The 121,896-nt window shown below is 57.5% G+C and overlaps 5 protein-coding genes across 12 annotated transcripts; 3 read left to right on the top strand and 2 right to left on the bottom strand.

The window, feature by feature from the left end:
• Positions 1–1,371: 1,371 nt before the first annotated feature.
• FZD2 (frizzled class receptor 2) lies at positions 1,372–4,905 on the bottom strand. Its single transcript, XM_063354692.1, has one exon. It carries the CDS (start codon positions 3,981–3,983, stop codon positions 2,310–2,312), a length of 1,674 nt encoding a protein of 557 aa, XP_063210762.1. The 5' UTR covers positions 3,984–4,905; the 3' UTR covers positions 1,372–2,309.
• Positions 4,906–14,529: 9,624 nt separating this feature from the next.
• On the top strand, positions 14,530–74,252 carry GPATCH8 (G-patch domain containing 8). 7 transcript variants are annotated; one of them, XM_063354770.1, is made up of 11 exons: positions 14,593–14,658; positions 30,461–30,535; positions 31,576–31,610; positions 36,568–36,585; positions 38,783–38,855; positions 49,388–49,432; positions 51,528–51,595; positions 52,058–52,144; positions 56,492–56,635; positions 67,230–67,360; positions 67,753–74,251. In XM_063354770.1, exons 7-11 carry the CDS (start codon positions 51,569–51,571, stop codon positions 71,600–71,602), a joined length of 4,239 nt encoding a protein of 1,412 aa, XP_063210840.1. In that variant the 5' UTR covers positions 14,593–14,658; positions 30,461–30,535; positions 31,576–31,610; positions 36,568–36,585; positions 38,783–38,855; positions 49,388–49,432; positions 51,528–51,568; the 3' UTR covers positions 71,603–74,251. The 7 variants fall into 7 exon arrangements, with proteins under 7 accessions (XP_063210835.1, XP_063210840.1, XP_063210837.1 ...); XM_063354767.1 differs by lacking the exon at positions 49,388–49,432; XM_063354769.1 differs by lacking the exon at positions 31,576–31,610 and having other exon boundaries at positions 14,611–14,658.
• Positions 74,253–78,264: 4,012 nt separating this feature from the next.
• Positions 78,265–92,057, top strand: ITGA2B (integrin subunit alpha 2b). 2 transcript variants are annotated; one of them, XM_063354370.1, is made up of 30 exons: positions 78,265–78,454; positions 78,543–78,673; positions 78,770–78,867; positions 79,805–79,934; positions 80,029–80,078; positions 81,140–81,185; positions 81,379–81,507; positions 81,594–81,641; positions 81,844–81,887; positions 82,029–82,088; positions 83,129–83,181; positions 83,335–83,543; positions 83,706–83,888; positions 83,970–84,015; positions 84,121–84,225; positions 84,352–84,407; positions 84,506–84,657; positions 86,514–86,627; positions 87,786–87,856; positions 87,949–88,096; positions 89,466–89,558; positions 89,664–89,743; positions 89,869–89,949; positions 90,033–90,135; positions 90,227–90,379; positions 90,505–90,615; positions 90,881–90,994; positions 91,194–91,301; positions 91,373–91,495; positions 91,730–92,057. In XM_063354370.1, exons 1-30 carry the CDS (start codon positions 78,294–78,296, stop codon positions 91,823–91,825), a joined length of 3,096 nt encoding a protein of 1,031 aa, XP_063210440.1. In that variant the 5' UTR covers positions 78,265–78,293; the 3' UTR covers positions 91,826–92,057. The 2 variants fall into 2 exon arrangements, with proteins under 2 accessions (XP_063210440.1, XP_063210439.1); XM_063354369.1 differs by having other exon boundaries at positions 79,769–79,934.
• A 2,875-nt stretch (positions 92,058–94,932) lies between these two features.
• Positions 94,933–108,571, top strand: FAM171A2 (family with sequence similarity 171 member A2). The gene is made up of 9 exons (XM_063354659.1): positions 94,933–95,154; positions 99,333–99,560; positions 101,970–102,062; positions 102,206–102,364; positions 103,375–103,551; positions 103,716–103,832; positions 104,001–104,127; positions 105,260–106,561; positions 108,239–108,571. Exons 1-9 carry the CDS (start codon positions 95,055–95,057, stop codon positions 108,291–108,293), a joined length of 2,358 nt encoding a protein of 785 aa, XP_063210729.1. The 5' UTR covers positions 94,933–95,054; the 3' UTR covers positions 108,294–108,571.
• A 156-nt stretch (positions 108,572–108,727) lies between these two features.
• GRN (granulin precursor) lies at positions 108,728–118,607 on the bottom strand. The gene is given in 15 exon segments (XM_063354636.1): positions 108,728–108,900; positions 108,991–109,284; positions 110,438–110,686; positions 112,013–112,180; positions 112,182–112,262; positions 113,254–113,502; positions 114,293–114,390; positions 114,499–114,604; positions 115,765–115,871; positions 115,985–116,126; positions 116,207–116,310; positions 116,415–116,499; positions 116,622–116,699; positions 116,801–116,911; positions 118,483–118,607. Coding segments are annotated over 14 exon segments (1,971 nt in total). The 5' UTR covers positions 116,891–116,911; positions 118,483–118,607; the 3' UTR covers positions 108,728–108,780.
• Positions 118,608–121,896: the final 3,289 nt, after the last annotated feature.

Below are 121,896 nucleotides of genomic sequence, written 5' to 3'. Positions count from 1 at the left end.
CCTGGGTGGAGAGTTTACATTCCCCCCGTCCCCCGGCCATCCGCGCCTCGCCTCCGGAAAACAAAGCGGCCTTGGGGTGGGATCGGCTTTTTGGGGAGCGGGACCCTGCGGATAATGGGAACCAGCCGAGGGGCAGCTCCCCCCGAGGCGAAGCACCCGGGATCCGGCCCTGGGATCCCCCATGGAGACCCCCCTATGGATGGGGGGAGCCCACCCATGGGTGCAGGGAGTTGAGGGGTCTGGGGGGGGTGGGAGGGGTGGTGCCCCCCCCCCCCACCCCAGTCCCTCCTGCCAATGTCACCACCAGCGTGGGTTTTTCCCCCCGGGGAGGGAGGCAAAGACATCAGCGGCGATAAAATCAATCCCATTTTTAATTCCCATTTCGTGGAGCCGGGGGGGGGGGGTGGGATGGTGGGGGGTGCCGGGGGGGGGGGGGGGGTCCCAGCCAGCCCACCCCGTTCCTCAAACGGCTTCTCCAAACCACGGAGCGCTGGTGGTGGTGGGGAAAAAACCCCCAACCCTGGATACATTTTTCCCCCCTCTTCTCTCCCCCCTTCCAAGTCATCGCTGGAAAATTAAACCGGATCCAAAGAGTTTTTCCTTTCCAAAATGTGCTGGAGAGGCGCTGTCTTAACCCTTTCGGCTCCCGCTTTTCCCTTCCAGGGAGAATTGGGGTTTTTAAGGGGGTTTGGGGATCTTCCCGGAGCTTTGCTGGGGAAAGGGAAATGGCTCAAACCCCCCTCCCCAACCCAACCCCACTTTCGCGCTCCGAGGATCCCGAAATCCCTCGAAACGACGGAGAGGAGAAGCGCTGAGGCTTCCCGGGGCTGGTTTTGGGGTGCCCAGCGGGGGGGGGGGGTCAGCGCTTCCAGGTCTCCCTCTCCATTTTGGGAAGAGTAGTTTGGGGTTTTTTATTTTTTTATTTTTTTTTTTAATTTTTTTTTTTTTTTAATTTCAATTAAATCCAGCTGATTAAATCCATCCTTCCCCTCCCCGAGCTGGGCGCCAGCCCCTCTCCAGGCTCAAACTCCCCACAGCCCGGCGCCAGCATCGCCCAAATCCCAAGAAACCGAACCGGAGCCGGGACCCACTTCTCTCCGCAAACTCGGGAGAAGCTAAAAAACCCTAATCCTATAGAAAATGTGAGCTATTTCCTCCGGGGGGGGGGGAGGCACAGTCGTCGTCCCCCCCCCTCCAACACAAAAAATCCTTATTTTGGGGGTTAAATTGCTATTTTTTTCCCCAGCGCAGCGCTTTGTTCCAGCTGGGGGGAGATGCCGGCTCATCCCCACGGGGCGATGGAAATAGGGGACCCGGCAGCACCCATGGGGACCCCCCCAATTTAATTCTTGATTATTTTTTTTGGGGGGGGGGGGGGGTGTGGAGGTGGGGGTGTGCCCAAAAAGCCGTCGGGAATAAGTTAGCGGTTTGTTTTACCGGTTTGTATTTCCAAAGGAGCGTTTAAAAAGTAATTTGGGAGGAAAAGTCCGCAGGGAAGCGGGGAGGGGGGCGGCAGGGACCCGGGGTGGGGGGGACACGGACACGACGACGACACAGCGCCGTCACAGCAGCTTTTGGGAGAGAAGGGGGGATTAATTAAAAAAAAAAAAATCAAAAAAAAAAATCAACTTTCTTGGGCAGTTTCCAAAAAGAGAGGGAGAAAAATGGGATTTTTATTGTTGGTTTTTTTTTTCTCCCCCCCCCCCAACCCTTTTTCCAGGGGCGGGCAGGGAGCGGGAGGGCGAGAATCCTCGGCCCGTCTCGGCAGGGATTTTTCCCTTTTTCTCCTTTTTTTCTTCCTTTTCCTCCTTTTTTCCCCTCCTTTTTTTCCCCCGTCTTTTTTTCTCCTTTTTTTCCCTCCTTTTTCCCTTTTTTCTCCCTTTTCCCCTCCTTTTTTCTCCTCTCCTTTTGCTCTTTTTCTTCCCCTCCTTTTTGTCTTTTTCCTTTCCTTTTTACTTTCTCCTCTCCTTTTTCTGCTCTCCTTTTTCTTTTTTTCTCTCCCTTTTCTCCTCTCCTTTTTCTCTTTTTTCTCTCCTTTTTCTCCTTTTTTCTCCTTTTTCTCCTCTCGCTTTTCTCCTTTTTTTTTTTCCTCTTTTTTCGTGTTTTAAATAGAAATATATAATTAAATTTACAAATGCTATTTACAGGTTTAATTACAAAAAAAAAAAAAAATCAAAGAGAAAGAGAGACACCCCTTAGACGTTAATAAATCTAAAAATAAAAAATATATAATAACACCCCCCCACCCCAACAAAAAAATAAAATTCAAGCCAAAGGAGGGCAGCGGCCGGCCTTGTGTGTGGGGGGGGTCACACCGTCGTCTCGCCCTGCTTGCTGTTGGTGAGTCGCGTGTAGAACTTCCTCCACGAGTGCAGGGTTTTCCCCGACCATATCCAAAAGCCGGAGGTGATGCCCACGATGAGAGTCATGAGATACTTGATCATGTAGACGGTGAAATCGGGGGTCATGCGGGGGGTGAAGTGGAGCGGGCAGGGGATGGCCAAGCTCTTGCAGTTCTGGCTGATCCAGCTGCGCTCCCAGTGCTCGCGGAAAGCCTGCTCGTAGAAATAACAAGCGATGACGATGGTGGCCGGGACGGTGTAGAGGACGCTGAAGACCCCGATACGAACCATCAAGCGCTCCAACTTCTCCGTTTTGGTCCCTCCGTGTTTCATGATGGTGCGGATGCGGAAGAGGGAGACGAAGCCGGCCAGAAGGAAGGAGGTACCGATGAAGAGGTAGACGAAGAGCGGGGCCAACACGAAGCCCCGGAGAGGGTCGATGTTGTTGAGGCCCACGAAGCAGACGCCGCTCAGCAGGTCCCCGTCGATCTGCCCCATGGCCAGGATGGTGATGGTCTTGACGGCCGGCACGGCCCAGGCGGCCAAGTGGAAATACTGGGAGTTGGCCTCGATGGCCTCGTGGCCCCACTTCATGCCGGCGGCCAGGAACCAGGTAAGGGAGAGGATGACCCACCAGATCGAGCTGGCCATGCTGAAGAAGTAGAGCATCATGAAGAGGATGGTGCAACCTTCCTTCTTGGTGCCCTGCACCACCGTGCGGTAGCCGTCCTCCTGGAAACGTTCGTTGCAGACCACCCTCTCCTCCAGCACGAAGCCGGCAATGTAGGCCACCGACACCATGGTGTAGCACCCCGAGAGGAAGATGATGGGTCGCTCGGGGTAGCGGAAACGCTGCATGTCCACCAGGTAGGTGGTGACGGTGAAGAATGTGGAGGCGCAACATAAGACGGACCAGATGAGGATCCAGATACGGGCAAAACGGATCTCATCCTCGTTGAAGAACATGTGGCCATCGGGCCGGGTGGGCTCGCAGGGCGCCGCACAGTCCTTCTCGCCCAAGAACTTGTAGTTGAGGTAGCTGGGCACCTTCAGTGCCCGTGGGCAGTGGAAGGGGTGGTCGAGGGTGGCGTAACGAGGGGCGCCCGGGGTGCCCTGGCCGGCTAACGGCGTGGCACTGGTGAGCAACGCCGGTGAACCACCATCCTCCGAATGGTTCTGCCCCACGCAGATCTGCTCGGCGCCGTGCCGGGGGAAATTCTCGCACCGTAATCGCTCCGGCCATTGGAAACCGAATTTATTCATGAGGGCTTCGCAGCCCTGGCGCGCCCGCTCGCAGATGGAGCGGCACGGCGGGATGGCCTGCTCCAGCACTGTGCAGACCGGCGCGTACATGGAGCAGAGGAAGAACTTGAGCTCCAACGAACACTGGACCTTCACCAAGGGGTAGAACTGGTGGACCTCCAACCCTGCATCCTCCTGGTTGGTGTGACCCAGCAGGTTGGGCATGATGGTCTGGTTGTAGGCGATGTCGGTGCAGAGCGGGATGGAGATGGGTTGGCAGAAGCCGTGGTCGGGGATGGAGATGCCCTTCTCACCGTGCAGCTGGCTCCGGCATGGTGCCGGCACGCTCAGTCCCACCAGCAGCCAGGCCAGGGCAGGCAGCACGCCGGGGGGGCCCATGGTGCCCCGAGCTGCTGTGCCCGGATTTACCGTGCCTGGTGCCCAGCCGGACGGACGGTCCTCCTGTCCGGTTCTGCTGTGCCTGGTGTTCCCTGGATGGCTCCTGGTGACCGGATCTGCCGCACCCGGTGCTCCCTGGATGGCTCCCAGTGACCGGATCTGCTGTGCCCAGTGCTCCCTGGATGGCTCCCAGTGCCTGGACACGCTGAGGTCCCACCTGGATGGCTCCCGGTGACAGGATCTACCGTGCCCAGTGCTCCCTGGATGGCCCCCGGTGACCAGACCTTCCGTGCCCGGTGCTCCCTGGATGGCTCCTGGTGACCGGATCTGCCGGATCCGGTGCTCCCTGGACGGCTCCTAGTGATCCGATTTGCCGTGCCCTGTGCTCCCTAGACAGCTCCCGGTGCCTGGACACGCTCAGATCCTGCCTGGACGGTTCCCGGTGATCAGATGTGCTGTGCCCGGTGCTCCCTGGACGGTTCCCGGTGAGTGGATGTGCCGTGCCCGGTGCTCCCTAGACGGTTCCCGGTGCTCCCTAGACGGTTCCCGGTGCCTGGACGCGCTCAGGTCCCGCCCGGACGGTTCCCGGTGGGTGGATTTTCCGTGCCCGGTGCTCCCTGGACGGCTCCCGGTGCCTGGACACGCTCAGGTCCCGCCTGGAGGGGTGCCGGTGCCCGCAGCGTGCCTGCCCGCTGCCCGGCTGCCGCTGTCCCGCTTTACCGTGCGCGGCGGGACGGCTGCCGGTGCTCGGACGTGGCGCTCCCGGTGCCCGGACCCGGGGGTCCCGCTGCTCGGCGGCGCGGCTCCCGCTCCCTGAGCCCCGGGGCGGGAGGCGGTGATGCCTGTGGGGGGGTGGTACCAGGGCGGAGGAGGGGGGGTACCGGGGGTGCCGGGGGAGCGGAGCGGCCTCACCGGACGCTCCCGCCGCCTTTGTGCGGGGCAGCGCCGCGTCCCCGCCGGGCGGAGCGGGCCCCCCCGAGCCCCGCCCCCGCCGGGCCCCGCCCCCCCAGCGCAGCCAATCACATTCAAACCGCGCGGTCGCCCCGCCCCCCGCCGCCCCCGGACCCGCCCCCCCCCCGCGGTCCGCCCCCCCCCGTCCCCGTCCCCGGGGGTCACCGGCCCGAGGGGAGCCCGCCCCCCCCGCCGCCAACTTTTTCCGCGCCGTGAAAACTCCCCCTGCGGCGTGGGGTCGGGACGGGGCCACGGGGAAAAGTCCCTCCCCGGGTCCCCTGTGTCGTCCCCCCCCGCGTCCGTGTCCCCTGCCCCCCTCCGGGTCCGTGTCCCCTTGCCCACCCGTGTCCCCTGCCCTCCCCCATATGCCCTGGAGCCCCACATCCCCTGCACCCCCGTGTCCCCTGCGCCCCCCCTCCCCCCATATCCTCTGCCCCCCTGTGTCCCCTGGCCCCCCTCGTGTCCCCTCGCCCCCATCATGTCCCCTGCCTCCCCCCGGGTCCATGTCCCCTTGCCCACCCGTGTCCCCTGCCCTCCCCCATATGCCCTGGAGCCCCACATCCCCTGCACCCCCGTGTCCTTTGCCCCCCCCATATCCCCTGCGCCCCCGCTGTGTCCCCTGCCCCTCTGCATCCCCTGGCCCCCCCTGTGTCCCCCCACCCGTGAGGCTGCTCTCCCCCCACCCCAGGACCCACATCCCCCCCCAACATGCTGCAGTGGGTCCCCCGCTGTCCCCAGGTCCCCTTTAGGGTGCACCGGGGCAGGATTAGCCCCCGTGGCCGTCTGGCACCCACACGGGTCCTGGCTGCCCCCCCCGGGAATGGGGGGGACACCCCTCAGTGCCCAGGTGTCACCCAGGCAGTGCCACTGCCCCGTGGGGTGCCTGCCAGCACCCTGCGGCTACACAAGGCCACGGCATACCCAGGGGTGTCCCTGATGTCCCCACATCAGCCAGAGGTGGGTGGCTGGGGACATCCTGCATCCTGTCCCCACACCTCCCACCCTGGCCATGGGGAAGGGCACCTCTGTCCCCAACACAGGGCAGCGGGAGGGAGCCAGGGGGCCAGGACACACTGGGGAGGGACTGGGACACACCAGGGGGATCTGGGACACGACAAGGGGACATGGAGGTGGGGGACTAGGACATGCCAGGGGTGGGCAGGACACACTGGGGGGATCCAGGACATGCTGGGGGGGACTGGGACACACTGGGGGGATCTAGGACGTGCTGGGGGGGGTGGCTGGGACACATCGGGGGGATCTGGGACATGGCGGGGGGGACTGGGACACACTGAGAAGTGACTGGGACATACTGAGGGAGGACCGGGATATGCCGGGGGTGACTGGGACACACTGCGGGGGGACTGGGATATGCCAGTGGACACTGAGACATGCCAGAGGGACACTGGGAACAGCCGGGGGGGACGACTGGGACACAGCAGGGGGTACTAGGACACACCGGAGACCCTCATCAGGGAAAGAAACTGCGGGCAATCACCCCAAATTTTGGCAGTGGGATGAGGCAGGGGGGGAAACTGCCCTCCCCAAAGCAGCATCGCAAGGAAGGGACAGACTGGGGGGGCAGCCCAGTGCCCCCATCCCACTCCTTTCTGGTGGCGGGTGTGTGTGTGAGGGGTTTTCTGCCGGCTGCCTCCTTCCCCTGCGCCGTCCTCCCTCCCTTTCTCTGCCTTTCCTGTAACTTAAGCTTTTGTTGTGAGCAGGAGCAGCCCGGGCTGCCGTGAAAAGAGGGCCCCACCGCCTTTCAGAGCGTAATTGAAACCATTGCGCGGCTCCTGGCCGAGGGGGAAGGGCAGGGGGGGCTCCAGAAATCAAAGCTGAGGGGGGGGGACGACACACGCACACACACACACACCCACCCACCCACCCCATGCACACCCGCTCCCGGTCCCCCCCTCCCCGGGCCAGTTGGCAGCGGGGCGGTTGGCGGGATGCTGGGGGCTCCCTGGCTCTTGCCAAGGGGTCAGGGATAGAAGGTCTCCAATGGCCTCCGAGGAAGCCGGGACGAGGGTCCCATGGGGTGAATTGGGGTGGGGTGGGTGCCACCATCCAGGCGGCCACCTGTACCCCCGGTGGGGGCACCCAGGGGTGCTGCCTTTGGGGAGTGCACTGAGCCTGCGGCCGCCATGTGCCGGGGAGGGCGGCTCGGCACGGCCAGCGCTTGGCGGCCGCCCAGCGAGTCCCCAGCCGGGGCGGTGCTGGCCAAGGGCCTGGCTGGGCGCTGGGCTGCGGGGGACGGGGCTCAGGCCGGATCCCGGCCAGCGGCCACCTCCCGGCCCCTTCCCAGCTCCCCAGTTCCTGGCTCCTCCAGCCGTGGCTCCCCTTGGGTGCAGGGTCTGGTTTGTGTCACTCCCCCAGTGGCCCCCGCCTTGGTGGCCTTCGCCCCGGCCCCGCCAGCTGGGGATGGGGACAGAGGGGGTGCGGGGGTGTCAGTGCAGCCATGTGGATCTTGGCTTTCTAAAAGTTTTGGATTTTGTCTTCTTTCCAGGTGTGGGGGGGATGTCACTTCCAGAGGGGGTGGCAGGTGCTGGGGCTGTCCCCGTGCTCCCCGTCCTCCTGGGTGCTGCGGGGTGCTGGTGGCTCAGGACCTTGGGCATCAGGGACACACAGGGATGTGTCCCACCCGGAGTGGGTGCAGAGCCCTCCTGGGGGGCTGCCAGCCCCAGACCTGGTGTCACGGGACACCCCAAGGGGGCAGCCGGCGGGGTCCCAACTGCTCAGGGGTGTCCCCTCTCAGGGACATGCAGCATGGCTGGGGAATCCCTTTGATCCCTTTTGTCCCTGTCACTGGGCTCCCAGCCCTGTCCCCAGGCGATGCCAGGGGTGGGCTGGGGGGGAGAGGGTCCTGCCCCCTCCCCAAAAGCTTCCCTGCAGGGGTCTGAGGCTGGTGTCCCGGGCAGAGTGGACCCTGTGAGGACAGGGACCCCTCCTGTCACCCAGCAGACGAGGGCTGGTGCTGCCAGCAGGTCAGGCTGGGCATTACTGGGAGTATGGGGCAAAGCCCAGTTCGCCCCAGGGCTTCCCCTTGCAGGCCCCCAGGAGCTGCTCAGGGTGGGGGAGGCCCAGGAGTCCCGATCCCCGCACTGCCCAGCTCTCACTTCACCCCAGTACAGCACTGGGGGATGCTGGTGGGCACTGGTGCTGCCAGTCCCCTGCCCCCAGCACCTGGTGTCCCCATGCCACCTGCCAGGGGATGGCCCATGGGTGCCACCACCTCCGGAGGGGCTGGTGGCTCCAGTGTCCCTGTTAGAGCAGGGCATGGTGCCCCCTCCCTGGGCGTCCTCCAGTGCTGTGGAGTGCCAAGGTGTTTGTGGGAGGAGGGCCAGGGATGGGGGACACAGCTGGAACCCCCCAGGTCCTGTCCTTGGACCCCAAGCAGCACCCCAAGCGGTGCCCAGCACCCCCAGCTCAGCCACAGGCAGCTCCAGTCTCTCTCCGAGCCTCCCCCCCGGGGACCGGAGCCCCAGTCATGGGCATGGAGGGGGCAAAGCAGAAATCAGGGGATGGAACATCTGTGCCAGGCGATGCCAGGCAGGACAGGGACCCCTGGGGGTCCCCCAGGAGCTCAGAGGAAGGGCCCCCCCGGCCCCTGCCCTCGGCTTTGTTTCACACTTAAGAGCCTCTAATTAAAACCAGCCACAAAAGCCCTGGCTGGCGGCAGGCTCAAGGTGCCAGTGGAGGACAGGGGTCCGTCACCAAGGGAACAGAGAGGGATGCGGGGCCCCCGGCACGGGCACCACGGGGTGCCCCCGCACCCCTCTGCATGAGCGGGCACACATGTGCGCGCACACACACACACACGCACATGCACACACATGCACACATGGCACCTGCAGGAGGGGTGAGCGCGGGGATGTGGGAGCAGGAGTGGGAGGTGACAGGGTGGGGGGTGCTGGTGTGAAAGGTCTGCTGGCACACATGTGCGCACACGTATGTTTGCACACCTGTGCCCTGCTTTGCTGCACACGCACTGTCCTGTGGGTTAGGTCAAGCAGGAACCAGTGCCTGCTGTCCTCAGGCCTGGTTTGTACTGGTCTAACGGTTTGCAATGGCTCCATGGAGTGGGAGGGGTCCATGAGCAGCGCTGGCCAGGTGGGCTGGGGGGGCGAGCTGAGCCCTGGGGTACCTGTGGGGTGAGCCATGGGGTGAGCTGAGCCCTGGGGTATCCCATGGGGTGGGCTGTGGGATGAGCTGAGCCCTGGGGTATCTGTGGGGCAAGCCACAGGCTGAGCCGAGCCCTGGGGTACCTGTGGAGTACCTGTGGGGTGAGCCAAGGCCTAGGGTACCTGTGGGGTGGGCCGTGGGGTGGGCCATGGGTTGGGCCGAGCCCTGGGGTACCTGTGGAGTGGGGCGTGGGGCAAACTGAGCCCTGGGGTACCCATGGGGCAAGCCATGGGGCAAGCCATGGGGCAAGCCAAGCCATGGGGTACCTGTGGGGTGGGCTGTGGGGTGGGCCATGGGGTGGGCCGAGCCCTGGGGTACCTGTGGGGCAAGCTGTGGGGTGCCCCAGCACTGGGGTCAGCCCTCGCTGCCAGCGTGGCTGCAGCGGGCACCCATGTGGGCACAGTGTGTTAGCCAAACCCTGGCATCCGGAGGGTCCCGGGGTGGGAGCAGAGGGCTGATGGGCAACCCCGAGAGGATGTGTGACCGCTGAGGTGAAGGTCTGACTACCCAGACATCCCGGGGGGGGGTGACATCCCGATGGCCGGTGTGTCCCCAACCTCCCCCCAGTGCCGGCAGGGGACACAACTCACCCTGCGCCGTGCTGGCAGGCCGCTGGTGGGGCGGTGTGCGGGGGGAAGCTGGCTTAAGCACACCTTGACCTTGCTGGCAGGGGAGGGATCCCTTCAGCTTGTCCGACACATCTCCTGCCAGCGCCCGGCATTGAGAGCGCCGCGAGCTCGCGCGCGGAGGAGCCGGCATGAAAAGGCAGCTTAGGCATCTCCTGCTGGGAGAGATGGATTAGGGGCTTCGGGGAGGGCCGGGGGGACAGCGAGAGGCACAGCCGCCGCGGCGCTGCCGGGGCCAGGCTTCGTGCCGGCTGGGCAAGAGAGGGTATGGCCGGGCATGGTGCCGCCGGCCACCATCTCGCAGCATCCCAGGGGGAAAAGGGGGCAGCGGGCCAGGCCCGGCGGGGCAGGATGCCGGGGGGGGTCCCCAAAACGGAGTGTGGGAAACGAGGACTGTCCCAGTTCGGAGAAGGACAGGGCACCCAGGGCTGGCAGCCCCTCTCCCCTGCACGGCCCCGGACCCTGCCGTGGGTCCCCAAGGCATCCGCCATCCGGCCCCCCAGCTGTCGCTGTCAGGGGGATGCGGTATTTTTAGAGCCACCCAGGGACCGGTAGGTCAAGCGGCGACAATTTTTGCCCCTGGAAGCAGGCGGTGCGAGGTGGGGGTGGAGGGAGGCTTTGCCAGCCCCCAGCACTTTCCCTTTTTGCTCTGATTTGGGGTTGGAAATACACCATTTGTCCCCAAGGGAAGCCCCTGGTGCTGGCAATGGGTCCCCATGGGGCAGGGGGGGTCTGGCCATCTTGGCTGTGTCCCAGGGTCCTGTGTTGGGTTGGGCTCTGCGTTGCCAAGGCAGTGTGGCCCAGACACCTGGGTACCCCCCCCACCCCGGGACTGTCCCTGGTGTCTGGGGTGGGGGTTGATGGCCCTGGTGGCCCCCATCCCTCTCCATGCCAGGAACAGCTGTGCCCCTGGCTGATTGTGGGGGGACTCTGCCAGCACCAGGCATGTGACAGGAGGTGACAGAGCTGGCTGCTATTTATACCCGGTCCTTGTCAGGGCTGGGTGTGGGGACACAGGCGAGCTCATGCCACGGGCCTGGGGTGGCCCTCAGGGTCCCCTGTGTGCCCACCTGTCCCCCAGCACCACCCAAATCCCCCCGGGGGGCAGGAGGAGGTGGGGGGAGGCTGCAGAGGGGCCATGAGGCCTGTTCCTGCCCCCATGGTGTCTCACGGCCACTCCAACTGTCCCCAGCCCACTGTGGGCCCTGAGCTGTCCCTGTGTGACACTGAGCCATCCCTGTGCCCAGAGGGGGCACAGAGCTGTGCCCGATGGGGACATCAAGCTGTCCCCATGACCAACAGAGGCACGGACTGATCCCTGTTCCCAAGGGCGGCACTGAACTGTCCCCCTGTGCAACGGTGGCATGAATTTGTGCCCAAAAAGGACACTGAGCTGTCTTGATTTCCCATGGGAGCACAGAGCTTTGCCCAGTGGGGACAGTGAGCTGTCCCTGTGCCCAGTGGGGACAGAGCTGTCCCCACACCCAGCCCCTCCAGGCTATGGGGTACCGAGGGACAGAGTGGGGAAGGTTTGTCCCCCAGGAGCCACAGGTCCCTGTTGGGCACGCGTCCCCACATGGGTTGCCCTCACTGTGGGGAGAAGCCGAGGGGGAGCCATTCCTTCTGGGCCCCCACCGGCTCCCTCCTCTGCAGCGAGCGCTGGGGGCCAGGGGGCCGCAGCCCCCGCACAAAGCTGCTTTACATGAGAAGAGGGGCCCAGGCGGCCACAGCGTCGGCCTCCGCCTCCCAGCCCCTGGCCCGCAGAAAGGGGCCTCCTTCCCTCCCTGTTCCCAGCCTGCCTCTGCTCGCACGCGCACTCACACCCGTCGGTGCACGCTGCACACATACACACTTGGGGACAGGAGTCCCCTGGCTTGGGGACACTGTTCCCCTCGAGCACCTTGGGCACAGAAGCCCGAGCCCTCCTTGGCCTGCGCCCCCAAAGCTCCCTGGCCCCAGCTACCCGCTGCCACAGTCAGGCTCCACCCACCCCTATAGTGCCGAGGGAAACTGAGGCAGGGGGTGAGGGGCCTCAGGCAGCACTGAGGAGGGCACCCAGCGCCAGGGGGGGCGCCCCTCGCGTGCCAGATCCCCCTTGGCCCACAGCCCAAGCAGGCAGGACTAAGTGGCTCCCACTCATTGGTGAGCAACCGGCTTTGTGCACCCAGAGAGGTGGGGGGGCCATGCCAAGTAGGGGCATAAGCCACCAGGACACCCAGGTCCTGCTGGGGGAGCTGCCACCCTCCCTGGGGGTGCCAGGCACCCGGGCTCCCTGCCCCGGGGTTTGTCCCACCCACCTTGAATCGGCTCCACCTCCCTGCGGGGACAGGTCTGGCTCAGATCCCCCACAGTGGGTGGGGGGCCCACGGTGTGGGTGGGGGGGTCCCACTGCCCACCTGTGTGGAGCAGGAGCTCCCTCTCGTGGGCACAGCCCCGGCGCTGAGCAGGGCCCAGGGTGCCCACCTGGGACCCATGGGTGGGGAGGCTGCAGGACATGTGTGTCCCTTCAACAGAGCCACCCACGGGGCCGCTCCACGCAGCGTGGCCAGGCTCCCCGGGCAGGGATCCCGGCTCCACCCTGCCTGCCCGGACCTGACCGGTGCTTCGGGAAGACAAGGGGGGAAAAGTCCCCTCCGAAAACGCACCGGTGACTCCTGGAAGGAGAAAGGCTGCTGCCCTCCCTGACTCTGCTTCTGAACCCTCCGCGGCGCTAAGCTCCAGGGCAGTCCTTGGGGCACAAGTAGCCGTGTGGACATCAGCAGGGAGAGAGACTACAGCCCATGGAGGAAAGGCAGACACCTGGCAGCTCCGGACGGGCAACCCCCCCTCGCCTGGGCAGGTGGGACCACAGCCCTGGTGCAGGAAGAGGTGACTGACCCCGGTCGCTGAGGTGTTTTGGGGGAGCAGAGTAAAGCACAGACAGGTACAGTATCAGCAGGACTTTCTTAGGGCAACAAGGAGCAAATCCCAGCATGTTCCTGCCCAAGAAAACTGTGGGAGCCACCCTGCAATGCAGAGGTCCCAGCTCTTGACCACAAAGTCCTCCTCAGCACACAGAGCTGACTGGCCCCCGGAGAGAGCCAGGATTAGGCGGATTTCCTGGGGGGATTTCCACAGGACTGCTGAGGTGGGCAGCGGGATGAGAGCAGCATCCATACTAGCAAGTTAGAGGCAGATGCATGAGGAAGCTTCACGCAGGAGTTCTGGCAGCGCAGCCCAGCCTGGCACACTGCAGTGATGGATCAAGTCAGCTCTGCTATGAGCTACACCACGTAGCACAGAGCACAACCACTGCTTCGGCCTCCCCTGCCTCCGACCCACAGCCCCACTGCGCAGGGCTCGCCCTCACAGGCATTCACCTCATCGACAGGTTCGGTGGCGCAAACAGAGGCACGGTCTGGTGAACATGCTTCAGACAGGCCTGTTTCAGAACTTCTCCCTCCTCACCCTGCCTGGACGAGGCAGCAGAGGGCAGCACGCAAGCAAGATCCAGGCAGCGAGGCTTCTGGTGAGAGAAAGAAAAGGAATGAATGGAGAGACAGATGGAATCCGGTTTTCCTGCTGTCGGGGACGGCAGAGAGACGGCGACACACGCCGTCATGCTCAGAGACAGCTGGTAACAGCTGCGGCGGAGGATAGAAAAGCAGGGCCTCATCTGCCGTGGCCCCTGTGCTCAAAGGCCTGTGGGCTGCTGAGAGACAGAGACCCCAGGCATTGCTTAGTGCATGCAGGCCCGCAGCGCCGCTCCTCTGCCACCACATACGGGGACCTGGCTCTGCTTGTGCAAGCCAGGCATACGCCTCCCTGCTCAGGGGTGAAGAAAGGCCTCTGCGACCTGGCTGGAGGCCTGGGGTGGGAGCAGGGCTACAGACATGGCTCTGCCTGGCCCTGGGGATTTGAGCTTCAGTGCAAGGTCGGCTCCAAGCACTGTGATCCATCTCAGGCTTTGTGCTAGGCACCACGGCCTACCTCAGGACTGGCCCCAGGCTCCATCACCCACCCCAGGGCTGGCCCCAAGCACCATCACTCGCTTCAGGGCTTACCCTGGATCCCATCACCCGCCTCAGGGCTGGCCCCAAGCACCATCACTCGCTTCAGGGCTTACCCTGGATCCCATCACCTGCCTCAGGGCTGGCCCCAGGCACCACCACGTGCCTCAGGGCTGGCCCCGGGCCCCATCACCGCCCCAGGCCTGACCCCAGGGTAGCCAGGCCAAGGCCCCTTCCCAGCGCCCCTCAGCCCCCCCCCTCCCGCCCGGGCCCCTCTGAGGGGAGTCTGCGCATGCGCGGACCTCAGCAGCTAGAGGCACCCGCGGCCCACGCCAGGGGGCGGCGGCGATCCCCTGCTCCTATTGGTTCGTACCGCCATCACTCAAGAGGCTGGGGCAGCCCCATTGGTTGGGGCCGCGAGGGCGGGAAGGCTGAAGCGGCGCTCGCGCCCGCCCCGGTGCCCCGGCTCGAGTTCCCACCGCCTGACGACTCCGCGCACGCGCACAGCTCCACGCGCGGCGGCCGGGGGGGGGGAGCGCCCTCCACGGTCGCCAGGCTGCGCGCGCAGTGCGCGGCGCATGCGCAGTGCGCGCTCCGCCCCGAACCGCAGCACGGCCCCGGGTGCGGGGGGGGGGGGCACGACCGGCCGCGGCGGGGGTTTAACGGCGCGACCGGCGGTACCTGCCGCCCTCCGGTCCCCCCCCCCCCGGCCTGCCAGCGGGCCGCCTCGGCCGGTCCCGAGCAGCGAGCCGCCGTGAGGGGCGGCCCCACGCCGGGCACGTGACCCGCGCGGCGGCGCAGGCGCGGTGCGGCGGGGGCGGGCGGCGCTGAGGGGAGGCGGCCGGAGGCGCGGGGCCGGGCCGGGCCGGGCGGCGGCGCAAAATGGCGGACAGGTTCTCCCGCTTCAACGAGGACAGGGACTTCCAGGTAACGGCCGCGCCGCAGGGGGACCGTCCCCGTCCGCTCTATCCCGGGTCCCCCGTCGCCCCCTCGGGACGGGGTGGGCTGCTCCCCCGGTGGGGCTTTGTGCGTCGGCCCGACTCTCGGTGGCGGCGGGGAGCGACACAAAGGCGGGAGCGCGGGGGGGGCCGGGGTGGGCTGTCAAGGTGACCCGCGGGAGGAAGGTGGGGGGGGCAGCGGCCCGCGGGGCCGTAACCTCGGTGGCGGGTCGGGAGCGGGCCGGGGGGGGTCTCCCCCCGCTGAGGTGACCCGAGGCAGCGGCGGTTTTGGGGGTTTTCCCGTGGTTTTTGCGGTGTGTTAGGCCGGGGGTCACCTGCCCGGGGCTGTCCCCCCTTCCTCCCAGGCCCCGGGATGCCCGCACCGAGCCCCGCAACCCCGGCGGGGCATCCCCGCCTCTCCAGTGCCCCTGTGTGCCCGTCTTTGTGGAAAACGCGTTTTCCTTCTCGTACATCCCCCTCTCCCGCCCTGAGAAAGCATTAGTATTTCGACGTAATTAACGCCACTGTTGCTGTTTTAAAGGGGATTTAAATAAACAATGGGAAAATTAGTGTTGACTCATTAAGCCTAAACAATGGCATTTTGTTTACTGACTTCAGTCCGGGAGAGTCTCGGGGTTAGAAAGGAAAAACACAAGGAGTGAGAATAAACGCGGCTCCAGAGCGGCTACTGGTGAGGTCCTTGTTTTGGGAAGCCCAGGTGGGCTTTTCCCAAGTGCTTTTCCCCCAAACTCCTGCCTCTCACTTGAAGATCTGGGAGGCTTTTTTGATAGTTGCGGAGCTTGCGTCATTCTGCTTCAGGTAGCATTAAGGTGCAGTCTTGAGAAGAGTCAGGACATCCAGTGTGTCGTTCCTTCTGGCTGCTCGAGGGGATGCGCGCTTCGTAAGGCATTATTAAACCATCTTAAAAACGCTCGAGAAAATAGGTATGAGCGTGGTTGCCTGCACCATTTGCATTACCTTATCTGTGGACTGTAGGTATGGCTTCCTAACGCAGCCCTGAACGCAGGGGCTCCTTTGCATCGTTTGTTGCCTTAAATGAAGCAATGAGTCGTAATTAGTATTGAAATGGTCTGCTTAGGTTTCGAAGTTTATGTTTCAGGAAGTGGAGCGAGCCAGATCTTGGGTTTGAAAATGTATTTCTTGTAATAGTTTGCTTTGACAGGGGAGGGGAAGAGATGGGGAACGTCAACCAAGTCGGGTGCTGCAGGATATACCCAAGAAATGGGTAAGCTTTATATAGTCGTGTATTGCACAACTGGTTCACAAGTGCGTTTTGCTCACTGTCCTTGTTCTTGGCCCTTTGTGGGGTAACCCCTTTGCAAAAAAAAAAATAATTGCAGCAGCAAAACCTGTTACTGTGTCATTGCTCTGGTCAGGCAGGGAGAATGTGTAGTGATGTCAGAGAGGAAACAGGGCTCCATTACCCGATGCCGAAATCTTAAAAGCTGCCGAGCATGCTCTGAAACTGTAACACAGTCACAACCCTGTTTTCCCTTGAGTTTAAGAATGGGCACTATTTTTAGTTAGGACTTTATCCATGCCAAATATCAGCTTTTCATTGTCCTTACCATAGACTAAAGTAAAAAATAAAAAGGTAGGGTTTGTTTTTGTACTAGGGTAACTTCTCTCTTCTTTTCTTTCTCCCTGAAAATTTGCCAGTGAGAAGGCATTTTATTTTGTGTGTTAAAGCTTCCTTTGAGGGAAAAGGGGAATCGGTCCTCTGGGAAGAACAGTTTGGAGTTGGTTAAGGCTTGCAGAGGACTGGATGCGAAACCAGTGACCTATTGAAGAGCTGATGGGAGGCAGACTGGGCCCAAGTATTTTGGCCAAGGTCGCACTGAATTGGTGGGACCTCAAGCACCTGTCCACCTATCCCTGATGGTTGGTGAGTCTGATATTTTTCTGAAGTGTATCGGTGGAGGAAGGCTTTTTGAACCTTATTATCCCTTCTTCTTCATCAAAACCGCTTTTGGAGAGGATTTTTGACTTTTTTTTCTCTATATTTAGATGGTGGTCGCTTGAGATTATAACACTGGTGTGGAATAAAGGAAATGGCTCGCTGTGCTGAGTGTTTGCGGGTCCGCTGTGAAAGCTGCGCTGTGGCAGTTGCTAAGCCTAGGTAAAAACCCGCCTGCCGTTAGTGTGCAGCTTTTGATCGTCTCTATAAAATACTGGTCTCAAAACTACAGCAAAAATAAGACTCTGTGTTAGTGTGAAGTCACAAATTTGTATGTAGGCTCCTTTTGTAGGAGTGTTTCTGTCAGTGTTAAGAATGCCTTTTTCATGCAATTTCTAGCTGTTTTAATTCTAAGCTTCAGCAGGTGAAATTTCTGTCCTTTAACCGAGTATGACTATGAACGCGACCCCGTGTTACTGCTAGTCTGTTGAGACCCGAGTAGGCACGGCAAAAGGGAGATGGTGCTCTAAAATTACACGCCTTGAAGCAGGGATGGATGGGGCATGGCGAGGGGGAGGGAGGCTGTAGAGATCCCTCGGATTTCATTCTTGGGTGATCTGCTTGTGATCTTCTTGATGAAGTAAAAGGATGTGTTACCGTCTCGAGAGAGGAAGAGAAACAAAAGGTCACGAGTGAAATGAATGGGTCAAAGGAACCTTTTAGCTCTTTGGAAGAAAGGCAGATGCCTTGGGATTAGTGATGTGGCTAATGGAAGAGAGTCACTGGATTAAAAAAAAAGGCATTTTTGAGTTCTCTTTGTTGTTATCAGCCTTCTTTCTGGAAAGAAACTGGAAAGATTCTGGGTTTGGGAGGATTAGTTTGGCAAGAGCGGGAGGCGAGCGTTGATGTGGGCAGGGAGAGATGAGGTTAGCAACGTGGGCTTAGCAGAGGTGATATTCAGGTTTCTGAGCTGCTGATATGCTGGAGAGAAGTGGATTAAAGGTGAGACAGCTGCTGAGAGCTATTCTTTCCTCCCCTGTGCCCGACTAAAGGAAGCTCAGTGCGATCGGGGAAGGCAGGAATGGAAACGTACAGCACTGGAAGGAAATGGGTTCAGGAAGGAAAGGACCTAAATGGGCCAAGAAGGTACGATGGTGTGAAGTGCATGAAAAGATGATGAGGGGAGAGGGATTGGTGAGCAAAGGGATCAACGGAGGATTGGAGAAATAAGAGGGAGTGGGGTCCTTTCCATAACTGCAGCCAGAGCGATGTGATGGGTATAAAGAAAGCTGCAGAGGGAATGAAGAGGCGATCAGGGGGTTATAAGTAACCTTGTGGAAAAGAGTAGCTAGTATAAGGATAAGAAGGTCAGACATCCTTAAGGGTAAAAGTAGTGGTATGGACGGGGAGGAGAAAGTTTATGTGCTCGGAAGTTATTCCCAATCATCTCTGTAGTAGGGTGGAAGGAACCTCAAAGCTAAGGATGGTTGAAAATTGAAATTGCCAAAGGAGCGGGAAATGGCATTGGAGGATATTGCTGCAATGAGGTGATTAAGCAGCTTTTGGTTTTTCTGTTTTTTATAGGATTGTCTTGCTCTTGCTGTGCTGTATAGTTTTAGAAGCTGCACAAAAGGCATAGACCCTCTTATCTTTCTGCTGTATGCTTCCAAACCTTAGAAAAAATCAAGGGAAAGCCCCGATTTTGACTGTATTTTGCAGGTGCTGAACTTGAGGGCAGCTCCAGTGAAAGGCATTTAGCTTTGCTCTGCCCAGTAATACTGATCCCTCCTTGACCAGGGCAGCCAGCAGTTTGTTCGGGAGACTTTATGCAGTGAAATGAATTACGGAAGGAGGAGGGGTATTACTGACCTTCCTTCTCTCTCTTTCCTCTCTCTAGGCTGTGAAATGGTAAATTAAGTCTGCTGGATGGCTTACCCAAATAAATCCCAACCTTTTTCCCTTTTCCATTACAGGAAGGGTTATTTTTGAGTGGGCCGCTGACAAGCTTAGTCCTTTGGTTAAAAGATCGAACTACTTATCTGTCACAGGGATGTCTGTCACTTGTCTGCCTCTGCCGTCTCCTTGATTGACTGGTTTCCCCACGGCAGAGACAAACTTGTGAACCATTGTAACTTCAAGTAATTATGAAAGAAAGCTGTTGACTATGCTAACGGAGTATTTTAAAAGCATTACTGAAAGCAGTGTGAATAAATGTGACTGCTGCAATAAGTAAATATATTTTTAGTGTTATTTTTGCGTAATTACAATATTTTTTTCTTTAGATTAACTATACTGAGCTCAAAGACTGAATGCTCTGGATGTCTCCATATTGCTGAAATCCAGCGGAGCTCCCAGTTACTCGCAGATGTTGAGAAAATGTTTTGTTGCTATATCTTTCTCCTTTTCATTGTTGAAGCAGAAATATTACGAGCCATATGTGTATATGTGTACAATAATTTCCTCTTCCTACGTACATTGCACTTACTTGCATCATTAGCCAGACGGAACACAAACTGTTCTGTCTCTTGTTTTTTTAGTTTGTTGTATAGTCTGTATGATAGAACAACACTTCCACCAAGCAGAAATGCCTGTTTTTCTAAACTGGGTTGAAATATGGCCAGTCTGAACCTCAGTTCTGGTACTCTTGCTTATGCCAAGAAGGTAGACAGGGGTTTCCGTGCCCTACCCCCCAAAGGATTCAAAGAGCTAACCGAGCACATCGCTGTTACTGGCTGGTTTGTGCTTGTAGTGCTGCCGCTTCCAGCAAGTTGAGCTGAACGCTGATGGCATGGGGATTTTATGCTTTTTAATTGGCAGAATGTCAGGGATAAGTTTTGTTCCCAAGCAGCTTAGGCAGTCCGGCTTACCGGACATCTGGGCCGACAGCGTGGAGTTTTAAAATCTGTCCTTTTAATGAGTGTGTGTTGTCAGTGGCTTCAACTTCAGTTCATTTCTAGGTGCTGCCTAAGGCAAACGTATTTGATTTTTATATCCTTCAGCAGGCGATGACTGCTCATGGGTTATATGGCAAAGTAGGTTGATGTTTTTTCTCTGTGCTGCAAGGAAATAAATAGGGTCATTTTCTATTGCCTACTTTTACTAATTGTGAGAAGAAAAACTTAATGTGAGGGAACGAGGGAAAGAATAGGATTGGAGTCGCTGCAAAATACATTATCCTGACCTTCTAACTGACATGTGATCCGTGTGCCTGAATTTGCCTTTGACAAATCTAGTTGAGAGCAGTCCAGGAGGGTAGCCCCTTTCCATGGCATGTTTTCTAACTTAAGGATTAATCTTAGATGTTCTAAAATCTATTATTATTGTTTAGACAACCTCATTTATCACTAGATTAGGGTTAAGTTTCTGGTATGGGCGCAGCATAAGAAGAATACTGCTCTTGCCTCCTTGGCAAGACATGTGCTGACCTCTCAGTTGAGCGAAGCAGGAACATCAGAACTGTGACTGATTTATTATTTTTTTTTGCCTGCCTAAGTGAGCAAGGAAGGGAGGAGAAAACACATTAAAAAGTAGATCGAATGGCATTGGTTCCATTTTTAGAAGATCACAAGAGAATCTGAACTTCAGTGTGAATTTTTGGAACTCATGTGTTAAGTTAATTTTATATAGACCTCCTTTCCTCTCTTGCTTGTACCCTTTCCTACTCTGGGTTTTGTCACTCCCGTTCTCTCGTGCAGGGATGTTCTCTGTTGCTGTGGGTAATGGATAGGAAAGGAAACGCTTCATTCTACAGCCCCACAAGCCATGTCTAAGCTATCTCAGCATCTCCTGAGTCTCCACCTCTGAAACAAAACCAAACCCTCCTAACTAGTCTCCTAACACCCGCTACGTGGGGTTGTAGAGCTTTAGGAGTTCATCCGATCAAAAAGCACTATTGCAGTTCTTGGCCAACATTTCCTCGGTTAACACGGGCTTGTTTTCTGCTGTAGTTTTAAACCCATAGTCATTCTTGGTGTTTTCCACCTTCAGGCAGCTCTATGAGCAATTAATTCAGTTGAGATTTTTAGGCATTCATAGTTTTGAGGCCAGAAGTTGATATTAGGATGTCTGCTTTAAATATCCAGGTATCACTCTTTGATTTCTGTCATTTGACCCAGTTTTGAGTCCAGGAATTAGTGTTTGGCTACAGTCTCTCTTCCTCTTGACAGCTGGTGATGGTCAGCATTTTTATTTGTAGATTGTTCTGGTAGTTTGGCCACTGAAAGGTGTGTTTTCCTTTATTCTTAATTTTTCAATTTTCAGGTTTTAGCTGTTGCTTCTTATGTCCTTCTCTGCTATGCCAAAGCACGCATTAGTACAGTGTCTCTTATGTGAGGACATATATAACATTTCTGACTTAGTTCTAGCGTCTTCTGAGAGCCTTAATGGTCCCATCTCTGAATTCTCTTATTCTAGGGCATTTTGCCATGCCCTTTGCATTGTTTACTGCATCTTAAAATTTTCCACATTTGTGACTTGAAGACTTGCATAGAGGAGTCTGTTGGAGACTCTATCTATGCAATACACAGAGATAAACATCTTTTTTTACTACTTTATTCTTATTTGCTGTTCCTCTGTTACGCACCCTTGGACTGTATTTTTATCCTTTTTGCTACCGTATTGCGTGGAGAGGTTTTGACGTGGATTTCTCCCGTCTGCCGGGGTGCAGCCCTGTGCCGCAGGTGTGTTTGTACAGGGCTCTGTGAAAACAGACTCTGAGTGGGTGAGTTCAGGCCGCTCTTAGGCGGGTCAGATTCTCTGGACAAACACGCTCTCCACATGGCTGCTCAGCGTTCGTTGGGCTTCACGATCTGCAAACTGAGTCGGCATTTGCTCTATTTCCCCTCTGGTCATTGATAAAAATGTTGAATGGTACCGAGTCTCATGGAATGAGGAGTTTGAATCCAGTTAACGTGCTCCTGAGTGAGGTTTTCTGTGATGTTTTGGTTTAGAAACAATACTTTATCAAGTTACCATACTAAGAAAAAAGAGAAGGCAGACCATAGTGTTAAAGCTTGGAGGTTTGTGGTGGTAAATAAATTATACTCTAGATAATAAATGACTAGCACCCTAGCCCATCAGAGTATTTTCTCTGTCTTGTTTGAAAGTCCTTGTTAGTCATGAAGACGCAGGTGCTGGAAGCCGTGGCATGTTCTGCATCGAGGTGTGTTAAGAAATGGCTAAGAGGAAATTGGGGGAGTGAGAGCAATGCTAATACTCTCCGGCGCAGTTACTGGGAGCGTTGAAGAACTGAACAGCATCCCCTCATGTGCTGGAACAGATTTATGGCTGGCGTCGGTAGCGGCAGAAGGAATCTGAAAGACATTAAATTGTTCTTGTTTGGTGCCAAAGTATGCAAAGCACAGCAAAGCAGGGACCTGCCTCTGGCTTCCACTCCTTTTTGTACAAGCTGTTTATCTCTCAGCTGTAGAACGTGTTTTTAATTGGACAGCTCTAACAAGGTGTTTATATGCACATTTTCCTGGTTTAAAGTTCTTGACCTGTGAGTAGTCTTGCATGTATTCTGGAGGGTGTTTTTTCAGTGTTTTTTGGACTTAACAGAGCTTTGCCATCAAAATTAACTTTTAGTTTGGTAAACAAAAGGTGCCATCAACTTCTCAATGGGTAATTACAAGGTGCTGCTTTCAAAAGTTGCCAATTTAAATTCATATCCAAATCTTAAGTGATTGCTTTTGTTGTATTGACTTGAGAGGATTTTCATTTTAAGTACTCTCAAAATAATTGATGCATGTGTGTTTGCCTACAATGAGGTTTTGCTGCAGCTTTCCCAAAATGTTGCCTGTAAATATTAAGCTATTTTGGAGGGTGTGAAGATGCACGGTGTCTGTACTTACCCACTTGTATTGCTTGTTTACAGGTAGGGGACTGGGAAAGTGATTTATAACCTGGGAAAGGCTATGAGAACGCGAGCTGTTGTTGGTGAATGCTTTACCCCTGTGTTGCTAGGAAAGGATAACTGAATTTTTTGCATCTTTACAGTCACTCCAGGGAACAACGGGAAAAAGGATGATTTTCTTCTGGGAAGCATTAACAAGGGCTTTCCAGGTACCACTGCGACGTTGCTTTTGTATTGCTTCTTATAATTTAAAGGCCGTGTGGTTTCTCAAAACTAAAAATGATCCAAGAAAGCTTCCAGTGCGAGCAGGGTGGGATGGAGTCATCTTCTAGGTGCGTGTTGGACTTAAAAATGTATTTTCTTCTGGCTGTGTAATGAATATTCAAGAAACACTCCTAAGCTACGCTTTCCTGGAGTTGTTTTTCAATTCTCTGGATGGATTTCTAAACATCAACACGGTTGTCTGCATCAATTATGTTTTGGAGATCTTCCATCGTATAGAGTCATCAGGTTCTGCTTAGCTCAAAAGGGCAGCATAAATTACTGCCTGAGATCTGGAGTCGGCGTACATCGGGCAGTCTGGGTCTTGTGGAGAAATTATAAACCTGTTACGTTTTCATTGTGTGCAATAAACGGTTGGTTAGTTATGGTGAGCTGGATCTGGTTTTAACACCTTCCCTCTCCTGTCTGCGTTGGCTGAAATGTACTGGTGAGGTTTACAGATGAGGTAGGTGATAGAGCCCCACAAATAAAATAAAAGATAGTACTAGCAGACCTTGTTATGTAGAGCTTTCATATTTAATCCTTGCCCGGAGTTGGTGTCTCTTCTCCTGTCTCTGCTCCTCTGTAACCCTAGAGCTGCCCTCGGTGGCAGCTATCACCTTCAGGCGCTGTGAGGAGAGGTGGGTCAGGCGAGCTCAGGGCTGCGCAAAACTGGCCCATCTGGTCCAGAAAGATCTTTAAAAAGAGAACTAGACACGAAATGCAACACAAAATGAGATGTTGATTGTGGTTTGCTGAAATTCCTAGTCCTTGGGTCAGGCGAGACCCTGGTGCTCTGTTGGGTCCTCGCAGTGGTTGCTGTGTCTCGCTTGGCCACTGCGCTGGGGCTGGGCAGCGTTCCGGGGGCTGTCCTGGAGGCCAGCGCTTGCAAGAGTTGTGCTAGGAGCCATTCAGCCATCTCTGGGCAAAGCCGATGGACGTTAAGGTGCTTTGTCCTCCTAAAGGTCTTGTAGCTGCTCAGTCTCCTCCTTTAAAAAACAAATTTAATAGGATGTTTGCTTCTGGAATAACTGAGTTTGGTGGTTTTTTTTTTTTTCCCTTGATCTGTGACGGTGCCATACGTGTGCAGGCATCCAGGGTTTCGGAGAGGTGGTGTTTGCTCACTGGTATTCAGATGCTGCTTCAGCTTCCTGGTCCCGACCGGGAAAGGTTGAGACCTTGTGTCCGTGCTGGCCTGTCCCGGGATGCCCGCAGGAGATGTCGGCTCTGTTTTCCAGCCGTGGCAGCAGAGACCAGAGGGCACTGCAAAATACTCTCTGGTTTGTAGCTAACACAGCCTGCCGTGGCTTTATCTGCACTAGAAAACGGCCTTTTTTGTGGGTTCCCATTTCTCTTTTTAGATATTCCTGGTATCTCAGCTGCTGGTTTCCAGCCTAATGCTTTCAGAGCTTTCAGGAATGGGGAGTGGGATTGGTTAAATGTTTTAAAGTGGCACTTGTAGGTAATAACCCTGGATTTTATGTCTTGACTTAATATTTTGGGGGGGTTTAAGGTTTATTGATGGATCAATAGAATATGCACAAGTGGTGCTGATTTGCTCTCGTGTTTTAAAATGTCGTTTTTTAAAGTAAATGCAATATAAATGTTAATTTTTTTTTGAGTCTTTTCCTGGTGTTCTACCAGTGTAAAACTAATTTTTGAATGCGTAAGGAGCACACTGGGCTCTTTTCAAGTGCAGTTAAGCAATCGTGATCACGCTGTGCTCTTGTCCAGAGCATTTAAGAAATAATGATGGTCAGTATAGTGAGGCTTTTCTGCAAAATTACTTTCTTTAGATTCTTATCTGCATGGTGACGGGAACACGCGTTTCTGTGCACCTTCCTAAACTGGTCCTGAAATTCAGCGTGGATGAAAATAGATTGGTTTTGCTTTGACATTTCAGCAACTGCGTTCTGGGTGTTCCCTCCCCAGTCATCACTGGGTTTAGTGCTTTTAGGCGTAGGGGGTTTACGCTGGAGTCTTTCCTTGTTTTACTCTGTTCGCCTCATTGAAGGCGTTGTCCCTGTGACTTGTGGAGCAGCATTTTCCCCAGGTATTTTCATTCTTGGCTCCTCGTATCTGACTTCTGTTGGGTTTTGTAGCTTACATCACCTTCTTTCATATTAATAATAATGTTCGTGTAACTGAGCTTTCTTGTTGAGCAGTAGCTGCAAGGGCAGCTGAATGAAGGCGTTCTGAAAGAAAACCATTGCTTTCACGTCTCCATTATACTACTCCTTTGTTGTAGTTTTCTCCAGTCTCCGCACGAGCGCCGTGTTTCAAGGTTTGGCCTTGCTACTGAAACGTAGACTGCCACATCTACGTTTCTTTTGAAATAATACATGGATAACTTCGGGCTGTTCATAAAAGAAACCTCGAATTCCCATCAGGAATGTGCACTATATGGAAGGTATTCTGCGCGCTGACATCTTAATATCCTCTGTGCTTGGACAGATTGGAAAGAGCCATCCAGTAATTAATATCCAGGGAGGTCTAGTAGCCTGGAAGCAGTTGAAGTGACTCATCATTGGTTTTGCCTCCTTGTGTTGATGATGCTGTAGGTGACTTAGAAAATGCTGTTCTCGAAAGTCAGATCTGTTTTGGGTACAGCCTTTTGGGGGGTGAGAGGGAAGAAGAGAGCCTAATGTTCTTCTGCCTTGTGGTTGTGAAGATGCTTTTAAAAGGGGGTTTCCCCCCCAGTAATATCTGTGTGTCCTTAAATGTTTTGCCTTTGCCTGCCTTCATGAAGAGGTGCTTTGTGTAGGGGGGAGAATTGATTCTGTGATACTAAACTTATTCTGGTAAAGGGGCTTAAACCAGCAAGTTAATTTCACTTGCACTGAGTCATTTATTGGCAACAATTATTGCTGCTAAAGATTTTGGGATGAAAGGGTGATTAAGTTCTTAAATTTTTTTTTTTTAATTATACTAACTGGGTCTCACTGCTACAATGTGTGGGACCTTATAGGTAAGAAAGAAACAGTGGTACTCTTTCTCCTAAGCTATTTAGCTTGAATTGTTTCAGAAAATGCAGTGACTCTGCTATGTTTAATCTTGGACAAAAAATGGCATTTATTGGGCCAGAGGTCTGAAGTATTTACCATCCAAATAAGGGAGAATAAGGGTCTAAAATCCTGCATGGAGGCAGCTTTTGTTAGTTGATTATTTTTTTTTTTTTTCAAATGCTGTATTCACAACTTGGTGGTTAAGAGTGTGAGGGCTCCAAGACGTCAGGTTTGGTGAAGAGCTTCATGCAAAGATCAAACAATGGGAAAGTGGAGGAGAGAGGAGAGGACATGTGACTGTGAGCAACCGAAACGCGTAGTTAGCCAAAGTTCAGATGATATTACACAAAAAATTACAGGATGCAAACATACTGGCTCCTGGAGATGAACGCAACAAGGAAACTAAATGGTGTGCGTGGTGTGTAATAAGGAACATTTAGATGTTGAAGGCTTGTCCTTGCTTCTCATCAGAGTAGTAAAATATATTGAATTTCAGCCTGCTTGTGGTGAAGCACCTAGCGTCGGAGCACTTGCCGTGGCACAAAGTGATAGCCATAAATGATGTTTAAGTGGAAGCCTCTCATCTTATTTGCTCTGCTATTTCAGGATGGAGGTAGCATCTGTAAGAGAGTGCTAGAAGCAGTGCAAGGCGTCGTGCTTTACAAAGCAGAAGTGAGGGAGCCTGACAGAGCCGGCTTTAAAATGGGGGGGCCGAGGATGAGAGGGAGAAGGGCACCGCGTGCAGCCCCGCAATCCTCCTCCACGGGAGTAGGTGGAAACTTTGTCATTTAGCTAGCAGGGCCAGGATCGCACTGCGTCTCTGCAGTAGTCATACCGGGAAGAAGGATTGGAAGTAGTTTTTAAATAGTGCTGGTTTTAACGCAGCTGGTTTTTTATGGCCTGGTATCCATTTTGTAGGGATTGAATTCTTTTCACTTAAAGCTTTCCTCTGAAAAGGGAAGCATCCCACAACTCTGCAGAAGACACGGATCAAACTCATAATAAAATGTGGTCTGTGCTTATGGTTCATGTTTGCCAGAAATGTAGTTTATTCTCAACAGATTCAACATTTAGGCTTTAATTAATTGTTAGATTTAAATGTTAAAGTATTTGGTCTTCCTCTGATTCATTGTCTCAAGATACAGCAAAACAGAAGTGTTATATGGATCCATTTGATGTGCCAGGCTGAGGGATTGGAAAAAGAAGGAAAACAGATGGAATTCCCCCCCAACTTGTTCCTTAGCCAGCTCCAGTGATGAGGAAGCAAAGGGACAGGCTGTGCTGCTCCAGCCCCACCGAGTCCCGGCTCCACAAGGCCTGTGATGGCCACGAGGGCAGACAAATGCTTTAACAAGCTGTTTGTTGTGGCCCTAGAAGCGAGAACCATTTTTCTTCGTGCTCATTAGGCACCGTTAGGCTGCACGCGCTCATAAATTTGACCTCGGTATGACTGTTGGATTATTATTGCCGTGCTTTTTTCCAGGGTGAGCTACTTTATGGTGGAAGGAAAATGTTTCCTTTATCATTTGCGTTAACTATTGATAAATAAAGAACGGTCTCTGTGATGAGTATTGATTTCAGTTCAGTTTGGACACTTTGTTGTTCCGATGCCTTAAATTACCCAGTCTGTAGCAGTCAGCTTCCCGGTAGCCAGGGGTTTGTCAGCATCCCGCCAGGGCTTGTTCCTATCTGCACCCAGGAGTTCAAGGTGACGCGAAACACCCTGCCTCTTTGGGAAGCTCTGGTATTTTGGCAAAAGAAGCAACCCACCCCCCCTCCCATCACCAGTAATAAAATCCCCAAAGTAGATAATAAAACTGAAAGTATATAAATATATAAAAGAAATCCCAAAATATATAAGGTGGATAATAGTGGGATCACTAGAACTTAGAGAAAATAGCTTTATTTGCCTTTTATCGTCGTCACATTTGTCTGTGAGGTGGTGAGCGTTCGGTCTTTTGCATAGTTTCTGGGAGGAGATGTTGTTTTTAAGCGCAGCGAAATGGAGTTGTAAAGCCTCAAAACAGCAAGGCGTGCTTTCAAATGGGATTTGACCCTTGCCTCTGTAAAAACAATTTTAACTGTCTTGGCAGGCAGTGCGCCGGAGGAGATGGTGAGTAGGCAGAAATATTTTGCCAGCTCCAGGTAATTTAGTTGGAATATTCTGAGCTATCTGCAGGCAGCAAATCGCATTGTGAAAATGGGCGGGGAGGAAAAATATGTCTTTTGATTTTGCTGAGAGTGTTTCAAGTGTTTGTTAACTAAATGTTACAGGGATCTCATTTTTATATGTGAAGTTTTAGTAATGTGTTTTTGCTGACATTCAACAGTGCAAATTCACGAGCAGCATGTGCGTGCTTGACTGCTTTTGTTCTCCTGGGCACTATTTTTTGGGAGGCTGGGCCGTGTCCTTTGTGCTGTCGAGGTAGGTTTTATGTTGTCTCCTCCCTGCCGGGCTCCCTGACTTCGCAGCGCACACGTGTATGCTCTGCACATCTTCCTGCTGCCCCTCTCCCAAGAATTACTAGCCTTTTTAAGCAGCTCAGCGACTGCGCGTGCACGGTAAGTCTGCCTTCAGCTTGCTTCTTGAAGGCTGTCCAAAAAAAACGGATGGGGGTGGATGGCTGCCTGCGGATTAAGCCCCAAATTTGCTGTGGAGAGGCCGTGGGAAAGAAGACTCCTAGGAGCAGAGCGTGGCCTGGGTGAATTACGGCTGTGGACGGCAGATGATGTATAGGCTGGCAGTTGGGGCACCAGCATCAAAGCGCGTTCTCTTGGCAACAGGTTTTTGTCAAGATGCTCTCTTGCAGATTTGCATCACTGGATACGAATGCTCGTTCCAGAGGATTTTTGGAGGCTGGTGCCTGGCTTGTTAAATTCCAACAGGCAGTCCTTTACAACTGCAGTTTGCTCTTTCGCATGCTGGCTTTCATTAAAATTCTTGCAGAAGGAAAAGTTGGTGTTGGTAGAAAGGAGGAGAGCGACAACATGTTTCTCTTGGCAGTGGTGCTAGGTGTTCCTGCTCAAAGTAATCGCGGAGCTGGGATGCAAATAAGAACTGCCAGGTGCTTGGCGCTCGCTGGGCAGCCAGAAGGGTTTTGGTGGCACCACGGGGCTGGGAAGGGAATTGGGGATGACAGCCGAGGTCTCGGCACCTCCTGGGGTTTCACAGGGCTGTGTCACCGAGCGGTGCCCAGGGAACGTTGGGGGGAGCCTGCTGAAACCACCCCCTTCAGTGGCTTTTGTGCTAATGTCAGCCGCAGGCATCTCTCCTCTTTGCTTATGAGTTTGCAGCTAGAAAGGCAGATTTTTTTGCTTTCCAGGCCTGTGCTGGTGACGATGGATGTTAGTGCTCCGTTGTGGACCTATTAAATGGCCAAAAATGGTTCACCATGTTTGCAATTTCAGGAATTTGAGGTTTCAGAAACCTCTGAAATGACAACAAAGACTTTTTTTTTATTTTATTCTTCCTGAAATGGCCATTCACACTGGTGCTCCAGCACCAGTGGTTATTCTGGAGGACGGAGACTGCCCTTTGCCTTCCTGCCTTGAGAGCTCTGAATGCTTAATGTCTTGGCAAAGCGTGGGAAGATTGGATTTTGCCGTAGCAGATGCCTGAGGAGGGTTGCTCAGCTCCAGTCCCTATTCCAGTGGTGGCTCTTTGTGGGTTGTACCACGTACGGTGGCACCGTTGTGTCGGGGAGGGGCTGCCCTGGTCAGAAATCAGCAATCTAGAGCTGGGTGTGATGGGCACAGTACACCGTAATAACAGCCCTGTTTCATTTCTGTCTACTTTAGTTGTTATACATGGCCAGTCTGTAAGACTTAAGTTTCATGGGGTTGCTCTGGGAGCGTAAGGAAGCCCTTGGATTTATCGTTCTTTGTAGCATTTTCTTTGCTGCGTGAGTATCTGCACGCTTTATCAGCGCACTTCCCTGCGTGTCTCTTGGTCCGTCTCTCTTTCCTCAGTCCTGGCGCTTTTGGTGTAGCAGTTTTCGGTGCTGTGCTCGCAACTGCTTTAAGCTGGTGTGCCTGGAAGAAGCAGTTCTGCACGTGCACCCCGGTGTTCCTTGTGCCCCCAGATGTGCTTGTGTGGTCAGCTGGCGCAGGGGGGCGGCTTGGGGTTCAAACTAATGGCTTTTTTTGCGTGTTTGAGGGATCGCTTGCACTAACGGTTCACTGTGCAGCTGCCTAGATTCAAGGAAAGGGCTGCTCCAGGCCACGAACGAGTGCTGTGGGCAGGGGGGAGGTTTCATTTGGTACCGCTGTGGGGCTTTGTTGACTTAAGGTGTGTGAAATTACATGTATGCCTCAAGGAATTTGGGTTTCCTGCTGCAAGGAAAGCCTTGCTGCTCTTTAAAAGAGAAAGGACAAAACCCCCCTTTGTAGTGGTGGTGGGGTCAATTCCTTCTGCTTCTTGGCCTGGGTGGTTTTAAGGCCAGCGCTCGTGCTTATGGTCAGCGTTTTCATAGCCTTTCTAAAGAAAAAACCTTCAAAGCGTTGTCAACATAAATGTCTGATATTTTGCCAACTTAGGTAGTTTATGTTTATCATCAGATTGGCTTAGTTTTTAGAATAATTTTTTTTTGCTCTTATAGCCTATATACTGAATTGAGCCTGTTATTTAATAAGTTCATTTGTTTTGCTAGCAAAACGTTGTAAAATATAACACCGTATACAAACGTGAATCTTGAAACTAGACTTTTGGTGATGCGTTCTCTGCCTTAGAGCTAACAGTTGTCTTCTTTTGCAGGGCAATCACTTTGACCAATATGAAGAAGGGCACCTGGAGATAGAGCAGGCGTCTCTAGACAAGCCCATAGAATCGGTAAGACACATACAGACTTATCAGCATCATCAACCCACCGAAAATTAGGCCGTGATCGGATGGTACTTGATGTGAATGCAGTCAAATTTGATAGGAGTGGGCATCGTTTTGTCAGTACAGGGTTAACTTTTTTGTGGTAAATTGCATGCTGAGATTAAGTGGGCCTGGGATGTAATCTTTAAGTAGTTCTCCTAAAACTATAGGTGACTTGAAACTTTAGTTAACGTGATATTTCAGAAATTGTTTAAAAGAATACATTCATTCGTAGATATTTATTTCGTTAAGTTTTTAAACTTTTGGTTGAAGAATCAGTTTAATTCCTATGCAAACCTGATGGAATAGTGTAGTAGAACGTATTTTGATCCCTTATATTTTTTTTTTTAGTGTATATTTTTGGAAAATTACTGGTGTGTTTAAAGTGTTAGAATGACACCTGGCAGTAAGGAAACACGGATGCGTTACAGTGTTAGTGTAGCAGTCCTTCCCCATGAATCTGAAACTGCGCCGTGAGTTTCTTTAAAGTATGGCTTTACTTTGAATTAGGAGTGGAGAACACAGCCGTAAGATGGGGAAAGACTACGTTTTGTTTAGTTTGACCTTTTGAAGCTTTTTGGAGCTTTTAAATTTTTCTGTTTGCAAAGCGTCTCCTGCTAGTCTTAGGCACAAGAGCGTGTTCAGCCTAAACTGGACCTAAGTTGGGCACTTAACTTTAGCTAAGTTTCATTTGCAGTTTCAGAATGAGAGCAAGAAAACTTGTAGTGCATAATCGAGGGTCACTTAGTGGTGTTCTGATTAAGACTAGATTTTTGTTAAGAAAGTACTACTTCTGAGGTATTTCTTTTCCCTATTAATAACTTAAGTTCTCTGTTAAAGTTTCTTCATGTTAGTCTGCGCTTAGAAGAAACTTAGTGTTAGCAAAAAGATCAATATATATTTTTCATTTGTGTGTAGGTTGGTGTTGTGTGTGTGTGTTTGTGTGCGTGTTAGATGTTTACAAAAAATTTACACAACTTGGGGTGTTCGACATTTTTCTTCCGCAGCAGTTGGCCCATATTAGCTAAGCAGCCATGATCTGGTTTGTATTGCACGGTCTGCCTTTTTTAATTTCTTCTCTAGGGTTTCCTTTCCCCCTTCTTATTTCTGTTCTTCTGGTCCAGTGAACACTGCATATAGTACCTACTGTCTTAATGTGCTGGCATGATGCTAGATTTAGGCATGGCAGTAATTGATGACGCATGAGATAATGCTGCAGAGATGGGAATTCGTATTCAATCTTCTCCTGAATACTTCAACCTTACGTTGTGCTATGGGGATTTTAATTAAAATGCCAAGCTTGTTTCCTTAGGTAAATATAATGAGAAATACTTGTTGGTAGCCTGCTCTGTGCCACGCTGGAAATCAGCATTTCAAAGTAATTCAAATACCGCTTACAGGCTGGGCTGGTTATCTGATTTCTAAAAGTGTTTTCCCAAACAGAGGAGTAGGAGTGGGCACAGATGACATCCCTCCGGTGTTCTGGAGGGAGCGAGGCCTACAGAAGTATGTAAAACGCGGACGAGTACGCTGGACCCAACAGCACGGGCCAGTCCCAGTACAGCTTGGATCCTCTGCGGAAGTAATACTTCATTGCAGTTTGATTAATGGTGAACAGTGGCAGAAAAATTAAATTCAATTACGGCTTTAATATTTCATTCCTATATATCTCACCATCCAAATACGGGGACATTTTTAATCTTTACAACTTTTTGGTAGGTTTTAATATGTACAGTTCAGCCGTATAGTTAAATTTGAAAACAGTTTGATGGAAAGGACGAGAGAATGGCTTACCTCTTTGGGAGCTGGAGGAGTTAAAACCTCCAATTATTCTTACTTTAAAATCCAGTTTGCTTCCCTCTCCTTTTGTCTGTAGTAGGAGAAGCAAGCATTTGAGGTGTAAGACCCCCAGCCTGGGACATTAAACTCTTGGAAGGAGTCACAGAACTGAGTAAATGTATGTTCTGCATTGTCACATCGGCGGTGGTCTGCGTCGGAGCACACTTGAGCTGGCTTTGTGTGCTAGTCCCAGAGTTTAAAAGCTACAGCTGCTGTACGGGGTGGTTTTTTATCTCAGGAGCAAGCCTGGTGTCAGAAACTGCAGTCAGAAATAAACTGGTCACTTTTAAGGTTAATTCTCGCATCATCTTCATCAAGTACATTGTTGATTCTTAAAAGAAAATCTGCAGCTGGGAAGCATAAATAATTTTGTCAAGTTTCCTGACACCCGTGAAAATGATTTTGCTCCCACGCTCTTAATGAACTGTGTGCTTTTTAAATTGGCACATGACACACATTAATAGAAGGAATGGTTTTCTTGTCAGACCTTAGCGGTGCACCTCTCTTGTAAGGCTTTTCACTAGGAAAGACGCAGTCATGCTGCTTTTTCTGCCCCCTTGTATTTTGTGCTGTTTGCTCACCCAGAAGCGACCATCCTTGAACTGAAATTGAGAGGGAAGGAGTCAGGGCAAGTATATAATTTGCGAATACCACGCATTAATATTTGCCATATTAACATTTATTCACAAATTGTTTTATAATCCTTAACCAGTTCTCTGTTAGCAATTCAACTGACCTTTACGAAGGAATCTGCTCAGAGTAATGAGTAAGAGCCTTTGCCTTCACATTAGGGGAATAGTTTGGATGACAAATGTCTTTGTGCGAGGAAGAGTGTTTAACAATAGCAGATGATAACACTTCCCAGTTAAAAGTTTGGTTATTCTGCAGACTGAAGAGCGGATTAAGTATATTCTCTGAAATGTGCTTCTTGCAGCTTCTCACCTCTTAGTGCTACGAAAATGCTTTAGGGACTGGTGGTAGCTTGCATTTGGAAATCCCAGGGGGCAGAGGGTTTCACTGGAAGTTTGACAATCAGCGCTGAAGTGAGATCCGTCTCTGCAGCATTATCTGTTGAGAGGTGCTGACTGTACTGCTACAGCATGCAACTCAAAGGTGGCTGGAAAAATAGGTCTGGGAGTCTACAGATCATTACAATGTTGAAACGTGTCCTCAATTAGCATACTAGTATTTTTGTTCCTGTGGAAATCCTGCTTTGTGCAGCTTGTTTAGGCCAAAGATGTCTGGACTGACACATGCGACTATAACCAAAGTACATTTATGGAAAGCAGAGCTGACACGAGCTAGAGGATGTACGTAGCCTAAACGAGCAGCCAGCTATTTTCCATTACCAAATTGAAGAAAATATTTTGTATCAATGGACTCTTCATAGCTGCAAATACTGATATTTTTTTTTTTTCCTCCCCACAAATAACATTTTTCTTGTTGTTCTGGTTTGAAAGATGCTGCACTTACACTGGCTGTTCACGTCAGTGGAACCTCTGGTGTCCTTGAAAAAAATCAGAGCACTTAACCCTTTCTTAAATTCAAGGAACTGCATGCATTTGTTTTAAAAATATTTTAAGTGCCCTGAGTTCAGGTGCTCAAATGGGAAGTCACAAAGTATTGCAGCTCTAATAGAACCCAGATTTCCTTCACGTGAATTCCTTATTTCTACTTGTTCACTGAATCTTGTTGCTGGGAATTTCTGGTTTTCTGTGTCCCCGCAGTACAGGTCAAGTAGGAGAGAGCACTGATACCCTCAGAACCCCCGGGAGAAGCGGCCCTTTCCCTGAGCAGGCAGTGCGCAGGGTGTCAGGGAGTCGAACCAAGCTGTCCCCGTCGCAGGTTGGAGGCGAGACTGCGTATCACCCACTTATTCTGGAGCTTGTTAGTTTGTCCTTGTCATAACTAACAAATGTCCTTTCCCCCCCCCACCTCTCTCTAATTCCGCTTAGTTACACAAGGAGGTCCTTGAACTACACGAGGTTTCAGGCTTCAGTTGGTAGTTGTTTGGGGATCGCAGGCTCTTGTAGACGACCGTACGAGCTGAAGCTGGGTTTTGTCGCACTGCATATCTGTACAGATCTGTGGACTCCGCTAGTTCCAAAGTGTAATTTGATGAGGCTGCTGATTTGACATTTAGCAGTAGCCATATGTGGACAGCGCTATAAATAATGTGCTTCTTGAAGCTGAATGGTGTAGCATTACTATTTGGCTTTTCTCTCTAGTCTTCATTGTGTCATCTGTAGTGAGCTATAGGTTTTGTTTTGGGAATCTTTTCAACCTCTTGTTTGCATGGGTTCACCCAGTAGCATCCGATCCTTGCTTATAGATTCCTCCATACACAGTCAGCACAGCTTACAATCCACTCAAGAGACGTATGGTTCCTGCCCATGCCGAGAGATGAACGGTGTGAATACGATGCGTGGGGATCTTACGGAAAACCCGTATTAGGCAAAACTAGTGCTTTGGTTTATCCATAATGCAGCTCAATCCACTGACTGCGGGTTATATCCCACATACAGCATCATCAAAACCTTTCAGTTCTTGTACGCATCTTTTCATTGTATGCATTATTTTTTTGTTCTATTGGCCAGGACTTTTGTCAGAAATTTATGCTGGGGATATCCTGATACTGGGAATCACTGGGACCCCTGGAAAGCAGTCAGGGAACAGGATGGACAGTTGGGGAGGCCAATTTGAGCTGTTGGAGAAGGTCACTTTGGCTGAGATGTTCCAACGTAGCTTAGCTGACTCCCATGGCAGTTTGGTGAAGGCAAGAGCTTTACATTTCCTACATACTTTTGGAAAAGTTTTGCTTCATCTGCAGTGCAAATTCCCCCTCTGTAAATAGAACCGATCCCTACTGAGCAGCTCCGAAGTGGTGAGAGTAATGTCGGGAGGTGTAAATTGTTCCATTGAGAGCCTGCCGAGCTCCTCCGTGCCACGCCGAGCATCCCGCAGCCTGGTGCCCAGCGTTGTCTCCGTGCCCAGACCGATGGCGCTGCCCTCGTGAGTAGCTTGGATGGCAAACGAGAGCTCCCTTGCTCACTCAGACACCTACTGGGAGACTTTATTTTGTCTGCCTCAATAATTTTTATTGTGGCTGTAACACGGGGAGCTCCCAAATGATAGTGTAAGGAAGTGAGAAGGCTCGTGCCAGCTCTCCGCTGAGAAACGGGGGGATTTCCTCCGGGGGCTGGTGGTGTTTTTGTAGGTGGCTGCGACTCTTCCTGGAGGAGAATTGCTACAACATGAGGATAGTTTATTCAAAAGGAATGACAGTTCTTGACATCGACAGGAATTTCGGTGTAAAAAAAGACATCTTTTCCATGCAAAAGAGTCCACGCTGTTACAGAACTTTCACTTGAAAATGCAATTTTTTTAAAAAAAAAAAGCCACCAGCTCTTGCAGTGTTTGCTGCTCCATGTCAAATAGTGGCCCTGATGTCCCCAGCTGCCCCCCAGGCTTTGCAGAATGGCTCTGGCGGGGGAGCCTAGCAAGACTGGCCTTCCGTAACTTAATTTTTAGGGCAGCATTTCTGCTGAAGAGCTGTGCTGCCAGCCTGCCTCCGAGAGAGGGCTGCCGTAGGGGTTTGAACTGGGGGAGGAAGGTAGAACGTGGTTAGAAACGAGCAGGGTAATGGCTAGGTCCCAGCTCAGATGTTAATATTAAACTCCCTATTCAGTGAAACACAAGACGCTCTGTTTCAAATCCGGAATATTTAAAATTAGGAAGTAGTTTTGCTGCTTAAGCAAACAAATGGAAGCGATCGGGGGGGGGGGACACGGACAAAAACCCACCCCCTTCCTGGGAACCGAGACAGGATAATATCCAGGCCTAATTCCAATTTATGTCAAACAACTTGCAACCATCCTCTTGAGTGGTTTTGTAAAAGTGGTGCTAATGTGTATAACCCTTCTAAATTTTTCTTTTTTTCCCCTTTAACATTTGTTTACCCCTTCACTGTGTCAGTCACAACACACCGCTCTTGAATCTCCCAGCTGGTCTTGACTTGTTGAATTTATTTTATGCTTTCACTCTTCTTTAATAAATACATTACTTGCAAGCAGTGAATTGAAAACAAAGCAAAAGAAAAACTACCATTAGTGATTGGACAGTTTCTTACTTTGTGTTACATTTAACTGTTCTTTTGACAGCCCAGTTTTTAAAGCCAGGTTCGTATGGAAATGCTTTCACTCCACTTGCACTGCTTTTGGAAATAGCATACTGCTTCATCTGTCTGTTTATTTTAGTGCATTCATAACACAACACAGTCAGCACAATGTCTCATCTCCACTTAGCAAAAGATTGCAAAGTACTCCTTGTCCTTTTTATTTATTTATTTATTTTAAATTATTATTATTATTATTTTTATATTTTTTTGAAAATGCAGCCATTTTGGTCAGCAGCGGCTTTTAAAGACCGGGATTCAATGATCCTTTGTCAGATAAGGGTTGCAATGCTAATGGTAGAACAATTAGTGCCTTATCCGCACACGCGCACCCTTTGAACTTCGGGCCCCTTTTGCATGAAGGACTGGGCGGTTTGTGGCCGTTGCAGAAACGGCCCGCGGGAGATAGATTTGCAGGTAAGTTTTCCTCCGCTTCCGAACCGACAGTCTTCTCCATGGTGTTTGTGGTTGGAATCCATATTTGTTCATTTTTTTCCTTTTTTTTTGCTTAAACTGACTTAAGCTTCTATAACCAGACATTTCCTTACTTCTCCTTTTTTTTTTTTCTTTTTAGTTTTTTTTTTCTTCCCATGTAGCCCTAATTACGTCCTGGGGGAGAATTGGTAGTGTGGGGAAGGCCTACGCTCCTGCCTTGAAAAATACAGCGAGACGAAATGTCTCGCTTTACTGGTGTATCAGAAAAAAAAAAATAAAATTAAATTTATCCTGGATAGAGGCTCTTTGAGGAAAAACGTATCCATGCAGCCAATATCTATGGGAAGATTGTGTCTTTCAAGCTGATTCACCAAAGTTCTGCAAACCGTGTGGTCGTTTCCTTCAATGTGGAGTGAGTGAAAAAAAAAAAAACCTGCTAGTCCGATTATTGTTGACGACTTGGTTATTTAATTAAAGAAACCTGCAGCACATAGACCTTTTTTTTTTTTAAATTTATTTTCTTTTTAAGATTCCATGTATCACTCAATGTTATGGATTCACAGCCTGTTATAATTCAGGATAGTTCTGTGATATATTGAGTTGTGGTTTGCCTTATGAGAATTAATAATCAACAAATAGGTATCTGATTTTTATTTTTATTTTTTTATGATGAGAAGGTGAACACGGTCCTAACCGAGAGTCCTTTGAGGAGCTGACATTTGGTCGCTGCTAGTAAACTGGTCAATAAGGGACAAGCTGTCAGCTCTGATGGTCACAGGGGTGCCGTTAGCACTCTTTTTTTTCTTTATTTGGGGGGGAAAAAAATCTTGCATAAAACCATAATGAACTCCACGCAGAGCCCTGCTCAGCCCTGATTTCAAAAGCTGACACTTAATTGCTGCGTCGGTACTTTTCCACCTATTCCAAAATAGCTTTTTTTTTTTTTTTAGGAAGATGAGACATTATGCTTATTGTTTCCCCTACATGCACTAATGGTTCCTTGCTGTTAACTTATTGCTAGGCCTGTTTCATTCTAACATCTTAGTATTTTTGTTAGTTTACATGTGAAATGCATCACCCAGTCTGTGCTTGAGCTCATTTTATTTAATTGATTTTTTTTTTTTTTTGGTTTTACTAACTCACTGTTTTTTCAGTTTAATATTGGCTGCATGCTAGTTTATATATATATATATACATATATAAAAAAAACCCAATCAAGTCTAGCCTGGATTTTGCTATGATTGTGTTTTGGTTTCTAGTGGTGGGGCAGTCTTGCACTTACAACTTACTCAGTATTATAAAAGCCTGACACACAAACAAAATGACTAAACACATTGTAGATTTTCTTTACAAAAAAAAAAATAAATCTTAAGTGGTGCTGTCTAGGTGATGGATATGATTGTATAAATAGCTTGATTTTATGCTTTTTACTGTCAATTTTTATTGGTACACTTTATTTTCTCCCACATTGCTTTTTTTTTATTTTTTTATTTTTTTTTTTTTAAACGTGATGCACAAAAGTTGCCCAGCACACCATCAGAAAGTGACCCTCCCCGATACCCCGTCCCCCTGGAAAAATTCTAGCCAGCAATTTTTGACATTTGTCTTTCCCTTTTATTGGGCATATATTGCCTTTTCAGTAGCATTTTTTTGCATGCATATATATGTAGAAAATCTCTTGCTCATCACATGTTTAAATGTCAGCGGGAAGGGAAGAATATATTATTGGAATATTTTTGGTTTGTTTTCTCTGTTCTGTCTGTCAGGATAATATTGGACACCGCTTACTCCAGAAACATGGGTGGAAGCTGGGCCAGGGATTGGGAAAGTCACTGCAGGGTAAGTCCAGTAGCTTGTATCTGAAACGTTCAACACCAGCTTCAGTCTGTAACAAAACTATTTCTGCTTTTTTTTTTTGTTGTTGTTCCTAGATTAGATTTTCTTTCTGTTATTAATATATCCAAACGAATGCACTGTTGAGTTTCATATTTAGCAATTTGCCAGTGGAAGCTGCTGCCTCACTTACCGGTGCAGGTTAGACGCGATGTGTGTGTGTCGTGTACGGATCACCGCGTTTGGCCTCGGAGGGAGGTAAATTAACTGCCTACTTACTAACGGGTAGTTTTGCAGCTTCTAAAACCGTAATAATGATATTCTGCTGGCTGGACGCTTTGGTATTAAAAGAATTAAAAATACAAGCTGGTTCCAGAGATTGGTGTGCATGTTTCACAGTGGTGTCAGAAGCCATTAGAAGGCGAGTAAAAGGGCCCACTGAAGACTGAAAGTAGTGGCAGAGGTTCTCACGGATGGGCTTCTAGTTTCTCCAGAGGGCTTTCACGGCTTTGACTTATTCCTGTTCCCCCCGCAGTCTCTTTGTCAGGGATTTAGCAAATCTCCTTGAGACGCTGGCGTGCTGGTTGAGCCAATGCACTTAGTCCTCGTGCTGTCTTGAGCCTCAATTCTCCCCGTGACGCTAAATCCCGTGGTTTAAATTGAGCCCGTGCTGGCCAGTCCGTGGGGGTGGCTTTGGCCAGTCCCCTGGCCGGTAGCTGTTCGGCAGAGGTGCCAGCCGAGGTGGGAGCACACAACCAACCCTGTTGTGTTGAGAAGAACTGAAGGTAGTGCTTCCCATCAGTTACTCCTCCTGAGCTGCTGGTGGATCCAGCGTCTGGATACTGGGAGTGGGGCGCTCAGCATTTATCTACGAGAACCTGTGCAGGTTCTGTAGAAACTTCTTGAAGTGTTTGAAGCAGAGTTCCTCCAAGTAACTCCCTCGTGTTCCCATACCCTTAGTCTGAAGACCTGGGAGCTTGTAAGTGGACTTCCCTGCTCCTACAGCGAGCCCGTTAGAGATAAGTATGTCTGCGCTGTGGAGGACTGTTGAGAGGTAACGAGTTCTCTGAGCTCTGGGAATGCATATTAATTTCTCGGACTAAGGCACTCTAACTTCTCAGACAGGACTGCATTGGTGGTTAATGCTTCTTGCCTCCTCTAACATGGTGTCATTTGAAATCCTCTGGTTAACGCATGGTGCTCTTACAGTCCTCTCGTGTCCCGTGCTGGTGCCAAAGCTCAGGACATGGTTGTAGTTGTCACCTCTTGGGCTTCTGCTTTGGCATGGCGTTCACTGGTGTGATTGGGTCTGTGTTCTCTTTTGGGTGCCCCATATTGCTCTGCACGTCACCAGTGTGGAAACACGAAGACTTGAAAGAAGCTGAAGCCCTCTCGCAGCCCTGGCGGCGTTTGGACGCGCAGCCCCGAGGGTTCCCGTGCCGTGGGGTGTAGCAGGCACTGACGTGACGGAGCAAACAGCAGATGAGTGTATAGTCTTGGGTTTGGGGCAAGAGCGTGGTGTCACCATGTCCTGAGGACGGAGAGCCAGGGTTTCCCCCGGCGTTGATCAGGCTTTTGCTTTTGGATACTTTTCCAGATTTAGATATTCCCACTCAGCATTTCAAAGCATTGAATCTGCACCGTATCTCTTACGTGTTATTGAAGCTCTGGTGATTTGAACTGTCTGGAAGGTACGGTGAAATCCTGGGTATGGGCTGTGAGGGTTTTCCTGCGTCTGCTGCATTTTAATAGAAATGCAGTAATTAAAATAGCCTGTCTAGTTTAACCCAGGTAGGTGCTGAAACCTCCCTAATGTGCGCTTTGCAGAGCGTGCAGGAATTGGTTCTGCTCGACAGAAAGACTTCAAGGGCACTCCCTCTCCTTACGAGCGGCTACAGCCTGTGCCTGTTGCCTGTGGCATTGATGATTGTGTTGGAAGTGCTTAATTCATTATCCAGTGACCTTTTTACGTGAATCTTAGATTGTCCCAAAATCCAAATATAAACTGCCAGGAAGGAAACATTTGCATCTGATTTTAATCTTCTTCTAGGAGTTTGAAGAGTAAAGTCACTCGATGTGCACTGAGAATCGAAGAGCAAAACAAACAGGTTCTTCCTCTCTTCCATGCTGCCTTCCTGTTCAGGAGAGACCAGGAGGGGTTTCTAAGGAGATGTAGGGATAGCAAATGCAGAGCATCTCTGCTTGCTTCGTGCTGTGCTTGAGCCTAAACTCCTAAACAGCCTGCGGTTGAGAGGGCCAGCAGAAGGAGAACCACTTCAAGTAGGTTTTAGCTGTGGACACGGTATCTGACCTCCTGCATTTGGCTGCAGAAGGTGTTTGCCGCAAACCCTCAAAAACCTGAGTTTTGGTTTACATAAATGGAATTGGTACTGCATTCATCTTTTTTTTCCATGCAGTTGACTTCAGATTAAAAGGAAGCTGATGAATTCAGTGTGCTTATTTTTGTTATGTAGCTTTTAATTCTAGATGTTCATCTGAACTGGGCTCACTCTTAATTTTAAGATTCACTGAAACTAATACTACGTTATGTTTGCCAGTCAGAAATACTTATTTCTTCTAGTAAGACCATTATTTTGTTGTGCAACAAGAACTTGTGATGGCTTCCATCGTGTTAACTCCCCGCTGCGGATATAATCCAGCGGTGAGAGTGCTGAACTGTTTCTCTGGGCGGAAGCTGGAATAGCCTAAAATTCGCACTTGCCAAATATTGGTGCTAAAACTCTGCTGTTGTAGTACAAAGGTGCCCAGCAGATTGGCTCCTTCTCTCCAGTGTCTCCGAAGCAGGATGGTTTTGTACCTGCCGGCTGCTGCCTTGTGGTGTAACTCTCGTTAACCGTCGGAGCAGGCGTCTGTGTGATGCTGGTGGAAGAGCTGAGCTACTCGGATAAGAAAATAAATAATCCATGCCCTTAAGGACAGGAGCTGTTACTCTAACACATCTGCATCCTTTGTTTTATTTTAGGTGCGTTTGGAGTGGGGTATCAGACAGGGGTAGTGCTGTTGTCTCCGACCGTGCGGGTGCTAGAATATTGGTTTGGAGAAGCTCGTAATGAATTCAGCAGAGTCATTCCTCTGCTCCTCTCTTCTGATGGTTTTCACATATCTTTCCCCCAGCCAACTTGTGTTATATTTGGAAATGATGCTTCGACTTGCTCACAGCCAATGAATACGAAGAAGCAGAACCAGGGGGTTGCTAGATGACAGAGATCTTTTTTTTTAATCTGGAAAGTATGGTACGAGGAACCGCTTTTCTCTAGAGACTGTGTGATGGTGGTGCCCTAACAGAGGAGAAAATGGTGATTGAAGACTGTTTAGTCTTTTTGGGGGGGGGCGACAGGACACATGTGTAGCTGATAATATAGAATTCTGTGGTCTACTGAAAAAAAAAAAAGCTAGCAAAAGATGTGGTTAAGAACACTGGCTGACCTTCGCGTGAAGTCCTGTGCTAAATGAGACCGAGGATTCTCAATAAATCAGAGGAGTTCCGTGAGTCAGAAGGGGAACGAGAGGGCTGAGTGAAATCTTGAATTCAAATACTAATGATTTCTCTTGGAAGAAGTATTTCACATTAAGTTAGAGTAGTATTATGAAAAGCATTGAGAGATTGACATGCAGAAGTGGTATAATTTTAATCAGACTTTTGGAAAATATTTTTATAAGCTCTTCACGCTTCCCCTGTGTTTTCAGTTTTTTGACAAGTCGTGTTTAAAAAATAATGATCCTGTGCTGAAAACTTCTGTTTTCTCTTTTGCTCCTTGTGTGTTTAATACGAGGTAATAGTACTCTAGGGGTATAGGTGCAAGACAACCAGCAATAGTTTAATCTTATTTAATTAGACCAGGGACAACTGAACAGAGCAGGTGAATGCTATCCTTAGGAAAGACAAAGGCTATTACTTGGCTTTGCCAGAGATCACGGGAACGTGTGACTTCATTTGATGCACTCAGGAGGAGGATGACATGTAGGACACGCCGTGCAATGACCTGGCATTTCAGACTGGCTGATGTTTTAATTTGGCTCTCTGGAATCGGTCACCTAGCTCATTTGAGGAGTCACAGCCAAAGAATTCCGTGGCGCTCTGGAATGAGGTCAGGACTACAGCGTGTGTGTGGGAGGAATAGCTCATCGAGCTGGCCAGGGTGGACCTGATGGGCTTTCAGGGGTAGTTAATGCCCCCATCTCTGGTATTGCAGAGCCAATTCCCAGCCATCTCCCTGCTCCCATGGCTGTCCCACTGCTTCCCCTGTCCTAGCAGGGCTGCGGAGGGTGGGCAGCCCCCAAGGGATGGTCTCCTGCAGAGAGAGGCGGTGTGGAGGTTTGGACAGTGCTGGCCCGTCACTTAGGAAGGTCTGTCTGATGTTTTCTGCTCGTACGGAAGGGACCATCGGAAAGGATTGACCAGCTTTGGTGGACAGGGCTGGCACATACTTACCTCGTCACCCCTTGAGTAGGTGCTGGGTAATAACTGTAGTTATTCACAGAATCCCAGCCTGGCCGGGGTGGGAAGGGCCCTCTGGAGATCATCCCCTCCAACCCCCGGCCAGAGCAGGGTCACCCAGAGCAGGTGGCACAGGAACGCGGCCAGGCGGGGTTGGAATGTCTCCAGAGACGGAGACTCCCCCACCTCTCTGGGCAGCCTGTGCCAGGGCTCTGCCACCCTCACAGCAAAGAAGTTCCTCCTCGTGTTGAGATGGAACTTCCCAGGGGCAAGTTTGTGTCCGCTTTTCTAAATTTGCCTTTTTTAAAGTCCTCTGTTAACAAAATGTGTTTCTCTGCAGCCTTGACTCTTTAAAAACTGCTCCAACACCTGTAGAGAAAGCAGTTGAGTTTCCCCACACCACCAGCTATCTCCCTTCGCACGCAGTGTGTAGCGTGTAATTAATTTGATACATTGAAAAGCATCGATTTAATTCGTCTTCTCACAGTATTCCCAAGACTGGGATTATCCTGGTCTCTTGTGGTATGTCTGAGAGGTGAATCAGAATCTAGTATTTTGCTATGGCAACAGATAACGTATGTTTTTGTCAGGGCATAGTTACTCTTAAGTATTTGTGTTGTTGAATCAAAGAGCTTAGAAAATACAAGGTTTTTGTGTGGAACTGGAATTGAGCCTTGAAACTTCGTGCAAGTTTGCTCCTCGGTTGTCTGTAGGGGACTAACGCAGCTCTCTTGTGATGATTTTTTGACTATTGTTGTGGCGAAACGTGAAACGAAGTTAAGTTTCAAGGTGGACGGCAAGGCTCTCTGTGGGATGCTGTTTTGTACTAGCACTTGGGTTATCTCAATTTTTCTGAAAATAAAACCAGCAGGTGGTTCTGTTCAGAAAAGGGGCAGAACCCCCCCTTCTGGGGCAGTTAGTTGAAGCGGCAGTAGCTTTACCTGTAGCCTTTGGTCCCAAAGAAAGGCCTTCTGTCCCCTGATTCCTATTTAGCGATGGCGTCCTTTTTCTTTGCTTATGTTTTTAGCAAAGTTTGGGCATCGTTTCAGCGTGACTCTTCTGGAAGGCTGGCTGAATCCTCCTGGGGAGCAGAACTGCTATTGTCATGGCGGAGGCAGTGCCGTGTAAAGCCGCGAAGCCCTTCCTGCCCGCTCGTTCTCTTCCACTCGGGCTAAAAACAATAAACCCTTTCCAAATTGTCAAGGCAGTGCTGCTCCTGTTGATCAAGGTGTGCTGCAAACTCACAGTATAAATCGCACTGGTGACACGTAGACAGCAGCAGTTACAAGCGTGCATAACAGAGCTTTGATTTTATTTTTATCCTTTCGTGAGCTTATAAATTATCTAACAAGGTAGCGAAGCCGGGTATATCAGATTTGTTAGAAAATGCTAGAATTCAGTTCCTCCGTCTAACTGTATTTTTATTGCATGGTTTTCAATTAAAAAAAAAAAGCACAAGTGGATTTCTGCTCTGACTTGCAAATTCTGTGATGATAAATTTAGTCGCTCCCCCCCCACCCTTCAGTTATACTACGCTGTGGTTCTTATTTGGCACGTTCTTCGCTAAATCTGTTCAGACAAGCTCCTGTCTTCCCTCTCGATATAAGGGCGGAGCGGAATGAAAGATCGGAACCGTCTGAAGGAGGATGTGCAGAGAGGAGGGGAGCCTGCGGGTGAAGAAGTGGTCCTGTGGCTCCGTCAGGAAATAGCCCTTCCCTGGCAGCCTCCGCCAGAATTCTCATTTCTGAGATCGAGCTCAGGAAGAGTCGCTATTCCAAGACCCCGTCAGGTGGCCGCGGGTGATGCACACCATGTTTTCTGGATGCCAGCTTCGTTAGATGCCTGGGGAGTAATAAGCAGAGCTTCGACCGCTCGAGCGACTGAGATCAGTCGCAAATGCGATCGCTTGGCAGCTGCGGCTTGGAGAAATAAACTCAGGGTTTGAATTCCAGAGGTCTCGAATCCTGGCTCTGTCACCAGTTCCCCAAATGGCTTACAGCGAATATATTAATGTATTTTTCCATTTGTTAAATCCTCTGATCTCACGAAGGCAGACAGAGTAGATGTTTGTGAGGCCTTGAGAACATGGAACAATGAGCATCCGAGAAAAACACCATGAGGAAATGAGGAATGTTATATTTCTTTCTGGGTTTTGAAGCTTAGTAATGAATACAAGAAAATATGGAAGAGAAAGATAAAAATGTTAAACAGTGCCTTTATTCATTAAGAAGGGAATGATTTGGCAGTCTTAGCCAAGAAACAGACGTGAACACAATCTTATCTTCTTGTATCTTAACACGTCCTCGCGGGAACCTGAGTTCTGGCGTAGACTAACATTCCCACTTGCGGTGTTTGCAACATCAATCATTGCAGGAGTTTTAAGACTACTATTTTCATGTGAAGTTGGCTTTGAAAAACCTGGGTAGTGTGGCTTTGAGAGCCTGCTATCGTCGCACCGATCTTCAGCGCCGCGTGGAAATCCACAAGACCGCAGAGCTAGAGGAAGGTTTACTCAGTGTCTGTGTTGGGGAAGCACTCGTCCCCGTGTTTGCTTGCGCACGTGCAAGAGCCTTCCTTCGATTACGGGTGATAAGTTTATGGGTTACTCGAGCGTGCGGAGTCAATGAAATCCTTGTTCTTTCAGTGACGCGTGCTTGTTGCGACAGAGATGTCCTTCTCTTGGCTGAGTGTCAGGCTTTATTGCCCTTTGTGCTCGTATAATGTTAAAGCACTTTTATTGAGCTGTGAAGGGTGGGTGTGTGGGAAGCGAAGTGGCCGTGGCCGCGCACAACCTACCCCCGCTCTCGCGGTGTAACCTCAGATCAGCCCTTTTCACCTACCGAGGTGAAGACAGACAGCGACTCATCTCTGATTTCTGTTCTAGATCAACCAGGACCTATGTTCTTCCTCTAACATCTTCCATGTCCTTCTTTAATACCATTGATCCTCATTGGGGTTAGGGATGTTTTTTTGACCCAGACTCTGCTATGTGCCTTCCCTTGCAGCAGCTGAGGGAGCTATGCTCGGTTTTCGGCAAGTGTCACCCTTGGCCTGTGTGTTGAAGAAGTTTTAAGGTCCTCTTTGAAATTTTCCATGTGATTGGGGTGTTTGCAACTTGTCTCTTGCATGTCTTTCTCCCTTGCTTAGTAAGGATTAAGTTCACAGCGCAGCTTTTGTCTACTTGGAGAACAGTTTCTCCTCACTGGGACTTGACGCTTGTCCTGAGGATGGCAGACATTTGAATTTCTTGATTGTTTGTGACCCCTTCCAGAAACCGAACATAAACAGGATGAGCTCGCAAATCTAATTCCCCAAGGAGACCAGGATAAAAGGCTGCCCTTGTTTGTTTCTTTGTTTGCTTCTTGCAGCAATCCGAACAAGCTCGCTAACGTAGCCTCATTTTTAGGCAGCGAGGAGCACCACAGAGCATGCCAGGGCTTGTTCCCTGGGAAAATTGAGTGGATTTCCTCATCTCTCCCCTTTTGAAGCACTGAATGAGGAGTCTGAATTGTCAAGGTGAGGGCTGTTGGGCTATCGATGACGCCCTGCGGCTGTGGTGCGCTGCTGTGGGCACCCACACTGGACTGCGGGCACCGATGGCCTTTGGCAGCCCGTGGCGGGGTTTGTACCGCAGGTGGTGCACGCACCGACCCTCATCCACCGCGGCAAACCCAGCGACATGATCGCGGAACACCCCAGCGCTGCCTCCGCACAGCCGTGGCTCTGACCCCTGCGGTAGTCCCTTTCCAAGAGCAACTGAAACCTCCTGGAAGGTTGTCTCTTACCCGGGGTTTGTTTTCGGTTGTAGCATAAAGATAGCAAATAAGGAAAAATCCTCTGTGCTCGATGTGATCACGTCCCATGGTTGTATCTTCCCGAGACTCTCGGTTCATGAAATTCTTCTCTGATGAAGAGTGTGATATCAGGCGCTCCTCTAGGATTATATCCCACAAAGCTTGTACCTGGGAGGAATTTCTATTAAGGAGTCAATGCAGTGAGCAGGATTAAGGCTGTTCTGTTACCTCCCTGGCGCTTACATGCAGCGCATAAGCGATACACCGAGATATATTTGATTGAATTACCTGAACGCGTAATTCTGGGGGTACCTTTTTCCCCCCCCGCCCCCAGTGGGAGTATCCTGTTCTTTTTGTCTCTTTAAACAGACCATCAGAAACGTCTTGTGTCTGTGGTGGAGCGCGCTATTGCTGGCGGGACGAGTTCTGAATCCGCAAATTGTCAAAGAAAACAGTTTTCTGTTTTGACTGTTTAAAGGAAAAAAAAAAAAAAAAGATGATAAAATGTGTGCTAGTGTTGACAACGCCGGCGTTTCGAGCCGGGCTCAGATGGTGGGTCCATCTGGTGCAGGGTCCTGTTCTGAAGAGCAGAGCAGCATCGACCTGCTGTGTCCGGAGCTGGATCCCCAACCCGCAGCCATGGGATGCTGCTCCTCCACCGACACCACCCCACGGGGGCTCGTCCTAAAGCCCCGAAGCATCAGGATTCACTCTTTTCCCAAGATTTGTTAATTTAGAGCACTGCTGACAAAGTATTTGCTCATATTCAATCACTTTGTGCAATTAAAGAGGAGTGAACGTGGAGAATTCCGAATTCTGCCTCCTCCCTGCCGCTGGTGGGGCTCTGGGCAGGGGGGTGGATTTAGGGCTGAGCAGTTCTTTCCACAAGCCTGGGAGAAAGGCTTCCCCATTTCTTTGGGAACAGGGGAACCAAAGCAAGTATATCCGGTCAGTTTTGAAATCTCATTTCATTTCTGAATTAAGGAAACAACTACAAATTGAATTTACTTGAAGAAATTAGATTTTCTACGGTGCAACGCCTCAGTAAGCTGTTTGTTTTGCCCATCTTGTTGGAGATTTATGCTTTATCCTCTCCGAGGATAAAAAACTGAGAGGTTTTCCCCTCGTGTGGAAGAATTTTATACAATAACCCTCTGTGCTCTGGGGTTTGCAGCCTGGGATGGGACCAGTCTCTGAAGGAGAGAGTTTGTGACCTGGTTCAGAAAGAAAATACGTTTTCTGGGGTGTAGGGGATGGGACCCGGACACAGCTTTGTGTGTTCTGCATGATTTAATGTATGGGGTGGGGTTCGTTATCGGTGTGGCCGTGTTGCAACCCTGCACAGCGGCATGAAGTGTGGGAATTGTGGCTTTTTCTTGAAATCTCGGTTTTTCCCTTCAAATATGTCGGTGTACCCAAAAAAGATTAGCAGGAGCCCTAAACCTGGGAGCCCCACAACGGCCGAGAGTCACGTTTCCGTGCTGGTAAAACCGTGTTGTCTTGCACAGTAGCTCTGGAATAAGTTTTCTTGAGGAAGTTCTTTAAAAGGAGAACTTAACGAGCTTAATTGAAATCTGTTTTCCCCTTTGGCTGGTCTCCACCTTCGCCCAGCCCCTTGGCACCCAGCGGGGCGAGCGGTGGCCCTTCGGCGACACGGAGCCCGTGGCTCTCCGAGGGCACGGACCGAGGCTGCCCCGGCTCCGATGGCCCAGTGCTTTGCGTGTCCTGCCGTGTCGGTGTCGGGGACGGTGGCAGCGCTGTCCCTAGCCCTGTTACCTGCCCGAAGTGCTGGGACGTGGCACTTGTCACCTGGATGTCACGCTGGCTGGTATTTCGTTCATAATTAAATGATGGTTAAGTTTAAAACAAAGGCATCGCTTTTCGCATTGAATATTCTCCTCATACCTGAAAACAGAGCTCCGTTTGACCCAAAATATTGCTAATTGCCTTAAGATTCTGATTTGTTTCCTTTTTAAACCGCCTGCTTAAATGTGCCTCGGTGTCTCTTGTAAACCGGGCTGTCACCAGGAGCTCGACCGCTTCCGACACCCAAAAACTCTGCTCGACACCCAATAACAACTGCTCCAAAATGTACCCGCTCCCTGATTCCGCAGGGCAAAGCATGGCGATGGGGTGGAGGGGTGAGGAAGAAGCCTCGTATTACTATTATTTTATTTTTTTTATTTATTTTTTTTTTTTAAAACCCATCCTCCCTGCCTACTACAAACGGCCTATTTTCTGCCCCTCATGGTTTCTGCCTAACAAATGGTGTTTCTTTTTTACAGCGTTATGATCCTGGACTTGTTGTGGTGATGGTAAACTTAGCAGTGGTAATTTTTTATTTTCAGACTGAATTACTCCTTTTGTCATCAGTGCACCAATATGTTAGGCTTACTTTCTCTGTTGTAGCCATCATCCTTCTGCTTGGTCTTTCATTTTCCTTTCCTTTCCTTTCTTTATGCACACTTGTCTGATCCTTGTTCATTAAAGGGTATTGCTAAGAAGGGATGTTTCTGTTTGTGTTAGAACTGCCAAAATCAGTTTAAACGTAAATTTCTAATACTGTCCAAACCTGATTATTTATTCCCCCCCCTCCCCCCCCCCCCCCAACACGATGGGCGCTAGCACTTGCTACTGCAATTTCTGAATAGATTTTGGAAAAAAAAAAAAAACCAAACCAAACAAAAAACCCAAAACTTTGACTGCCTTAGAAGGCAAAAGTACTGATGCATTGATGTACGCAGGGGTTTACGCAGGCTGCATTGGAAGATCTCGATTGCTGGAGAAGCAAACAAATAAACACCAAAAAAAAAAAAAAAACCAAACCAAAAAAACCCACAAACCAAAAACAAAAAGAAAAAAAGCTTGGACAAAAAAATAATAAATTAAACAAATTGTTGGCGCTTGCTGCCAGCCATTCCATTTGGGTTCACCGCTTACCAGTAAATCCCTGGCTGAGACGTTATGAAAGTGATATTGCACTTAGGAAGTCATTTTTATAACCTGTCTTTAATTTGGTCCTTTTGCTAAAAATTGCAGTCACTGCTTACTTTATTATACCATTGGGCGTAAGAGAAACATCTTCAAACAGAGCGCTCCCAACGCCAGCTCGATACAAAATACTATTTCGGATCGGCACAACAAAGAGGTTTTTTTTTTTGGACTTGGTGAATATACGCCTGTCAAATGTACGGGCGTATAAACAAAACCAGAAAGTGATTAATTAAAATTAACTTGTTTCTGAAAGAAAAACCGCATCAAGTCCGGCCAGAGCAGGTTCCCTTGGAGGACTCCGGGGTCTGAGATCCGTGGCCCGGAGTTAGGGAATGCTGATATTGGAGAAGAGAGAAGCCGATGCCTGTACAGGCGTTTCCGAAGCAGTTTTAAAGGCTTTAACCCTTTGCCCATGTGGATGGCAATTTTTGGCATGATTAAAACCTGTAGATCTTTGAGCCCAAAGGTATAATATCTGTGTATGTGTGTATAACAAAACAGTTGTTTACACCAAAACCAGAGCGATAATAAGGGAAGTAAACATTCTGTTTTTTCACTCAAGGTACGCACCGGGTAAGGTAAGTACTTTCTCAGTGGGCTTACATCACAACGACCAGTGCCAGTTGTGATGTAAAAATACAAATAATCATAATAATTTAAAAAAAAAAAAAAAAAGCTGTGGTAGTAAAGTGCTTGTCTGCCCCATTTTGCTTTGTTTGGCTGGTTATGAGTGGATTAAAGATATGTTTAAAAATACATATATACATACGTATAAAAAATCTCCAGCATAGTTTGATTAGTTCAAAGTCAATTTTCTTCGCAACTAGTCCTTTTCACAGCTTACGGGGGAGAAGAGCGGTGGTAGAGCATCTCTGCAGGAGCTGGGGAAGCCGCTGCCCGACCCCCTGGCCTGGACCGGGCGGTCGCGTTGGATGGAGGCACTTTGGTTTCTGTGCTCAGCTTTCCTCGCTCCTGGGAAGGGACAAAAGTCGGCAGGAGGGAGGCTTCCGCATCTCTTACAGGACAGTCCCAATCAATTATTAATGTGGTAGGGCAGTAAAATGTATTTAATGCTTTTTTTCACTCGCATCAGACGATGAGGAGTATGATGTGGGAGCGCTGAGGGGGAGGTCCGTTCCTCAAGTCCTGCCCTAGGACTTGTCGCGGTTGAACATTAACCGCGAGACTATTTTATGTGACCAGTTAATGTTCAGAAAATAGCATTTATCAGTGCTCGGGGTGCATTTAGCCGGTTTGGAGCCCAGAAGCAGGTTTGGCCGTAAGCTGTGAGAATGGCTTGTGTTTGGTTCACTGTAGCTTTCTGGTCTCTGCACTCCAAGGCAAGATCTCTAACCACCCAAACCCAATGTGTGACGCGAGCTGTGGCCACGGAGCGGCCGCTGACCTCCTCTCTGTGTGTTCCTCTTACAGGGAGGACGGATCCCATCCCTATCGTCGTCAAGTACGATGTCATGGGCATGGGGCGGATGGAGATGGAGGTAAGCTCACCCGGCTGCACCCCCTCGCTCCTTGCGTGGCTCTCGGGGAGCTGGTAGGGACGGCATTTAAAAGTGAGAATTTGCGCATCAAAGGTAAACAAAAACATGCTCTTAAATCAACACAGTAAGAAAACGCTTCTCAAAAATACAGCCTCTGTTTACCCGTGGGCACCTGAGTTCTGAGATCGGGATGCTATCTGAAATTCCTGGGCTTTGCGGCTTCACGTCCGCCTGCTGGCGGCCCCCACCTGGGATTAACGAGCCATTTGGCACCTGGGTTATGGTGCGGGCTGACAAAAGAGGGAGAGTGAAGTACAGCATGCAAATATTCATGAGGTTTCAAACCTCATCTTTAAGTTACGCATTCTGATGGTCTCAGCGTGTGTTTATGATGGTGCAAAGTATTTATGGGACAAATTGCATCTTTTCTTCTTTCTTTTTTTCTTAAAAAAAAAAAAAAAGCTCGACTACGCCGAAGATGCCACTGAGCGGAGGCGTGTACTGGAGGTGGAGAAAGAAGACACGGAGGAGCTGAGGCAGAAATACAAGGTACTGGAACAGGGGCATTAACATCAGAGCTCTCTCGGGCTGAAGGGGACGGGATTTGTTCCGATAGGACACAGCTCTTCTCCTTAGGCTGCGGTAACGGTAGTAGGAATAAAGTATTTTTGGTTTCTGTTGTCATTGGGGTTATTTATATTTTAACAAACTGGTTATGCGCTTCCTGGAGTTAACCTTGGTGTTTGTTTAGCTGTTTGAGAGCTACAGGATAGCGGCGGGGCTTTTGCTGTGTGCTTTGCTCCTCTCCTGGAAGGAACAGGCCCAGGGTAAGCAGCACGTTTCCTTCCCTAGACCCAGGGCTGCCAGGTTTTTCTAGGGAACCTGCCACGTTGGCAGCGCAAAATCTGCAGATGCGAATGTTAGGTGGGCAGTTATCAGCTGGAAGTGGGGTACATCTTTGGTCGTTACTGAGCCAGCATCATGATATTGCCGTATAAATCCTGCTTTAGAGGACGTGGCTCCGGTTTTGAGAAATCGATGGGCTGTATCTCTTTGGAAGAATTTTCTCAGGCAGCATTTAAAAAAAAAAAAATAAAATCCTGTATTTCCATAGGGTTTACAAAACCTGGGGTTTTTTTTTCGGAAGCCAAAGACTGTTATCTTCTTAATGACAAAAATGGGGCATGGTGATGGCATTGAGCGTGACATCTTGGAGCGTGCTTGGATTAGCTGTAACTGGGTTCTCTGTGGAGACATGGTCTTTGCTAGTCCTTTAATCCACTCTTCCGCTCACCAGCCTGTGAAGTACCTCGAGTCGTAGGAAAGCCTGGTCGTTTAATTGTCCTGAGATTTGGGATGTAGCGGGGTTGAAGAAGAGCCCTAGACATTTGAATAAAGTGCCAGTTTTGCATAAGTTTTAAATCGTGGAGGAATGACGGAAAAGTAGTTTCAATTCCGTTAAAATTAAACATAACCATGGCAAATCTGAAATTCCATTTCACCGGTTCAGCAGTTAATACTGCAGGCAGTTTATTCAGCTACAAAAACTCATAGTCTCCCTTCCTGATTTTTTTTTCTTTTCCTCTTAAGTTGAGACCTTGACTTGCTTCCTAAGTGAATTGATGGTATTTTTGTTCATTTAAAAATAAAACCGTTGTAATTACTTTTAAAGCTAATTATTACTTTGGTGCTGAAGGCAGTTAATAATCTCTTCTGGCACGCTTTAAAGTACGACTGTGCTCCTAAATAGGCTTATGCAGCCGGCGCTGAACGGTTCCTCTACGTCCAGGTGCACCTTCTCCTTGAAGATTTTTCTCCTTTTTGTTGTGTTTTATCTCCTGCGGGGCGGCGTGCTGCTCTGCCGCTGCGATGGGAAGGTTTGGCCGGTGTCGGGCGGCGTGTGGCCGAAAGCCCGGCTCCCCCTCTGCCGCCAACCCCCAGCCGCCACGCTGGGCATCCTCAGGCGGCAGCAGCTGTCGCGGACAAAGTATTTCTTCGTTTCGGGGTGCTTGGGAGGAGCTCTTGTGCGAATGGCCCGTCAGGATGTTTTGGCTCAGGTCTGCAATGCGATTTATGGCAAAGTTCTTGGGTTTTGCAATTGTCTTTTCAAACGCGGCTGGACGTGCGTTGCTCTCAGCCTGTCTTGTCTTCCTGCCAGCGTTCAGCGCAGAGTTTGGTTTTTTTTTTTTTTTTTCCAGGCAGTGAAGCAGTAACAGTCCCTCCCAGCTCGGATGTGTTTTTATTAGCGTGCTTTATCGTTAGGCTCTTGCGTTTCTGTATTAATCTGTGAAAATCTCTGCAATCGTGATTTTTTTTTTTTTTCCCCCCGTGGCTCCGCAGGAGGCCATTATGTAATTGCCAACTGTGGCCGCATCCCAATTAGCCATTCACCCCATCTCAAAGGGATTGCCGATAACTCTGCAACCCAGAAGCAAGCAAGAAATGCTCTTTAATTCCCCCCTTTTTTTTTCTTTTTTTTCTTTTTTTTTTTTTTCGGGTGGGTGGAGATTCTGCTCATTCAAAGGGCTGTGTTTTCGTTGTTTAGCCACAGGATGCTTTCTGGAAAAAGCCCTGCCCATGGCACAGGAAGCTTGTTCGGGGTTTCAGAGGAACTTTAAATGTCATTGTTCTGTGGATCTCACGCTGCTCTGTTTTCCTTTCTTGTCTTCCTGGGGATCTGCTTCAGGCTCAAACCTCTAGATAGTTTCGTTGGTGTTTTTTTGGTTTTTTTTCCTTCTTAGCAAAGGCCTACAGTAATAGATGGAAGCAGGAACTTGAAATAGATTTTTTTTCTTTATTATTATTTAGAAGGTGAACAGAAATAGAAAAAAAAAAATCTTTTAGCAGTGGAATTTTTCAGATTCTTCTCCACTTCCCCGCCCCCCCCATGTTGAAATTTTTTACATTAATTTTGCATTATAGAAAACATGCTCAGCAATATTATTTTAATCTAATTTTCCTGTGGTAACTGGGAGATTAAACCGTATCGCCTTGAACCAAGATCTTAAGTAAAAAGGGAAAAAAAAGCTTTCGTAGTATTACCTTTCTTAAATGTTTGCTAACTCCTCTTGCTGGTGCAAGGAAACTTCCCCGTAAGAAATTTGTATTGAAGACAGAAACTCTTAAACTCTTAGGTGCTTTATCTCAAATGTTAGGCAATTTTTTTCTTATATATAATTTCTTTTTACTCCAGTTGAACTGCACGTGGAAAATAGCTATATGGGGTATGCTGATGTTAGTACAATATACTTTGTAATACAGCATTTGTAGCTTTTTTAAAGTATGCATCAGCATAAATCATCTTGTTAAGGTAAAGCTTCCCCAGCTTTCTTGTAAAGAGTGGCGATGTTTTATTAATATTGCTGGTGGGATTGTAATTCATAGAATGGTTTGGGTTGGAAGGGACCTTAAAGCCCACCCAGGGCCACCCCCTGCCCTGGGCAGGGACACCTCCCACCAGCCCAGGTTGCTCCAAGCCCCGGCCAACCTGGCCTTGAACCCCTCCAGGGATGGGGCAGCCACAGCTTCTCTGGGCAGCCTGGGCCAGGGGCTCACCACCCTCAGAGGGAAAAATTTCTTCCTAATCTCTAACCTAAATCTCCCCTCTTCCAGCTTAAAACCCTTCCCCCTCGTCCCATGGCTCCCCTCCCTGCTCCAGAGTCCCTCCCCAGCTTTCCTGGAGCCCCTTTAGGGACTGGAAGGGGCTCCAAGGTCTCCCCGGAGCCTTCTCTTCCCCAGGCTGAACCCCCCCAGCTCTCTCAGCCTGTCCCCACAGCAGAGGGGCTCCAGCCCTCCCAGCATCTCCGGGGCCTCCTCTGGCCCCGCTCCAACAGCTCCGTGTCCTTCTGCTGTTGGTGCCCCAGAGCTGGAGGAAGAAGCTGCTGAACCCTGATGTTGGTGTGTGTCTCAGCGTGAGGTGTGTTTCAGAGCCCCCGGCTCCGCATCGCTGCGGCTGCGCCCCGGGGACAGAGCTCAGAGCAGCGCGGGCTCCCTTCCAGGTGCTTCCAGGCTCCCTTCCAGGCACTGGGACTTCCAGCCATCACAGGGACTGGGATTCACACGCAGTCACACAGTTTAACTCTGCCAGTCTAAAAGCTGCTACTTTTCCTTAGAGCAAAAGAGGGGAGGACGTGACCGTTGCCAATTTAGACACCTCACCTTTGCACGGAGGTTTGGTTTGTTGGATTATAGAAGGAAAAATAATACCATCTGCAACCTCTACGGTGGTCTCCCTCCCCCTCTTTTATTGAATTGCAACTGCCTGTACCCGCTCCCAGTGTAATCGCTGTGTTTGAGCTCAGCTTGATGGGCAGCATTGCTGCTGGGAAGACTTCACCGCCTGAAAAACGAGGCTGAAGTGAATTCGGCTCACCGGCCTCTGAACTGTGCTTTCCCAGCCACCGCTCCGTCTTCCTCCCCATTGGATCGCAGACAAACTGAGGTCGAGCCGACATCTGGTAGCACTCAAAATGGAGGAGGAGTATCAGCCCTGAAAGTTCTAAGATTCTGTTCCAAAAGCGGTGATCTTCCGTGCTTCGATGCGTATTTTGTGTGTCTTACGCGAGCAGCAGCTGCCGCTTTGTTTGTGCGTTACCTTGAGGCTTTGAAGCTCTCTCTTATCTCAGACCATCCTGCAGGCGGCTCCTGCAGCCGCAGCTGCCTTCCTGCCCTCAGCACCGGAGGCTTTTTCTTACGCAGTTTGCTTTTACCGAGACCTGTGCTAGCGACAGATGATGCTCTGTGTTAGGAAACTGAGTCAAGGCTAGGTTGGTAGTATTGCGAAGTTATTCTTCGCACCTTTTAAAGGACTAGTTCATCCTCTTCCACTTTCTTTTGCAGGAACTTTAACAGAAGTGTGTTTTGTTTTTTTTGGTTTTTTTTTGGTTAATTTTGCAGGATTACGTTGATAAGGAAAAAGCAATTGCCAAGGCTTTGGAAGACCTCCGAGCAAACTTCTACTGTGAACTCTGTGACAAGCAGTATCAAAAGCATCAGGAGTTTGACAACCACATAAACTCTTACGATCACGCTCACAAGCAGGTAAACAAGTGTTGATAGCGCGGTTCGTCAGTTTTAGATTCGTTGCGGTGGTCTTGTTTGTGCTTAATACATTGGAATTTCCCCTGTGTATCTTATTTTCCTCCTAGCCCCAGAAATAGGTGATTCCTGGCACTGGATAAGATTCTTATGCCCATAATGCATTTAAAAAAAAAAAAAAAAAACACCCAAGGAAACAACAGACAAAAAAACCCAAACCCCCTGTGGCATCAAGGAGCCCAGTTATGAACGACCCACGAGCAGGGATCGGCTGCTGTTAAACTGGGAAGAGCACACGGGGATACGGATGGCTCCCAGTTTGCATCAGCTTTTAACGTAGCACAACTTTGGAGACTGATGATATGCCACGTGTGCGCATCTTAATACTTTAGTCTGGGTTCTGTCAAGTTACTGAAAACAGACCAGGAAATAATGGGCTGTGTCAAAGGAATCGTAACAAGGGAGCAATTCCGAAATTCCCTAACCCTCAGGAGAAGGTGGATTCGGAATCCGTGTGGAGCTGGCTTTGGTCCCAAGGCAGGGATGTGCTGTAGTATCTGCACGATACTTCATTCTGCACAGTAAACAATAAAAGTTCACACGTTAGCCCGATCTGTTTGACCGTTTGGCGCTGCTGAACGAGGTGTAAATGCACAGCAGATAGCAGTGTTGTGCTCATCTAGAGATGAAATTACTCGAAGGAGGTTTGTTTTTGATATTCCTAGTCATAAATTCTAACAGTGCAATCATTTAAAATGCTGATAACTTCTGGAGGATGTGCTGTAGAATACTAGATCTTGCAAAATAGCGCTGAAGCAACAGCCTAAAACCAAGAACACGGCGTTACAGAGTATGGTTAGTTATTTTTTTTTTCTCCCACGTGTTAAGTATAGGATAAGATAGTTCAGAGTAAATTCACTAAGGGTGTCTTAACAGGAGATCTCACGGCAGGGCAGTTTCTGGTTGGGTAGTGTGATGAATTGTGGTTTAATAGATTTAAGAGCAGGAATGAATTCGTTTACGTTGTGTTGGGAAAACGGGCTGCTTTGGCCGCGCTGGTGGCAGAGTGGTGATACCCGAGAGCAGCGTTCTTCATCTGAGGTTTTCCATCAACTCGGCTGAAACTCGAGTGCGATGACGTGCATCTGGTTAGGAGGTGGAAGGACCTGTTTGTGTCGCATTCTTACGGTGTGGCGATGCAGCGTAATTATGTCAGCTCCTTGGTGATTAATAAGGGGGACTGACAGGAGGCTGGCACGGCTTGAGAGGTTTTCTAGCATCTAGAGAGGCTGTAGAAGGAGAAAGAAACCTGTGGAAAGCAACTCGCTCTTACTGGTACAAAAGGAGTCATCAGTAGAGGTACAAGAAGAGTGACCCGCAGGAAAAAACATCTTGAGAATGCACAGGGTGGCGTAATCTTCCCATCAGCAGAAAGAATTTGTGGGTTGCTTGGTACTGCTGATTATTTTTAAAGGAATTGATGTTCTTGGAGAATTTGCATCCGTTGCAGGAAGTTCAGGCAGGCTTTGGGGAAGATGAGCCTTCAGACTCTCGCTAGGTCACCCAGCATTAATTTCTAGTTACACAGGGATTTAGACAAAGAAGCAATCATGCTTTGCTTCGGGGAAAAAATTGCTTGTCCAGCTTTATGTCGTGCTGAAATGTGTGTCACCCTGTTGGGTCAGTGGTCAGTAAGCAAACTTGAAACTACCTAGAAATAATGAAGGTAAATTTGCATGAGTAACGCGATCTCCCCCTTCTGTTGTTCATTACCGCTCAAGATAGGCTCGTTTCTAACAGGCTATTCTAAATTATAAGGTAGTTTAGAAATAAAATTCCTGTGCTTTTCATAACGTGTTGCACATTTTGCCTCTCTGGACAAGAAGGCGAGGCTACATAAAGGCTAACATAATTATTTTTTTTTTTGGAGGAAAAACATAAAGCTTTCTTAAAAGTAGGGTACTCGGTAGGCTTTCCTGGAAAGCTGAGACATTCCGGTATCCTAGATAATTAGAGCAAACCACCTTGGTATATATTATCTGCAATGTTTTGGCTTCTCAGCGGTAATTTTTGAGGCAACAGTGCTTTGCTTTTGCCTTTTGCTTGGTTTGTTGAACAGATTTCCAACAGGATCGTTTTTGCTTTTAAGTATTTTTAGTTACACATACCCACGGTGTCGAAGTGTTTGCTGCTTCCTTCTGTGGCTCAGCGAGCATTAGGCTGTCCCTGTAAATAGATGTTCCATCCTCAGATCCCTTTCCACTCCCGAGTTACAAAGACACTGTCTTGTATTCCAGGAAGGAACTCAGGATTATTGCGAAACAGGGACTATAGGTAAGTGTATTGATCCCTACCGGATACGTTTTGCACCCACCAACTTGTCAACACCAAACAATTAAAGGGGAGATTTTTAATATTATTATTATTATTATTTATTATTCTTTCCTGACTACACTGGTTTCACACAACGTTTGGGTACGTCCGAATCAACCTCAACACCAAGTTCCTATCCGAAAGGCGGTATTTCTACATTACCTTAACTGGGAAAATTAGTCTTCAACTTATTATCACAAACCATTGGCCTGTTTAAGTCATTGTATTTTAAACATCTTGTTGGAGGTGTGCAATGTTGTTCTCTAGACTTTTTTTTTTTTTTTAAATAGGCTGTACTTGAAATGAGAAGTGCAGATGTTTTAGAGAGCAGTAACCCTATCTGTGCGCCAAATGGTCAGTCCGTCTCAGGGGAAGCCGGGGGGGACTAAAAGCAACTTGAGATGATACAGATGGCACCTCCCGAGGGAAAATAAACCCCGTTCCCTTAAAGATCCTTCAGCGAGCAGCTGAAAAGGCCTGTAACCATAGATGTCGTAACTTTTTTGTACCCTGGAAAGCTACTGATATCTTCAATGTTTTGGGGTTGGTTTTTTTTTTTTTTTTTTTAATCTGTAAGCTCTTGTCTCTGGCAGCTAGAAGGACTGGTCGCTTCTGAAGGATCCCTGCCTCTGGTGTTGCACGGTCCTGACTGTCACCAGCGTTAATAATTAACAGCCAAATGCAAAAGGAGGCAAAAGTAGCAAGAAAACTTCCCCTGCAGCTAGTGAGGAACTTGGGTGGCAGAGGTGGACCCAGTGTGGTTTTGTGCCGCTTTCCTGCAGATCTGTGATGTCCAGATGCTTGAGAGCTCCCGTGGTCCCAGAATACTCTGGACCTGGTGGGGATGTATCCTTAGGGCATTACATCCGAGTGGGGCCTTAGTTTGGTTTTTGGGTTTTGATGTCAAGAGAGAATACGTCATGTTAGGTTTGCGTGAGGACGAATGTGCATCGCTTTATCTGGGGTTGTGCCCAGTTTGTGTGTTCATCAAATGAAGCTGGACAGGCTGGAGAGTTGAGCGGAGAGAAACCTCATGAAGTTCAAGAAGGGCGAGCGCAGGGTACTGCACCCGGGGAGGAACAACCCCCCGCACCAGGACAGGCTGGGGGTGACCTGCTGGAGAGCAGCTCTGGGGAAAGAGACCTGGGAGTCCTGGGGGGCAACAGGGTGACCATGAGCCAGCGATGGGACCTTGTGGCCAAAGAGGCCAATGGCATCCTGGGGGGCATCGAGAAGAGCGTGGCCAGCAGGTGGAGGGAGGTTCATCCTCCCCCTCTGCTCTGCCCTGGGGAGGCCACGGCTGGAGCTCTGGGGCCAGTGCTGGGCTCCCCGGGTCAAGAAGGACAGGGAAGTGCTGGAGAGGGGACAGCAAAGGGCCACCGAGATGCTGAGGGGACTGGAACCCCTCTCTGATGGAGAAAGGCTGAGGGATTTGGGTCTCTTCAGTGTGGAAAAAAGACGGCTGAGGGGGGATCTTATCAACGCTGATAAATACTGAAAGGGGGGTGTCAGGAGGATGGGGCCAGGCTCTTCTCAGTGGTGCCCGGGGACAGGACAAGGGGTAACGGGCACAAACTTGCCCCTGGGAAGTTCCATCTCAACAGGAGGAGGAACTTCTTTGCTGTGAGGGTGGCAGAGCCCTGGCACAGGCTGCCCAGAGAGGTGGGGGAGTCTCCGTCTCTGGAGACATTCCAACCCCGCCTGGCCGCGTTCCTGTGCCACCTGCTCTGGGTGACCCTGCTCTGGCCGGGGGTTGGAGGGGATGATCTCCAGAGGGCCCTTCCCAACCCGGCCAGGCTGGGATTCCGTGATCGGTGCTGCCCATTGCTTAGAGCAGCTTGGAAAAATTGTTATGACTGGAATTACGTTACGTACTATATCTATTATGTAATACAAGAATAAGTAATATAACATTTACAGTCAGCTTTTACTGTTTTGTTGGTTTGTTTTTTTTTTTTTTTAACTTCATCCCAGAACGAGCTTACAGACTCTCCTCCGCGGTCTCCTCTTTCCTGCTAGTGCCCCTGATGACGGCTTGGGCTGTTTACTGAGTCACTGACCCTACGGAATAAAAACATTCACCTTCTGAATTCAGCGTGAAACACAAACTGTGTTCCTGTGTGAACTCTTGCCAGGTTGACTGTGAGAACGCTAACCAGTGTGGAAATGCAGCCTTTTATGTAGCTTTCATTTGATTTTTATTTTTTTTTCTAACTGTGTGGTGTTTTGGAGGTGTAGATGGTTAATTCTGCCTAGATTCTCTTTGTAAGAGGACAAAGGGAGGATAGTTCCATAAAGAAGCTCTTTGGGAGAGAGGGTGGAACCAAGAACTAAAACTACGGATCTCCAGTTCTCTTCATGCCCTAATTACCTGGGTCTTTGCTTCTAACGCCCGGGGAGAGGGATCTGTTAAAGCACAATAAAATCACCAGCACGGTCACTGCTGTGGTTGGTGAGCGCTCGAAATCCAACCCCTGAACTTTCTGATTTGGGAGAATTGGGCTCGTGCTTTCCAAAAACTCGCGTCTCCGAGCACATCTTGGCTGGAGAAGGCTGAAGAGAGATTCTCCGCGATACTTGGTGTTACACGGGAGGCGTTTGTACTCGAGAAATGCTTTACCCTCAAAAAACCCCCGGTATTTTTCTTAACCTGCTTTTAGCTGCTGGGCTGCTCGTTTGCCGCTGGCAGAAGCGTTTGGGGAAGCGTGAGTGAAATAAGTTGAGCGCGCGAGGCCTGGACGCTGTGTTTCCGAGCGATGCCGGCCTCCTGCCGGGCAGGCAGACCCGTGTCTTGGGGGTTATCCGTGTTGCGTTAACGCCTGGTATATTTTCCTGAGTTGAAAATGAGGTGTCAGGGAAGAAATTAAGATGAAATAAAACTGCGGTTGTGTGCCGTTTCCCCTCTGCTCTTTTCACTTCGTTTACGAGCGTGCGAAGAATGCTGATGACCGAGACTGAGCAGGGCTTGTGTTCTCACTTATATAAAATGATAAAGGTTGCCATCCTTTGAGCTCCTATTTAGCTAATGGTGTAGTTCGCTCCCAGAAGCTTTTGTGGCAAAGAATTGAGCGTACGTCAAAAGTTCAGAAAGCCAGAAATCTGCTGGCACGTCATGAAAAGTACATTATTATTTTATTTAATAGGGATTGGCAGAGAGACTGGAGAACAATAGGAGGGGAGGAGTAGGCTCTGATGGGACTGTGCTCTCACACGAGCTGCCTCCTGTCTGACGCCAGCGCAGGAATCTCCCCGTACGGGGGTCCAGCATATCCCCTTCTCCTCAATATAAGGTTTGTCATGGAAGTCTCGCACCTTTAGTGTAGCGGAGGGCTTTTTTTTTTAATTCTGAGAATAACACGATCTCTTCCAGCTCTGCAATTCATCAGTTCAGTTCAGCGGGGCCTCAGTTCATCAAAATCGCGTGGCCTTGTCAACTTAGTTGAGAAAATCCATTTGCTGCTGGTCTCGAACATGAAAAGCGGCGCGCTCTAGTCGGGGACAGGCGAGGTCTTACCTCGGGATGATCTCACCAGGAAAATCTCAGGGGCGATTGCCACGGCCCGCGCTGAGGTTTTTTCCTGTGACGGCAGTTTCTGAATCCCGATCGTCTCCCTTTTATCGAACCACCTTCACGTCTCCGTGACGGGCTTTCTCTAGAGCTTGTAAATCATGCGGGAGCGCGGCTTATTTAAGCCGATTTGAGGAGAATTGGAAGGTAATGGCAGAGTATGGGAATTTGGCCCCTCCTGAGCTCTGTGGTGACCGGGAGATAATCCATTACTGTGGCTCTCTCTGCTGCAGTACTGAGGTAGCTGCAGATTTTACAGAAAACCTGCACTTGGAGAGCTCGATTTGCGCTCCCCTTGAAATTTGGAGACAACTTAGTGGTTTTGTTAGAAGCGAGGCTCAAAACCTAAAATACTACTCTGCGTTACGAAGCCCAGGTGGGCGGCAGCTATTAATAAAACACGATACCAAGCTGAAGGCAGGCTTGAGGTAGTGAAGCACCGCTTCCAGCGTGCAGAAATTTGGACAAACTTTACTGGAGCGCTAGTGACTTGTGTCCCTGTTTGCTGGTCGCTGGGTTTGTAAATGAATAATAAACCAGCACAATCATATTTCTTGGCTTCGTGGTTTCCATCCTCCTGCAGCTTGTAAACGCGTTGCCGCTTAGAAAAGCGTTCTGCTTCCTCGGAAAGCACGCTGCCTACCAAGAAAAAACGCTTCCTAATTTTTAAATCCTGATTTCATACAGGTTGGTGGGCCTGAGCCTGCTGAAGAAATTATAGTCTTGCCGAGCGCCACGGGAAGACTTAACAAGGCTGGTTTCACCCCAGAAACATGGTTCCTGGGGCTTCCTTAGCTGCTGGGGAGAAGGTCCCTGAGGATGATGGAGTGGCTACGTTAAATTCTCATTTAAAACTTCTTTGCTGTGGTGGGGGGGGGACGGGGCAAGCTGTGCGACTCGCCCCCTGTGGCCGTCCGGCCTCTGTGAACACCCACACATATGGTGTGGGCCAAAAGTAATTTGGAGATTTTGAGGGATTAGAATAACGAACGCTTGCCGAAGGATTAGATGGCAATTTCTTCAGCGTAAGCCTAGCTTAAATATCGATGTAGTTCAAAAGAGCTTTCTGGGAAGGCTGAGAGAAGGAGTACGCTAAAAAGCACTTCATTGCTTCGATATATTCCTTTTACTAGTGCGGAATTGTACGTGAGGCTTTTAATTGCTTCACCCCAGAGAGGTCTGGGGGAGGAGGGCAGGCAGAGCTCTACCTCACTGGTTATCCACTGGCCTTGGTGCGGAAGAACGACGGGATTCAGTTATGCAGTTGGGACAATTAGCGAGGTACTGGTTGTTCTGACAGGATATTTTGAACAAGTTCTGGCAATTTTAAAAGTTCGGTGCTAACCAGCTGTCTGGAAATGCAGCCTCTGCATCGATTCCTGTAGCCTGTTGTTTTACGGATGAGCAGCCTGGTCTTCTCTCCTCCCTCCCTCCCCTGCCCCACCTCGCGTTCGGGTAAGATCATGGAATCATAGAACGTGTTGGGTTGGAAGGGACCCCTAAAGGCCATCTAGTCCAACCCCCTGCAGTGAGCAGGGACATCTTCAACTAGATCAGGTCGCTCAGAGCCTCATCCAGCCTGGCCTTGAATGTCTCCAGGGATGGGGCCTCCACCCCCTCTCTGGGCAACCTGTTCCAAGATAATGCAGTCCAGCCAGCTTCCTTAGAACCTGGCTCCTTGCAAACTTTAAAAATAATTTCTGATGAGAGATGGATCATTTTAGGTCAGTCAAAGACACTGAGCTACGTTATGTTCCATGTTTCACGCGCCCGAGGAGATGGCATGGTGCAGTCATGGAGCTTTTCTGTCCTAAACTTACCCAGCAAGACCCTTCTGGCCCCTCTGCTACGAAAAGAAACTCAGCCTTGAGATCTCGTAGGCCTTCGTAAAGTCCGCTTTGTAAAACCAGACCAACATTCCCCCAGTCTGGGGAGTGGTAAATTCTCAACACTCTTGAAACCGTAATTAGAATCATGGAATCTTCATGGTTGGAAAAGGCCTTTGAGATGGAGTCCAACCATACACACACACACACAAAAAAAAACCCCCTACAATCTCTGTCACTAGAGCATGCCCTGAAGTGCCAAATCTAGACGTTTCTTAAACACCTCTAGGGATGGTGACTCCACCATCGCCCTGGGCAGGCTCTTCCAGTGCCTGACCACTCTTTCAGGAAAGGAATTCTTCCTAATATCTGACCTAAACCTCCCCTGCCGCGGCTTCAGGCCGTTAGTGGTTTATCACCCCAAAAGACACAGGTACCGGCGTTGGCGAGGTGCGGATCCTGGAGTTGCGGCGTATCGGGACAGCTCGCTTCCTTCGGTACTTCTGATTTCCCAGTGTCGCACAGCGGGAGGGTGGGAGGTTTGAGGGAGCGGAGACACGAAAAAAAAAAGTCAGCGTTTCAGGAAACGGGCATTTAATTGCGTTCTCGTTCAAATCGCCCGTTGTAAACGAAGGCAGGATGTTTGAGCCCCGGGGCTGGGGGTGGAGGTGGGTTTCCGAGTGCGCCATTGCGCCTTCCTCTTGCAAGTGAAAGGTGACAGTCCGTGTCTCCTGTAAATAGCTGGGTCCTATTTTTTTCCGAATGGATGAGTGATCTAGAGACTTGGCATCAAACCCCGCTTACATAGTTTTGTCAGCTGTTGGTGACTTTAACTTCCTGGAGCATTTTAGATACGCTTTTTAAATCGGCATGAAAAAGCTGATAGCATTGCTTAGTCCGTTGTTTTGTTGTTTCCCTCCCCCCCCCCCCCATCCCTCCCTCTTGGGGGGGGAAAAAAAAAAAAATCTTACTATTTGACATTTACCCGACGCCACAAAACCCATGAGCCCTTTACTTGTCCTGGTGAAAGTAGCTCTGTTGTTCCAGGTGGGATCACCGCTGTGTCCGTGCGTGTCCGTGTTTGTGCGTCCCCCTCTGCTCCCCGCTCCCCCCCGCCGCTGTAGCTTCGCTGCCTCGGCTCCTCCTCCCTAGCGATAGCCGGCAGACACTCCCAGGCCTCTGTAGTAATGCTTGCTTTTTATTTTATTTTTTTTCTCTCTTCCACTCTTGTTATATTTTTACTTTTTTTTTTTTTTTTTTTTGTTTTTCCTTTGTGATGTGACGTTTTCAGCTGATGTATTGAAAGCAAACCCTTCTAATTTTGGAGCCCAGATCACAAGAGTGAGTTTCTTTCTACTAGTCTCTGTAGCTGTAAATTTTTTTTTTATTATTATTTTTTTTGTGTGTGTGTGTCCTCCCCTCTGGTTTTGGTAACGCTCGACCGCATTTAGTAAATACGATGGGGTAAGAGAACCCTCTGTCTTGTCGAACCTTCCCCTTTTTCACAAAGCAATGTTCTCTTTACATTGGGCCAACTTAATTCCTCTAATTCGAACTTTAAGTTGGTTTTCAGATCCATTTTTTTTTTTCTGGTTGTACTGGTCTGACTCCGCTCCATTAAAGAGGCGGAGTCGACCGGCCAGAAGGGATATTTAGAATTCACCGAGTCTCGTACATCTTGTACGAGAATTGTTCCGAAGTGACTGCTGCTTTGAGTACCGTTAGTCTCTCAGGCCTTTCAGGAAAAAGCCTGAAAACCACAAAACTTCTTCAAAAAGCTGGGTACGTGATGCTTTCTGGCATTGGGCCCTTCTGAGAGGCTTTCAAAATGCGCACCAAAAAAAACCCAAAAATTAAGCCCTTGGGAGGGCGGAGGGCTTTCTCTGCTGCTTTCTGTTACTTAAACTTCCGTATAGCGCCCTAAAAAATGCCCTGTGAATTTTCACACGTATTCAAAGGGAAAACGGCAGCCTCTTTTCCTAGTGCTTCGAGACGAGGGCTTTCCAAAATTTTCCGAAGTCTTGGAGGTTCGATTTCTGTTAGAATTGGATACCTAGATTTCCTCAGTGACGTTACGATGTTAGAACTTCCTTGGGTTCGGGTTTACTTCCTCATCTGCTAAGACTTCTGGGGAACTGAATGGTTCTGCCCTCTGAAGTATTAAACCCCAACACACTGCGTTTTAGCTCAGTTCGTTTCTCGAGAGTCTCGGAGCTACTGTCGGGAAAGCGAGTAACCGTTCGTGCTGTGTGCTGTATTATTTATTGGCTTACCGGCATCATTCGCATGGGGGTTTTTTTGGCACCTTCTCCAATGTAATTTGTACATTGCTTTTGTCAGATGTAATACCTGGGGAGCTCTCTTGCACCAGCGAATCCCTTCCCGTTCTTTGGCCCGCGCTATTAAGACTTCTGTCGTGCACTGTTTGGCAAGTACATTTGCACCCTGCAAGAGCAGCAAAATAAATAGTCTTTTTTTTTTTTTTCTTTTCTTCCTTCCTTTTCCTTCCAGAATTTGCTCGTTGCTTTGAAATCAGCTTTATTGTACGTGCTTAAAGATAACCGGTAACGTTGATTGGAAAAAAATGCACATACACCGACTTGAAGTCGTAGCCAAAAGTGATCAACAGTTGTCTTTTCGTTTAGCTACGGGGAGGATGGCGATGTGCTCCGCTGGGTTTGTTGAGCTAAGATGCCGTTGCTCCATCCTAGCTCAATAAATGGTCCCGGGGAGGGGCTGTACGGCGTATTTTCCCGGTGCAGAGACGCTTTCGGACACTTTGCCGCAAACCCCTTTTTGTCTAATCCGTTCCTGCTTTCTTTTGCCTCAGAGGTTGAAAGATCTCAAGCAGAGGGAATTTGCTCGCAATGTCTCTTCGAGATCACGGAAAGATGAAAGGAAGCAGGAGAAAGCCCTCCGGCGTCTACACGAACTGGCGGAGCAGAGGAGGCAGCCTGAATGGTGAGTACAGGTGATGCCCGAGCGCCCTTGGAGCCTGCGTGCGGGAGTCCTGCGTGGGACTGCCGCCCTTTCCATTCCTGCTCCTGTAATCCTGCGTGAGTCTTGAGGGCAGAGCTTCACACCGAAGTTTGGCCTCGTGCTGTGGTCTTGGGAGGAGTGAACTCACTAGAATGACAGTCCAGAGCATCGCCTGATTACTTTATCCAGCAATACGAGTTTTCTTCCGTTACTTAATACTATGAAAAAGTTAAAATGGCTGTATAATGCTATTTTAGTGCATATTTCTGGATACAAGAGTACTTGAAACGTGTTTTAGGGGGGGGCAGGAGTCCAGCTGCAGAGGTATACAAATGGCAGTCAGCTGTTTTCTCTATTTTAACGTGTCCCTGCAGCGCTCCTGGCAGCGGCCCCATGTTCAGAACCACCACGGTGGCTGTGGATGAGGAAGGTGGAGAGGAGGATGATTCTGCAGCCAACAGCAGCTCTTTCATCCAGACGACTTCTGGCCAAGGTACAGACATGACTATGGACAGAGGTTTCCTAAACACTGGACAAGTCGGTGGCACTGTTACGCCAAGCCAGATGCCCATCCAGACGGCGCAAGCAATCAGCTTTGGCATTAAGAGTACTTTGGGAACGCCACTGCAGAAGATTGGCGTGTCCTTTTCCTTTGCCAAGAAGACGCCGGTAAAGCTTGAGACCATCGCTTCTGTTTTCAAGGACCACGGGGAAGAATCGAGTTCTGCAGATGGAGCAAAAGGTGATGAGAGAGGGTCCTCGGACGCAGGGAGCCTGCAGAAATCTGGCGAGGGCGATAGCACAAATAATTCCGACAGCAAGGCGGAGGAAGATGACCAACATGACAAAGATAGCGGGTCCCTAGCCACCACGTTATCAAAACTCAAAAAGATGAGACGAGAAGACGGACCAATGGCAGTTGAACCAGAATACTACCACTATATTCCCCCAGCCCATTGTAAAGTAAAGCCTAATTTTCAATTCCTGCTTTTCATGAAGTCTACCGAACAAATGGAAGCTGAAAATGTGAACAAAAAAAACACGCATGAAGTAAAAAAGGGCAGTTCTCCCAAACCCAAACCCGGCAAGCACGCGGAGAAGGCTGCTGAGAGCGCGGGGCCGCAGAAGGAGCAGAGCACTACTGAAACTGCAGCTCAGCAGAGCAAAACACAACTAAAGGAAGCCCCGGAAAACACGAGTGTGCAGGAGAGCAAGCGTCTGACAGAGAGCGATCTCCCTGAGCCAGACACTACTAAAGAAGCTGCTCAGCCTGTCCCAAGCTGCAAAGATGTCACTGAAGGACCAAAGCATCCGACGGGACCTTTTTTCCCCGTTCTGAGTAAAGATGAGAGCACGACTCTCCAGTGGCCTTCAGAGCTTCTCATATTTACCAAAGCGGAACCGTCGGTTTCATACAGTTGTAACCCCCTGTATTTTGACTTCAAGCTCTCTCGTAACAAAGATGCTAAAGGTAAAGGGGCAGAGAAATCGAAGGATCCGGGGGGTCTTTGTAAAGAAAACGTTCAGAGCACAGAATCCGGCGAGATAAGCAAAGCCAAGGAGGCAGAAAGCGCGGCCAACAGTTCTGCTCTAAAAATGGAAAACAAATCTCTGTCCGCCTGTGGCTCCCTGAACAAGCAGGAGCCCGGTTTGACAAGCGTTAGTAAGGAAGAGGGAGAGGAGAGCAGTAAAAGCCTAACCGGTAAGAGTAAATCCGGAAGATCCCATAAACACAAAAAGAAAAAGAAGCACAAAAAGTCCAGCAAACACAAACGGAAACACAAGGAGGAAGCGGATGAGAAGAGCCGAAAAACTGACCTGGGGGAAGAGAAACCCAAGAAACGGAAAAGACACAGGCACAAAAAAGGCAAATCCTCTCTGTCTGCTGAATCGGAACGGGCGCTGAAAACTGAACTGTCTGAAGACTGTGGCCACTTCCAGAAGAAAAAATGGTGCTCTCAGGAGTCCCAGAGGAAGTCTCTGTCTGCCGAAGAGGGAAGCAGCGGTAAAAAAGAGGACGGTGGTAACTCCTGCCAAGAGCACGGCAGCAAAAAACACAAGGCCGACCTGCAGCAGTTATCTGCTGCGAGGAGACGGTGTTCGGCTCCTTCCCTGGGCAGGGCCAGCCGCAGGAGCCGGCAGAGCAGCGGGGACTACGACAGCGACGAGGGCTCTCACAGGAAGCACTGCCGGCAGAAATCCCCCTCGCAGTACAGCGACGACTACGACTCCGGCAGCGACCACTCCAGGAGCCGCTCCAGGTCGGGGCGGAGGCACTCCTCCCGCAGGTCCTATTCCACCAGCTCCGATGCTTCCTCCGACCACAGCCGCTACAGCCATCGGAGAAGTTACTCGGATGATAGCTACAGTGATTACAGTGACCGCTCAAGGTGCCATTCGAAGCGGTCCCACGACTCGGAGGATGACTCCGACTACAACAGCTCCAATCACAGATCAAAGCGGCGCAAGTACTCCTCTTCCGACGATGACTACAGCTCGAGCAGGAGCAGGTCGAGGAGTCGAAGCAGGAGCCGAACCAACCCTCGAAGCAGGTCAAGAACAAGGAGCCGGGGCAGAACACGCAGCAGCAGCTGCAGCCGCAGTCGGAGCAAGAGGAGAAGCCGAAGCGTCACGGGTCGCAGCTGGAAACGGAGCCGCAGCTATAGCAGGGATCGCAGCCGCAGCACGAGAAGCCACTCACAGAGGTCTCTCTCGCGAAAGGGCTCTCGAGGCCACGAGAGCCCCGAGGAGAGGAGGTCCGGGAGGAGAGACTTCATCAGGTCCAAAATCTATCGCTCGCAATCTCCTCACTATTTCCGGACAGGCCGAAATGAAGGATCGTCGCTGAAGAAAGAGGATGGCAAAGGAGAGGATCTGAAAGGATCTGGCTCCCTCTCCCAAAACAGCAGCTGCTCTGGCACGGGGAGGACCTCGGAAGGCGACTGCAGTCCAGAGGAGAGAAACTCCGTCACTGCGAAACTTCTCCTGGAGAAGATTCAATCCAGGAAGGTTGAGAAGAAGCCCTGTGTTGCTGACGAGGTGCTGGCAGGGGCGAACAAGGTGGGCATAAAGCTCAAAGATCCTCCCCAGGGATACTTCGGCCCCAAACTTCCTCCTTCCTTAGGCAACAAACCGGTTCTCCCCTTAATTGGGAAACTGCCAACCGTTCGAAAACCAAACTCCAAAAGATATGAAGACTCTGGCTTGGAGAGGGGTGAGGACCAAGAGCTGTCGGATTCCGAGGACGTTTCCCAAGGCATCGAGGAGGGTCCGTTGGCCGGCCAGTCCCTCCTGGACGAAGTGGTGATGGTCATTCAGGACAAACCTCTGGATGAGCAGAAACGCGATGAACCTGCTGTGGAAATGCCGTCCATTCCCCTCGAAGCGCCGGCGCTCCCCGAGTGCTTTGGTTCTGGAGAGCTGGTCATGCCGCACAACTTCCTCTCGGATCCGAGCGATGGCGATGGGCTAGAACCTATGGACAGGGGCAACCAGCCGGTCCCGGTGGAAACCAGTATGATGCCCTTAGTTCCGGATGTCGAGCACTTTTCTGGCTACGTGCCTCAGAGCGGGGAGCCGAGCATCGAAGGGGATCGGGAAGGAGGAGAAGACTCCTCTCTAGCCCCGCTCGAAAGCCAGCCCATCACTTTTACGCCCGAAGAAATGGAGAAATACAGCAAGCTGCAGCAAGCTGCTCAGCAGCACATTCAGCAGCAGCTTCTGGCAAAGCAGGTCAAGGCTTTTCCAGCCTCGGCGACCCTGGCGCCGGCGGCGCCTGCCCTGCAGCCCATCCACATCCAGCAGCCGGCGGCGGCCTCTGCCACCTCCATCACCACGGTGCAGCACGCCATCCTGCAGCACCACGCCGCCGCGGCCGCCGCCGCCATCGGCATCCACCCTCACCCCCACCCCCAGCCCCTCGCTCAGGTTCATCATATACCCCAGCCCCACTTGACGCCCATTTCCTTATCCCACTTGACCCACTCCATTATTCCAGGGCATCCTGCTACGTTTCTAGCCAGCCACCCCATCCACATCATTCCGGCGTCAGCCATCCATCCGGGCCCCTTTACTTTCCATCCGGTTCCTCACGCTCTTTATCCGACCCTTCTCGCCCCGAGACCCGCTGCCGCCGCGGCCGCTACGGCGTTACACCTCCACCCTTTGCTGCACCCCATTTTCTCAGGACAGGACTTGCAGCACCCACCCAGTCACGGCACATGAAGGACAAAATGAAGTAACCTCGGAGGAAGGAGAATATTTTTTTGCGGTTTTGGGAAGGGGTTGAAGTTGTTGATCCAGCTTGGCAGGGGGGTGGCCGGAGAATTTCCTTTCGCTCTTTCGCAGCCAAAGAAGCCGAAGGCTCGAGGGCTGGGTGGCGGCAGGTGGGTTCGTGAGCGTTGTGTGTATCCACGAGCGGGGACTGTCGGGCGTCCCCCACACCTCCGTGCGTGCGGCAGCACCGTTCCCTGGAAGAATCATTTCACGTGTAGAGCAGCGAGACACTTGAAAAGGATTTTTTTTTTTTAATTTTTTTTTTTTTCCCCCCTCCCCAGATTCTTACACTTGGTCATCTTCCTTCTGCTGCCTTGTATCTGATAAATGAGATTTCATACACGCTAATAGGTCTCTCAGAATCCTTTTAATGAGGTCATCTAATTAAAATAGTCGGCATGATTGACTCCGGTTTGTAATCAGTGATAAAACGTTGGGTAACTGACAGCTGGGGATCCTGGCGAGGAGACCGACGGAAGGGCACCGCCGCTTTCGTTTCGGCTGGGCCGCTACCACTTTTCAGGCATTACGGGAGACTTCTTGGCACCCCAGCCCTGCGTACTTGGGGGTTTTTTGTTGGTGGTTTTTTTTTTTTTTTTTTGGTTTTGTTTTTTTTTCCCCTGGGTGTGAACGGCGAAGGTGGAAGTAAGACCTTAAAGGCAAAGAGAGGAGCTGCGCCTGTGCCCGGAGCTCCGACCCTTCTCCATCCTTCTCCCGCGCGGGGGCTGCGCCCTGACGCCTTCTGGATGCCCTGGACTGCCGCGAGGTTCCCGCTTTGGTTGGGGATTTCAATCCGGGCTCTGACCACCCCTCTCCGGAGAGAGAGAGAGAGGGGGTGGGGGGAAAAAAAAAATAATAAATAACATCACCCTGACTTCCATCTTTTGCAGTGTTGGGATAGAGGCACTCGGATGAGAGAGAGAAGAAAAATCCCCGTAGGAATTGAAGCAATACAGAGGACTGGGGGGAATGGCGGGGGTATGTAAAGTCTGTTCTTTCCTCTGTAATACCCATGGTTTCCTTTTTAATTTATAGGAATTTATTTTTTTTTTTTAATGTAAAGAATTGCACTGAACTCTGTAAACAAAGATGCTGCTTTTTGTAGCTCGTATAAAACAAACAAACGAGAAAAGGAAAAAAAAAAAAAACACAAAAGGAAAAAAGAAAAAAAGGTTACATTTGTAGTATACCGCAATAATATTTTTTACAGCCCGTTCTTTTAGTGGTACTTGTTCTGGTGGCTTTTGTGTAAATATGTTTTGCCGTAGGTGAAATAAGACACATGTAAAGGTTCAACTTTATAGTTTCAGCTAGATGCAAACCGACTAAGCATGTATATTTTACCGAGCTCATGTATTTTTTCGAAGTTTTTATGTACTATAAAGTGTAAAAAAAAAAAAAAAAAAAAAATCATCTGGCATTTTGCAGAAAGGAAAAAAAAAATAAATAAATAATGAGGTGAGGTGTGCGGGCGAGACACGGGTGAGTCTAACGGCTAACGAAGGGCGGGGAGCAGCCCGGCCGTGCTGCTGCTCGTGGGATCCGACGCTGGAGGAGGAGCCTCGGGAATGTTGGGAATTTGGGTTGTCTCCCCCGAGTATAAAACATCCCCCCGCTTTTTTTTCTTTGCAATTTTTCTTTTTTTTCCCCTCCCACCCCGGCTCTGAGGCCGTGTCCGGGAGGTGCCGCATGGGCTGTGCCCTTCCCAGATATTCCATATATCCGCCAGAATACCTCCTGGCGAAGGAAAAGCCTTGTCACCGCCACCCAGCGCCGCTTCCACCCGGGGAGAGGTGGCTTTGGACTAATCCCTGGGGGCTGTGCCTGCCCGTGGTCTTCCGGAAGGGATTTCTCTGGGTTTTTTTCCGGCATTGTCCGCTGGCTGCAGATAACACTAACCAGGGGGGTGCTTCTTCACCCGTGGGGGGGCTTCTCCACGTCCCCGCAGGACGAGGTGCTGCCGTCCCCTGGGTATTTCGCATTAAGGTCCTTTTTGTCTTAGAGCGGTTTGGGGTGTTGGTAGGGACGGATTTGGGAGCAGACAGACCCCCACCACCACCCCGTGACCCGCTGCAGCAGGGGGGAGGGCAGCGAGGGGACACGCAGCACCCGCTATCCCGCCTGCTGTCCCCATCCCTGTCCCCTCCCGCGGCACCGAGCCCTGTTGTGGAGCAGGGGGGGCAGAGATTCAAAAAGACGGGAAAACCTGAACTTCCTCACTCCTCGAACGGGGGAGCTTTCGCCTTCGGGCAGGTGGGATGGAAACGTGAGGGTTGGAAAATTAAAAAAAAATTAAAAAATAATAAAAAAAAAAGGGACTCAATTTCTCTGTAAATAATTAACGGAATACAGTATTAATGTCTCGATGCTGAGCTTCGTTAGCTTCTAGATCCGATATTGCGTGTTCTGGCACCCTTCACGCTGCGGTCGGGGGGGTTTTTTTTTTGCCTTCCAGACTAGTGCTAAAAATAATTAACCTGTCATTACTTAACGAGCATAAACAGACTGTATTTAACTTTGTCACATAAGATATATATATAAATATATATATATGCTGTAAAATGAGGGGGAAAAGAAAACCTTTCTAATAAACCAATGATTTGTGGAAAAAAAAAAACAAAAAAAATGAAAATGCGTGTGGTTGCGTGAGATGACTTGGAGCTGAGCGCGACGTCGCCCGGGGCCGGCTTTTTCCTAAAATAACAGGATTAGATGCTCGGTTCACCGAGGAAAACTACTTTTGATTGGAGTGCTTCGGTCGGAAGATGCTGAGCTGGATAGAGAGAAAACGTAATCTTATTTATTTCTTTTTAAAGGATGTTATTTTGGGTAGGAAACCTCGACGCACTGAGTGGGTCGGGCAAACTTCTCCCCTGGCACGATCGACCCAACTGGTCCAACTTGTTATTAAAGGTGAAACGGGGCAAGAAGTGGTGGTTGTTGGTACTTTGGTGGTGGGATCGGTGCTGGGATGTGGTGCTGAGCGTCTCGCCCACCCCATCCTCCTGCTGGGGGCTCTCCCTGGCCCCGCTCCTGCAGCCAGCGCAGCAGTGGCGTGCCGGGGGGCTGCCCCCTGTGAGAGGGGATCCCAGACCTGCCGGGGCTGGCAGGGCCCTCTGGAGATCATCCCCTCCAACCCCCGGCCAGAGCAGGGTCACCCAGAGCAGGTGGCACAGGAACGCGGCCAGGCGGGGTTGGAATGTCTCCAGAGACGGAGACTCCCCCACCTCTCTGGGCAGCCTGTGCCAGGGCTCTGCCACCCTCACAGCAAAGAAGTTCCTCCTCCTGTTGAGATGGAACTTCCCAGGGGCAAGTTTGTGCCCGTTACCCCTTGTCCTGTCCCCGGGCACCACTGAGAAGAGCCTGGCCCCGTCCTCCTGACACCCCCCCTTTCAGTATTTATCAGCGTTGATAAGATCCCCCCTCAGCCGTCTTTTTTCCAGGCTGAAGAGACCCAAATCCCTCAGCCTTTCTCCATCAGAGAGGGGTTCCAGTCCCCTCAGCATCTCGGTGGCCCTTTGCTGTCCCCTCTCCAGCACTTCCCTGTCCTTCTTGACCCGGGGAGCCCAGCACTGGCCCCAGAGCTCCAGCCGTGGCCTCCCCAGGGCAGTGCAGAGGGGGAGGATGAACCTCCCTCCACCTGCTGGCCACGCTCTTCTCGATGCCCCCCAGGATGCCATCGGCCTCTTTGGCCACAAGGGCCCATCGCTGGCTCATGGTCACCCTGTTGTCCCCCAGGACTCCCAGGTCTCTTTCCCCAGAGCTGCTCTCCAGCAGGTCACCCCCAACCTGTCCTGGTGCGGGGGGTTGTTCCTCCCCAGGTGCAGCACCCTGCGCTCGCCCTTCTTGAACCTCGTGAGGTTCCTCTCCATCCAGGTGTCTCTGGATGGTGCCACCTCTCTGCCAGCAGCAGCGGATCACCATGTCTGCTCTTCCAGCCCTCCCTGCGTTTCATTTTTCCCATCTCCTTCCTCAGCAGCTCCCGACCTGGGCTGCGGCGTTGTCCCTGCATGTGCTTCCCACGGGGAGGTGGCACTAACTTGGGTGCCCCTGGAAGGGGTTGGCTGGGTGAGTGACAGCATGGCAAGAAACGGGAGATGGAGTCATTTGATGGGGCAAAGAAAGAAAATTGCCTTAAGGCAATTTTATGGAAGTGCTGGGACATGTCCGGAGATGGGCCACGAGGATGATCCGAGGGCTGGAGCACCTCTCCTGTGAGGACAGACTGAGGGAGTTGGGGTTGTTCAGTCTGGAGAAAAGAAGGCTCCGAGGAGACCTTCTAGTGGCTCTACCAGTATCTTAAGGGGGCTACAAGAAAGCTGGGGAGGGACTTTTTAGGATGTCGGGTGATGGTAGGACTAGAGGGAATGGATTAAAACTAGAGATGGGTCGATTCAGACTGGACGTTGGGAAGAAGTTCTTCACCGTGAGACCAGTGAGACACTGGTCACCAGTGAGACACTGGAACGGGTTGCCCAGAGAGGGGGTGGAAGCCCCATCCCGGGAAGTTTTTAAGGCCAGGCTGGATGGGGCTCTGAGCGACCCGATCTAGCGGGAGGTGTCCCTGCCCAGGGCAGGGGGTTGGGACGAGATGATCATTAAGGTCCCTTCCAACCCTGGGAATTCTAGGATTCTAAGGCGTTCTTTCGGCCGGGTTTGGATTCTCGCTGCTGCCAGCGGTGTCCCTTGTCCCCCCCCCACTCCCCCCGCCGGTCAAGGGACTGAGGGCTGGGCTGGGCTCAGCCTCCTGCTTTGAGGTAAAACGGAACCGATTTTCCGAATTTGTGATTTGACTTTTTAGCTGGGCCTCTTCTAACGGCCTGAACTGCGGGACGAACAGCGTAGCGGTCAGAAACTCTTCCCTCGGAGCGAGACGACCTGATTATCCCAAGGAACGGGACGCGGAGAGGCTCCTGCTTATCCTTCCTGCTATAACAACCCGGGCCGGCTCGCTCCCGTGTTTGGGAAGCGGAGAAGCGCAGGGGGGGATCCCACCGGCGGGGGGAGGAGGGGACAGGAGAGGGGACCCAAACCTGACCACCAGGGTATTCCCATCCCGTCGGCATCCCGCTCTGGAGAAACGCTGAGGGATCGCGAGGTCAAATCTCTCTCTTCCACGGCCGACGGCCGGGGAGGACCCTGTCTGTTCGTCTGCCTTTGATCCCGATCCCAGCATTCCCGACGATCCGGAATCCTGCTCCCGTCCGTCGTTGACTCCAATCTGGGCCTTTCCCTGTGCCTGCTGGTGACGCGATCGCCATCCTGGGAGCTGGATGAGGTTTTCTTTATATTGTATACTTTTTTAAAAAAAAAAAAAAAAATTTATTATTTATTATTTCCTTATTTCTTTTTATTTCCGTTAAAGTACTTCGGTTCTTTTGCTAAACTCGTAAATCGCCTTCTCTCTTCCTCTCCTCTCCTCCGTCTGCCATTCCGCTTTGGCCGATCCGACCCCAAACCGCGACACCCAGCCAAACCCTTCCCCACCTCCGGAGCCCCACAACCCGGGATCTACCCCCCCCTTTCCCCCCCCCAAAAAAAAATTCCACCCTTTCCCATGGCAGCTGCTCCCCGCCAGCCAGGGGGGGCTCCATCCGGCTGCTCCGATGGGGGGCTGCGGGGTCCCGGGGAGCCCGGGGGGGCGCAGGGTGCGCCCCCCCGGGCTCCCCGGGACCCCGCAGCCCCCCGCAGTCCCGTCCCCCCCCCCTCGCTTCCCACCCGCAGCTTCAGAGTCCCCCAAAAAAGGATGAACCCCCTTTTTCGCTCCCGGCGAGATGCTTCGGTGCTTCTCCTCCGGCTCCCGGGGTGGGCGAGAGGAGCCCCCGGCTGCTTGAGTGGCCTTAATTAAGCGGGTTTTAATTAATTAACTCCGCAAGTGGGTTAAGCCGAAGGGGTCACGTGGGCTCGGCCGAGCGTCGGGCCAAGTGCTGGCCCCAGTAGCCACCGGAGCCCGGACTGGGCGTGCTGGGGTGGCTTTTCCTCCGCCGAGGACACGGACCCCCCCTGGCTCTGGGCTGTCCCCCCCCCTCCCCGTGTCACCCGTCCCCTGGCTGGAGCCGCTGCTGGGCCCCTGGTGTCCCCAAACCCCCCCCCCGCCTTTGGTGGCCATACCGACGCTGGCGGGGTGAGAGCGGGGGGCCAGGAATCGTGTCCCGACCCCCCCCCCCGGCCCCCACACCGTGTCCGCCCCATCCGGCTGCGGAGGGGACCTCGGGGGCGACACTGGGGTCACCGCGGATGTCCCCCCTCCCCGCTGGGTTTCCGCTGGCTGGGCCGTGGCCACCTGCACCCCGAGATAGGCAACCGCGGGGGTGGCGGCGGGTTGAGCTGGGCGCGGGGGGAGGCGGGTGGTGAGCGCAGGCCGTTGTCCCCCCCCCAGCCCCTCGCCGTGTCCCCCGCTGGCACTGCCACCCCCTCCCCTGCTCTGCCAGCCGGGCCGGGCTCCTCCACCCCCCCCAGAGCAGCGTGTCGTCCCCCCACTTCCCCGCACCCCCTTTGGCAGCAGCGGTTTTGCTTGGGGGGGCGGGGGGGCACCTTCCTGTGTTCCCCCGTCCCCAGCTGCGTCCCCTGCGATAAGGGGGGGACAGGCTGGGACAGGCTGGGGGGGGGGGGTGGCTGCCAGCTGCATTTGGGGGTGGCCATGGTGGGTGCTGCTGCGCTGCTGCGGGCCCTGCTGCTCCTGGCGGGGGGGCCACGCTCGACCCCCGCCCTGGGGCTCCTCCAGGACCCCCCCACCGTGTACCAGGGCCCCCCCGGCAGCTATTTCGGCTTCGCCTTGGATTTCCACACGACGGAGGGCAGGTAGGGAGACGCCGGGGGGGGCCGGGAGCGGGCAAGGAACCCGTTCCCCACCCCCTCCACCCCCCCAACACCCTGTCTGCCCCCCCAGCCCCAGCGTGGTGGTGGGGGCACCCCGTGCCAACACCTCCCAGCCCGGCGTGGCTCAACCCGGCGCCGTCTTCCTCTGCTCCTGGCCCCCCGGCAAGACCCCCTGCCACCCCCTCCCCATGGACACCGCGGGTGCGTGGGTGCCGTGGGCTGCGATGGGGGCGGGGGGGACGGGACGGAGGTGGGGGGCCACCAACCTGGCACGTTCCCCCTCTCCCGCTCCCCCAGGAGACGAGACCGAGACCCAAAACGACGTGAAGCTCCACACCTACAAGTCGCACCAGTGGCTGGGGGCGTCCGTCACCAGCTGGGACGGCAAACTGGTGGTGGGTGGGTGGGCAGGGGGGCACCCACCCTGTCCCCGTCCCCGTCCCCATCCCCGTCACCAGCTGGGACGGCAAACTGGTGGTGGGTGGGTGGGTGAGTGGGCACCCAGGGTGGGCACCCACCCTTGTCCCTGTCCCCATCACCTGTTGGGACGGCAAACTGGTGGTGGGTGGATGGGGTGGGCGCCCAGGGTGGGAACCCACCTTGTCCCCGTCCCCATCCCCGTCCCCGTCCCCGTCCCTGTCCCCGTCCCTGTCCCCATCACCAGTTGGGACGGCAAACTGGTGGTGGGTGCACCCAACAGGACGGTGGGTGGGCACCCGGCCTGTCTCCGTCCCTGTCCCCGTCCCCGTCACCAGCTGGGATGGCAAACTGGTGGTGGGTGGAAGGGGTGGGTGGGCACCCAGGGTGGGCACCCACCCCATCCCTGTCCCTGTCACCAGCTGGGATGGCAAACTGGAGGTGGGTGGATGGGGTGGGCACCCAGGGTGGGCACCCACCCTGTCCCTGTCCCTGTCCCTGTCCCTGTCCCTGTCCCTGTCCCTGTCCCCATCCCAGTCCCTGTCCCCGTCCCTGTCCCTGTCCCTGTCCCTGTCCCCATCACCAGTTGGGACAGCAAACTGGTGGTGGGTGCACCCAAAGAGAGGGTAGGTGGGTGGGTGGGTGGGTGGGCAGCCAGGGCGGGCACCCACCCTGTCCCCATCGCCATCGCCATCCCCATCCCCGTCCCCATCCCCATCACCAGCTGGGATGGCAAACTGGTGGTGGGTGGACGGGGTGGGTGGGCAGCCACCGTTGTCCCTGTCCCCATCACCTGTTGGGACGGCAAACTGGTGGTGTTTGGGAGGGTGGGTGGGCAGCCAGGGTGGGCCCCCACCCTGTCCCCATCCCCGTCCCCAGGCCTGTGCCCCGCTGCAGCACTGGAACGCGATGCAGGGGCAGCAGGAGGCCTTCCGCACCCCGACGGGGGTCTGCTTCGTGGGTGCCCCCGCCCTGCGCCGCGTCGCCTGGTACTCGCCCTGCCGCGACCAGGTCATGGCCGGCGCCTACCGCGACAGCGACTACGGTGAGGGCGATGGGGTGGGGGTGGGGGGGGGGGAGGGGGGTGGTGGGTGCCCCCCACTCCCGGGCAGGGGGCTCACCCTGCCCTGTGCCCTCAGCCTACGACAGGCGCTACTGCGAGATCGGCTTCAGCGCGGCCGTCACCCCGGTGAGACTGGGGGGGGCTGGGGTGGGAGATGTCGGCGTCAGGGGGGCTGGGGTGGGGGTGTTCGGGTGGGGGGTGCTGGGATGGGGGTGCCGGGACGGGAAATGTTGGGGTGGGGGCTGCTGGAGTGGGAGATGTCGGGGTGAGGGGTATTGGGGTGGGGGGTGCTGGGGTGGGAGACGTCGGGGTGGGAGATGCTGGGTGGGGGGTGCTGGGATGTGGGTGCTGGGATGGGGGGTGCTGGGGTGGGAGATGCTGGTGTTGGGGGGTGCTGGGGTGGGGGGTGCGGGGGTGGGAGATGTCAGGTTGGGGGTGTTGGGGTGGGGGGTGCTGCGGTGGGAGATGTTGGGGTGGGGGTGTTAGGGTGGGGGGTGCTGGGATGTGGGTGCTGGGATGGGGGGTGCTGGGGTGGGAGGTGCTGGGGTGGGGGGTGCGGGGGTGGGAGATGTCAGGTTGGGGGTGTCGGGGTGGGGGGTGCTGCGGTGGGAGATGTCGGGGTGGGAGATGCTGGGGTGGGGGGTGCTGGGGTGAGGGTTCTGGGATGGGGGTGCTGGGACGGGAAATGTTGGGGTGGGGGCTGCTGGAGTGGGGAAGTGCAGGGGTGGGGGGGTGCTGCGGTGGGAGATATCAGGGTGGGGGTGTTGAGGGAGATATTGGGGTGGGGGGTGCTGGAGTGGGGGTGTTGGTGCGGGAGATGTTGGGGTGGGGGGTGTTGGGGTGTGGATGCTGGGGTGGGGGGTGCTGGGGTGGGGGGTGCTGGGGTGGCAGATATCAGGGTGGGGGGTGTTGGCGTGGGAGATGTCAGGGTGGGGGGTGGTGGGGTGAGGGTGCTGGGGTGGGGGATGTCAGCTTAGGGGGTTCTGGGGTGGGGGGTGCTGGGGTGGGAGATGCTGGGATGGGGGTTCCGGGATGGGAGACGTCGGGGTGGAGGGTGTTGGTGTGGGAGATGTCGGGATGGGGGGAGCTGGGATGGGAGACGTTGGGGCGGGAGATGTCGGGTTGGGGGTGCCGGGGCGGGGGTGCCCCGGGGGGGACGCTGACGCCGACGCCGGTGGCTCGCGCAGGACGGGACGCTGGTGCTGGGTGCCCCCGGCGGGTACTACTTCACGGGTGAGTGCTGCCCACCCGGCCTTGCCGCCTGGGCCAACGCGTGCCGGGGGGCTCGCCGTGGGGTGGGCACGGCGGGAGGGGGGCACCGGAGACGGGACACCCCCCTAGGTGCCACCCTCAATGGGCCCGGGCTAGGGGTGGCAGGTGCCTGCTCAGTGCTTTTGTGTCCCCCCCCGGCCCCTGGTGTCCCCAGGGCTCCTGTACTCGGTGGAGGTGGATGCCATCCTCGCCCGCTTCCACGGCACGTCCCTGCTGTGGCCGGAGCGCCCGGGGCGGCCCACGGAGGAACCCATGGCCACTGACTACGAGGATGGCTACCGGGGTGAGCTCTTGGCGTGGGGCGGCCCTGACCCATGGCTGGCTCGTGCCGGGGCATGGCGGGGGTCAGCGGTGCCCGTCTCCCCGCAGGGTACTCGGTGGCCGTGGGCGAGTTCGATGACGATCCCAAAACCAAAGGTAGGGCCGGGTGGGCGCGGGGGGGCCACGGCCACCTGCGGAGGGGGGGGACACGGGGCCTGGGACCCCCCGGGCTCGGGACGTGGGTGGTGCCAGCTCAGGAGCCTTTCCCTGAGCCCCCCTGCCCACCCCAGTGCCAGGGGGTATCCCCGTGCCCCCCCAGTGCCACGCTGGGGGCACTCAGGGCTCTCGTCCCCCGCAGAGTACGTGGTGGGGGTCCCCAACAAGAGCAACACGAGGGGCGAGGTGAGTGGTGCCCGGAGCCCGGCTGCGTGGGGACACCCCGGGGGGTGGGGACACACACACACCGGTGGGGACGGGCACCCCGCGGCGGGGGGGGGACACACACACACAGCTGGGGACGGGACCTGACGCTGCTCTGGGCAGGTGGAGATCTTCAGCGCGGGGATGACCCTGCGCCGGCTGCAGGGCATCGCCAGCGAGCAGGTACCCCCCCCCCACTGCCCTGCCACCCCACGGCACCCTGCCCCACTGCCCTGCCACCCCATGGAACCTACTGCCCCCCCTTGGCACCCACTGCCCCCGAGACCCCACCTGCCACCACCCCACGGCACCCTGCCCCACTGCTCTGCCACCCCACAGCACCTTCTGCCCCACCACGGCACCCACTGCCCCCGAGACCCCACCTGCCACCACCCCACGGCACCCTGCCCCACCGTCCTGCCACCCCCCTGGCACCCACTGCCCCCCCAAACCCACCTGCCATCACCCCATGGCACCCTGCCCCACTGCTCTGCCACCCCACAGCACCTTCTGCCCCCCCACGGCACCCGCTGCCCCCCAGACCCCAGGTGCCATCACCCCACGGCATCCTGCCCCACTGCTCTGCCACCCCACAGCACCTTCTGCCCCCCCACGGTACCCACTGCCCCCGAGACCCCACGTGCCACCACCCCACGGCACCCTGCCCCACCGTCCTGCCACCCCACAGCACCCACTGCCCCCCCACGGCACCCACTGCCCCCCAGACGCCACGTGCCATCACCCCACAACACCCTTCCCCACTGCTCTGCCCCCCCCCAGCACCCACTGCCCCCCCCACGGCACCCGCTGCCCCCCAGACCCCAGGTGCCACCACCCCACGGCACCCTGCCCCACTGCCCTGCCACCCCACAGCACTCACCGCCCCCCCACGGCACCCACTGCCCCCCAGACCCCACATGCCATCACCCCGCGGCACCCTGCCCCACTGCCCCATCACCCCCCCCACCTTCCCCACTGCCCCCCATGCCCCACCACCCCCTCCCAGCACCCCACGGCTCCCGGTACCCGCTGCCACCCTGCCATCGCCCCGTCCCCCCCCAGCACCCACCTGCCCGCTCCCCCCGCGGTGCTCCACAGCCCCCCTGCACCCCCCACCCCATAGCACCCCAGCACCCACCTGCCCCCCCCCCCACCCCATGGTGCCCTGGCACGACCCCCACCCTGCCCCCCCCGGTGCCACCCCCCACCCTGCTCCTTCCCAGGTGGCATCGTACTTTGGGCACACGGTGGCCGTGGCCGACGTCAATGGGGACGGGTGAGAACCAGGACTGTCCCCCCCCCCCCCCGCCCCACCAAATCCCCCCCCCGGGGGCACCCCAGGGTGCTGCCCCTCGCCTGGCACACCCCTGGGTGCCACCGGTCCCCAAATCTGGGGACCCTGACCCCCCCCCCCCCGCCGCGGGCGCAGGCAGGACGACGTGCTGGTGGGTGCCCCCCTCTACATGGCGCGGCTCCCCGACGGCCAGCGCAGCGAGCTGGGGCGCCTCTACCTCTACCTGGGGGGGGGCCACCGGCCCCTGACCCGGCCCCCCCAGACCCTGACGGGCACCCACCCTTACGGCCGCTTCGCCGCCGCCATCGCCAGCCTCGGGGACCTGGACAAGGACGGCTACGGCGGTAACACCGGCCTGGCACGGGGGTGGCAGGGAGGGGGGGGGCTGTGCCAGGGGGACGGTGCCAGGTCTAAACTATCGGGGAAACTGAGGCAGGAGGAGCGGGACGGGTGGCGGTGCCGGGCTGGGGTTCCCGGTGGGTGCTGACGTCCCCCCGTGTCCCCAGACGTGGCGGTGGGTGCCCCGCTGGGGGGTGACGGTGGCAGCGGGCAGGTCTTCATCTTCCGCGGGCAGAGCGAGGGTCTGATGGCGGCCCCCACCCAGCGCCTCGACAGCCCCTTCCCCGGCCCCGCCGCCTTCGGCTTCGCCCTGCGCGGGGCCACCGACCTGGATGGCAACGGCTACCCAGGTAACGGCCCCGCCATTTGGCCACCGTCGTGCCACCCCGCTGCCACCCGCCCGGTCACCAACCCCCTGCTTGTCCCCGCAGATCTGCTGGTGGGGGCTTACGGGGCGGACAAGGTGGCCGTGTACTGGTGAGCGTCCCAAGCGCCGGCTGCGGTGGCAGCACGGCCTCCCCGGGGTTGGGGGGGGTCCCTGCCCGGGTCCCCTGGCACCTCAGCCCTGTCCCCGTGTCCCAGGGGACAGCCCGTGGTGGTGGCCCGCACCCAGCTGAGCGTCCCCGATGGGCTGAACCCCGAGTTGATGGCGTGTGTCCTGCCCGGCTCCCTCGCCCGCGTCAGCTGGTGAGTCACGGTGGGGACACCGCCGCGGGGACACCGCCGTGGGGACGTCACCGAGGTGGGGACGCGGCCCCAGGGATGGCGGCAGGTCCCCGATACCCCCCCACGCGGGTGCTGTCTCCCCCGCAGCTTCCCCGTGGTGCTGTGCGTCAGCGTGACGGGCCAGAGCATCCCCAAGAGCATCCGTGAGTGCCGGTGTCACCCGGGGGGGGACAAGGGGCACTGCCAGGGTGTCACTGGGGGTGTCACCGTGCCATGCCCCCCACCCCCCCCCCCATGCCAGGCCTGAACGCCGAGCTGCAGCTGGACCGGCTGAAGCCCAAGCTGTCCCGGAGGGTCCTGCTGCTGCAGGGCCACCAGCCGTCCTGGCACAGGACGCTGGAGGTGGCCCCGGGGACACCCCCCCTGTGCCACAACCTCACCGCCTACCTGCGGGTACGGGGACGCCGCCAGCGCGGGTGGGGACAGGGGCACCCTAAGCCCGAGGAGGGGGGGGACAGGGCTGGGGACAGTGGCATCCCCCAGCCAAGACGGGGACAGGGATAGGGACAGACAGGAGCATCCCCAGCCCAAGGAGCTACTGTCCCCATCCCAAGGGTGGGGGACAGGGCTGGGGACAGTGGCATTTCCAGCCAGGATGGGGATGGGGACAAAGGTGTCCCCAGACCAAGGGGAGTAGGGGACAGGGCTGGGGACAGTGGCATCCCCAGCTGGGATGGGGACAGGGCTGGGGACAGGGCTGGGCACAGTGGTGTCCCCAGACCAAGCGGAGTGGGGAACAGGGATATGGATAGTGGCAGCTCCAGCCGGGATGGGGACAGGGATGGGGACAGGGATGTGGATAGTGGCATCTCCAGCTGGGATGGGGACAGTGGCACTCCCAGCCCAAGGAGGCTGGGGGACAGGGCTGGGGACAGTGGCATCCCCAGCCGGGAGGGGGACAGGGCTGGGCACAGTGGTGTCCCCAGACCAAGGGGAGTGGGGAACAGGGATATGGATAGTGGCATCTCCAGCCGGGATGGAGACAGGGCTGGGGACAGTGGCATCTCCAGCCGGGATGGTGACAGGGATGGGGGCAGGGATGTGGATAGTGGCATCTCCAGCTGGGATGGGGACAGTGGCACCCCCAACCGAAGGAGGGTGGGGGACAGGGCTGGGGACAATGGCATCTCCAGCCGGGATGGGGACAGGGCTGGGCACAGTGGTTGTCCCCAGACCAAGGGGAGTGGGGGACAGGGATATGGATAGTGGCAGCTCCAGCTGGGATGGGGACAGGGATGGGGACAGTGGCATCCCCAGCCGGGATGGGGACAGGGCTGGGGACAGGGCTGGGGACAGTGGCGTCCCCAACCGGGATGGTGACAGAGAGGGGGACAAGGATGGGGACAGTGGCATCCCCAGCCCAAGGAGGCTGGGGGACAGGGCTGGGGACAGTGGTGTCCAAAGACCAAGGGGACTGGGGGACAGGGATATGGATAGTGGCAGCTCCAGTTGGGATGGGGACAGGGCTGGGGACAGGGATGGGAACAGTGGCATCTCCAGCCAGGATGGGGACAGGGATGGGGACAGAGATGGGGACAGGGCTGGGGACAATGGTGTCCCCAAACCAAGGGGACTGGGGGACAGGGGTATGGATAGTGGCAGCTCCAGCTGGGATGGGGACAGGGATGGGGACAGGGATGTGGATAGTGGCATCTCCAGCTGGGATGGGGACAGTGGCACCCCCAACACAAGGAGGGTGGGGGACAGGGCTGGGGACAATGGCATCTCCAGCCGGGATGGGGACAGGGATGGGGACAGGGCTGGGGACAGTGGCGTCCCCAACCGGGATGGTGACAGAGAGGGGGACAAGGATGGGGACAGTGGCATCCCCAGCCCAAGGAGGCTGGGGGACAGGGCTGGGGACAGTGGTGTCCCCAAACCAAGGGGACTGGGGGACAGGGGTATGGATAGTGGCAGCTCCAGTTGGGATGGGGACAGGGATGGGGACAGGGATGTGGATAGTGGCATCTCCAGGTGGGATGGGGACAGTGGCACCCCCAACACAAGGAGGCTGGGGGACAGGGCTGGGGACAGTGGCATCTCCAGCCGGGATGGGGACAGGGCTGGGGACAGTGGCATCCCCAGCTGGGATGGCGAAGGGGATGGGGACAGTGGCATCATCCCCAGCCGGGATGGGGACAGGAATGGGCACAGCGGTGTCCCCAGTCCTGGCAGGGGGTCGCGGGGGGGGGGGGTGGGGGGGTGGGCGCGGTGTCCCCGCGGGGTGCTCTGCCCATGGGTGTCCCCAGGACGAGGCCGACTTCAAGGACAAGCTGAGCCCGGTGGCCCTGAGCCTGAGCCTGGCGCTGCCGGGGGGGTCCCCGGGGCTGGTGCTCTACGGGGACACGCAGGTGCAGGCGCAGGTAGGGGACACACGGCTGGGCTGGGGACAGCGCGGGGAGGGGGGGGGCTCGTCCCCAGGGCTGGCACGGGTGGGCACCCCCAGCCCAGGGGACCCTCTGCCACCGCTGTGCTCCGGCCCTGCGCCCTCAGCCTGTCCCCAGTGTCCCCAACCCCTCCCTGGGACGCAGCCCCCGTCCTCCCCGGTGTCCCCGGTGCTTCTGCGGGATGTCCCCCCTGCCGCCCCCGCTGTCCCCGTTCCCTCCTCGGGGTTGTCCTTCCAGCCCCTCCCCACTGTCCCCACTGTCCCCCTGCGATGTGGTCCCTACCCTCCCCGCTGTCCCCAGGCGCTCCATGGGAAGTCCCCCCCGTGCCCCTCACTGTCCCCAGTCCCTCCCCAGGGTGTCCCCTCTGTCCCCCTTGTTGTCCCCAATCCCTCCTTGAGATGTCCCCCCAGTGTCCCCCCCCCGTCCCCAGTCCCTTCCTGGGATGTCCCCCCTGTACCCCTTGTCCCCAGTTCCTCCCTGGGATGTCCCTTCTGTCCCCCTTGTTGTCCCCAATCCATCCTTGAGATGTCCCCCCCCATGCCCCTCACTGTCCCCAGTCCCTTCCTGGGATGTCCCCCCTGTGCCCCTTGTTGTCCCCAGTCCCTCCCCAGGATGTCCCCTCTGTCCCCCTTGTTTTCCCCAGTCCCTCCTTGAGATGTCCCCCCAGTGCCCCCCCCCCGTCCCCAGTCCTTCCCCAGGATGTCCCCCCTGTACCCCTTGTTGTCCCCAGGCCCTCCTTGAGATGTCCCCCCCATGCCTCTCACTGTCCCCAGTCCCTTCCTGGGATGTCCCCCCTGTACCCCTTGTTTTCCCTAGTTCCTCCCCAGGATGTCCCTTCTGTCCCCCTTGTTGTCCCCAATCCATTACCGGGATGTCCCCCCCGTGCCCCTCACTGTCCCCAGTCCCTCCCCGGGATGTCCCTTCTGTCCCCCTTGTTGTCCCCAGGCCCTCCTTGAGATGTCCCCCCCCATGCCCCTCACTGTCCCCAGTCCCTCCCTGGCATGTCCCCCCAGTGCCCTCCCCGTCCCCAGTCCCTCCCCGGGATGTCCCCTCTCTACCCACTGTTGTCCCCAGTGACTCCCCATCCCTCACCCCCTATTCCCCCCATCCCCCCCCGTCCCCCCTCCCTCCCAGACCCACATCATCCTGGAGGACTGCGGCGAGGACAACCTCTGCGTCCCCGACCTGCGCCTGGCCGCCGACACGTGAGCGCGGGGCAGGGGGGACGAGGAGGGGTGCCCGGCGCCACCCCGGGGTGCTGAGCCCTGTCCCCGTGTGTGTGTCCCCCCCTCCCCAGGCCCAGCCGGCGGCTGCTGGTGGGGGCGGAGGCCGTGCTGCGCCTGCGCGCCAACGCCAGCAACGTGGGCGAAGGCGCCTTCGAGGCCGAGCTGCGGGTGCAGCTGCCCCCCGGCACCCACTACCAGGCGGCCCGCAGCAGCATCCCGGTGGGTGCCCGGAAGGGGGTGCCCGGGGTGGGGGGGGGCTCTTGGTGGCCGTCACCCTCCGTATGGGTGCCCAAGAGTGATGGGTGCCAGGGGGTCCCTTGGGTAGGGGGTGCCAAAGCCCTTCGCGTGGGTGACCAATGGTGATGGGTGGCAGGGGGTGCCCGGGGTGGGGGGGGCTCATGCCCTGCCCTTGGTGGCCATCATCCTTCATGTGGGTGCCCAGGGGTGATGGGTGCCAGGGGGTGAGCGGGGTGGGGAGTCCAGTGACTCCCCTGTCCTCTCCTTGGTGGCCATCGCCCTTTGCGTGGGTGACCAATGGTGATGGGTGTCAGAGGGTGCCCAGGGTGGGGGCCATCACACCCTGCCCTTGGTGGCCATCACCCTTCATGTGGGTGCCCCAGTGGCAATGGGTGCCCAGCATGGGTGGGGCTCACACCCTGCCCTTGGTGGTCATCATCATCCTTCATGTGGGTGCCCAATGGTGATGGGTGCCAGGAGGTACCTGGGGTCAGGGGGCTCATGCCTTGCCCTTGGTGGCCATCACCATCCATGTGGGTGCTCAGGGGTGATGGGTGCCAGGGGGTGCCCAGAGTGGGGGTTCTCACACCCTGCCCTTGGTGGCCACCACCCTTCATGTGGCTGCCCCAGTGGCAATGGGTGCCAGGGGGTGCCCGGGGTCAGTGGGCTCATGCTCTGCTTTTGGTGGCCATCACCATCCGTGTGGGTGCCCAGGGGTGATGGGTGCCAGGAGGGGACCGGGGTGGGGAGTCCAGTGACTCCCCTGTCCTCACACCCTGCCCTTGGTGGCCATCACCCTTCATGTGGGTGCCCCAGTGGCAATGGGTGCCCAGCATGGGTGGGACTCACGCCCTGCCCTTGGTGGTCATCATCATCCTTCATGTGGGTGCCCAATGGTGATGGGTGCCAGGGGGTACCTGGGGTCAGGGGGCTCATGCCTTGCCCTTGGTGGCCATCATCCTTCACGGGGGTGCCCAGTGGTGATGGGAGCCCAGCATAGGGGTGCTCATGCCCTGCCCTTGGTGGCCACCACTCTTCGTGTGGGTGCCCCATGGCAATGGGTGCCAGGGGGTGCCTGGGGTTGGGGGGCTCATGCTCTTCGTTTGGTAGCCACCACCATCTGTGTGGGTCCCCCGGTGGCAAGAGGTGCCAGAGGGTGCCCGGGATGGAGGTGCTCGTGCTCTGCCCTTGGTGGCCGTCACCCTTCATGGGGGTGCCCAGTAGTGATGGGTGCCAGGGGGTGCCTGGGGTCGGGGGGCTCACGCCCTGTTTGCACCAGGCTGGTGCCTGGAGGCGGTTGGTGCACGTTGGGGTCCATGATGTGTCACCTCCCCGTGTCCCCGCGCCGTAGGGGCAGGAGAAGCTGAGCTGCAATCCCAAGAAGGAGAACGGGAGCCACGTGGTGCTCTGCGAGTTGGGCAACCCCATGAAAGCGGGTGCCCGGGTAAGGGGGTGGGGTGTGGGGGGTTGTCCCCCCACCGAGCCCATCACCCTGGTGTCAGGGATGGTGGTGGTGGTGGGTCACCCACCCTCCTGCTGCCCCCCCCAGATCTCCGTGGCCATGGAGCTGAGCGTGTCTGGGCTGGAGGACGTGGGTGACGCCATCACCTTCCAGCTCCAGCTGCAGAGGTGACACCGTGCCAACCCCCCCTGTCCCCCTGCCCAACTCTTGGGATCCGGTCGCTTGGGACTTGGTGGCCTCAGCTTGTCCCCAAACTCGGTGGCCATCCCTCACCCCGCCCGTCTCCCCGCAGCAAGAACAGCCCCAGCTCCGCCAACGCCTCGGTGACGGTGACGGTGCCCGTGGAGGCTCAGGCAGAGATGGAGCTGCGAGGGTGAGGGTCTTGCAGGGGGAAGGAGGGGACCGGGGTGGCCCTGGGTGGGGGGGACGGGACACTGACCCCCCCTCTCCTGCCAGGAACTCCCTGCCCGCCACCACGGTGCTGCCCATCAGCTGGCACAGGGTGGAGGGCAGCCGGCGCCTGGAGGACCACGGCATCAAGGTGGAGCACGTCTACCAGGTAGGGCGCTGCGCCCATGGGTGCCCCGGGGAGGGGGTAGGGGGGGGAGGCCTGTCCCCTCCCCCGGTGTCACCTCCCCCTCCTCCCCCAGCTCCACAACAAGGGTCCCAGCACCGTCAGCAACGTCACCCTGCGCCTGGCCGTCCCCAGCCGGCTGGGTGGCCGCGTCCTGCTCTACCTGCTGGAGCTGGGCACCGAGGGGGGCATGAGCTGCGCCCACCCCCCCGGCCTCAACGCCGAGCAGGTAGGGTGCTGCCTGGGCACCCGCGGCCACCCGCTGGGTTCTGGCCGGTGGGAGGGGGGGGTGTGTCAAAGTGGTGTGTCTGTGTGTCCGTGTCCCCCCCCCACTCCTCCTTTATCTCCTTCCAGCTGGAGATCCCCCGGCCCACGGGCGCAGCACCCCGCAACGGCACCCACCAGCGGGAGCGCCGGGACGCGGAGGAGCCAGCGGGTGCCGGGCTGGAGGACCCTGTCCCCGTGGTGAGCGGGTGCCCCCCGGGGACCTGCGGCCCGTGACGGGTGCGGGGGGCACGGGGAGGGGGGTGACCTCTCGGCCTGGCACAGGGTTTGGGGTGCAGGTCGGGGGGGTCCCGGGAGCCACGGGGACCCCAAAGTGGCACGCCGCCCCCCAGGGGCCACCCTGCCTGTCACCGGGGCGGAGGTGCCTGCAATGGGGTGTCGCCATCGGGTGGGGTGGGGGGTCAGGGTGGGGGTGAGGGTGACGCCGGCCGCCTCCGTCCCGCAGGACTGCAGCAACGCCACCTGCGTGGGCATCGCCTGCCGCGTGCCCAGCCTGGCCAAGGAGCAGCGGGCGCTGGTGAGCGTCCGCGCCCTGCTCTGGATGGACACCCTGCAGCAGGTACCGTCCCCTCTCGGGGACAGGGTGGCACCGGGTCCCCTGGGTGTCCCCGCCGTGGCCCCTCCAGCACTCCCGCAGAGAGCAGCGCTGGGGACGCCGGGTGCAGGGTCGTGGGTGCCCCGTTGGCTGCCAGCACCCCCGATGCCACATCCCCACGTGTCCCCGTGTGTCCCCGACGTGTCCCCGTGTCTGTCCCCAGCGGGAGCACCTCCTGAAGCAGTTCCTCATCCAGTCGCGAGCCTGGTTCAACACCTCGGCCATGCCCTACCGCGTCCGGCCCCGCGTCCTGCCCGCCGGGGAGGCCACGGTATGGCTGGCACGGGGGGACGCGGGGACAGGCTGTGGTGGTGGCGGTGTCACCCACTCGTCCCTCCGCAGGCTGTCACCGAGGTGGTGCGCGCCAGCCCCGGGGGCGAGGGGGCCGTGCCGGTGTGGTGGGTGGTGCTGGGGGTCCTCGCTGGGCTCCTGCTCCTCACCCTCCTCATCCTCCTCATGTGGAAGGTGAGTGGGCAGGGGGGAGACGACACTGGGGACATCGGTGACACCCCGCCATGGGGGTGGGACCTTGATGGCACTGGAGGGACCCATGAAATGGGGAACCCAGCCCTGGGGGTGGGGGCAGCGGGCACAGGGTTGGGGGTGGGGGGCAGCACCGGGGGTGGTGCCATGGGGTCCCCCAGGACCGATGGCGTGGGGTTCCCCCGGGGCCGGGCTGTCACCGTGTCCCTCTTCCAGACGGGTTTCTTCAAGAGGACGCGGCCACCCTCCGAGGAGGACACGCAGGAGCTGGCACCCAGCCAGGCGCAGGAGCCGGGGGGTGCCCAGGGCTAGAGGGGTCCCCTGGGGTCCCCCTGCCCCCCCGCCCCCACAGCATGTCCCCTGTCCCAGCCCCACGTCCCCAGCACCCCCGGGTGCCCGTGGGGGACACCACCCTGTCCCAGCCCCGATGTCCCCAGCACCCCCAGGTTCCCATGGGGCACCCCCCCCGTCCCCATGTCCCCAGCCCCCCTGGGTGCCCACAGGACCCAGCACCCCACCGCTGCCCCCCGACAATAAATCTCTGCCTGGCACCCGGCGTGTGCCATGGGGTGACGTGGGGGGTTTGTGTCCCCCCCCCCAGGGGACAGGACACATGCAGGGGTGAACAGGGAGAGGGGGGGCCTTTTGGGGACCCCCACGTGCCTTGTGGGGTGCCCAGGGCCCCCTGTGGGTGCTGGGGGGCTGAGGCAGGAGGGGCCGGTACTGGGGTCATCCCAGTATGTCGGTGCCGGTACTGGGAGAGGGTGCCGGGACCGGTCCCAGGGTCAGTGCTGGGATACCAGTATGGCACTGGGGGCCGGTACTGGGGGCCAGTGCTGGTACAGGGGAGTGAAGGTCAGTACTGGGATCATCCCAGTATGTTGGTGCCGGTACTGGGGTCAGTGCCGGGATGCCGGTGCTGGTACGGGTGGGTTGGTGTGGTACTGGGGTAAGTCCCGGGATGCCAGTGCGGTACTGGGGGCCGATATGGGGGCTCGAGGCGGTACTGGGAGCGGGTGCTGGTACTGGGAGTGGGTCCTGGGATGCCAGTGCCAGTGCCGCGGTTAGTCCCGGGATACTGGTGCAGTATCAGGGTCAGTGCCGGTACTGGGGTCAGTGCCAGGATGCCAGTGCCGGTACCAAGTCCCAGTACCGGGGGTCAGGGTGGTACTGGGAGTGGGTCTGGAGGTCGGCGCTGGTACCAGTTTCAGTGCTGGGATGCTGGTGCGGGACCAAATCCCAGTGCCGAGGCTCGGGGCGGTACCGGGGGTGGCTACAGGGGGTCGGTTCTGGTCTCGGGGTCAGGCCTGGGATGTCAGTGCCTGTAGGGAGGGGTCGGTGCCGGGATCAGTGCCGGGATGCCGGTGTGGTGCTGGGTCCCAGTCCCGAGGCTCAGGGCAGTACTGGGGATGGCTACAGGGGGTTGGTTCTGGCCTTGGGGTCGGTGCCCGGATGCCGGTGCTGGTACAGGGCAGCGGGTGCCGCTACCGGGGTCAGTGCCAAGATGCCGACATGGTACCGGGGGTGGGTCATGGGATGCCGGTGCCGATATCGGCGTTAGTCCCGGGATGCGGTGTCGGTACAGGGGGGTGGGTGCTGGTACCAGGGTCGGTGCTGGGATGCCAATGCCGGTACCGGGGTTAGTGCCAGGATGCCAATACGGTACCGGGGTCAGTGCCAGGATGCCAGTGCCAGTACTGGGGTCGGTGCTGGGATGCCAATATGGTACCGAGGTAAGTCATGGGATGCCAATGTGGTACTGGGGTCAGTGCCGGGGTGCTGATACCGAGTGCCAGTCCCGGGGACAGTCCTGGGATGCCAGTGCCGGGACCGGGGTCAGTGCTGGAATGCCGATATGGTACCAGGGGTGGGTGCCGGGATGCCGGTACTGGTGCCCGGGTCGGTGCCAGTACTGGGGTCAGTGCTGGGATGCCAGTGTGGTACCGGGCCTGGGTCCTGGGATGCTGGTGCGGTCCCGGGATGCCGGTGCCAGTACCGGGGTCAGTGTTGGAATATCGATATGGTGCCGGGGGTGGGTCCCGGGATGCCGGTGCTGGGGTCAGTGCTGGGATGCTGGTGCGGTATCAGGGTCGGTGCCGGTGCCGGGGCAAGTGCCAGGATGCCAGTATGGTACCGGGGGTGGGTCCTGGGATGCCGTGTGGTATCGGGAGTGGATCCCGGGATGCTGATATGGTACCGGAGGGGGGTGTCCTAGGATGCTGGTGCCGGTACCATCAGACCTGGGATGTCGGTGCAGTATCAGGGTTTGTGCCGGTACCGGGGTCAGTGCCGGAGTGCCGATATGGTACCGGGGGTGGGTCCTGGGATGCTGGTGTTGGTACTGGGGTCAGTGCCGGGATGTGAGTACGGTACCTGGGTCAGTGCTGGGATGCCGATGTGGGACCGGGGGTGGGTCCCGGGATGCTGGTGCGGTACCAGGGGCAGTGCCGGTACCGGGGTCAGTGCCAGGATATGGTACCCGGGTCAGTGCCGGGATGCCAATATGGTACCGGGGGACAGTCCCGGGGTGCCGGTACCGAGTGCCGGTACCGGGGTCAGTCCTGGGATGCCAGTGCTGGTACTGGGGTCAGTGTTGGAATGCTGATATGGTACTGGGAGTGAGTCCTGGGATGCCGGTGCCAGTACCAAGGTCAGACCGGGGATGCCGGTGCTGTATCACGGTCAGTGCCAGTACCGGGGTCGGTACCAGAGTGCTGATATGGTCCCGGGGGTGGGTCCTGGGATGCTGGTGTTGGTACTGGGGTCAGTGCTGGGATGTGAATACAGTACCCGGGTCAGTGCCGGGATGCCGATGTGGTACCGGGGGTGGGTCCTGGGATGCCGGTGCGGTAGCAGGAGCAGTGCCGGTACCGGGTCAGTGCCAGGATACCGATATGGTACCTGGGTCAGTGCTGGGATGCTGGTACCGAGTGCCGGGGTCAGTGCCGGGATGCCAATACGGTACCGGGGTCAGTGCCAGGATGCCAGTGCCGGTACTGGGGTCGGTGCTGGGATGCCAATATGGTACCGGGGGACAGTCCCGGGGTGCCGGTACCGAGTGCCGGTACCGGGGTCAGTCCTGGGATGCCAGTGCTGGTACTGGGGTCAGTGTTGGAATGCTGATATGGTACTGGGGGTGAGTCCTAGGATGCTGGTGCCGGTACCATCAGACCCGGGATGCCGGTACAGTATCAGGGTCGGTGCCGGTACCCGGGTGAGTGCCGGGACGCCGATATGGTACCGGGGGTCGGTCCCGGGATGCCGGTGCCGGTACCGGGGGGGATCGATGCTGGTACCCGGGTGGGTGCCGGGATGCCGATACGGTTCCGAGGTCAGTGCCGGGATGTCGGTGCCGGTGCCGGGGGTGGGTCGGGGGTTGCGGGGCGGTGCCGGGGGTGGGGGCCGGTGCCGGGGCGGGGCGGGCGGCCGTGCCCGGCGGCTCCGGCAGGTGGAGCCCGGTCCCCGCGGCGGCGGTGGCGGCGGGCGGAGCGGGCCGGGCCGGGCGGGCCGGGGCATGGCGGGGTAACGGCGCGGAGCCACCATGCGGCCCCGCCGCCTCCTGCCGCCGCTGCCGGTGCTGCTGCTGCTGGTGGCCGCGGGCGGGCGGCGGGCGCGGGGCGCGGCGGAGCCGGGAGCGCACGGTGAGAGCGGCCTTTGTGTGCGGGGGCGGCGGTGGAGGCGGCGGGGGGGGGGGAAGGCGCCCACCCCCGCCCCGACCTCCCCCTCCCCGGCCCCTCCATCGACCCCCAGCCCCGCCTGACTGACCCCCATCCCGCCGCGGAACGACCTCCCCCCCCCGCCATCCCCGCTGCCCGCCCCCCCCCAGGTGGCCGGCCGGGGCCGTCTGTCCCCCCCCGCCCCGAGCCGAGTCCGTCCATCCCCCGTCGTCCCCCCCCACCCCACCCCAACCCAACCCCGGGTGTCTGTCTGGCAGCCCCCCCCCCGCCCCCCCCCCTCCGCCCCGGTCTGTGCGTCCGTCTCCCCCCTCCCCGGGCGGTTCTGGGCGTAAGGTGCTGGGTGGGGGGGGGGTCCTGGGGGTGCAGGAGGGTGGGGGGAGGTTCTTGGTGGTGCCGTGGGGTGCAAATGGGTGTGTGGGGGGGATCGCGGGCAGGGCTTGGGGGGGCAAGAGGGTGGGGGTGGTCTGTGGCTATGGGGTGCGGGGGGTGGGGGGGGGCCCGGGCAGCAGCAGGGGGTGCAGGATGGTGGGTGGGGGTCGCAAGCCAGGGCGGGGAAGGAAGGTGGGGGGGGGGTCCTGGGCAGAGCTTGAGGGTGCAGGAGGGTGGCTGGGGGTCCCAGGCTGTGGGGTGCAGGAGGTTGGGTGGGGGGCCTGGGCAGCACCAAGGAATGCAATACGGTGGGTGGGGGGTCCCAGGCCAGCGGGTGCCAGGATGGATGTGGGGGCGGTCTTGGACAGAGCATGGGGGGTGCAACATGGCGGTGGGGGGGGAGTGCCAGGCCATGGGGTGCAGGAGGGTGGGTGGGGGTCCTAGAGAGAGCTTGGGGGTGCGGGAGGTCGGGTGGGGGTCCAGGTTATGGGGTACAGGAGGGTGGGTGGGGGTCCTAGAGAGAGCTTGGGGGTGCGGGAGGTTGGGTGGGGGTCCAGGTTATGGGGTGCAGGAGGGTGGGTGGGGGTCCTGGGTAGCACCGGGGGATGCCACATGATGGGTGGGGGTCCCAGGCCAGCGGGTGCCAGGATTGGGGGGGGAGGTCTTGGACAGAGCATGGGGGTGCACCATGGTGGGTGGGGGTCCTAGAGAGAGCTTGGGGGTGCAGGAGGTGGGGGGGGGGGGTCCTGGACAGTGCCAGGGGGTGCAACATGGTGGGTGGGGGTCCCAGGACAGCGAGTGCCAGGAGGGCTCGTGGGTGGGTGGGTGGGTGGGGAGTCTTGGATAGAGCATGGGGGTGCCACATGGTGGGTGGGGGTGCCAGGCCATGGGGTGCAGGATGATGGGTGGGGGGTCGCAGCCATGGGGGTGCAGGATGATGGGTGGGGGTCCTAGAGAGAGCGTGGGGGTGCAGGAGGTTGGGTGGGGGTCTTGGGCAGCACCAGGGGATGCAACGTGGTGGGTGGGGGTCCCAGGCCAGGGAGCACAGCAGAGAGGGTGGGTGGGTGTGTGGGGGTCTTGAGCAGCACCCAGGGGTGCAGGACGGTGGGGGGGGGGGTGCCCATCCCGGGCAGGGTGGGGGGTCACCCCATTGCAGGCCCAGGTGGCAGGCAGGGTGGGCCTTGGGGGGCAGCGTGCCACTTTGGGGTCCCCGTGGCTCCCGTGACACCCCCCCACCTGCACCCCAAACCCTGTGCCAGGGCGAGGGGTGCCCAGAGGGTGAGATGGGGGGGGGGGGGGGGGCAGTGGGGTGTGGGGGGGCATCCCTGACCCCGGCACAGCCACGGCCCCCTCCTGCCCGCGCTGGCTCAGCTCTCTGTTGGTGTCACCCGCGCCCGTCCCCGGGGGTGGCAGTGGTGACAGGGCACAGGGCTGGGTCCCGCTCCCCCCTCCCATGGCCTGCTCCCCCCCCCCCATCATGGAGCCATGAGGTCAAACTGGGAGGCACTGGGAAGCCGGTTGGACGGGGGGGCGCAGTGTGCCCCGTGGTGGCCGTGCCACCGACTGGGGACCTCTTGGTGGTGGCTTGTGCCCGTGGGGGCAGAGAATGGGGAGGGGAGGGGAGGTGGGGGGGGGCGGCTGTGCCCCCGGCGCTGGGGGGGTGGCACTTTGGTCCCCCCCCTTCTCCATAGGACGCCAGGGGGTGGCCGTTGGTGCCAGCTGTCCCCCAGCAGCTGTGGGTGGCCGGCATGTGGCCGCGGGGACATTCCTGCCCCCTGGGCGCCGCCTGTCCCTGCTATGTGGGGGGACGCCCCCAGTGTCCCCCCCCAGCCAAGCCCGACCCCCCCCCCCAGCGCCTCGCCGAAGCAGCTGCTGCAAATTCCTCCCCTTGCCCGTTGCCACATCTGGGCAACATCTGGGCTGGGGCGGGGCGGGGGGGGGGAGTTGGGGTTGCCCGGTGGCGTGGGCTCTTTTGGGGGGGCAGGATGCTGCCAGGGGTGGGGGTGGGGGGGGACACGGGGTCCCAAAAGCGCCCGGGGGCCGTGGGATGAAGGAGGTCGTTGCCAGGGTGACGGCGCCCGAGCCGGGCCGGCTGCCAAGGGCTGCGGGCTCATGCGCAGGATGGCGCCCGCACGGGGGGTGGGGGTGCGGGGAGGGGGCTGGGGGCACGGGGGGGGTCCCCCCTCCAAGCTGTGCCCATCCCAGCATCAGCGACTGGGGTGGGGGACCCATCCCTGGGCCGCCGGTGGGGCCCACCGGGGTGGAGATCCCCCAAACTCGTGACACGTGTGAGCTGTGCCCTGAGCGGGGATGGCCCCGTCTGGCCCCTTTGCAGGGAGGGTTGGGGGGGGGGGTGGGGGGGGTTGGGGAGGGAGATGGCTGGGTGCACCCACCCACCGGGGCACGGCACCCCGGGGCGATAACCCCCCCTCCCCGTCCACCCGCTGCCGGGGGGCAGAGGGTGGGCACGGAGAGGGGCACAGGGATGGTGCCCGCACCCCCCAGCACGGTGCCCGCTGTCCCGCTGGGATGGCGCCCGGCATCCTACTGGGATGGTGGCCACAAACCTGCCAGCTGCCCTGCTGGGACGGTACCTGTGACCTTACTGGGGTGGTAGCCGTGACCCACCAGGATGGATCCCACCATTCTGCTGATATGGGCCCCACCACCCTACTGGGATGGTGCCCATGACCCACCAGACTGGGTTGGTGGCCATGACCCACTGGGCGGGTCTCACCACCCTGCTGAGATGGTGGCCATGACTCACCGGGATGGGTCCCACCATTCTACTGATATGGGTCCCACCACCCTCCCGAGATAGTGCCCATGACCTGCCGGGATGGTGCCTGTGACCCACCAGACTGGGGTGGTGGCCATGACCCGCTGGGTAGGTCCCACCACCTGCTGGGATGGTGCCCATGGTCCAGCAGAATGGTGCCCATGACCTGCTGGGATGGTGGCCATGACCCACCAGTATGGGTCCCACCACCCTGCTGGGATGGTGCCCATGACCCACCAGGGTGATGGCCATGACCAACTGGGATGGGTCACACCATTCCACTGAGATGGGTCCCTCCACCTGCTGGGATGGTGCCCATGACCCACCACTATGGTGCCCATGATCTACCAGACTGGGATGGTGCCCATGACCCACTGGGTGTGTCCCACCACCTGCTGGGATGGTGGCCATGACCCACTGGGAGGGTCCCACCATTCTGCTGGGATGGTGCCCATGACCCACCATGATAGTGCCCATGATCTACCAGACTGGGGTGGGGGCCATGACCCACCAGGATGGGTCTCATGACCTGCCGGGATGGTGCCTCTGACCCACCATGATGGTACCCATGATCTACCAGACTGGGGTGGGGGCCATGACCCACCAGGATGGGTCTCATGACCTGCCGGGATGGTGCCTCTGACCCACCATGATGGTACCCATGATCTACCAGACTGGGGTGGGGGCCATGACCCACCAGGATGGGTCTCATGACCTGCTGGGATGGTACCTATGACCCACCGGGAGGGTCCCAAAACCCTGCTGAGATGATGCCCCTGACCCACCAGGGTGGTGGCCGTGACCCACTGGAAGGGTCCCACCATTCTGCTGGGATGGTGCCCACGATCTACCAGACTGGGGTGGTGGCCACGACCCACTGGGAGGGTCCCACCACCCTGCTGAGATGGTGCCCCCCACCCCATCCACCGGGCACGTGCTGGGGGGGTGTACCCGTGTGGGGTGGCACCCATGCGTCACCCGTGTCCCCCTGCAGAGGTGCTGCTGAAGGTGCAGGTGTACGAGAGCGGGACGCTGGCCCCGCTGGCCCAGGCCACCCTGGAGGTCTTTGGCAACCGCAGCTCGCTGGCGGCCGGCACCACCGACCACGAGGGCGCCGGCGTCCTGCCCGTCCCCTACCGCCTGGGCACCTGGGTCCTCGTCACCGCCGCCCGCCGCGGCTACGTCACCGCCTCCGTCCCCTGGCGCGTCAACAAGCTGCCGCGTGAGTCACCGGGACCCCCCCCCCCCCCAGCCCTTATGGGGGACCCCAGCCCCTTACTGGGGGGCTCCGAGTCTTTACTGGGGGGGCTCTGAACCCTTATTGGGAAACCCAAACCCTTACTGGGGGGCTCTGAGTCCTTACCGAGGACCCTGATCCCTTACTGGGGGGCTCTGAGCCCTTACTGGGGACCCCAATCCCTTACTGGTGGGTCTCTGAGCTCTTACTGGGGACCCCACCCCCTTACTGGGGGCTTCTGAGCCCTTATGGGGGGGTCCCAACCCCTTACTGGGGGGCTTTGAGCCCTCATTGGGGACCCCAATCCCTTACTGGTGGGTCTCTGAGCTCTTATTGAGGGGTCCAATCCCCTACTGGGGGGCTCTGAGCCCTTATTGGGGACCCCAGTCCCTTACTGGGGGGCTCTGAGCCCTTATTGGGGACCCCAATCCCTTACTGGTGAGTCTCTGAGCTCTTATGGGGGGTCCCAACCCCTTACTGGGGGTTCTGAGCCTTTATTGGGGATCCCAGTCCCTCACTGGGGGGCTGTGAGCCCTTACTGGGGACCCCAATCCCTTACTGGTGGGTCTCTGAGCTCTTATGGGGGGTCCCAACCCCTTACTGGGGGTTCTGAGCCTTTATTGGGGATCCCAGTCCCTTACTGGGGGGCTCTGAGCCCTTATTGTAGACCCCAGTCCCTTACTGGTGGGACTGGAAGCTCTTATGGGGGCTCCCACCCCCTTACTGGGGGATTCCGAGCCCTTATGGGGGGGTCCCAACCCCTTACTGGGGGGCTCTGAGCCCTTATGGGGGGACACAACCCTTTATTGGGGGGGACCGAACACTTACGGGGGACCCCAACCCTTTACTGGGGGACCCCAAGCCCTTCCTGGGGGGCTCTGAGCCCTGTTGGGGGGAACTGGTCCCTTACTGGGAGCCTCAATCCCTTATGGGGGCCCCCAAGCCCTTAGTGGGGTCCCTCATTCCTCACTTACTGGGGGGGGCGGGGGGGGGGGGGGCTCCAATCTGTAACTGAAGGGCCATGATCCCTTACTGGGGGCCTCTGGTCCCTTACTGGGGACCCCAGTCCTTTACTGGGGACACAAAAGGGCTTTTGGGGAGGGGGTCGGCTGTGTCCTGGTGACCCCAAAGTGCCCCATCGTGGGGTGGAGGGATGGGGGGGGGGAGCACCCTGGGCTGGGCGCCAGCCCGTGTCCCCAAGGGCCATGGCGGGGGTGGGGGGGGGGAGCGCGTCGATGGGGTCACCTTGCTGGGGGGGTGGGACACGTGGGAGCGCTCAGCGGGGGGGGGGTGCGGGGATAGGGGTGCGGAGATGGGGGGTGCGGGGATGGGGGTGTGAGGATGGGGGTGCGGGGATTGGGGGTGCAGAGGGATGGGGGTGCAGGGAAGGGGGGGTGCAGTGATGGGGGGTGCGGAGATGGGGGGGTGCGGGGATGGGGGTGCGTGGGGATGGGTGTTGCAGGGATGGGGTGCACGGGGATGGGGGGGGTGGGGATGGGGGGTGCAGAGATGGGGGTGTGCAGGGGTGGGGTGCACGGGAATGGGGGGTGCGGGGATGGGGGTGAATGGGGATGGGGGGGTGCAGGGGGATGGGGGGTGCGGGGATGGGGGTCTGGAGATGGGGGGCTGTGGGAACGGGGGTGCGTGGGGATTGGTGTTGCGGGGATTGGGGGTGCGGGGATGGGGGTTGCGGGGATGGGGGGTGCAGGGTTGGGAGTGCAGGGGTGGGGGGGGCGGGGATGGGGGGGTGCAGGGTTTGGGGGGCAGGGATGAGGGGGTGTGGGGATGGGGGTGCGGGGATGGGGGTGCATGGATGGGGTGCAGGAGGATGGAGGGGTGCAGGGATGGGGGTACGTGGGGATGGGGGGTGAACAGGGATGGGGGGAGTGCAGGGATGGGGGTGCAGGGGTGGGGTGCACGGGGATGGGGGGTGCAGGGATGGGGGTGTGGTGATGGGGGGGCGCAGGGATGGTGGGGTGGAGGGAAGGGGGGTGGAGGGATGGGGGTGCGGGGAAGGGGGGTGCAGGAATGGGGGGGTGCGGGGAAGGGGGGTGCAGCGACGGGGGTGTGGTGATGGGGGTGCGGGGATGGGGGGGTGTAGGGATGGAGGGTGCAGGGATGGGGGTGTGGTGATGGGGGGGCGCAGGGATGGGGGGTGCACGGGTATGGGGGTGTGCGGTGATGGGGGGGGTTCAGGGAGCTGGGGAGTGCAGGGGGATGGGGGGGTGCAGGGATGGGGGGCGCAGGGATGGGGGTGTGGTGATGGGGGGGCGCAGGGATGGGGGGTGCAGGGCTGGGGGTGCGGTGATGGGGGGGGTATTTTTGCGTTCCCCCCCAACACTCCCCTCCCACCCCCCACCCCCCCACCCTCACCCCCCCCCCCGGTCCTTGCAGTCTACGCCTCCATCAGCCTCTACCTGCTCCCCGAGCGCCCCGCCACCCTCATCCTCTACGAGGACCTGGTCCAGATCCTCCTGGGATCCCCAGGTGAGCCACGGGGATGGCCGGGGCGGGGGGGGGACACACACGACATGACACGCCGCCGCCCTCGGGGGCTGCCACCCACCTCGTGTGTGTCTCCGTGTGTGTGTGTGTGTGTGTGTGTGTGTCCCCTCTCTCTCTCTCCGCAGGTGCCCGGGGGCAGCCGTGGGCGCAGTTCCCGCGGCGGGCGGCCCGCTTGCCCCGCAGCTCCACGTACAGCCAACTCGCCGCCTCCCTCACGGCCGCCACCGGCCCCAGCCTGGCCCGCGCCTTCCCCGCCTTCCTCGGGGCCGAGCAGGACGGCAGCGGTACGGGGACCCCCGGCACCTTTGCCGGTGACACAAAGCTGGGGAGAAGGGGGGGTGTGGGGGTGGTGGTGGCTGTCACACCGGCAGGCTGTGCCGCCGTCCGGAGAGACCTGGACGGGCCGGAGAGTCGGGGGGAGAGGAACCTCACGAGGTTCAAGAAGGGCGAGCGCGGGGTGCTGCACCCGGGGAGGAACAACCCCCCGCACCAGGACAGGTTGGGGGTGACCTGCTGGAGAGCAGCTCTGGGGAAAGAGACCTGGGAGTCCTGGGGGGCAACAGGGTGACCATGAGCCAGCGATGGGACCTTGTGGCCAAAGAGACCGATGGCATCCTGGGGGGCATCGAGAAGAGCGTGGCCAGCAGGTGGAGGGAGGTTCATCCTCCCCCTCTGCTCTGCCCTGGGGAGGCCACGGCTGGAGCTCTGGGGCCAGTGCTGGGCTCCCCGGTTCCAGAAGGACAGGGAAGTGCTGGAGAGGGGACAGCAAAGGGCCACCGAGATGCTGAGGGGACTGGAACCCCTCTCTGATGGAGAAAGGCTGAGGGATTTGGGTCTCTTCAGTCTGGAAAAAAGACGGCTGAGGGGGGATCTTATCAACGCTGATAAATACTGAAAGGGGGGGTGTCAGGAGGATGGGGCCAGGCTCTTCTCAGTGGTGCCCGGGGACAGGACAAGGGGTAACGGGCACAAACTTGCCCCTGGGAAGTTCCATCTCAACAGGAGGAGGAACTTCTTTGCTGTGAGGGTGGCAGAGCCCTGGCACAGGCTGCCCAGAGAGGTGGGGGAGTCTCCGTCTCTGGAGCCATTCCAACCCCGCCTGGCCGCGTTCCTGTGCCACCTGCTCTGGGTGACCCTGCTCTGGCCGGGGGTTGGAGGGGATGAGCTCCAGAGGGCCCTGCCAGCCCCGGCCAGTCTGTGACACCAGGGTGGGGACACCCCATAAGGTCACCCCCACACCCCGCGAGGTCACCGTCCCCCTGGCTTTGTCGTCCCCCCCCCCACCTTCCCACAGCCAATGCCACCTGGCTGGAGCTGGCGCCCGTGGCGGCTCTCAGCGTCCACCTCTTCACGGGCAACGGGACGGAGGTGCCGCTGGCCGGCCCCGTCCACCTCTCCATCCCTTTGGCCCCCGACGCCGGGCCAGTGGTGGCCACCAGCGTGCCAGCCTGGAGGTTTGACCCCAAGAGCGGTGAGCGGAGTTGGGGGGGTGGCGGGGGTTGTGGCGGTGGTGGGGGGGGGGGGGCGGTGTGTGGCGGCGGTGGGGGGTGATGAGTTTGGGTTGGGGGAGGGAGGTGGAGGGTGTCTCAGCCCGCTGTGGGGCCGGGGGTGGGGGACGGATGTGTCTCCCCGCAGGGCTGTGGGTGCGTAACGGGACGGGGCTGATCCGTAAGGAAGGCCGGCAGCTCTACTGGACCTTCGTCTCCCCCCAGTTGGGATACTGGGCAGCGGCTCTGCCCTCCCCCAGCACAGGTAGGGTGACACCCATGGGTGCCCCTGGCTGTCCCTGGGGGCGGGTGGCAGCACCCTGTGTGTGGGAGGGGAGAGGACACCTAACCCATGGGGTGCTGGTGGTGGGGGGGGTGCCCATGCCCCATCCGACCCCACCGTCCCCCCCGTTCCCCCCCCCCCCTTACCCAGGGCTGGTGGCCACGGCGGCGGGCGTGACGGACATCACCACCTACCACACCATCTTCCTGCTCACCATCCTGGGCGCGCTGGCCCTGCTCGTCCTCATCCTCCTCTGCCTCCTCATCTACTACTGCAGGTCAGCGCCCCCCCTCCCAGCCCCGCGTCCCCGGGGTCCCTGCCATGGCTTGGGGGGGGGGTGGGGGGCACACTCACTGCCCGCCTGGCACCCATGGGCATCCTATAGCTGGGTATAGGGGGGGCAGCACCCGCCTGGCACCCTAGAGCTGGATATGGGGGGGAACACTGCCTGCCTGGCCCCCTTGGGTGCCCTATAGTTGGTTGGGGGGGGGGCACCAGCGTTCCCTGACACCCCTGGGTGCCCTATAGCTGGCTATGGGGTGGATGCTGTCTGCCTGGCACACCCCCCCCCCTCCCCCATCCTATAGCTGCCTATGGTGAGAGACACCACCCCATGGCACCCCCCCGGTGCCCTATAGCTGGCTACATGGGGAGGGGGCACCACCCCCTGGCACCTCTGGGTGCCCTATAGCTGGCTTTGGAGGGGGGGCCACCCCTGGGCACCCTATAGCTGGCTTGGGGGAGGGGGGGCACCACCCCCTGGCACCTCTGCGTGCCCTATAGCTGACTTTGGGGGGGCCCCACCACTTCCCAGCACCCCCAAGAGCCCTATAGCTGGCTTCTGGGTGGGGGGGCACCACCCCCTGGCACCTCTGGGTGCCCTATAGCTGGCTTTGGAGGGGGGGGGGCACCCCTGGGCACCCTATAGCTGGCTTGGGGGAGGGGGGACACCACCCCCTGGCACCTCTGCGTGCCCTATAGCTGACTTTGGGGGGGCCCCACCACTTCCCAGCACCCCCAAGAGCCCTATAGCTGGCTTCTGGGTGGGGGGGCACCACCCCCTGGCACCTCTGGGTGCCCTATAGCTGGCTTTGGAGGGGGGGGGCACCCCTGGGCACCCTATAGCTGGCTTCTGGGTGGGGGGGCACCACCCCTTGGCACTTCTGGGTGCCCTATAGCTGGCTTTGGAGGGGGGGGGGGCACCCCTGGGCACCCTATAGCTGGCTTCTGGGTGGGGGGGCACCACCCCCTGGCACCTCTGCATGCCCTATAGCTGGCTCCCAGCACCCTTGAGAGCCCTATAGCTGGCTTTGGGAGGGAGGGGCACTCCCCCTTGGGGCACCCCTGGCCACCCTATAGCTGGCTTGGGCGGGGGCCCCCCCCCCCCGTCCCCCACCGTGTCCCCGCAGGCGGCGGTGCCTGAAGCCGCGGGCGCAGCACCGCAAGCTGCCGCTGCCGGGGCCGCTGGAAGCCGCCCGTCGGGATCAGGCCACCTCGGTGTCCCAGCTGGACCTGCTCTGCGCCGCCAGCCACCTGGAGACGGCCTCCTCGGGGGGGGACACCGACCTCCCCACCCCCGCGTTACCCCCTCCGGCACCCCGGGATCTTCCCACCCCTCGTCCGGACTTTTTCCAACCTCCGGTTCCCCCCCAGTTACGTGCCGGTCCCCGTACCCCCGCCGGCACCCTGGCCCCCCGTCGCCGTCAACCCCCCGCCCCGGAGGACTATGGCCGCCCCGGCGAAGCCTTCGGCCTCAGGGCCGCCCGCTCCGTGGACGGGCTGCAGCCCCCCGACGAGCACCCCCGGGGGACCCCCGCTTTCCCTCCCCGGCCTCCCTCCCCCCCACTGTTTTCCCGTTACGGGGGGCAGCCCAACGAGCACCCCCTGCCCGACCCCCCGCCTCGCCCCCCATCGCTGGCTCCCCCCGGTCCCCTCCTCCTCTGCGGCCCCCTGGAGCGGGGCGGGGGGCCGGAGGACGTGTACCGGGGGGTGATGCCCACCCTCCTCATCCCCGCTCGCTACATGCGCCTGGCCCCCGGCGAACCGGAGGGTCCCCCCGAAAGCGAGGGGGGACCCGGTTCGATGGCGGCGGCGGCGGCGACGGCGACGACAGCCGCCCCCCCGCCCCCGGCTTCCGCCGGGCAAGCCTTCGAGGAAGGGGAAAATTGGGGAGGGGGGGGTCGCGCCCCCCAACCCGTCAGCGGCTCGGTGGCCATCCCGGTGCTGCTGGACGGGTCGGCGGTGGCCCAGCTCAACGGGGAGCTGCAGGCGCTGGCGGGGCAGCAGTTGTTGGAATTGGGGGGGCCCCCCCCGCCGAGAGCTTGGTTCGTCTCCTTGGACGGCCGTTCTTCCCAGGTCCGCCATTCCTACATCGACCTGCAGGGCGGCGAGAGGGGCTCCGGCCCCGCGCCCCCCCCGCGCCTCCCCCGGGGGCCAGTGGGAGGCGGGGGGGAGGACGGAGGGTCCCGACCCCCCCTTCCCGTCGCCTCCCCCGAGGACAGCTCGCTGGCCCCCTTGCTGGAAGGGGGGAGCGGGGGGCGGCGCGGGGGGGGCAGCGGGCGCAGCAGCGCCAGCGAAGCCCCCCGCGACTCCCTGACCAGCCCCGAGGAGGAGGCGCTGGCCGAAGGGGGCGAGGGGGGGGACGAGGGGGGCGACCGTAAAAGCCCCTGGCAGAAGCGGGAGGAGCGGCCGCTGATGGTCTTCAACGTCAAGTGAGTGATGGTGGGGGGGGGTCCTTTAGCCCTTTGGGGGGGCGGGGGGGAGATGGGGGACCCCGGGTGGGTGGGGTGGGGTGGGATGGGGGGGGGGGACCCTGCTGTTGTCACCTCGTCCCACCACCATCCCATCCCATCCCACCACACCAGCCCAGCCCACCACTGTCCCAGCCCACCACCATCCTCTTGCCACCGTCCTGTCCCATCACTGTCCCATCTCACCGCCATCCCATATCCCAGCCAGCCACCATCCCATCCCACCACCACCATCCCATCCCACCATCATCATCCCTTCCCACCACCACACCACACCATCCCACCACTGTCATTCCATCCCACCGCTGTCCCACCACACCATCCCATCCAGCCATCATCTCATCCCACCCCACCACCACCCCATCCCACCGCTGTCCCATCCCATGGCCATCCCATCCAGCCATCGTCCCATCCCACGGCCATCACATCCCATCCCATCCCACCACTGTCACCCCACCACCATCCCATCCCACCGCTGTCCCATCCCACCACCATCCCATCCAACCATATCTTATCCCACCACTGGCATCCCACCCCACCACCACCACCCCAGCCTGATGCCATCCTGTCCTATCACACCATCATCATCATCCCACCACCATCCCATCCAGCCACCATCCCATCCCACCCCACCACTGTCCCCCTTCCTGCCATGGTCTTCTCCCACCACTGGCCCATCCTGCCACCATCCCATCCCATCCCGTCCCATCCCACCCCACCACTGGCCCATCCTGCCACCATCCCATCCCATCCCATCCTATCCCATCCCATCCCATCCCTGTCCTGTCTCATCCCATCCCATTGCCATCCCCATCCCAACTCATACCCATCCCATCCCCATTCCCATCCTGCCACCATCCCATCCCATCCCATCCCATCCCATCCCATCCCATCCCCATCCTGCCACCATCCCATCCCACCCCACCCCACCCCATCCCATCCCATCACTGTCCTGTCCCATCCCATCCCATCCCACCACTGTCCTGTCTCATCCCATCCCATTGCCATCCCCATCCCAACTCATACCCATCCCATCCCCATTCCCATCCTGCCACCATCCCATCCCATCCCATCCCATCCCATCCCATCCCATCCCATCCCATCCCATCCCATCCCAATCCCCATCCTGCCACCATCCCATCCCACCCCACCCCACCCCATCCCATCCCATCCCATCCCATCCCATCACTGTCCTGTCCCATCCCATCCCATCCCACCCCATCCCATCACTGTCCCATCCCACCCCATCCCATCCCATGCCTCTCACCCCACCCTGCCCCAGCCCTCGTCCCTGTGTCCCCCCCAGCCAGCCCCACTCCCCCCCCCCATCCCACCCCCCGCGCTGTGCCTTGCCATGGGAGGGGGCAGAGGGACAAGCCCCAGGTCACCTTTGTCCCCATGTGGTTGGGAGCCCCCCCCCGCCCCCCCCCGGGTATCGTGTATGTCCCCCCCTCCCTGTGCCACCAGGCTCTGTCGCATGGGGTCCTGCTGCCCTGTCCCCCCCCCATGCCATTGCCATTCACCTCCCCATCTTTTTTTGGGGGGGGGGAGCGGGCGGGAATGAGAACTGCATGTCACCCCCATGCCCCCCCCCCCCCCGCAAAGTCCTGAGGCACATCCCCTCTTGTGTCCCTGCAGGACAGGGGGGGCCGGCAGTGCCCCCCGGGCCAGCGGTGCCTCCAAGCTGCCATAGGAGCAGGGGGGGGGACCCTGTTGCCTGTGTGTGTCCCCCCCCCTCAACCTCGTGTCCCCCCCCCGCCTTGGCTTTGGATTTTAATCGTGTTTCTAAACGTTTTCTACGTGGCGAGGACGAAGAGGGGACAGCGGGGGCCGGGCTGGCGGGGTGTGTGTGTGTGTGCGGGGGGGGGGAACATGGGGACTCCCCCCCCCGCTTCGGGCACCGCCTGCCCCTGGCCGGACTGGGCAGGGACCCCCCCCCACCCCCCGCCCTGCGCGTCCCTGCCCGTTCCTTAGATGGCATTAATATATTAAAATAAAAAAAAAAAAACGAAAAAAAAAAAACCAAAACCCCCTGTCTCTGCTTCTTGCCTCAGTTTCCCCCCCCCGCCCCCCCCCAAAAAGGAGCCAGGGGACGGCGGGGGGAGGAGGGGGGGGGTGTTTGTCCTAGAACCCTTTTATTGGGGTGGTGGCACCCGGGGGGGGGGGTGTCCCCATGGCGCTCAGAGCAGCACCCGACGGGGCGCGGGCAGGTCCCAGCGCTGGGGGCTGCACCCCTGGCCCCCCCGGCTGCAGCGGGACCCCCCGGGGCAGCAGTGCCGGCCGTCGGAGCAGCAGGAGCCCTGCGGAGACATGATTTGGGGGGGGGGGGGGGGTTAAGGCATTGGGGGTGATGCCACACAGCCCGCCCCCCCCCCCCCCCCCCCACTAACCTGGGTGAAGGGGCAGCACCCCCAGGAGCCCCCCCGGCTCTGGCAGCACCGTTGGCGAGGGCGGCAGGAGTTGGCAGCGTCGCAGGGGACGGTGGCCCCCGGCTGGGTGCTGGTAGCCCGCAGGAGGGCTGGGGCGGGGTTGGGTGGGCGGTGGGGGGGGGCGGGTAGGCGGAGGGGGGGGGCGGGTGCCGGCAGCAGGGGGGTGGGTGCCAGCAGCTTCTCGCAGCTCTGGGCGGCCACGTTGCAGGTGTAGCCCCGGGGGCAGCAGTGCTGGTGGTCCCTGCAGCAGACGGCCTGCGGGGGGGGGACACACACGACAGGATGGGCTCAATGAGGAGGGGACAGGCGTCCGGGTGCCATCCTGACACCCCCCCCCCCCCCGCCCCGCCCCGCCGTGTACCACCCCCCCGCCATTCGCACACCCAGCAGCCCCCCCCCACCCCGGTCCTCACCCTGTCCCCCAAGGTGCCCCCAGAGACCCCATGGAGGGTGGGGGGGGCAGAGTGATGGAGATGGGGGTGCCCCCAGAGTCCCCATGGAGGGGGGGGGGGCCAGAGTGATGGAGATGGGGGTGCCCCCAGAGTCCCCATGGAGGGTGGGGGGGCAGAGTGATGGAGGTGGGGGGTGACCCAAGGTGCCCCCAGAGTCCCCATGGAGGGGAAGGGGCCAGAGTGATAGAGATGGGGGTGCCCCCAGAGTCCCCATGGCGGAGGGGGGGGGCAGAGTGATGGAGATGGGGGGTGACCAAAGGTACCCCCAGAGCTCCCATGGAGGATGGGGGGCGGGGGGGCAGAGTGATCGAGATGGGGGTGCCCCCAGAGTCCCCATGGAGGGTGGGGGGGCAGAGTGATGGAGATGGGGGGTGACCCAAGGTGCCCCCAGTCCCCATGGAGGATGGGGGGGGGCAGAGTGATGGAGATGGGGGTGCCCCCAGAGTCTCCATGGGGGGGGGGCAGAGTGATAGAGATGGGGGTACCCTCAGAGACCCCATGGCAGGGGGGCAGAGCAATGGAGATGGGGGTGCCCCCAGAGCCCCCATGGAGGGGGGGGTGCAGAGTGATGGAGATGGGGGTGACCCAAGGCACCCCCAGAGTCCCCACGGTGGGGGGGGGGCAGAGTGATAGAGATGGGGGTCTCCCAAGGCACCCCCAGCATCCCCATGGGGGAGTGGGGGGAGCAGAGGGATGGAGATGGGGGTGTCCCAAGGCGCCCCCAGAGTCCGCATGGGGGCGTGTCGGGGGGGGCAGAGTCCTGGAGATTGGGGTGTCCCAGGTCCCTGATGCCACCCCCCCAAGCCCTATTTGTCCCCTACGGGTGACACGCCACTGTCACGCTCTGCCCCCAACACCCCCCCCCCATACCATTCCCAACCCCTCGTGTCCCAGTACAGCCCCCCCGCCCCCCCCCAACCCTGGCCCCTCCAAAGGACACCCCCCCCCCCCCAAACCTGCTCCAGGGGGCAGCACCCCCATGTCCCCGAGCTCAGCTGGCAGCACGTGTTCCCGTCGGGACAGCTCGTCTCCTCGTCACACCGCACGTCCCCCCCACGGGCCACCACGGCCCCTCCCCGGGCCAGCGCCGGGCTCTTCTGCAGCCAGGGCCGGCGGCCCCCCCCCTCCTGCAGGCAGCTGCCCCCCGCCGGGTCGCAGGTGTAGCCCTGGGGACAGCAGTGCACGTGGTCGGGGCAGCAGACGGCCTGGGGGGGCGACAAGGAGGGGGGGGGAGGATCAGAGCAAGTCACCCCCCGGGACACCCAGCTCCACGCGTGGGGACACCCAGGGGACAAAGCGGGACCCTCCTGCCCTCCCTTGTCCCCTCTGCCCCCTCCCAGCCTGCCTCCATCCCTCCTTTGGGGGGGCTGCATGGGGATAACCCCCCTCCACCACCCTTGTGACCCCCACAGCGGGACACATGAAGGTCCTCGAGCAACCCGGTGGCCTCGTGTCCCTTCACCACCTCCTGCCACTGGAGCCCCAAACTGGTCCCAGTCAGCAGAGGGCTCTGAACAGGGGACACAGCAAAGGCGACCGCTGTCACCCCCCCAGTGCCATGGGACACCAAGGTGGGGGGAGCCCTGCGCTGGTCACAGCCCTCCTGGGGGACAGGGGACAATGGCCCTCATGCCACCCAGGGGGACAGGAGACCTTCCTCACCCTTCGAGGAGCAAGGGGACGTCTGGCATTGTCCCTCCTGGGGACAGGGGACAATGGCCCTCATGCCACCCAGGGGGACAGGAGACCTTCCTCACCCTTCAAGGAGCAAGGGGACGTCTGGCATTGTCCCTCCTGGGGACAGGGGACAATGGCCCTCATGCCACCCAGGGGGACAGGAGACCTTCCTCACCCTTCAAGGAGCAAGGGGACGTCTGGCATTGTCCCTCCTGGGGCACAGGGGACACTGGCCCTCATGCCACCCAGGGGGACAGGAGACCTTCCTCACCCTTCAAGGAGCAAGGGGACGTCTGGCATTGTCCCTCCTGGGGACAGGGGACATCGGCCCTCACCCCACCCAGGGCACAGGGCACATCTGCCCCGTCCTGTGGGGATGGGTCTGGCCTGGGGACAGGAGGTGGCAGTGCCCAGCGGAATGTCCCCATGTCCCCACGCCCCGGGTTCCAGCTGCTCAAGGTCCTCACGTCGGGTGACCCCCAGGTCTCAGCCCAGACCAGGTCCCTCCGCTCCCCTGGGTGCACCATCCTGGCCCCCCACCCCCCTGGGGACCCCAGCATGTCCCATGTCCCATGTCCTCATCCCACCCAGGGGACATCTGCCACATCGAGCAGACTTGGGTCTGGGGACAGGTGGTGGCGGTGCCCGGCTGAACGTCCCCACGTCCCCAAGTCCCGGCCTCCAGCTGCTCAGGGTCCCTCGAGCCATGTCCCCCCCAACAAGGACACCCTGGGCCGCCCCCAGCTCTCGGCCCCCGCATGCACCGCCCTGACCCCCCCACGCCCCTGGGGACCCCAGCACGTCCCCGTCCCCGTACGGGACCCCCTGTCCCCGTGGGCAGGGCCCCCCCAAACCTGCTCCAGGGGGCAGCACCCCCAGGCCCCCGAGCTCAGCTGGCAGCACGTGTTCCCGTCGGGACAGCTCGTCTCCTCGTCACACCGCACGTCCCCCCCACGGGCCACCACGGCCCCTCCCCGGGCCAGCGCCGGGCTCTTCTGCAGCCAGGGCCGGCGGCCCCCCCCCCTCCTGCAGGCAGCTGCCCCCCGCCGGGTCGCAGGTGTAGCCCTGGGGACAGCAGTGCACGTGGTCGGGGCAGCAGACGGCCTGGGGGGGCGACAAGAGGGGGGGGAGGATCAGAGCAAGTCACCCCCCGGGACACCCAGCTCCACGCGTGGGGACACCCAGGGGACAAAGCGGGACCCTCCTGCCCTCCCTTGTCCCCTCTGCCCCCTCCCAGCCTGGCTCCATCCCTCCTTTGGGGGGGCTGCGTGGGGATAACCCCCCTCCACCACCCTTGTGACCCCCACAGCGGGACACGTGAAGGTCCTCGAGCAACCCGGTGGCCTCGTGTCCCTTCACCACCTCCCGCCACTGGAGCCCCAAACTGGTCCCAGTCAGCAGAGGGCTCTGAACAGGGGACACAGCAAAGGGGACCGCTGTCACCCCCCCAGTCCCATGGGACACCAAGGTGGGGGGAGCCCTGCGCTGGTCACAGCCCTCCTGGGGGACAGGGGACAATGGCCCTTATGCCACCCAGGGGGACAGGAGACCTTCCTCACCCTTCAAGGAGCAAGGGGACGTCTGGCATTGTCCCCCCTGGGGCACAGGGGACACTGGCCCTCATGCCACCAAGGGGGACAGGAGACCTTCCTCACCCTTCAAGGAGCAAGGGGACGTCTGGCATTGTCCCTCCCAGGGCACAGGGGACATCTGCCCTCGTGCCACCCAGGGGGACAGGAGACCTTCCTCACCCTTCGAGGAACAAGGGGACGTCTGGCATTGTCCCTCCTGGGGACAGGGGACATTGGCCCTCATGCCACCCAGGGCACAGGGCACATCTGCCCCGTCCTGTGGGGATGGGTCTGGCCTGGGGACAGGAGGTGGCAGTGCCCGGCGCAATGTCCCCATGTCCCCACGCCCCGGCTTCCAGCTGCTCAAGGTCCCCACGTTGTGTGACCCCCCCAGGTCTCAGCCCAGCCCAGGGCCCTCTGTTCCCCTGGGTGCACGATCCTGGCCCCCCACCTCCCTGGGGACCCCAGCACGTCCCCGTCCCCGTACGGGACCCCCTGTCCCCGTGGGCAGGGCCCCCCCAAACCTGCTCCAGGGGGCAGCACCCCCATGTCCCCAAGCTCAGCTGGCAGCACGTGTTCCCGTCGGGACAGCTCGTCTCCTCGTCACACCGCACGTCCCCCCCACGGGCCACCACGGCCCCTCCCCGGGCCAGCGCCGGGCTCTTCTGCAGCCAGGGCCGGCGGCCCCCCCCCTCCTGCAGGCAGCTGCCCCCCGCCGGGTCGCAGGTGTAGCCCTGGGGACAGCAGTGCACGTGGTCGGGGCAGCAGACGGCCTGGGGGGGCGACAAGGAGGGGGGGAGGATCAGAGCAAGTCACCCCCTGGGACCCCCAGCTCCACGCGTGGGGACACCCAGGGGACAAAGCGGGACCCTCCTGCCCTCCCTTGTCCCCTCTGCCCCCTCCCAGCCTGGCTCCATCCCTCCTTTGGGGGGGCTGCATGGGGATAACCCCCTCCACCACCCTTGTGACCCCCACAGCGGGACACGTGAAGGTCCTCGAGCAACCCGGTGGCCTCGTGTCCCTTCACCACCTCCCGCCACTGGAGCCCCAAACTGGTCCCAGTCAGCAGAGGGCTCTGAACAGGGGACACAGCAAAGGGGACCGCTGTCACCCCCCCAGTCCCATGGGACACCAAGGTGGGGGGAGCCCTGGGCTGGTCACAGCCCTCCTGGGGGACAGGGGACAATGGCCCTCATGCCACCCAGGGCGACAGGAGACCTTCCTCCACCCTTCAAGGAGCAAGGGGACGTCTGGCATTGTCCCTCTCAGGCACAGGGGACAATGGCCCTCATCCCACCCAGGGCACATCTGCCCCGTCCTGTGGGGATGGGTCTGGCCTGGGGACAGGAGGTGGCAGTGCCCAGCGGAATGTCCCCATGTCCCCACGCCCCGGCTTCCAGCTGCTCAAGGTCCCCACGTCGGGTGACCCCCACGTCTCAGCCCAGCCCAGGGCCCTCCGCTCCCCTGGGTGCACCATCCTGGCCCCCCACCCCCCTGGGGACCCCAGCACGTCCCCGTCCCCATACGGGACCCCCTGTTCCCGTGGGCAGGGCCCCCCCAAACCTGCTCCAGGGGGCAGCACCCCCAGGCCCCCGAGCTCAGCCGGCAGCACGTGTTCCCGTCGGGACAGCTCGTCTCCTCGTCACACCGCACGTCGCTGGCTGGGGACAAGGGGACAGGCAGAGCTGGCCTGTGTGTCCCCCCACGCTGGGACAGGGGGTGGCCGCCCCCACTCCCCCGCCACCCCTTGGGGCAGGGGGGGTGCTCACCTTTGGGCAGGGCTGGCAGGGGCCGTGCCGAGGTGCAGGTGGAGCGCTCCAGGTCGCAGGTCGTCCCCTGCGGGCAGCAGTGCCGCCCGTCGCCGCAGCACACCGCCTGCCGGGACAGCCCCCGCCACCGGGGACGGCGGTGACAAGGACAGCGGGGGGCTCGGTGTGGGGTAGGTGGGATACAGGGGCACCTGGCGTGGGGTGCTCGGCGTTGGGTGCGTGGCATGGGGGGTTTGGGACAGGGTGCCTGGCATGGGGGGCTTGGGACAGGGTGCCCAGTATGGGGTGCATGGCACAGGGCGCCTGGCGTGGGGTGCTCGGTGTGGGGTGCCTGGCACGGGGTGCCTAATCCAGGGTGCTTGGTATGGGGCGCATGGCACGGGGCACTTGGGACAGGGTGCTTGGTTATGGGGCACATGGCATGGGGTGCATGGCACAGGGTGCCTGGCATGGGGTGCCTCATCCAGGGTGCTTGGTATGGGGCGCATGGCACGGGGTGCTTGGGACAGGGTGCCTGGCACGGGGGGCTTGGTTATGGGGCACATGGCGTGGGGTGCATGGCACAGGGTGCCTAAGCCGGGTGCCCAGTGTGGGGCATGGGGTGCTTGGGACAGGGTGCCCAGTATGGGGTGCATGGCACAGGGCGCCTGGCGTGGGGTGCCTGGCACAGGGTGCCTAATCCAGGGTGCTTGGTATGGGGCGCATGGCACGGGGCGCTTGGGACAGGGTGCTTGGTTATGGGGCACATGGCATGGGGTGCATGGCACAGGGTGCCTGGCATGGGGTGCCTAATCCAGGGTGCTTGGTATGGGGCGCATGGCACGGGGCGCTTGGGACAGGGTGCCTGGCACGGGGTGCTTGGTTATGGGGCACATGGCATGGGATGCCTGGTGTGGGGTGCCAGTGCAGGGTGCTCGCTATGGGGTGCCTAATCCAGGGTGCCTGGCATGGGCTGCATAGCACGGGGCGCCTGGCATGGGGTGCTCAGCGTGGGGTGCCTGGCACGGGGTGCCTAATCCAGGGTACCTGGCACGGGGTGCTTGGGACAGGGTGCCCGTTGTGGGGTGCCTGGCACGGGGTGCTCAGTGTGGGGTGCCTGGCACGGGGTGCTCGCACGGGCGGCCGGCACGGGGTGCTCAGCACGGGCTGCCAGTCCAGGGTGACGGCTATGGGACAGCTGGCACGGGGTGGCCAGGACACGGTGGTGGCCTCGATAGAGGGTGCCCGGCACGGGGTGGGTGCCCGCGGCAGGGGACCAGCACTCACGTTCTGCAGGGGACAGCAGCCGTACTGCGTCGAGGACAGCTGGCAGCAGGTCGCGCCGTCGGGACACGCCGAGCGGCCGTCGGGGCACAGCACCTGGCGCAGGGCCACTGCGGGGCAGGGGGGGGCCACAAACACACACACACAGTGTCACCCTGCCCCCCCCTCCCCCCCCCCACCTCCGCGTCCCCTCCGTGGGGACAGCCAGGAGGACGCCCCTTACCTGATGCTGGGGGCTGGCGCTTCCAGGCGGGGAATTTGGTGGCCAAGGGGATGTCACCGGCGGGTGACAGGCAGCGCCCGTGGGCCAGGTCGCAGAGGGTGGCGTGGGGACAGCAGTGCACCTTGTCGGCGCAGCACGAGGCCTGCGGGCGCCGGACACGCTCGTCACAGTGGTGGCCGTGTGATGTCCCCCCCCCAACCATGTGTCCCCCCCCCTCCATACCTGGGGCATGGGGCAGCACCCCCAGGCGCCGGTGGCCGTCACGCAGCAGGTGGCATCATCGGGACACTCGGACTGTCCGTCGGGACAGGGGACAGCGCGGGGGGCTGCGGAGAGCGGGGACGGGGTGAGGGACCCTCATGTGTCCCCCCCCCAGCCCCAGCCATGAGGGTGAGGGGACCCCCCCCCCATGTCGTGTCCCCCCCCATACCTGGGGCTGCGATGCAGGATTCCCCGTCGGCGCTGCAGCGGGACCCTCGGGGACAGCAGCGGTGGCCACCGGCACAGAGGACCCCCTGTGGGGAGAGAAGTGGTGGTGGCGGGGGGGGGGAGGTGGGAGGGCTGCGGGGGGGGGGGGGGCCGCAAAATGGCAGCCAAAGGGGGGAAACTGAGGCACGGCGAGGAGGGGGAGGCTCACCTCTGGCAGCGGGCAGCTGGCCGCGGCGGGGCATGGCGTGCCGTCCTGGCACAGCGCCACGCTGCTGGCGGGCAGGACCTGGCGGCGGGGGACACACACACGGGGGGGGGGGGTTACCCATGGGTGGCGGCACCCCCTGTGTCATCGTTCCCCCCCCCTCCACGGCGCTGGGGACTCACCGGGGTGACGGGACACGGCTGTCCCTCGGGACACGGCAGCCAGGCGCCGGCTCCGGCCAGGGCCAGCCACAGCGGCAGGAGGGTCCTCATGGCGCTGGGGACACCTGCGGGCTGCATGTGTCGTGTGTCCTGTCCCGTCCCCCCCCCACCCCCCCAGGCACCGCCGTGCCTCAGTTTCCCCACTCACAAAGCTCGGCGGGGGGGGGGGGGTGGGACGGACAGGTTTCTGTCCCGGCCCTCGCTTCCCCTTTCGGCCGGGTGCTGGGAAAGCCCCATCCCCACCATCCTCACTCGTGGCCCCCCCCCCGCCTCCCCCCACCAGGGTGGCTGCGGGTGGGGGCGCGGAGCACCCCAGGGTGCTCCGGGGGGGGGGGGGCCGCTGCGGCGGCTGATGCCCCAACCGCCGCCCGCAGCGCCCCGATAACATCTCCTTGTGGCACAGGGAGCCGGCACCGCTGGCGGGGGCGGGGGGGTGGCACACAGACACCCCCCCCCCCCCCCCGGCCAGCACCCATGGGTGCTGAGGGCTGCCCTCCCCCCCCCCCCCCCCCGCCACCCACTTCCACAATCACTTTCACTTCCCTTTCGCCATGTGGTGTGACCTATTCCCCTGTCTCCCCGCCCCACGGGGGGGGGCCAGGGGGGAGGACAGGTGCTGTGACCCCCCCACCCCCCGGGAGGGAAACTGAGGCAGACCACCGCCCCACAGCTGCCCCCCCCACACCCCCCACCGCCGGGGTACGCCGTAGGGGGGGGGTCACCGCCCCCCGGGGACCCGATGTGGGACCTCTTGGGGGGGGGGGCTGTGGGGAGGGGGGAGCTGACCCCTCGGTGTCACTGCACTGTCCCGCCCCCCCCGCCCGCCACCGGGACCCCCCCAGGGCAAGGCTGGGCCCCCCCCCCCGCCTCTGCAGGGTCCTGACCCAGTGCTCCCAGTGCCCCCCCACGGCTACTAGTGCCTCCCAGTGCCCCCCCCCCCATGACTACCAGTGCCCCCAGTGCTCCCAGTGCCCCCCCATGACTCCCAGAGCCTCCCAGTGCCCACCAGTATCTCCCACTGGCCCCCAGAGTGTCCTGTAATTCCCAGTGTCCCCAGCACCTCCCAGCGCCCCAAGGGACTCCCAGTGCCCCCCAGTGCCCTCGGGATTCCCTCCCAGTGTCCCCAGTACCTCCCAGTGCTCCCCTGACTCCCAGTGCCCCCCAGGACCTCCCAGTACTCACAGGGAATCCCAGTATTCCCAGTAACTTCCAGTGCCCCCAGGGAATCCCAGTGCTCCCAGTGCCCCCCAGTGCTCCTAGGGAATCTCAGTACCGCCAAGGAATCCCAGTACCTCCCAGTATTCCCAGCGCCCCCAGTACTTCCGAGTGCTCCCAGGGAATCCCAGGATTCCCAGTACTCCCAGGGAATCCCAGTAGCCCCCAGTGCCCCCAGGGAATCCCAGTACCTCCCAGTATTTCCAGTGCCCCCAGCACTTCCGAGTGCTCCCAGGGAACCCCAGCGCTCCCAGGGAATCCCAGTGCTCCCAGTAACCCCCAGCGCTCCCAGGGAATCCCAGTGCCCCAAGCACCCCCCAGTGCTCCCAGGGAATCCCAGTGCTCCCAGTAACCCCCAGCGCTCCCAGGGAATCCCAGTACTCCCAGTGAATCCCAGCGCTCTCGGGGAATCCCAGTGCTCGCGGTACCTCCCAGTGCTCCCAGTATTCCCAGTGCTCCCGGTGCCCCCCGCCCGGCCGTACCCGCTCCGGGTCCCGGCCCTGCCCCGCTCCCGGCCCGCCCGCCAGGGCCGCGGCGCCGGCCAGCCGCAAGCCCCGCCCCCCGTCTCCCATTGGCCCCCCGCCCCGCGTGCCCCGCTCCCATTGGCCAACGGAGGGAAAGGGGGCGGGGAGAGCACCGCCTCCTCACCCTTACCCCCCTTACCCCGCCCGCCCCGTCACGTGACGCGCGGCCACATGACCGCAGCCCCCTGCGATGAGTCCGCCAGGCCTCAGCCCGGGGGGGGGGGGGGGGCGGCTCGACCCGCACCCCAGGGCGGCCCCTCTCCGGGGCACGGGGCCCTGTGACCCGCCCCCCCCCCCCCCCCCAGGGCAGCCCCCCCCCAGACCACCCCCCCCCAGACCACCCTCAAGCCCCCCCCATCCTTCCCAACCCCCCCCAGATACCCCCCAACCCCTCCCCACCACCCCGCCCCAGCCCCTAAAAACACTCCCAAAACCCCCTCCACCCCCCCAACCTTCCCAACCCCCCCGCCAAACCCCTGCAACCCCCCCCAACCCCCCCATGTCCCACCCCCCAACCCCCTTTAAATCCCCTCAACCTCCCCCAAAACTCCCGCTGCCCCCCCCAGCCCCTCTGACCCCTTTAGTCTCCCCCAAAGCCCCCCCAGCCCCCCCCGAACCCCTTGCCAAACCCTTGCCCCCCCCAAATCCCCTCCAAAGCCCCCTAACCCGCCCTCCAGCCCCCCCCATAAATGCCCCCCTCCAAACACCTTCATCTCCCCCCCCGAACCCCCCCCCAATCCTCTCTGAACTCCCCCCCGCCAAACCCTCAAGACCCCTGAGTCCCCCCGAACCCCCCTCCAACCCCCCCCAAACTCCCAACCCCCCCAAACCCCCCTCCAACCCCCTAAAAAGCTCCCACCCCCCAAGTCCCTCCCAACCCCCCCAAAAACTCCCACCCCCCAAGTCCCTCCAAACCCCTCTAACCCCCCCTCCAACTTCCCAACCCCCCCAAACACCCCTCCAACTCCCCCAAAACCCCCCTCCACCCCCCCAAAACCTCCCACCCCCCAAGTCCCCCCCAACCCCCCCTCTAACCCCCCCAAACCCCCCATAAATTCCCCCCCAAGCTCCTCCAACCCCCCCAAAACTCTCAGCCCCCCTGCCCCCCCAAACACCCCTCCTACCCCAAAAAAACTCCCACCCCCCCAAGTCCCTCTGCCCCCAAAACCCCACACAAACTCCCCCCCCAGTCCCTCCAACCCCCCCAAACACCCCTCTAATCTCCCCCGAAACCCCCTAAACACCCCCCCAAACCCCAAAAAACCTCCCCCCCAAGTTCCTCCCCCCCAAACCCCCTCTAACCCCCCCAAGCCCCCATAAACTCCTCCCCAAGCCCCTCCACCCCCCCCAAACACCCCTCTAACCCCCCCGAAACCCCCTAAACACCCCCCAAACCCCAAAAACCTCCCCCCCAAGTTCCTCCCCCCCAAACCCCCTCTAACCCCCCCAAACCCTCCACAAATTCCCCCTCCAAAACTCCCAACCCCCCCAAACCCCCTTCCAACCCCCCCCCCGAAACCCCCTGAACACCCCTCCAACCCCCAAAAAACCCCCCACCCCTTAAGCCTCCTCCCCCAAACCCTCTCTAACCCCCCCAAACCCTCCACAAACTCCCCCCCAAGCCCCTCCAACCCCCCCAAAACTCCCAACCCCCCCCAAACACCCCTCCAACCCCCCCCGAAAGCCCCTAAACACCCCTCCAACCCCCAAAAAACCCCCCACCCCCCAAGTCTCCTCCCCCAAACCCCCTCTAACCCCCCCAAACCCTCCGCAAACTCCCCCCCAAGCCCCTCCAACCGCCCCAAACCCCCTTCCATCCCCCCCCGAAACCCCCTAAACACCCCTCCAACCCCCAAAAAACCTCCCACCCCCCAAGCCTCCTCCTCCAAACCCCCTCTAACCCCCCCAACCCCCCATAAACTCCTCCCCAAGCCCCTCCACCCCCCCCAAACACCCCTCCAGCCCCCCCCGAAACCCCCTAAACACTCCTCCAACCCCCAAAAAACCTCCCACCCCCCAAGTCTCCTCCCCCAAACCCCCCTCCAAAACTCCCAATCCCCCCAAACCCCCTTCCAACCCCCCCCGAAACCCCCTGAACACCCCTCCAACCCCCAAAAAACCCCCCACCCCTTAAGCCTCCTCCCCCAAACCCTCTCTAACCCCCCCAAACCCTCCACAAACTCCCCCCCAAGCACCTCTAACCCCCCCCAAACCCCCTCCAACCCCCCCCCAAAACTCCCAACCCCCCCCAAACACCCCTCCAACCCCCCCGAAACCCCCTAAACACTCCTCCAACCCCCAAAAAACCTCCCACCCCAAGTCTCCTCCCCCAAACCCTCTCTAACCCCCCCAAACCCTCCATAAACTCCCCCCCAAGCCCCTCCAACCCCCCCAAACCCCCTTCCAACCCCCCCAAACCCCCCTCTAATCCCCCCGAAACCCCCTAAACACCCCCCCAAACCCCCCTCTAATCCCCACAACCCTCCCCAAACTCCCCCCCGAGCCCCTCCAACCCCCCCCAAAACTCCCAACCCCCCCCAAACACCCCTCCAACCCCCCCGAAACCCCCTAAACACTCCTCCAACCCCCAAAAAACCTCCCACCCCCCAAGTCTCCTCCTCCAAACCCCCTCTAACCCCCCCAAACCCTCCCCAAACTCCCCCCCAAGCCCCTCCAACCCCCCCCAAACACCCCTCTAACCCCCCCGAAACCCCCCAAAACACTCCTCCAACCCCCAAGAAACCTCCCACCCCCCAGGTCTCCTCCCCCAAACCCCCTCTAACCCCCCGAACCCCCCCTAAACTCCTCCCCAAGCCCCTCCAACCCCCCCCAAACACCCCTCTAACCCCCCCGAAACCCCCTAAACACTCCTCCAACCCCCAAGAAACCTCCCACCCCCCAGGTCTCCTCCCCCAAACCCCCTCTAACCCCCCCAAACCCTCCCCAAACTCCCCCCCAAGCCCCTCCAACCCCCCCAAACCCCCCTCCAAAACTCGCAACCCCCCCAAACCCCCTTCCAACCCCCCCCGAAACCCCCTAAACACCCCTCCAACCCCAAAAAAACCTCCCACCCCCCCAAGTCTCCTCCCCCAAACCCCCTCTAACCCCCCCAAACCCTCCGCAAACTCCCCCCCAAGCCCCTCCAACCGCCCCAAACCCCCTTCCAACCCCCCCCGAAACCCCCTAAACACCCCTCCAACCCCCAAAAAACCTCCCACCCCCCAGGTCTCCTCCCCCAAACCCCCTCTAACCCCCCCAAACCCTCCCCAAACTCCCCCCCAAGCCCCTCCAACCCCCCCCAACACCCCTCTGACCCCC

Source organism: Chroicocephalus ridibundus, chromosome 17 (genome assembly GCF_963924245.1).
Source record: "Chroicocephalus ridibundus chromosome 17, bChrRid1.1, whole genome shotgun sequence".
Classification (NCBI taxonomy): domain Eukaryota; kingdom Metazoa; phylum Chordata; class Aves; order Charadriiformes; family Laridae; genus Chroicocephalus; species Chroicocephalus ridibundus.
The sequence above is the reverse complement of the archived record's forward strand: the minus strand, read 5'-3'. Positions and strand labels throughout refer to the sequence as shown.

Excerpts from the sequence above, each read along its gene's own strand:
- GPATCH8 (XM_063354765.1), top strand. The coding sequence starts at position 14,614 with ATGGCGGACAGGTTCTCCCGCTTCAACGAGGACAGGGACTTCCAG. Across the intron at positions 38,856-51,527 it reads ATTGGGAAAGTCACTGCAGG|GGAGGACGGATCCCATCCCT; the intron begins GTAAGTCCAGTA and ends TTCCTCTTACAG. Across the intron at positions 51,596-52,057 it reads TGGGGCGGATGGAGATGGAG|CTCGACTACGCCGAAGATGC; the intron begins GTAAGCTCACCC and ends AAAAAAAAAAAG.
- ITGA2B (XM_063354369.1), top strand. The coding sequence starts at position 78,294 with ATGGTGGGTGCTGCTGCGCTGCTGCGGGCCCTGCTGCTCCTGGCGGGG. Across the intron at positions 78,868-79,768 it reads GCTGGGACGGCAAACTGGTG|GCCTGTGCCCCGCTGCAGCA; the intron begins GTGGGTGGGTGG and ends CCCCGTCCCCAG. Across the intron at positions 84,658-86,513 it reads ACCTCACCGCCTACCTGCGG|GACGAGGCCGACTTCAAGGA; the intron begins GTACGGGGACGC and ends GGGTGTCCCCAG.
- FAM171A2 (XM_063354659.1), top strand. The coding sequence starts at position 95,055 with ATGCGGCCCCGCCGCCTCCTGCCGCCGCTGCCGGTGCTGCTGCTGCTG. Across the intron at positions 99,561-101,969 it reads GCGCGTCAACAAGCTGCCGC|TCTACGCCTCCATCAGCCTC; the intron begins GTGAGTCACCGG and ends CGGTCCTTGCAG. Across the intron at positions 106,562-108,238 it reads CTGATGGTCTTCAACGTCAA|GACAGGGGGGGCCGGCAGTG; the intron begins GTGAGTGATGGT and ends GTGTCCCTGCAG.
- FZD2 (XM_063354692.1), bottom strand. The coding sequence starts at position 3,983 with ATGGGCCCCCCCGGCGTGCTGCCTGCCCTGGCCTGGCTGCTGGTGGGA.